Consider the following 144,179-nt stretch of genomic DNA (forward strand, 5'->3'; position numbering starts at 1 on the left):
TTCAGTTCTATTAACAAGTATGATGATATTGAAAGTGCTGACAACGATAATAGTGATAATGATAATAATAACAATGATAATAACAATGATTATAATGATGACAACAACAACGGTGATAATGGTACGACAATGACAATGACAATGATAATAATGGTGGTAATTGAAGTGATAATGGTAACAATAATAATAGTAACAATAGTAATAATAATGATGGTGATGGAGATGATAGTAAGAAGAAAAACAATCTCAATGGTATGAGGTACATATTAGTTTTATTTATAATTTTAAATCCAAGTCTTTTATATTAATTTAAGAGCTGTTTTCATATTCTTATATAAACAAGTATTCTTATTTGAGTTGTCCCTTATATATATATAATTAATAAATAAGTAAAATAATAATAAAATTACTTTTAAATAATCTTTTTTATAAAAATTAACTTCCACTTTATTACACTCCCTCGTACTTTCTTTCTCTCTCTCTTTCTTTTTTCTTTATTTCATTTTTCCTCATTTATTTCTTCTTTATTAAATGCAGTGAAGGCTAGCTGGTCCATGGTAGACAATAATCTTTAACTATTAGATATATTTTATCCTATTTCCTATATTTCATATCACATGTTTATCGTATCTAATTATCCTCTCTCACTCTTTGCCTGCCTCCATCAAAGAATTACCCGTCTTCGCCACTGCATGACCACCATTAATAGAGTATTTATTCAACATGATCAACGTTTGCAACTTTTTCTCAATGCTAGATTTGCAACTCCTAATCCAACACTTAGAGTTGGTGTCCCTTGATGTTGCTTTGCCTCTCCAAATCCCTCATCGCTATCACTAGATCTCGTAGTCTCTTGTCTCATAATTCAAGTCGCAATTTCGTTCCATGGGGTAGCCCTACTTCAATCTTGCACCTTGTTAGAATAGTGGATTAAGCCTAACTCAACCCTACAAAACCGGCTTGTAAGGTAAGGGTTGCTTTCCACTTATATATTATTCAATTGCCTAATCTCTAGTCGATGTGGGACTTGAGTTTTTCCCAATACACCCCCTCACGTCCAGCACTATTGGGCTTGGTACGTGGATAAATGGTGGGTGGCCCTTTTTAATGATCTAGGATTGGCGGGACTTGGGTTTTTCCCAATACACCCCCTCATGCCTATGAGGCATGCATCAATGGTGGGTGGCCCATTTTTAAAGTGGATCTAAATGGCTTTGATACCATGTTAGAATAGTGGATTAAGCTTAACTCAACCCTACAAAACCGGCTTGTAAGGTAAGGGTTGCTTTCCACTTATATATTATTCAATTGCCTAATCTCTAGTCGATGTGGGACTTGAGTTTTTCCCAATACACCTCAACTTTGCACACCTCTTCTTATGTAACGATGTCGTTTTACTTATGCTTGAGGTCTCCTCTTCATTGCAAGGCTTGATGGCTATTTATGTTGACCATGGCATGAATGGTGACCTGCAACAATAAATAACAATTGACAGTGGTTGATGTTATCATCAAATGGGGTCAATGAAGTCTTTGGGGGAAGAAAATTGACGGAAGAATAATATGATATGGAATACTAACGATAAAATATGAGTTAAGATCAATCTATGGGCTAAAAAATATGGTCCGCTATGGACCAGCTTTCGATGTGATTCAACATAGGGGTGTTCATGTGGGCTAAAAATTGGGGTGATCATAGACCAAATTTTTGAAAATATAAACTAAACTAATCCATCTTATAAAATTGGATTGGTTAACTGTTCCATCTTTTAAAAAGTTGATCAATTTGGATTTTTGAAAATATGGATTAGATTTTTTTAAAATTGAATTGGTTCGATATAATATGGTTATCCACTTTATACCTATATATGAATTGATTTAAAAAAAAACAAATTGAACTCATTCTGTTCAAATATGCCTAAAAGTCTCACATCACTTAGGAATCAAGGTTAAAGATAGTTATTAAACATCCCCTCTCCTTAACTCATCGAGACACTATTTTCAAGGACAAAACTGTGAAGATTCAATGAGCACTAAAGCAAACAATACTTCGAATGCAATAACCTTAATGATGTTAAGAAATTTTCTATTGGAACATTGACGTTCGAAGAAGGGCTTAGGCCACTCTTTCTAAGCTAAAAGTTGGCCGAGTTTGAAGCCAAGAACTTATGATATCTTTCCAAGTTAAAAGTTGGTCAAGCTCAAAGCCAAGAACTTATGATATCTTTCCAAGTTAAAAATTGACCGAGTTCGAAGCCAAGAACTTATGGTATCTTTCCTAGTTAAAAATTGGTTGAGTTCAAAGCTAAGAACTTATGTTATCTTTCCAAGTTAAAAGTTGCCTGAGTTCGAAGTTAAGAAATTATAATATTTTCCAAGTTAAAATTAAGTTGACTAAGTTCAAAGCCAAGAACATATGACACTTTCCAAGTTAAAAATTGGTTGAGTTCGAAGCCAAGAACTTATGATATTTTTCCAAGTTAAAGATTGACTGAGTTTGAAGCCTAGAACTTATGATATCTTTCCAAGCTAAAAGTTGACCGAGTTTGAAGCCAAGAACTTATGATATCTTTCCATGCAAAAATTTGGTCGAGTTCAAAGTCAAAAACTTATCATATCTTTTCAAGCTAAAATTGGCATAGTTCAAAGCCAAGAACTTATGATATCTTTCCAAGTTAAAAATTGATCGAGTTCAAAGTCAAGAACTTATCATATATTTCCAAGTTAAAAGTTGGTTGAGTTCAGAGCTAACAATTTATGATATATTTCTAAGTTAAAAGTTGACCGAGTTTGAAGCCAAGAACTTATAATATCTTTCCAAGTTAAAAAATAGAAATTATAATATTTTCTAAGTTAAAAATTTGGCCAAGTTTGATGCCAAGAAGTTGTTAAAAGTAAAACCTTGATATTTATAAATTTTTAATTTATATTATTAAGTTATGCTTATAATTATCTTAAAGTTAGAATAGCCAAATTACAAACAAATTTTGGAGAATTCATTAGATTTAAGAAGAAAAAAAAATACAGATATTTGAAGGTATAAACACCAATTATGAATTGAAAATGTGCAAAGTCATATTAAAAAGTCATACACCTCATAAATAGAAAAGGTTCATAAAAGATCACATGAAATTAAAAACTAAAATAACAAATACATATAATCAAAATTCAAATCTACTTTTCTTCATCTTCACTGAAATCTTTAGGTAATTTATCTTCATTCACAACTTTTCCATCTAAAACATCCTTGTTAGTATGAATATGAGAAAAATCTGCCTCAAGGAGTAGAACTTGACAAATAGTTGTAGAAAAACCTTCTTGGTATTTTTTCACAATCTAACGTTGTACTTTTAGAAGTTCTTTTTCTAACTTCAAATTTGTTGACTTAGCTAATCATAATTTTTTCTTCAATTCAAAAATTTCTTGTACGTTATTACTGATAACACTTTGCCATGTTCTATTTGTCTCTTTTGATACCTTGACTTGGTCTTCAAGAATATTTATGTTATCTTAGTCTTAGCTTCACTCTCTGCATTATCCAATGTTTTCAATAATTCTACAACTTTTATCAAATAAGTCTGGTACCGGTTGGTTTTGATGACCAAGCTAAATGTCTTTGTTGTCTCTGCCATTTTTTTTTGTGAGTTTCCTTTAACTTAATGCCCAAAACCTTAAGTTGATCATTCCCTGACTTTAATTTGTCCAATTGGACAATATGCCTATCCCATCTTTTTTTTTTTGCCAATGATCTATAACAACAATGGGTCATTGTGGAAATACTTGTGTTGAATCCAGTTTTGCTACTAGTCCAACCTTATGAATAATGGCTTTACCATTGATAAATGTTGGATCTCCCTTATAAAAACTATCTACAGTAATATGTGGGTTCCATGATGAAGTTACATCTAGAGACATACTTACATGGTCTGATCTCTCTAAAGGATGACTTGTGTAAAATCTTTGGTAGATACATCTTTTTTTCTCAATTGATCTGAGTTTGGAATCAATTAGTTGAACAATATGATCACTTGAAGGCAAAGATGTTGGAGTATAAATTTTTGAAGTATTTTTGGTCTCAAGACCTCCTCGAGGCTGTTTGTCACCAATCTTCAACTTTGAATTGTGTATTTCATGTTGATTAATCAAATTACACAATTTTGGTAGCTCTGATGCTACAACATTTTTAGTCGAGATCTTTACAACTCTTTTAGCTAAGATCCTCAAATCTCCTTAGACAGACTTTTTATCATTTGAACCTTCAGGTTGTACAAATTTTCCTTTTTTTTCCTTTATATAAGCAAAAGATTCGACTTGATTAATCTGAACTTCAAAATCATATTTTTTCAGGATAAACTTGGACTTAAGATATCACCAAGTGTTTCAACCTATGATATCTGCTACAAAAGAATGATTAAATATAATATGTAGAAAAAATAGTACAAGATCTTAGTGAGAAGATTTTTTAAAATATCAATATTTATAAGACTCACTTTCTATGTCACCAAAGAGATTATTTGAATGAGGAAGAGATAAAATTGCTTTACTCTCTAAAGGATGAGGTAATAATTGTAATTAGTCAATATCTTCTACTTCATATAAGGTTAAAACCATACCCTCTGTCCCAGTAAACTAAATAGATTGAGATTGCCATGAAACGGAAACTTGGGTTTTCCATGTTCATGAAATATAGTATCAAATTCAAGATCATTACAAACAGGACGAGTTTTGAAGAATTCCTCCTTACAATTTTTATATGATTGAGAAAATATTTGAAAGAGCCCATTGGAATGAGTATTGCTTGGTGAAACCCAACATATGGAGGTTCACTGGGCTTCAATTGGAGGAAATGCATATATTTGAGTATAGTAAGTTCAATTTTTTAAATAAGGCACAGTATTTGAAAACCATGCAAAAATCCTCAACTATTGGGATGAAGCTCCGTAGGAGCAACATTAATCTTGGTGAGAAATTCACATTCAAAAGAAAAGAAACGAAGAGATAGGCCAAGGTCTTTGACAAGAAACTTATACATAAGAGTGTCAAAAAGATTGGTAGAACCAACAAGAAAAATAAGCTCATCCACAAAACAAGGCTCAGCCATAATTAAGTCAAAATGGTGAGTTCTTTTTTTCCAAATCCTTTTGACGATCAATGTATATTTTCAATTACAATCAAGTCCTTTCATTTATTTGAAAATTTGGAACTTAGGGGGCTTATGTACTAACTTGGCCAAAGATGTAACCTCGACCATATACTTAGCTTATTGAATTAAACTTGCCGACCTAAAACTTGGTTGATTATCTTATGTCATAGTGTTAGGTCAAAAGACAATCTTAGATCCCTCAAGTCATACATTTTAATGATTACAAACATAAACATTTTTCTAAAGAATAGTTTTTTAAATCATTCATTAAGACTAATGAGTGTAAGACAAATATATTAAGACAATTAGTTATCTTGACATAAAAAGTCTAACAGATGAAACACTTCATCTATTAGACATTTGTTTTGAATTCATATCATTTATGATGTCTGACAACTAAATAAACCCTTGTGCATATGATTCCTTAACATATCAAAGTAAAATAGCCTCCTTGGTATCCACAATGACAAAAGAGAAGAAAGACATGCTTTGCGCTAGATACAGACAAGCAAATTCCTTAAATCATGAAAATCCTTAGAGAAAAGTTATTTTGAACTGACACATGCATGACTCCATTCATTTGGTACCTAAAAGGTGATAAGTAGCTTACTTGATAAGATAAAAAATGACAATTTGGTGAAACGCATTAAATACAAACAATTAATGCACCAATGAGCACTTATCTCCACAAGGAGCAAAAATTGAAGATAGACGAAGCAAGCCTATGAGACGCGTTCAAGAATTTGCAACAGTCATCTTCACTGAAGTACCTATATAAAGAAGCTTGAAGATTCAGAAAGAAAAAGAAACTTACACACAAACACAATTGTATATTTCATTATTTTTGTATAAAGCCTTGTACTTAATATTGTTGTATCACATCTTGAAAGTAAGATGAACAACACAGTTGTTTTACTCAGTTTTAACTTTGTGTTATTGCTTTGAACTTGAAGAAATTTGACTGTAAAAGAATACTTAGTTGCTTTGAGTTTGGAAAGATTTGACTATAAAAGAATATTTGGTTGTTTGAAATTCGGAGAGGTTTTGTGTTAAAGAGTACTTGGATAATTACTTAAAGAGACAAGTCAAAGAATTCTTAAGTTGAACTAGAAGTAACTTGTGAAAGGATATTTATATCTTGATAAAAGATAATAAAACTTGATCGAGTTTGATCAAGAATTGGATATAGTCTTGATGGTTGAAAAAAACCAATATTAAAATATTTTGTATTCTTATGACTTACTCTTCCATCTCCATTCTTATAGTTTCGCTACTACATACTTCATTGTTTAAAAAAAATTGAGTTTTTGATTGGTATTATTCAACCCTTTTTTCTAGTGTCTTTCTTTTCTCTACACATAGATATTGACTAAGTCAATAATATAAGCTTGATCAGAGATAACGCTAACCTATCGACTTGGATATACCAAGTTGAATATACTGATTTCCAACTCCATCAATTATCCCATACCATAACTACAATGGTTGTGAATCTGAAGCAAACAAGCAAACACAATTAAACCAATTATGAAGAGGTATGTATAAGGTATGTAAGAAATATAACAATTGTCAAAATCTTTTTTGCAAGCATTTCCAATATGCTTTGGATGAAGATTGAGAATAATTTGATCATCTAGAGACGAGTAAAGAAGGAAATCTTATAGAGTAGTCATTTTATCCAAGTTTATTCTAGTAAAAACAAATTCACTTTGTAAAAATGAATCGAGTAATTGACCTGATGTTACATAATAAATTGATTCAAACTTTTTTCAAAATGAATTAAATTTTTTAATATAGATTGAATGGGTTATAAGAGGATTTGAATTGATTTGATTTTTTTAACACCCTTTATGGCCACCTAGCCTTCATCATTAAATGCAGTGTCAAAGAAGTTCAAAAACTGAAACATTTGAACATGCCTAAACAATTCCATGTGTAAAATGTGACTACATTTCATGAATATTATATAGAACAAGTTGAATCGACCAATGTCTCGGGCATTTGTACGTCTGAGATTTTGTAGCATCACCCTAACCGGTTTGCAAGTGGACCCGTTAACATTGCCCACTCAACAAAAGCCTTAGTTCAATCATTCTTCAGTGAATTTACTTAATGAATAATCCTCAATTTGTGAGAATGAGTATGGAAGATTCGGTTGCTGGGATATAGTTTTCGGATGAAGGTGTGATAGTTGAACACATACCGTAAGAAGAAAACAAAAAGAAATTAAAATGTCTTGACCACGAACCATGAACAACATTCAGTGTGTTGCTTAGATGAATACAAAGAAAGCCGTAAGAACAACGTTTTCTGCGTCGAAGAAAAGAAACACAGCGAATACGAAGAAACAGCACCACGGACACTCTTTACTAGTCCTCTGTCTCACTCACTTTACCATAAAGTACTCTCTACCATCATCCAACGTTGGAGGGGAGAGGCCTCTCTTAATTCTTAAGGACATTCTTATTCTGTAATATATTTATTGATAATTTGAGTGTTTCCTATCTCTATTTGTTATTATTAGAAAGATTTTTCTTTCATTCCAAATGGATAAAATGCAAGCTTTTAGCTACATTTAATTATATTCAATAAATCGCTAACATAATCTAGTTCCATACTAGTAAATAATTTGGTTTTAAATATTAAAAGAATTAAATATCTTTATACTTTCTATAAAATGAGAAAAAATTATTTTTAGTCTTTATTAATTTTTGTTTGAGTTTTTATTATTTAAAATACAAAACTATTGTTTTTTAAAATTCTCTTTAATGTTATGTGACATTTATTAACTATTTGTTTGTTTAATTCAAGATAACTGATCATCAATCTTAATTGACATTCATTAGTGTTTGCAATATCATATTAACATGCAACACCTTAATTTTTCTTAAATACTCTCACTATTTTATAATAAGTGTCATCTTAATTTATTTTACATAGATGAAAAAAATAGTAATTTTACAAAATTAATCTTATGATTAATTTTCTTTATTAAAAATGCAACAGAAAAATATCTTCCTACATAATTAATTATTAGGGATATAAATGAAAAATAGATAATTAATACTATATTAAAAGTTAACATAATTATTTTAAGATTTATTTCTTATTTAAATGTGACACTTATTATGAGATGAAAATAGTATATAAAATATATAAAAAAATTTAAATAAAATTTAAATTAGTGTTTATGATTAATTGTTTTTTTATATTGTTTATGGGATGATTATGTCATGCTAAAATCACAAGATAGTCTTTATGACTCAGCAAGTAGTTATAAAAGAAACTATAATCGTTCTAATTAATTGTTATTACAAATTAAATATAGCCTACCAACAACTAATCTGAATTTGAATCTGGCTAACTTAACTAACAAGGTTTGCTTTCTCTAATGGTGTCAAGTCTATTAACTTTGGGTATGTTGCAACTGCTATAACAGATTTGTAGCAAAAGATCATTCAATTAAACTCAAATTTTGTGGCTTTATGGTATTGAAAGTAAGCGCGAAAAGGCAAAATATACAACAATGTCAAACCAGACAAAGTTCTAGTATTTAAAAAAAATAAATTAATTACCCTAAAAAGATATTTAAACAAAATTATCAATAAAGTTTCATACCGTTGAGAGATATTTATATTTCTTAAATACGTTGAGTCTAATTTCTACTAATGTACATAAAAAAAAATTATTAAAAGAGACACTAAATGTACTTTAGTCATTCTTATGCTTGAATTAAACTAATTTATAACTTTCAGTTAAGCATATTATTAATGTAAAAAATATATAAACAAATATAACTATTTTAAAATACGTTCAGGATTCTGACGGAAAGTATTCACAGTTACCAACTATGAACATCTTGCGAGAGTACTGTGGTTATAAAAATAAAACAAAAAACTGAAATGCTATAAAGTAATAATCCATGGTTAAAATGTTAAGAGTTATCGGTTATGTTTTAATAAAAAGAATTAAGGAAAAAATAATTTATTCAAAGATGAGTATATTTTTTGTTGCAAAAACTGTTTAGTAAAGAAAATAAATAAATAATTTTAATAGAAAAGCGGATGGTTTATTTCCTTTTTTTTTTTTTCAATACAAACCGCGTTCATATCATTAATGAAAATAACATTAACGTTAGTATAGTAGTTAATTAAAGTATTAAATAAAAAACCATATAAAAAATATTAAGTTCCGCTGTTCAAGTATAAGAATAATCAGACAAAAAAAAAAAGTATAAAGAATAAAACTTTATCACAAACGTTGTACGCGGGGAACTCATTCTAAATTTGTAAAAAGAAAATAAGAAGGAAGGGTGAACATGAAAAATGGTATGACACATAAAAAAGAAACATAATTTACATAATCAGCTACATGGTTGCTATACTTGGTACAAAGGTAAGTGGAGGCATGTTTTCTTGAGTTCTCCAACAAGTGCATAGTTCCCGAATGAATACAGCTCATATAAAAAGGGAAGTAATTGAGACTCAAAGGAAGTTCAGACATTAAATTTAAGAAGGAGAGGGTGAGGGACCCAAGCCTGAAAAATGAAAATGCTACAAAACCATCCACGACAAATGTGAAACCAAATTCCCCTCCTTATATTCTCAGCGTGGCCAGCTAGCGCATCCTGCCACTCTCTTTTCTCTTTCTCCAAGCTTCTTTTTTTTATTAGCCCCCAAAGCCAGAAACTCCAATTATAAGCCACCACCACCACCCCATTCATCTCCTTCTGGATAAAAAGAAAACATGAAATCAAAGGCAAGAAGACCAAAATCAAAACCACTCATATTGTTTCTCATTCTGTCCCTCTTCATACTTGCAGCTTCAACATCGTCCTCCAACGAGGCGAAAGCAAAGAGTAACAATATTAGCCGCCAATTCAAAGAAGCCCCCGAATTCTACAACTCCCCGAAGTGCGGGTGGATGAGCGAGAGTTTGATATGTTCGGAGGAGGCAGTACAGGTGGCAATGACGCTGGACACGACATACATCCGAGGATCGATGGCGGCGATCCTTTCGGTCCTCCAACACTCGTCATGCCCGCAAAACATATTCTTCCACTTGGTGTGCTCCTCCAGCGCGTCCCTCCTACGCGCCGCAATCTCAAACACATTCCCGTACCTTAAATTCAACCTCTACACGTTCGACGAATCCCAGGTGTCGGGCCTGATCTCCACCTCCATCCGCTCCGCACTGGATTGCCCCCTCAACTACGCCCGCTCCTACTTAGCCAACCTCCTCCCGCTGTGCGTGCGACGCGTCGTTTACTTGGACTCCGACCTCATCCTCGTAGACGACATTGCCAAGCTGGCACAAACGCCCTTGGGGGAAAACGTGGTCCTGGCCGCACCCGAATACTGCAACGCCAACTTCACCTCCTACTTCACCCCAACCTTCTGGTCCAACCCTTCGCTCTCGCTTACGTTCGCCGATAGGAGGCCCTGCTACTTCAACACGGGGGTCATGGTCATCGATCTCCAGCGCTGGCGCCACGGGGATTACACCACCAAGATCGAGGACTGGATGGAGCTCCAGAAACGGATCAGAATCTACCATTTGGGCTCTCTTCCCCCCTTTCTCCTTGTCTTCGCCGGGAACATTGCTTCCGTCGATCACCGCTGGAACCAGCATGGCCTCGGCGGGGATAACTTTCGTGGCCTTTGCAGAGATCTCCATCCTGGGCCTGTTAGCCTTTTGCATTGGAGCGGCAAAGGTAAGCCCTGGGCTCGATTGGACTCCAACAGGCCTTGCCCTTTGGATGCGCTTTGGGCTCCCTATGATCTTTTCCAAACTCCCTTCTCCTTCGATTCTTGATTCCCATCCATCTATACATATATACTCACATTTATAATAATATAGAGTTATATATACATATCATATCATACAAATAAAATAACTGTGAATATAAACACCTCCATATTTTGATGGATGCGTCAATTCATCTACATCTACTTTTCATTTCAACTTAATAAAGTTCTGCATACAGTATACACCATTCATCATTCTTCTCCCCCCTTCGGATCCTCTGCTTTACTTTTTTATTTCTCTACTGCACTACGGTAATAATTATTCGAGGTTAGTTTGGTTTTCGTAGATATCATCAATCATGGGTTCATGCACGTGGAGCCTTACTTTAATCTTGTTCGATTTCACACGGCCGTCAAAATAATATGAATCCATCGGAAGATTAAAACTTCAGATGAAGTATTTCTATAACACGTAAAAAAAACGTTTAATTAGTTTCGATTCAATGTGGGTAGTGGGTACGAAGGTATTTATTTATAAGAGGATCAAACTTTTTTCATTCATCAGAATTCATTTATTTCTATTTCATTTTATCCGAATGTAATAATTTGTTCTCCTCACTTTCTTAATTCACAAATTATTGCAGTTTTGTTTTAATTTTTTGGATAGAATATTGCTAGCTAGACTTTTGATTCGTAAATGTTAATTGATCTTTTATTTTGTTTATTAATTATCAAAGGAAGCAAAAAAAATAGTTCTATAATTATTTATTAATTTAACTGAGAAAGAAACTTAAATAATTAACATCAATTTGATAAAAATCAGAGTGATGCAGAAAGACAAAAGGTCGAAGTCCAATTTGCTATTAATATATTATATAAATACTGACCAAACATTATCTAGAAATAAGTCTTCTATAAAAAAAAAAAAAAAACAAATTGACTAGAGAAACATTATATAGATAATGGCCAAGCTAGAAATATATCTTGAAAAAACAAGTATCTTTGAAAAATATTTCTTTTTCATTTATAAATTCTATATGTTCTTTGCTTTGTACTGTAGATTACTATAAAATTGGTCAATGACATAATAGTTAATAACATTATCATTAATTTATTCACTTGACAACCTGCAGGTAATTATTAATACTCACTTTACTTCCGTTTCTTATTCAATAATTCCGTTTTGTGACCATAAAACAATTATTGCTGGTTTTTTTAATTGAGAAAAGAAAAAGCTGTGTCGGTAGAGGAAGGAAAAAAACGTGAGAGAACATGAAGTCAAGATCGCAGCAAAGGTGAAGGAAGCTTTTAATAATAATGACACGTGGCGAGCATTAAGTGGCTGAAGAAGGTGTATGAGTTTCTAGTTTTTCCATTTCATAATTTGATATATATGACTTGTAATTTTACAAATAATTCTTTTATAATATATAAAAATTAAAGAGACAATTTTTTAGGTTCAATTTTTATGTTTAAAAACTATGTTTCCTTTTCTTTTATTTTGATAAGGGAGAAATGAGACATTTCATACCTCTTTATTTAATTAAAAAGAAAAATGAAGTAATAATTTAAAGAGTGAGAAATTTGAAGGTATTATTCAAGTAAAAAAATAGAAAGTAAATAAATAAAAGAGAATAAAAACAAGTTGTACTTTTTTTGGGTGAATAAAACAAGTTCTATTCGAATTCGTAATATGTAGAATATCTTATATACTAGTTCTGATTCTTTTCATTATTTATTGTGAGACTTCTTATTGGCTCTCACTCTTGCCATTTTCATTCCTTTAGGAAAAGAATTCAATAGAAAATAAGGAGCTAACAGAATAATAAGTATATATATCGTTGAATAATAGTGTACTGTATGAGTAGCTCTTGTATTTATAGAGCCTTTTTCAATCACCATGACAATGATTGTTGTTCTCTCATAAATGCTCTTATGTAATTGTTGGTTGAAATATTTTTTAAATAGAATATTAGTGCAATATTTTTTATAAAGATCAAACAATTTATAATAAAAAAAACTTAAAATATTAATGATTTTAGAATTAAAAGTATTCATTATTAAAACATTTCTCATCAAAAATTGTTTATTTCATATAGACTAAAAATACATTTAATTTAAAAAAAATTAAGCACAAGTAAATTCTTATCGAAGTTATGAACATTGCGAGAAATTTGTCTTACATTTTTTAAAATCTATTTTTTTATATTAAAATTGGGTTGGAGCTATCATAATAAGTACCTACCAATTTAAGTTTATGCATTTTTTATTAATAAATATTAATTATTAATTATGATATTAACAAAGAGATTCAAATCCACATCCTCGATCTATTTCTATATTTTCCCCTCCAAACCACTAGTTAAGTTTATGCCTGTAAATGCTTAAATTATTATTCTACCTAACTAAGGGTGATCAAAGTGACTGATATGCTGATCAAATTGATTGCACTATCTTACATTGAAGAAGTTGAGTAATGGAAGACCCAATACTTAATTATTTACATGCATCTGTTGTGTTGATAAATTAATTGGCTTTACCAAATCAAATTGCCGCTTTTAAAATTAATGTATCATTGTTGTACATGTTGTTCTAATTGGCCCAGCATTCATCAGCTATTTATAATTCTGCAATGATATATGTTCTTTAATTTAATTCCGGCCGGACTTTCTTGTCTTTGTCTCAAATATCTATATTTATAATTATTTAGATCAAGTGAAATTTAAAAAAGTCATTATTATATAACTTATATAATAGATAAATATTTATTTATAAATTTTTTAATATGATTAATGACAATTTTTGTCTATATTACAAGTTTTATAAAATATTCAACTTTTTAATTACAACAGTTAACTTTTAGTTGGTGTAATTTTTAAAATTCTTGTTAATTTCTTGTTTTTTAAGTATTACTTTAATTCTTAACCAAAAGATTGATGTTATTTTCAACTGCTTAGAAATTGTTTTGCAGTTCTTTTATAAGAAATTAGCATGATGTGAAGGTTATTGACCTATTTTCTCATTATAAGAAACTATTGACAATCGTTAGATGTAGAAAAAATATCTTAATTTTTTTTAGACATGTATCATTGAAGGCCAATTAATTGGGGTGGTGTATATATGTTAGAATTTTCTTTATTATATTTTATTTTGGTTTGTTAAGATGAGTTGAATGTATGACCTAAAATATAATTTATCGTACGAGTCTAATTTTATCATGTGATTTAGTTTGGATTTTGAGAATCATCACATATTTATATGTTTGTTAAGTCAAATTCATTAGACAAGTATGCACTGAATATGAGTGTGGGATTAATGAATCTAAAATTCATGATCGATGAATATTAAATTAATCATATTTATAGAAAGAAAAGATCTTCATTTAACTTCGGTATTATATGATGACCAATTGTTTTATTCAAGAGTTAGTATATTATTTGTTTCATTTGTAAATTTGATGTGGTTTTCTTGCATATATTTCCATTTTTATCATTTGTTTCTTTTTTCTACAATTCATTAATTTGTTGAAATTTCAATTTTAATCGATTTGTATTATGAATCCCGACCCTAACACTTGCAAATAAAATAATAAAATAAAATAAAATAAAAAATCCCTAACATACCATACTAGGGACGGAACTAGGTGTTGTAAAATAGGGGCACTCACCCCCCTCACCCAAACCAAACTATATCGAATACGTATATATTTTTGAATAATAATAATAATAAAATTGTCCCCCTTCTCTCGTCAATCTACAACAAATTAAAACGGTTTTTAAAATTTTACCACTCTTTTTGCAAAACTACCAGCCACATCTAATATTTTTTTTTTTAATTTTAGAAAGAATAACATTTATATTTTTCTAATTTTAAAAAAATAATAACATTATATGTTTAAGGAAAAACTCTTTACATGTTAATGTTACTTTTTTTTTTTTTGATACTGAGTGTTAATGTTACTTTACACATTACAGAAAAAGACTTAAAATTTTAAAAGAAATTGTAATAAAAAAGATTTTTACTTTACATATTACAAATAATTGTGGAAGAATTTTACTATTGAAGAAATCATGAAAATATTTTATCAAATCAATAACAAAAAAATATCACAATCTTATAAGTTTTGATCTTTTTTATAATACCAAAAATTATTTTATTTTATTTTATTTCATTGAGTCTTACACTGTCGCATCATAAAATAATTCATTATTTTTTTACTTCACACATAAAAACTTTAAGCAATTCTTTATATATTTTTTTTTGGAAATGATTTACCTATCCTTCTCTTTCCTTTTCTCAATTTCATAATTTTAAAAACAATATTTTATTCATGAGTTACAAAATAGATAAAACTTAAATTTAAGATACCTTTATGTGACATATATATATATAAATTTTAAATTTTATATATTTGATATATACATTAAAAACTTTAAATTAAAAGTTGAATTGTTAAAAATTAATAGAAAATAATAAATAAATCTTTTATATATATATATAAAATTACAACTATATCAAATCTGTTGCGTTCTGTGTTTTTGTTTTTAATAAAAAATGTTTTCTTAATCAATATTCCGGAAACACTAGTTATTATTTGCTGTAAAAAAAAAAATCTATCTGATACAACAGGCCCGAGATAAAAATATATTCCACGACAGACGTTGTTTTTCGACTTTCCATGACAAACTTGAATAAACACAGGTTCATGATATATGTACCTCCTTTTTTCTATAAGTATACCTCTTTTTTAAAAAAAATAATTAAAATTTTAAAATATTTTTAATTTTTTAATTTTTAATTTTTAATTTTATAATTTTATATTCATAATATTTAATTTAGTAAAAAAAATTTCATACATCTTCTCTCATTTTTTCAATTTTTACATGTATCCCTTACCTTTCTTTCACTCTATCTATTTTGATAGCATATGAAAATTAAAAGAAAAAAATAAAGTGTGTGAAAAAAAGAAAAAAGTAACAAATTAAATTTTAAAAGTGTAAAATTATAAAATTTATATAAAAAAACTATAATATATTATAATTAAAAATATATATAAAAGAAGTGTACTTATAGAAAAAAGGAGGTGTATATATCAATATCATCAGCCATAAACACATGTTACATAAGTCCACTTCTTTTTTTTTTCTGAATTGGACTTAACTTTCAAAGCCCAAAGAAGGGTTTAGAAATTGACGGAAAATAACAAAATATAAAAAGAAAAAAAAGAAGGAAACGAATATGCTTAGAGTTGGAAAGTTCGTTGCGCAGAAAATCCTAGAATTAGAAAGGCCGAAGGCCCGAAGCGTCCACAATTAACTCTTCAATTTAGAATCTTAGATAATTCTTAATACATGTGTCGTACAACGTTTCTGGATTACTCATTCTCGTTGTCCCCAATTATTCATTATTAAGAACTATAAATTTAAATAAAAGAATATTAAACACGGAAACTTTTCTTTTCCCTTTCTTTCTGGACTGGAGGGTTCTGCTTGGAAAAGATATATTAAGTATCAGACTTTATGATTATTAAAGATATAGTAATTGATTAATATATATATATATATTAATTAGTTGGAGATTAATGATTAATGTTAGTTTATATAAAGGTTTAGTGTACTCACATTGTATTCATTTTTACTCGTTCTATTGAATGAATAATTTCTATTTTTCTCTTTATTCTCTCTGTAAACCATCCTTGCTAGCAGTGATAATTACATGTATGTTGGGTTTTTTTTTTTTTTTTACTAATTCGAACGTGCCTCATAGTAGAAGTTGCACATTATAGCTTTTGCGTTATTTCTCTTCTTTACATGACTGATTTTGGTGCATAATATTTGTATTTTACATAGATAAAAATATACCTTTGATAAAAATCAGTTTATCCACTATAGTGTGTTTAGTAAAATTGACATATAAATTAGTTGAAACTTACAAGTAATAAGCTAAAATGTGAAAAGTTAAAAACTTGAAAACTTTAAGTTACATGATTGAATAAGTTAAACTAATTTATAAACTCATAAAAAGTAACTTACAAAACACAATTTAAATCAAATGTTTGTGTGATTTTGTTTTGATCTGGAGGACATTTAAGATTTTCTAGGTGAGCCACCAAAGTTAAAATATTTAAAAAGTATAATTTGCCTTTTTTAATTTAGAGTTAGAATTTTTATAATTTGCTTACTTATGAATATATGGGTCCTGAAAATTAAGTTAAACTAGTTTATAAACTCATAAAAAGTAATTTACAAAACATAATTTAAATCGAGTGTTTATGTAATTGTTTCGATCTAGTTGCCGTTTAGGATTTTCTAAACGAGTCACCAAAGCCAGAACATTCAAAAAGTGTAATTTGCTCTCATTGGTTTAGGGTTGGGATTTTTATAATTTACTTGTCCATGGGTCTATGGGTCTCAAAAATGTCAGAAAGTCTATAAGGTGACTATTTAATATTGTGATATTTTACTATTAAAGATAAGATTTTATTTCTGATAAGGATCTCATATTTGATATATTCCGATATCCTTTTGAGGAGGGGGTATACATTGAGAGGTCAACCACCACTCCTCGGGTACACCCTCTCAACTTAGCATTTGGGGTGCTCGACCAAGGATCTCGACCTAGACCACTAGATAAGCCCATTTCAGAATTTATTCGGAATGGTACACTTACCCACCAACCTTATGCCTAGAAGGCGAGGGGGATTGAGAAACGGTCACATTCTCCCTTCTTAAAAAGTATCCTTATGTCGTTAAGATTTTTGACCGGTTTCTCGCCAAGGATATTCATTCAGAGCCTCATGATGGAGACCATTTAACAAGCCCATATTGAAATATATATGAAATGATACAAATTTAGATTTTGATAAAATTGATTTAATGAAATATTTTTAAACTATTAATTAATGATTTGATGCGTTGATTTAAGATTTAGATTTGACTGTAGATAAAATAGGAAAATTTTAAGGTAAGGATGAGTTAATGACAAATGGGATAAAAATTAATATATATGTAAGATAAATGTTAATATGGAAAAAAAAAAGTTATGTTACTTTGTTTGTATAAATTGATTGAATCCTACATAAATAGACAAAATGATTTCTAAGCAAATGGACTTTTTGCTAGACTTATGTATTGTCTTAAATTTTAATTTTTCTTTTAAAAGTCTGGGTCATTATGTATTTCAATAAAATTACAGGAGCAAAAATACACAAATTTTGTTTGAAACAAAAATAGATATCTATCAAATTTGTTAACGATAAATCTCTATTATAAATTAATTTAACTAATTAATCCCTTTTAATCAAATGTTATAATACTTAAATCAAATTCCATACTTAAAAGATATTGACTTAAAAATAATAAAAATGATTGGGATCAAGCCTGCACCTTGTCACTAAGGGTGCATTCATACTCTAGTTGTTTATCATAATTTTGTATTTAAAAAAGTTGTAAATTTGACACAAAAATAAATTAAAAAATAAATTCATGATTGTGGAATTTGGTGTCATCATCAATTTGGGTTGATACGAGTGGTAAGGGACTCACGTTGGTTAACCAAGTTATCAAAATTTAAATCCTAACTCTTGTGAATGTCAAAAACTCAAGTTGGAAAAGAATGTCCATTTATTTGGTGTTCGTTAAACTCTCTCGAAAGATAGTCCTCGTATTCGACGAGAAATACTCTTTGATAATAAACTAAAAAGAAAAATTGGTGTCTTCATCACCAAACATACTATCTTAAATTTTAATGAGAAAGAATTTTTTAAGAAAGAAAATAAAAATAAAAATGGGACCTTTTTCCTTATTTGGAACAAGTGAACTAGGGAGATATTTTAATTTTTAAATGGTTAGGACAAAAATATTTAATCCAAGGACAAAAATGTCTTTGCCATAATTTTTTTCTTCTATTTTTTATTTAATCAAGAAGAGAGTATTCAACTTAATTTTCTCTTCATTTTGTTTCTTACTATTATTTATAATGTTGGTAACCTAAAATTTATTCATGTTCTCTTCTTTTCTTTTATTTCTTTATGTTCCAAAATAGATTGAGGACCTTTTCTAGAGAAACTTAATGATAATCTAATTTCAGAACATTCAAATAATGTAACTCATAGTTTTAAAATCTAGTACGGATCAGTTCGACAAGAACTTGAGTGACTAAATTAAGTTAAGTTGAGAGTTAGATCAAATATGTATGTGATTTGATTTTGACATTATCAAATCAATGTAAATTCGATATGAACCTATCCAGATGGACCAATTTTTCTTATTGTTGGCTCAAGACACATGACCTACGTTTGCTTTTACATATGTATTGATGGCCTTTAGTTGCTTTATATACTTATTAATGGTATGATGAGCAAAATATAGTAAAAATTGTATCCATCGACAATTGATTCATGATCTTGACAAATTAAAGAAAAGTATTTAACCACTACATCAATTGAGACTTTGTTTTTGTTTATCACTAGAGATTCAACTTGTGATTCACTAGTTCGACTAGTAACTCACCAAATCCATATTCTTATGTACTTAGTTGATTATTGGTACGAGTTTTAAAATATTGGTGCCACCTACCTCTTCTTAATTCGCTTTTCTTCTTTAGAGCATCTCCTCTTAATTCTAAAAAGAAGTTATATGCTTGTGTTTAAATATATTAAAATATCATATTCTTTGAAGATAATTTTTAAAATTATGGCATGATTACCTCTAATTCTATCTACAGTTCTGAAAATCAAACCATAAGGTTTTTATTTTAATTACGTCAATAGATAATTATCACAATCAACCGTTTATTTCCATTGAAACAATTTAGGCTAATTGGCTTTAAGTCAAAGGTACACTTTCCTATATCTTACATGCATGTATATATAAAATGCTAAAATATACACTCTTGATTTAAATTAAACAATTTATAAGCATAAATTAAGAGTTGATAATTTTGTATTCAAAATATATTAACAGTATATGAAATTTTACGAATTCAGTTGCCAAGCTTTAATTGGACATACCTTCTTTTTTTTTTTTTTTTTTTTTTGCATAATTCTACCTTGCATCCGAATGCATTCTAAATGGGTCAAATAAAATATTCCTCCTGTTTGACATTGGTTCTTTCCCACAAAATACCTCTTTCATGCTCACGTTAAAATAGTTAAGATTAATTTAAGGGAGTTGCTACGATACCTTCAAAGATTGAAGAGTTTTAATACATTCTTTAATATAAACTTATAAAAATTAAAAAAAAACTAATTTAATTATAAAATGAATAATTCAAATTATATTTATAAAATAAAAAGTAAGATAAAATTATAAAGATTAAAATTATAAGATTTCAATAATGTTATAAAACATTAAAAAAGAAAAGAATTAATAAATAGTAGAAATAAAAAATTATTAAAATTATAATATAAAAATTCAAAAATTTAAGACAAAAGACAAAAATATACTTAAAAAATTATTAAAATTAAAATATAGAAATTTAAAAATTTTAAGTGAAAAGATAAAAAATATATTTAAAAAATTATTAAAATTAAACTATTCAAATATATAATAATATTATTACAAATAAAATTAGAATATATAAAATAAAAATAAAATAACTAAATAATTTAAAATTTTAAAGAATAAAATATCATAAATATTATTTAAATAAATTATTAAAATATAAAATATAAAAAAATTATAATTATAACTGTACCAGTACCCTCCCAAATAATATGGATACCATAGAATTTCTCTTAATTTAATAGGTTTGGCTGTGTTAGAAGTTTGAATAATCTGCGAGTTGGTATCAAGTTCTTGGTGTAAATTTCATTAACATTGTTATATATAAAAAATAATAAATATTCAATTAGATATTCAGATTGAGAGTAGTTATATCGACCCGCGTGACATTCCAATCCATCTATGTTTTTTTTTCCCACCTTCTTTAACTCTTTCAATCCGGAAAATGCAAAGAAGTGGGGAAGATTTTTGTGGCCTGTTGAAATTAATTAAAGAAGTCAAGTCTTGGTTGTGGTCACAGCCATATTCGGTCTTTCAGGCAATTTCCTTGCAAGCACAACACTATACTTTTCCTACTTGTTTTGTAATTGCATCATCTTGGGAGCCAGAATGTCCTATATAATTAATTAAACATGCCAGTGATGCCACAACACCCCTTGTAAGTTGTAAGTTGTAAGTTGTAACCATGACATCGGCCAAATGGTTATTCAAGATAACCTTCCCATGCTTAACCCCTCCCAGGCCCAAATCATTACCGGATATTGCCGGTGACACTGCAGCTGCTCCTACTACACCACCACCCCTAATTGGGCCATCGGGCCCAAAAGACGATGACAGGCACAGGCTGAAAGACGTTTTTGATCACTTGGACATTGACAAAGACGGGAAGATATCGAGCACGGAACTAATGGATTACTTTGCGTCCGTGGGTGAGTCCCTGAGCCGAAAAGTGGCAGAGAGGGTGGTCAACGAGTTTGACTCTGACGGTGACGAGTTACTCGATTTCGGAGACTTCGTGAAACTGATGAAGCAAGAGGAGAGTGAGGAGTTGGAGGATGTTCTGAGAAGCGCGTTCCAGATGTTTGAGGTTGAGAAAGGGTGCGGTTGCATAACGCCCCAGGGCTTGCAACAAATGTTGCGCCTACTCGGAGACGTTAAATCCCACGATGAGTGCGCGGCCATGATTCGACCCTTCGATCTTGACGGTAATGGCTTCCTTGATTTTCACGAATTTCAGCAGATGATGTCCCCAGCTTAATCTTAGGTTTCCTTTTGCTTTTGCTTCTCTCTTTCTTCCCTCAACTCCACTTTAATCAAACTGTAAAATGAAACTCGATGCTTTCTTACGTAAGATAAACCCTTTCCTACATATGTCCCTCACTTTGGTTCTTGCATTGCATGAACTTTAAAAATATACATTACAATAGATGAAATAAAGTCTATAATTATTATTTTTTTGGTACAGAAAGTGTATAATTATTTGGTTCTGAAGTTTGTTAGTCATGTAAATGTGAAAAAAAAATTATTTTATTTTTCATTAGGGAAAATCAAATAAAAATGTCAAAGAATATACGCTTGCATAGTGGCGTAAAGAAAAAAAAAGCTCAAACCTTGCTACCTAAGATCTAGACAACCCATATCTTTCACGTATGGTACTGAATAAATATCCATTTGGAACATGTAGAACTGTCAAAAGGGATTGCCCATTTTTTACTGGCTTAGCTTGGTGTGTTGGTATGTGAAATTGAGTTAGATCGGTTCACTTTATTTATTTTTTATAATTTTATATGTAATTTGGAGGAAAAAAATTATCGAGTCAAATCAGTCCGATTTTTTTTCAGACCTTAGAATGAGGGGTCAGTCCCGCGATTTAAAATTTGAGACCTAAAAAATAGGAGAAAGAGAAAAGAAATTAGTTAAAGAAAAAAAAATATGGTGTGTTTGCTTGATATACATAGGTGATAACATCTTAGCAAAGTCGACAGTATATTATTAATATAGAATTACATGAAAAAAAAAACTCTGAAGTACTCAAATATAATAAATGAATATAACTCTTTTTTTTTTGACAAATATATTTTTCTCATAAAAATACATAGTTTTTCTTTTTATAAGCAAAAGAGATTTAATTAATTAAAAGAAGTATAAGGAATACTCCAAAAATACAAATCCGGGTTATAATACCAACTAATGTAACTAAAAGAACAACCAGAGATATAACTAGCAATCCATTTTCATGAACGCAGTTTAATACTGTGCAACACTTTCTTGCAATCCGTAGCACCTTGCTGAAAGATAATAGCATTATGATGAAACCATAGTGACTAGATAACAGAAATCCAAACCACAAAAAAACATTGAGAACGTATTTTATATATATCAAAATTCGTCCAATATAAATTAAGAGAAATTAAAGAATTAGGAAGAACTACCACAACCTCCAACCAATTAGTAACAACTAACCAAGTATTAAAAGTCATAAGGCACATTAGAAAGAAATGAAGAGGGTCTTCAACAAACAGCGAGCAAAAAAAACATAAATTATTATCAAACTCCACACCATGTACTTATAACAATGATTTGCACGGAAACACATTCAATAATACCTATCAACAAAACCTTAAACACTTGATCGGAACCTTGCATTTCCAAAGATTTTTTTATAATTAGTTGAAAATCGGAAGAATATCTAAGTTCTCTACCCAAAGAACGCTCTAGCCAAATATACATACTTTTCACCAAGAATACATGGTTCTAACATGTATTGTCATTAAACTCAAATAAATAAATATTTCCACCATTAATTTCACAAAATTAAAAGAAACATATTTAAAATATGGTAATATATTTATAATTAATAACAAAATCTAAAATTAATATATAAAAAAAACATAATAAACACGCTGGTCTTTCAATTTTACGTGTATATGTACATTTTTCAAAAGCTTGGGGTTGGGAAACTGGGAAAAAAATATGAAGGATTACATCAGGAAATGTCATTGTCAATTGTCATTATCCGTTGATTTATTTGAACTCATCGTCAATATTTTTTTAGTTTGATTCTCTTCACATTATTGTTACGAAGGTAGGATTCAATTTATTTAAGATTTTAATTTTAATATATTACTGGCATAAACAAAATTTATACTCCAAAATTAATTAAAAATTAGATGTAATTTTTAAATTAATTATTATAAAAATAAATATTTATATTTTAAATTATTATAAATAAAATAATATTTGTTTTTAATTTTTTTGTAATAATTATTTCAATCTTTGTATTTTTCAAATTCATCCAACTATTCTTGTTATTTGGCTTTAGTCAACTTAAAACTCTTCTACGTAAACTATAAGTTTAGATAACTCATTTGCGTGGTTTGTACAAATATATATATATATATATATATATATATATATATATATATATATATATATATATATATATATATATATATATATACGGATCCAGAAATTTTAGATAGTGAGAATAATATTTATTCGTATATTTGTAGTTAGTGATGGATCCAGAAATTTTAGATAGTGGGAACAATATTTATTCGTATATTTGTAGTATTAAAAATTTTACATATAATTTTTAAAAATATAAATATATCATAATTATTTTTTACAAGATTTTATATCTACGATTATAATTAAAAATAAAAATAATTAGGTCCGACTAGATTATATTATAATTTATCTAACGTAAACATTTTTTTTAAATATTTAGTTAGAATTATAATCTTAAAGATTTACTTTAAAATAATTAAACACTAATAAAAATATAAAAATAAATGTTAAATTTTATAAAAACTAAGTTTAATTTATTTATGATATAAATATGTTTTTAATATCTAATATATATTTTTAGATGATAATTTATTTTAAAATATAATTTATAATAAAAATTCTAAATAAAACATAAATCTTCCGATCTTTCCTATTTTGATTTTTTTAATTAATATATATAATCTTACTATTTTTGATTTTTTTAATCGCCATATATAATAAATAAAAAAAAGAAAAAAAAAGAGAGGTTATTTTGTTATTTATTAATTAATGTCTTTAAGTATTGATTAATAAATAGAAAATGAAATCTCTAATGGGAGCTGTTTAATAATAAAATATTATTTTTGTATGTCATATATGATTTTGAGTTACTTAAAATTAAAGAAAGTTTTTTACATAAATAATTCTTCCTTGTGAGATACTTATCATTTGTGTGTGTATATGTAGGATAGAAAATATGAAATATTGAAGAAAAAGAAAAATATTTTATGTGCTAAACAATTTTTTATAAGAACTTACATTAAAGTAAAAATTAAATAAATCGTTTAGATGTGATGTGACAATGGAAGACTCAATAATGTAAAATAAGAAGCTACATAGTTAAGGAACTTGAATTGTGAATGCTCTAATTACAATAACATGCCACAATTGTTTTTAATGAACAAGAACACAGTTTAGCCACATGTTTCCATAATTGTTTCTCTTGTAGAAGATTTCTACCATAGTTTTAAAATGGACCATGTTCAACCCTCATCATGTGTGAAAATTTGTCGGACTAATAACTATCACAATATGTAAGATTAGTTTCTGAACCAATGATCAAGAGGATATTGATGAGTGACTAAAAAATGTAACTCATGATTGTGACACATTTGTCCACAATTTTTGTAATTTCAGTAACACAATTGTATCCATGACCACAATAAAAATTTAAATACTTATCCCTGCTCAAAAGATATAAGAAAGTGTTGGTAAAATTTCCAACATCAGGGGATGAGGTAGTGTAAGGAGTAACCCCATGAGAAACAAAATCAGATAGTAACAGCGGTAAAGCGTAAAACTACAGCTAAGTAAACTTCATAACTCATTTTATCATCCTAGTCCCAGTTAATGATTTTAGTTATTCCATTGATTCTGGTAGGACATACTAAATTGGATCCTTTACTTAAGAACAATATTAATATAGATGAATAAGCTAAAACGACTGGAAATAAACCGTTTTACACATTGCGCTTGTTTCCGTTTTTCACTTAATAAAAAGGTGCATCGCCATGTGCCTTAAATGGAAGTGGTGATGACCACTTACCTCATGTTTGGTTACACGTTCCAGCATAGAAGATGTACCTCAAAGGTGAAGCTGATACCAATAGCTCCTACACATGATTTTGAGTCTGTTTGGATATAAACTAAAAGAGATTGTAAAAACTTTTCTACTGAAAATGAAGAATATTTTATAATAGTGAAACTCTTAAAAACACTTTTAAACAAATTCAAACGTATGAATTTATGTGAAACATGAGTAATTGACACTAATCCAAACGCATCCTTAGTTAACCTGTTATTTATTTGAAGCAACTGCCTAATATGAAAGAAGACTATTATTGCAGCCTAAAAATATTGACAAAATTCAACCCATTTTAAGGATGTTGGATTTTTTTAAAGACAAATCACTCATCTATCTAAGAATAAATAATAATATCAAATTAGTCTAATATTCGGAAGACCAAATTCAAGATATGTAGGTGCTAGTTAGCAAGAAAAGCATAGTAATCAAGTGATACACCTATAAAGAATTTTAAATTTTAGTAATTAGTACTTAGTAGTTAGCAAGAAACATGTCACATTTCGCAAATTAGAATGTATTCCAACTGTCTTCGAATCATCTTCATCTTTTTATCTCCCTATTCCTTTTGAAAAACAAAGGAAAACAATCGCTTAACTGATAAAAACACAGGGCAAATGCAGAGAACTTAACTACAAGCAGTACAACCCTGAATCACGGAATGCAGCCGAAGTGGTCAATTATTTACCATAACATCGAACTATAACGTTACTCTAATATGCTGACGCCTTTTGCTTCATAGTTAACAACATCTCAGCCCATGAAATTTTTAAACTGTTGGTTCGCAATAAGTACCGAAGAGGCAGAAAAATAAAATATAAAGAATATAACCCTATATTTGTACTTGTGAAAATTAGCGGAGAATACATTAGTCCTCCCTCGAAATGCAAAGCCCTCATTTTAATTCCTAAGAATCACAAACATCAACCATGTTAATCCTTCTCAAAAGTTAATGTGTCTTCTCACTCTTTTGTCAAAAAACTATTATCTACATTTATAGTTCTTAAGGATTAAGGTAAGGCTTTAGAATTATCATCGACTGATTGACTTCAGCATTAAAATTTCTCTTAAAATGATATTATGCGAACCAATTGGTTACATGAGTCGACCAACATAGGTCGCTCGGGGATATTGCTGTTGCAGCTGTGGCCACTGAACAAAAAGTTGATCAGCCATCCGCAACTTGTACAGGAGCAGGCCACTCAAGGAGAGCCTTCTCACTCTTGCAATACTCTCAACGTAGAAAATTGATGACCATCTGATTCCCAGTACCTGCACAGAAGTTAAACAATGTCAGTAGCATCAGACTTTATCAAATAAAGTGGATAAATGAAATTATGAAAATGATAGAAGAATAATGCAGGGAATAAGAACCTTAAATATGAATGCAATTGCACAGAGGGGAATGCAAGTTCCAGGTCCATTGCAAAGTATCTGGGTGATAGCAATACAGAATTATCTCAAATTGTAACAGAGTAAACATTGATAGAAGCAAATGATGATAGATGTGGTACCACTTCAGGTCTAATTTTAATCATTAGCCATAATGCATGCACCGTTGCAACTAAAGTAGTCCAAACTGAGGTTATATATGATTGACCAACTTCTCTACTCCGGTATATCTTCATAAACTGTGCAGTATAAGGGACCCTTGTTGCACTCTGCAGTAAAGTTAATTTCTGATCAGAATCTGTAAACCAGCCCCACCAAACAGAAGTAAAATTCAGAATCCATCAAGCTCTAATAAAAATTGACATGTTGCAGAAAAAGTCAAGTTTGATAGATATATATTCTCTATTTCCTGTCCCCAAATCCACACAACTGGAAAAAGTTATTGATTAGCAAGCCAGAAAGAATGGCAGAAATCAGTGAAGAAACTACCGACATGACACCATTCAGAAAACAGACTCTAATGAGGATTTATTATTTGAAAAATGAAAACAATTTCCTTCAAGGTTATAGAAACTAATTAAAGACTACAAACTTCTTGTAACAAATATTCATTAGATTCCTAGATACACTCCTGCAAGAAATCTACAAGGGACCAGGCAGCATTGCTTTGAGTCTACTATTTCAAGCATCAATAGGTTGAATCATTAGTAGACTAGTAGTAGTCACGTTTGTAATCATAATTGTTGTCACATCCCAATGTACAGGACTTCAGCCAATGCACTTTCTCAAACAAAAAGAGTCCCATGGTATCTCCTCTCTAATTTCCCTATAATTATCAAAATGACAATATAAGACATAAACTGTTGAGCATCTATAGTTATAGCTATTGACATAGATCATTAATAATTGATCTTGATCCATATATTGCAATAAAGGTGCAACAAATAAAAACCTATACAATCTTATATTGTAGAAACCCTAGAGAAAAAGCAAAAATAGAACCTCAGCAATTAGGGAATCCTCCAACAACTGAGCTTTTTGAAGACTCATATTATCAGTAGCAGCGGCAATGTAGAATCTTGGTTTGAACCTATCTTTTTGCAACACTGCCAATAGATTAAGCATCTCAGCAGTATGACCACCTACAGCAGATAAAACTAAAATTTGTGGAATTGCCATGTCATAAAAATGTTTTCTTAAGGATGGAAAAGAAGGAAAAGTAGGTTCAAACCTGATCCTAAAATTATAAGGGTACTAACAGGTTTTGAAGCCCTTTTGCTCAAGGGCTTGCTGCTACAGCATATGACATAAAGGAGACGAATCAAAATCAAGGTTACAACAAAAATGGCACTTGAAAAGACAGCAATTGAAGACACACTAGAGAAGCTGCAGCCATTGCTTTTGTCCATCAGAGGTAGCTTCAAGATTTCAGTCAGAGCTACACACATCTTCAAGATTTCAGACATCGGCACTGCTTTTGCATCTCTTAAATCATTCAGTCGAAAACTGGGTTAACTTGCCTATCTCTTCATATCCCACATCATATACAAGGAACCTTCAAAAATCAATAAAACATGTGTGCGTTCATAATTAATTACCGGTCATGTTACAATAGCAAAAACTCTAGAAGAAATATTTCTTCAAAGCACTATGCAAATTATCATCATAAATATTTTTACCAAAAGGTACAATATAAACTAACTTTAGAGCAAATTGATACTTGCCAAAACCAAGATTAACTGATCTCACATAATCGAACTGACAGTTGGTTCGAAATAATTTCCCAGCTGCCTATATGGGGCAATACAAAGACAAATGTTTGCTAAATTAGCATGTATTGTGGTGATTTTGTTAAAAGAAGCTGATAAACTATTTTTTTTCAACATCGGTGAATTGGATATCTATTGCCCAAACATGATGAGCCTTTTGTCTTTGAAATGTATTATATATATGAAATGTGTGTCGCCAAGGCACAAATAGTTCTTTAAGGTACAGCGCTCATGATGCAATGCCAAATGCGTTCAGTAAAGCTCATGAGCATACATATAATTATCTAATCGATGTGAGGTTGATTTGTCTAGGGAAAAGAAATTTTCTGAATTTGCATCCCGCTGTCTAAGATTCAATGAAAATGGTAGCTGCGCATCAAACCCCTAACAGCAATTTAAACATTCATTCTAGATATGTGTTGTTTGCAACCCAAAATACTTGAAGCAAGATTCCAAAATTTAAACATCCTAGCAAAGTTTACATTAGCGAGTGTTGGAGAAATAGATATTTTCCCATCTCATCAAAAATTGCTTTAGGTAATGCACAGATCCAATTCTATGCGAATTTCAATACAAATAGAAAAAACAACAGTGCAAATTTGAACATCAATGAAGCAAAACGCAATTTCTTACTGCAATTTGGGGCTGGGTAATGAAGGAGTGACAGAAATTTGTTGGACTTGGGCGAGTAGTGAACGACTCTCTTCAAGCAAAACACACAACGAGAGAATTTGGTAATTGAATCTGGATTAAGGCGGAGATGTTGGACGACGACGTCGTTTTTTATGAAAAATGAAAAGCTGAAGAAAAATGGACGTGAACGGCACGATGAATTCAGGGGCGAATATTCTCTAGTTTTTTTTACTGTGATTGCCCACTTGTACCATGGAGTTATTTCGGATCCTATATTTCATTATCAATATATATATATATATATATTTTACATAGATATATTATTATTTTTAAATTTAACTATATATTTATAAAACTATTATAAGTATTATTATTCGTGAAATCTATTTTAAATTCTAAATCAAGAAATAAATTATACTAATATACCATTTTAATTAAAATATACTAATTGTGTTATCTCTTATTTATTATTTTACTTATAAAAAAGTTATACTAATACTAGTAAGGTTAAAACAATTAATATCTTTATATTTTATTTAATAGAAGTGTTTAAAATATATCAATATTTATTAGATTAACTGATAATAGTACACGGTCTTCAAACTTTAAGGTATCATTATGAAGTCTTGTGTTTATAAAGGTAATTAATTTTTAATATCATTTTTTATTAATTAAAAATTTAAGAATAAAATCATTGTGTACACCAAAATAAAGTATTTCTTTTATTAATGTTATAGATACAATAGTTTATTTATTAATTTCTATCCTTGTATAATTATTAATTAAAATAATATATTATAGTTAATTATATATTTGTAAAGTTATTATATTTAATTATTATTTTTTGAGAAATATATTTATGAATAATTAGTTTAAAATGATTGAAAATAATAATGGTATAATATTTAATGATATTATTTAATCATGAAAATTATATAATAAAAATCATGTTACTACTTAACATTAAAATTATTAGTACTATAAATAATTTTAATGTAAACAATTTAATTCAACCTTAAATATGTATCATTTTGTCATATGTTGAGTATATATTGCATGTTGTGTGATATATATGTTGTTTTATGCTATGAAGTTGCTATGTTGTTTTAAAAATCTAAAGATATAAAGAGTTCTTATAAACTTAATTGTTCAAAGTTGTTTTATGTTTTGGTTAAAGTTGACTAAGAACGGAAGAAGATATATGTTGGTTCTAAAATAAAAAAGAAAACAAACAATAATAAGCCTTATGCAAGAACAAGCCAAAAACATAGAAACAAAAAAAATCCAATAAAAATGTAAAAATGTAAATGCAAGAAAAAAACACAATAAATTTACGTGGTTCAGTCAATTTGACCTACATCCATGGAAGAAAGTAGATTTCACTAGAGCTGTCAAAATGGGCTTGGCCCGGCGAGCCAACCTGGCTCACCACGGGTTCGAGCTGGGTTGGGTTAAAAAAAATTTGAAAATTTTAATACAGGTCAAATTTGAACCCGGCTCACCACCAACCCGGCTCATCCGGGTTGAACCTGTGGTGAGCCGGGCTGGCCCACCAACCCGTGATTAATTTATTTTTTGAAAAAATACAATAATTGTTGGGTCATGGAGCAATCTAACATGAGACAATAATAATTTAATGTTGGATTGTGATTTGTAATTTTTGTGATTTTGGATTGTATTTGAAGTTTAAGATAATTTTGGATTATATTTATCTATTTGAGATTATTTAGATTTGATTTGATTGTATTTAAAATTATCATTTAATGTTTGGATGAATAATTCATTTAAGGATGTCTTAATTAAGAATCTCAGATTTTTAAAATAAGTTTAAATTTTTGGGCTTTAGTTGTATATTAAAAAAAAATGAAAAAAATTATTTTTTTTAAAGGTGAGCCAACCTGTTTAACCCACCAACCCGTGGTGGGCCAGGCCGGGACTCGATTTTTTTGAGCTCACTAATAAATGAGCCGGGTTGGGTTGGCCCACCAAATGGCCAACCCGTGGTGGGCCGGGCCGAGTAGCCCGTTTTGACAGCTCTAGATTTCACTATCTCAAAACAAGATCAAATATTTACAACAGAGAAATTTATTGCTCTTTTAAAAAATCTCTTGATTTCTCTAACTGGTTTTTTGTTCCTCTTTATATATCTTATTCTTAACTCTTTGTGCTCACATTAAGCACTTTACTATTCACACATTCTCTCTATGTGTCACACTCTTAGAAAGGATATATACATATATATATATATATATATATATATATATACACACACACATATATATATAAGGATCCAAGACAAAAAAACTTCACAGAGCATATAGATAATACATTAAATTTTAAGTCATAATCAACAATTCTTCACCTTAACTCTAAATCTATAGAAAGAAACTTTTTCACAATAGTAATACTCTCTCATTTCAAAACGAACATCAAATGAAGTTGATCAAGTCCAAATAATGCTTGAACTCGGATATCATAAGAGAATTCATAAATACATTAGCAGGATTATTTTTAGACGTAAAATTCTCAATCTGAATTTCATCCGATTCAACTACATATTTGATAAAGTGAAGCCTTATATCAATGTGTTTCGTCCTCTCATGATAAACTTGATAATTTGCAAGGTGTATAGAACTTTGGCTATCACAATGAACTGTTACACAATTTTGTAATATACCCAATTTAGTAATCTTCCCTTTTAACCATGAAACTTCCTTCACTCCTTTAGTAAAAACAATGTGTTCTACTTGTGTTGTAGGCAAAGCTGCCACAGGTTGTAAATTTACTTTTCAACTAACAACAATTCCGAACAAAGTAAATACGTATCTAGATAAATATTTCCTAGTATCCACATTTTTTGCATAGTCTGCATCAACATACCCCATAATAGTTTCTTCGTCTTGAATTGTCTTCCTATACCTTAAAACAAATTTTTAAGAATCATTCAAATACCTTAGTACCCACTTCAAAGCCTCTTAGTGGGCATAACCCGAATTTGTCATAAATTGACTGACAATGATAATAGCATAAGTCAAATCAAGTCTGTTACAGAACATGTCATACATGATACTCTCTACTCCACTTGCATATGAAATAAAACACATCTCCTTCCTTTCCTCTTTAGTGTTAGGAGCTTGTATGATATAGAACTTTGTGTGATGACCCAAATTAGTGCTAACAGTTTAGATTGATGCATCTTAAACCTTTCCACTACATTTTGTATGTACCCATGTTGAGATAAAATAATTCTTCCTTTAACTTGTTTCTCGCAATATCCATACCAAGTATCCTCTTAGTAGTACAAAGATCTTTCATCTCAAACTCAAAATTTAATTTCCCTTTGAGCATACCAATCTCATCCTTGCTAGAGGTTGTTACAAGGATATCATTCACATATAGCAACAAGAAAAAAAAACTCATCTTTCTCCATTTTTCTCAATATATGAATGCAACTGTCATAGTTGCCCCTCAAAAAACCCAAACTTAATAGAAAATCATCAAACTTTTTATACCATAGATGCAAACTCTATTTCAAGACATAAAGTGATTTTTTCAAGAGATAGGCCTTAGACTTATCATTTGCAAATCCATCTGGTTGTTGCATATATATAGTCTCCTTAAGGTCCTTGTAAGGAAAAGTTGTTTCGACATCCAATTGTTCCAACTCTAGATTATACTGATTCACAATTGCGATCAAAACTCTTATAGAACAATGTTTTACAATAACTGAAAATATTTCATTATAATTAATCCCTTCCAACTGGGTAAACCCCCTTGCCATAAGCATTGCCTTGTACCTTAACAATTAGCTTACCTAAGGGACATAGAAAGCAAGATACATATAAATTTTAGGAGCATGAAGTGAAAAACCAATTTAATTGTTAGTCTTTTTTTTACATGTATTCCTTTTAATCGAGAATGATGAAGAGTTTAAAGGAGATAAGAAGAAAAAGGAGACTTAAAAGGAAATTGGAAGATTCCAAACTACATATTCTTATCGTATTTGGCTAAGAACAATTAATATATCCAAATTTACTTTGTATAGATCTATTTGAATTAATGCCTCTCTTATTGTAAAGAAGCATAATGCCACTAACTAGCCTATTTACATACTAATTAAGTAATTTAGTGCCAAATTACAAGTATTTTATCAATATGAGATTATTTTAAATATTTTTTTGGAGACCCTTTTAACAAAGTCGAGATTAGGCACAAGATTGACTTACTTGTTGGTAGTTATTCGAAATAAATGATATTTTCAAAGATGCTACACTGGTGGCATTTTTTTTTAAAATTATTTAATTTAAATTTTTTTGAATAAAATGTTTTGAGGTACTTTGGAAAAACTTGTATATTATTTGTTTGGACTAATATAAATATTTGTGTAAATGTTTGCGAAAATTTATAAATAAAAAAAAATAGTTTATGATTTATCTATAAAAAATTAAAGGTGATCCAATGATATGAGACGCGGCTGAGCTATGCATGGAAATTTGGAACGTGCAGTGCAAAATAGCTTTTACGCATTGGACCGCCAAGGAGGCTCTTAACGAATCGTTCGTCGCGTTAAAATGTGAAGCGACACGAGTCACGACGGACGCCACGAGAGAGAAAGGTCCAACCGAAAACCGTTATTTACATTTTGTTATACTCGCTGCTAAAAATAAATAGGCACAGTTTCTCTTCTCACAAAGTTTTGATACGCTATTGTTCGAGATCAGAGACAACAAGAAAATGGCGAAATCTAGCGCTGACGATGCCGAGCTACGGCGAGCTTGTGAGGCCGCAATCGAAGGCAGCAAGCATAAGGTCTCTCTCTCCATTCGAACAGTCAAGACTCACGGCACCTGGGGGAAATCTGCTAAGCTTGGTCGTCAAATGGCTAAGCCTAGGGTTCTCGCTCTCTGCAGTACGCGCCATTTCTCTCCCACTCTCTCTCTATCCATTTTCGCTTCTAGAACCTCACCTGAAAACAATGTGAATCTTGATATGTGTTGCCAAATGCCAAGCAAGATGCATCTAGGAGTGAAATTGGAACGAGTCATTGCTACTCGAATGATTTAAAATATAGCAATCATGCATTCGTTTCTGTCTTGCGGGCTTCGGTGTGTGTGAACGAGTGCATGTAGTGGTGGTTGTCTTATGGGCCTCATTGATACTATTCATTCATTTATTTATTTTTTTGGTCTCCAGACATAGTAAACAGTATTCTAAAGTTGATAACTAGAGTAATCTACTTGCCAGACATGATTTCCACAATTCAAACATTATTTCAACACTGCGGGAATCAATTTTGAGAGATTCAAGTGAACTCTGTATCCAAAGACAGACTTTATAATTACTGTCCAAGTGACTTGGTTCATTCATTTGGTTTTGAGGGTGTCTTATATGGCTTCCATTGATCTCCATGTAACATATAATCAAATGTTAGCAATTCTTTCTTATGAATCGAAAATTTTGATTGTTTGTCACGTGAAAATTGGTTGGGGGACCAGGAACACATGGTTGTCGGTCCCGAACTATGTAATATTTTTCCATCTTATTGGGCAGTTCTCAAGTTTTTCCCCCCGTATAATCGTATAAATGGGAGGTTTTAGCATTTTTGAGACATTAGCACATAGTGTATCCATAATTGGTTGGTGTAATGGTAGGAGAAAAGGAGAATACTATCCTCCTCCCTTCTCTGTGTTCTGGGTAGGTGATTTTATGTAGTCACTTCATCGCGATACTGCCATGGTTAATTGTTAAATTCTTTATTTGTAGCACTGTTGGTGACAACATTCTATTTTGTGCAGCAAAAGCGAAAGGTCAGCGGACAAAAGCTTTTCTTCGAGTTTTAAAGTATTCAAATGGAGGCGTTCTTGAGGTTATGTCCTTCTCATCTCTCCTTTTCTCTCATCCACTGCTAACTCTAAAGGAAAAACCAAAAAATCCTGCATGTAGCTGGCATATTGTTTTGGTAAAAAATTTCATGTTTTATGACTCAACTGAACTGATGCTGCCATGCCATCTTTGCCTTTTCTTTTTATTTTATTTTATATATTGTATAAAACTTATCCTTGGTGTGTTTTCATTCACCCTTGCTACATGAATTAGCTATGTCCCTTGCGTTATTTGTCAAATAATCAGAAAACCCAAGGGTAAACTAATATGCATCCTCAAGCAAAAGCTGATTCACGCAGGCCAACTGCTATTCAAGGTTGAAATTTAAGGATTAAAATTGTGGGGAGAGGGAGGATTAGGATCTAACTTTGGTCTCTTTCAAAAAAAAAAAGCATCTAACTTTGGTGAAGCTTGACATCGTACAAAGAACCATTCAGCCTAGTTAAGGCTTCTATATCTTTAATAGTATGTTTTCTCTTCCAAGCAACTTCTATTAATATCATTATATTATATTATATTAGTAGTAAAACATGATTTCATGTCATTTCCCTAATGCATAAGAACCTTTGAGATATAGCGTATTTATAGTTAGCTACTCTTAAATTATAATCATTATTGGAGGTTTTAGCATATTTCTATTGGCTAAAAAATTTCTTGAGCTGCAGCCTGCTAAGCTATACAAGCTGAAGCACCTCTCAAAAGTGGAAGTTGCAGCAAATGACCCAAGTGGATGTACATTTACACTGGTAATGTTCCATTCTTTCTTTCTGTCATAGATATCTTCATGTTGTAAAGACGATGTTCCTAGTTTTTGGAGTAGAAGCAAATCAAGATTCAAGATGCAACCATTTCCTGTTATGCAGCTTGTTTCTAAATGGCTTTCTGTATCTCTCTTTCTCTCCTTTATTTTCTGATGATTATATATCTTACAGGGGTTTGATAACCTTAGAAACCAGACTGTGGCTCCTCCACAGTGGACAATGCGCAATATTGATGACAGGTTATACCATTAAATGTATAATCTAAGCATGTAGAGTTTAATCCTTTATGGTTGTATGTCAGGAGAGGGGAGTTTGGCTCACTGCTATTACCTCTCTATTAGGAATCGCCTCCTGCTTTGTATCTTAAATATCTGCAAAGATGTCTTAGGTCGCCTTCCTAAGGTTGTTGGTGTTGATGTTGTGGAGATGGCTCTTTGGGCTAAGGTGTGTAACGGCCTTCTAATCACCTAACTTTAAAGTTGCTTTACAATCAAGCTTCAATCATCATTTTTAAATAGATAATTTTCTTTACATGTTTAACTAGTAATTACTCTTTATTTATCACTATGGATAGAGTGTGATTGGTTTCATTAGTGATCTTGGAGTCCTTGATTTCAAGTTTAGGATGTTGAAGTTCAATAAATAATTACTAGGAATCGGTGACTGTGCTGTTAATTATTATACTGTTGGTTCTCTTTATTTATTTTCATCATTGTGAAATAGGAAAATAAACCTGCAGTTTCCACTCAAAGTAACCAACAAGATGGTGCTTCTGTTGAATCTGCTGTGACTGAAACAGAATTGAAAGTCAATGTTGAAAAGGAACTTGTTTCCCAGGCAGAGGAAGAGGACATGGAGGCTCTTTTGGGAACGTAGGTGCTATCATTTCCTGTCTTAAATTGTATTCTGAGGTTAAATATTTGTGATAACTAAGATTAAGCATATGGTTATTGCAATGTCATAGATAGTCTCTCTCTTCCCTTGCAAACTTTCTGGCCATATTTTGTGATTATCATTGATACAAGGAATTCTTATATTAGTAGCTTACAAGGTGTGGCTTAGTTGGAAAACTGAGCTCTATTATCACACTTAACCTGCTTTACAGGGGTTCAAGACCAAAACCCACTAAAAGCACATTTTTGCTAAAACTAAGCCAACAACCATGCAGTATTAGTTTCATAAGCCAAATGTTGTGACAATATTCGTGATGTTTCTCCCCACCCCAGAAAGGTACCAAGTACCGAACATGGTTGTTACATGTTAAAAAGTTCAAATGAAAATATTTATTTACTTGTATTAGTTGGATACAAAGACAATGCAGTTATTCTTTTTTGAAAAATGCTTTCGTTAAATGATATTTCCTTTTACAATTACCAATATGCAGAATTAAACTGTTGCAGAAGGACAGACCTACTCGTATCAATGTGGGGGCACGTGCCCCTACTTTTTTTAGCCTTGTTATCTTTAACAATGCCCCCAAAAAGTTGATGTTTATCGTACTTTTTTCTCTCATGTGATATCTGAAGTATGAGATCTCATATTGTCCCCACCATCCAAAATTTCTGGTCCATCACTTTGTGGTTTCTGAATGTGCAGTTATATCATGGGTGTTGGTGAAGCAGAGGCTTTTTCTGAAAGGTTAAAAAGAGAGCTCCAGGCTCTTGAAGCAGCAAATGTGCATGCCATTTTAGAAAGTGAACCTTTGATAGATGAGGTAACTGTTATTCGAGTTGATTTCCTTTCTTTTGCTGGTATTACCTAACTGTTTTAGTTGTCTTGTACATTCGTGGCTTTTTTAGCAGATAAACCAATTTGCTTGATTTTATCGCCCTCTTAAATCTTCAAAACCTCATGTTCATATTTTAAGCTATAGTTCTATCCCATTATTGTCACTTCAATCTGAGTTGTTTTGATGTAAGAAAATGTCACTTTATTTTACAAATCTTTGTGTTTCTTGTCATCAGTTATTGAAAATGATTTTAAACATGTTTTTATGAAGTGTTCATATTAATAACCTTTGCCTTGAAGGTGTTGCAAGGGCTTGAATCAGCAACAAATTGTTTGGAAGACATGGATGAGTGGTTAGGCATGTTCAATGTGAAACTTCGACACATGAGGGAAGATATTGAATCAGTAAGTGCTCGTAGAGTTCAAGTTGGGAGCATAATTTGGTTTGCAATTTACATCGGTATTTCTAGCAGTATTTACTAGAACCCTAGTTCATTCATTTGATTTTGTACCTCCTTGGCTAAAGCACAACACTGTATATGCATTATTCTGGTAATTTTTTTAATAGTCCAACATCTGTATTTCGTTTTTTCCTTTCTGGGTATGGCTTTGTAACTTATTCAAGAGTCAGAGAGAAAGATAAAAGGGATATGATATTATTGATTCAAGAATAGTTATATTGAAAATCTAACTAAGAAAATGTACATTGTCCTATTTATACTGGTAGGATCCGTGAAGAGGAAGCTACCTCTAAGAGAATAATTGTAATTGACTTATAGTCCGTTACAACAAACTAACAAAAATACAAATGAAATGAATATACAATTGAAATGAAATGCAAATGAAAATACAACCGAATAAAGTTTATACAGACGAAAATATATGAAAACTAATAATAGGGAAATGATATTCTCTTACACCCCCTCAAGCTCAATGGGGCTGAGAAGAGAAAGGAAGCTTTGAAACATTGAGCTTGTCCTAAGTTGAAAAAACTGAGAGGATGACAAAGGCTTGGTGAGGATGTCTACCCACTGATCCTGAGCTGGGACATGAACTATAGAAAGTTGCTTAGCTATGACTTTTTATCGAACAAAAAATAGGTCTATCTCCGTATGTTTAGTTTTGAGGTGTAAAACTGCATTGTGAGACAATGACACACTGCTTTGATTTTCACAGTAGACTATGGGTTTGGTGGTGGGTAGAGCAAGTTCTCGAAGAAGGGTTTGAACCCAAAGAATTTCTGATGTAACTTGAGCTAGGCTGTGATACTCTGCTTCTATTGTGCTGCGAGCCTCAACAGTTTGTTTTCTAGACAGCGAAATGATGTTGGGTCCAAGAAAAACTACAGCGCCTGAAGTTGAGTCACAGTCATCAGGGTTTGGGCAGCCCAATATGCATCATAAAAGGCGTGGAGACTAAGATGCATAGTTGTGGATGTAGGATGAAAATGAAGACCATGGTGAATAGCGCCTTTTAGATATCGAAGGATTCTTTTTACAGCAACCCAATGACTTTTGAGAGGACAGGACATGAACTGGCATACCTTGTTGATAGAATAACTTAATTTAGGTCTAGTAATGGTGGTATATTGAAGAGCATTTGCTGTCGATCTATAAAGCGTTTGGTCTTGTAACAAGTCGGAACCTTGCTTTGAGAGTTTGCTGCTACTTACCATGGGGTGGAAATTGATTTGGAGTCCAACATATTTGTTTTGGTTAGTAAGTCTCTAATATATTTGTTTTGAGTGAGTAATAGGGATCCATCTTGTTAGTGTCATACTTCAATACCAAGGAAATAGTTTAGCTGATGAAGATCCGTAAGAGCAAATTGAAGGTTTAGCTAGGCAATGAGCTGTTGGATGAAGGAGGAAGAATTTCTTGTGATGATGATGTCATCTATGTAGACTAACACGTACACCACTCGTGAGTTGCTTGAATATACAAATAATGATGGATCACATTTGCTGGGAATAAATCCAAGTTGAGTGAGAGTGTTTTATAACTTCTCAAACCAGGCCTGGTGAGCCTGCTTTAAGCCATAAATGGCTTTATTTAACTTACAAACCAGATTCTTATCAGAATCTCTGAATCTAGGGGTTGGACCATGTAAACCTCTTATTCTAGTAAACCATGAAGAAAAACATTGTTTATATCTAGTTGTTGTGAGGACCAACCATGAGTGAGAGCAAGAGTGAGGATGATTCTTATCGTTACTGGTTTTATGACTGGTGAAAAGGTCTTGGTGAAATAAACCCATACTGTTGACTGAAACCTTTGGCAACTAAATGCACTCTATACTTGTTGAGGGTGCCATTGCATTTTCTTTTACTCTGAAGATCCATTTTCAACCTATAGGAGTTCGTCTCTGGTACAAGAGACCATGTGTTATTCCATCGGAGAGCATCATATTCAGCTTTCATAGCAGGCATGCCAGTCGTGATGTTGAAGTGCTTGTCTAACAGATTTGTGTTCAACGTGAGTCAGAAGTAATGTTGGGTGAACATGATTCACTTACAAGACCTAACTTGGATCTAGTTTGCATTGGATGAGTATTGACTGGTTGGATTGGAGCAGAAGTTGCTTGAGGGTTAAATGTTGAACTATTGCTGGCGGAAGAAGGATTAGTGAGGTTTGGACTGGTTGGTGATAAAAGCTGGGCATTGGTTGATGATGAAGTGTTTGATAAAGGTATTGTTGTGTTGGGTGGATGATAAGTAATAGGTACAACATGATATGGAGTGGATAGGGAAACATTAGATGTAGGAAGAGATGTGGACGGAGAGAACTTTCTTTTGATTGAAAAGGTCTTGTATAAGGAAAATTGGTTTCATTGAAAATCACATCCTTGGAGATGATCAAGGTGCCAACTAAGGTGAGACATTTGTATCCTTAATGAGCAGTGAAGTATCTAAGAAATAGACATTCCTACAACTACAAATCCAGTTTGTGCATGTTCTATGGTCTAAGTAGTGGATAATAGGAACAACCAAACACCTTCAAAAATTTGTAATTCGACAATTGATTGAACAACAACTTGTAAGGGATGGCATCCTGTACTGAGGATGAAGGTAACCTGTTGATAAGGTAAACCACAGCAACAAACGCATGATCCTAGAACTTCATTGGAAGGGAAGCTTGATTAGTGATGTGAGGCCTAGCTCCACAATGTGGCGATGCTTTCTTTGTATGACCCCATTCTGATGGTGGGTATGTGCACATATAAGTCGATGAAGGACACCAGTGAAGTATTTCATGAGGTCGAAATTCACTTCCCTAGTCAGTCAGTAAAGCTTTAAGAGGATGATCGAACTGCAGTTCTACCATAGCTTTAAATGTCTTGAATGTATCAAACGTTTCCACCTTTGATTTTAATAAATATAACCAAGTGAGTTGCATGTGAGCATCAACAAAGGAAAAATAATATTAGAAATTGTTAGTGGACATAATGGGAGCTAGTCTCCAAAGATCACTATATGCCAGTTCTAAAGGAGCATTGTAAGTAGTGGTCAATAAATCTGAGTGTAAACGATGTGACGTTCTAGCACAACAAGCGGAGCAAAAATCAAACACATTTTTATTTGGTAGAGAAATGTTACATTGTGATAGAGCCAATTTTATAGCATGTACATTAGGATGTCCTAATCTGTTATACCAAATCAAAATGGAAACATAATTTTTTGATGCATTTACATCTGAGTACAATGTGGCCATCAATTTCATAGTATTCATTGTTGAAACACTAGTCCAGGAAGAATGCAAAGACTGTTTGAGTTAATTTGAAAACTCAGAGGCCATCAGCTTCAACGTGGCCACTTGACAAGACAAATATCAGGGTGAAACTCAAAGTATATTGAATTGTCCCTGGCAAATTTACTTACGCTAAGTAAATTCTTAGAGATATGGGGAACATGCAGTAAATTTTGAGAATGAAAGAGGTATTAGGACACAATGATGATGTAAAAACAATTGAACCCAATGTGTTGATGCTCAAACCTTGGCCATTGCCTCTTTGTATCTGATCAAGACCTTCAAACGATTGATATTGCCGAATGTTGACAGAACTATTATTGAGAGGGAATGTTGAATTCTGATTCGGTGTTCACAATTAAAGCTTGAGATGTACAATGGTGGTATGAAGGATTGCAAACCTGGTTGCATCATTGAATGAGTAGGTTGAACATAGGGATATGGTATATTTTGGGAGAAGCGACTCGACTGTTGATTGTAATTGTTAGTATAGGTAAGATCAAATCGATGATAGTAGGTGAGTGCAGAGTGACCATACTTTGAACAGACTTGGCATTGCAGTCAGGCTTGTCCACCATGTCCTCGACCATGACCGAATCTGCCTGTTCCACGAAAGCGATTGGAACCTCAAAAGTTGGTCGAATAGTCATTGACTAAGTAATTGTTATATGAATTATTGGGAGAGGGTTGTGATTGAGCGGAATCAGAAATCATCATAGCTTGTCGAGGGACCTTAGAATTTGTAGTCTGAGTGAGATTGATAGAGATTGAGTCAGTCGCTACGTGTTTGTTGTATTGCTTGAGATGAGCTTCATGAGCCAGCAAGAGAGCTCCAACTTCAGGAAGTAGAGATGCAAGTTTGTTGTTGATCAAGGTAAAATGGACTCACAATCACGAGGTAATCCTTGGGGGGGAACATCAAGATGTTCACGCGATGACACCAAACCTCCAATATAGGAGAGCGACACAACAAGGCTTTCACAAGCGCAAGAAATTCAACCATAGTCTTGCCTTTGAGTGTGGTGTGACGTAACTCAATGCACAATTGATTCGCACGAGCCTGCATATGAGCATTTAAATGCTCATGAAGTTTGTCCCATAGTTTCGAGGAGTGAACACAACCAATAATTTGTGTGAAAATACTGCTTGTCAAGGTCGATTGAAGCCAAAAAAAGGAGTAGCTGATCTTGTTGCTCCCAAGACTGGTACGCTGGACTGACAGATCCATTGGATCAATCTTCTTCGGAAATAAATCTTGGTGGAATGCTAGGATTGAGAATATACGAGTGCAGTTTGTGGCTTTTGATTACAGTTCAATCTATTGACGCTAGAGTAGAAAGTTGCCTTTTGTAAGTTTCTCTATGATCGAATGTGAGAACGTGAGCGGAGCAGATGGGGAACCATCGTGGATTGCGGCAAGGATGGTGGTAGTTCAGAAGAATTTGCCGTCGGAGAAAGAAAGGAATTGAGAGGCCTTGGATTCTTGAGCTCTTGATACCATATTTGAGAGTCAGAGAGAGGTAAAATGAATATGATATTATTGATTCAAGAATAGTTACATTGAAAATCTAACTAAGAAATTGTGAAGTCCTATTTATACCGGTAGGATCTGTGCAAAGGAAGCTACCTCTAGGAGAACAGAAATACAAATGAAATGAATATACAACTGAAATGAAATCAAATGAAAATACTGCTGAGTACAGTTTATACAGACGAAAATATATGAAAACTAATTACAGAGAAATGATATTCTCTTACATAACTAAAACAATTTTACATTTATTATGTCATATTAATATCTTATATTATTTTCTTTTTCTTCAAAAACACTACAAAAGATTATGCATTTGACTTCTATTTGGTGTAAAATTTGTGGCCTTTTCCGGGGTTTTCTCTTAACAATATGCCGAGACTGGGTAGTTATGCTTTATCGATGTTTTCTTTGTTTGTAAGGAGGATCTCTTAGCCTCCTGATCGTTTATTATCGTCTCCACTTTGACATATTTTCTTCTTTTATAAGAAAAAAAATGAACTTATTTTATCTCAATTCTTTTGTGGTATCCAGATTGAATCCCGCAATAACAAGTTGGAAATGCAATCAATAAATAACAAAACTCTTATTGAAGAGCTTGATAAGCTTCTTGAGCAATTGAGTATCCCTTCTGGGGTATGGCTTCAAGTGGTGAATTCTCAAAATTTTAGCATGGTATTTATTTTAATGATGTTTCATTGGGTGTGTAGTACTCAGCATGTTTGACAGGAGATTCATTTGACGAAGCACTAATGATGCAAAATATAGAAGCATGTGAGTGGTTGACAACTGCCATGCGTGGTCTTGAAGTGCCTAACATAGATCCTATGTATGCAAAAATGAGAGGAGTATGTTCGTTGCCTTACTTTTCAAGCTTTTAAAGCAAATTATCGATAATTTAGGAAACATCATTCCATGGTACAAGCCTGCTTGTTTTTGTTAATATTCAATAAAGAAAATATATTTAAGGTGACAATTATGATGTGCATTCATTAGTTGCTTCCGTTTTGATTTGTCTGGGAAGCTGTTTATATTATATAGTATTAATTTGGGGCATCACTAAGCAAATAAATGTTCTTGGCTGCGGCCAGTATGGAAAACATGTATAGGACCTAAAAGTCATTTGTTTTAATGGTGGTTTCTGCTACTCCCACAGGTTAAAGAGAAGCGTGGCGAACTTCAAATAATAAAGTCTACTTTTGTCGGGAAAGCTTCTGAATACATGAGATGTTACTTTGCTAGTTTTGTGGACTTCATGTTAAATGATAAAAATTACTTTTCTCAGGTATTTTTCTGCATAAATTCCTTGAAGAATTTTAAAATTTTGAGGTCTTAGAATCTTTCATTTACACTCTGTTTGCTCACTCTAAACAGCGGGGACAGTTGAAGAGGCCAGATCATGCTGACTTGAGGTTCAAGTGCAGGACATATGCACGCCTTTTGAAGCATTTAAAGGTTTAATTTTGGATGATTTACAGTTTCTTCTTAAAGTTTTGTTTTGAGCACATATATTTATTGAGTCATTTTCTTTGTTTTATCCCTTAATTATCTTCTTGTAAACTTGCAGATTCTTGATAAGAATTGCTTGGGTCCATTGAGAAAAGCTTATTGCGCTTCTTTAAACTTGCTTCTTCGCAAAGAGGTATGAGATTTCAACCTATTCACGCATTGTATTGGTGGGAATCCGTAAGTGTATAATAGTCATCAAGTAATAAATCCAAGACCATATCTACATGGACTATGTGTTTAACTTAGTGATTATCACTATTCAATGAAAATTAAACTAGAAGAAATAAATTGAGGAAGAGAAGATTTGAGAATGATGAGGGATTTGATTATTGAATTTTAGAATAAAAACAAGCAACTTAAATTGGGTGGAATTAAATATGGCAAAACTTCTAGAATTGAGGTTTGATAAAATGACTTCCTATTGACCTGATGTCTTTACCTAAATTCTCTTTTATTGATTCTCCTTGAAGGCAAAAAAATTGAAGGTTTAGGATTTAGGGTTTAATGTTGGAGAAGGAAAAACAATCCTAAACCCTAAGCCATCATACGGGATGAGGTTTAGACCCTCAACAATTATTCAAAAACCCTATTTAAACTAATGGGCTAAAACAGGTTTAGACCTAAACCAAAGTTAAGTCGCTAATTAACTAGTGGGCCAAAATAGGTTTAGATCCTCAAAATTGATGTTGCTCGTGCTTTATGATGACTCTTTTGTCCTTCACTTGATATTTACTATAATTGACAAATATATTTATAATTATTCTTTGCGTTTTAATTCATATATTCTGGTTTCTTATACATTGGTATAATAGTGTTCATACGGAGTCTAAAGTTTTAGGAATCCCTTCACAGGCCCGTGAGTTTGCTAATGAACTTCGTTCTTGTACTAAAACATCTAAAACCCAAACTGTTTGGTTTGAAGCCTTCACGGGTTCTGGTCAAAATGTAAATTCTGCTGACACTTCAACAGTTTCTGATGCATATGCAAAGATACTTACAATTTTTATCCCACTTCTGGTGGATGAGGTGAAAGTTCTTGATGTTCTCAGTCTCAAAACTCGTTAATATTTAATGTTTCAAATATGTAACTATTCATGGCCCATGTTTCAGAGCACTTTTTTGGCTCACTTCTTGTGCTTTGAAGATCCTTCAGTTATTGACAGTAAAAAAGCTGGATCCAATAACGGGGACAATGATGATGATTTGGGAATGTTGGACATTGATGAGGATGACAGTAAATCTAGTACACGTATCACTCTCAAGAAATATTCTTTTTGTACTTTTTATGATCTTATTTTTTCTATGTTGTGATCAATTGTTCCATAAGTTGACCATTTCTTCATCTTTATAGGTAAAAATTCGGTGGATTTTGCAGCTTTAAATGAATCACTTCAAGATTTGCTTGATGGAATGCAAGTATGCATATAATAAACTCTATCTCTTACAATGAAATTGTGAGCTTATGATATTTGTGAGATAAAATGATATCTCATGTTACTTGATAGTCATGTTGGAAAGGTTGTGTATTTTTATGATGAAAATTTAACTACATTGTTTTGTATCTTGTTTCTCTCTTAGCATAATTGTTACGTCATGCTAGAGGATCCAAATTTAAGATAACATGGTAAAGCCTTTATGAGTTCTCCATGGTAATAAGTATTGAGAGTCGGTCATTTTAGTCCTTGAAAGAAAGAAATTGCTCGAGGTTCTTGAATATTCAATAATCCTTATGTTAAGTGACGTGAATTAACTAGTTAACACCAATGGAAATGTTGAACATGGCAAATTATGTACCACATACCACATAAGATGTATGGAGGAAGATGATTATTTCTCAAGGACCTAAAAGATGCCACATGTGCATCTTGTGTGGCACTTAATATGCCATATCAACATTGTTGTTAGTGTAACATGACATTAGTTAATATAAGGACTAAAATGACCGATCGATTGAAGACTGAACAACCTCAAGAGCAACTGTTTTCTTTTAGGGACTAAAATGGTCAATGCCTAATTTTTCAAGGACCAAAACAATGATTCACTTTGCAGCATTGTATATTTTGTCTGTCTCATATAAGTTGTACATAACATATATCATGTTATGGTCTAGCAATGATAAACATATTGTGATAGGAACCAGAACCCTGAGACAATTAGGCCAAAAACGAAAAATAACTAAGGCGTAGTTAGAAAGTAAAAATGAGGGCAATGCAGGGGATTAAAACCAAGTGAGAGAGAATGAATATGATCATTTCATGTAACTAACTACTAAGTTGGTTAGGCAGGAAAAGGGTGACTCAGTTGTATGGGGTATAAGAGTAGGAGTGGGAATGGGAAGGGTAGGCTGGGATTGGTGGGAACTTGTGGGAGACAATAGGCACCCTCTAACTGCCTATAGTTTTTCCGCTTTTCTTTCCTTACTGTATTTTCATTTTCACACCATCAAACCCCGTATATTCTTTTGGTACCAGACTATAAGAGAATATCATTTCTCCTTTTGTTTTCAATTACATGTATGTATTTTTGGTTTATGTTATTGTTTTTGTTGTTTAGTTATAACGGACTTGCAGTCAGTTATAACTGTTGAAGAGGAAAAACAGACATATTTGGGATAAACTGTGTTTGGATACACATTGGATGCAGCAGGTTATATACACTTATTACATTAATTATACATAAATAGAGGATATTTTGTTTCCTCTAAATCTGTTACTCTTGCCTATAAATTGTTATTAATACAAAATATTATTCTGAATTTTAGCCTATGATATGCTATTACAACAAAATATTATATTTTGATTTTCAACACTCTCTCTCAAGTTGGAACATATAAGTTGTATGCATCCAAGTTGTTACATATATCCTAACTTGATCTTCTCTTTGATGAAATGGCAGTTAACTTCAATATGTTTGGTCCTTTCATGAAAAATTGGATTAGTGGCGATATGTAAAATTGCTTGATTATCACAAATGAGCTTCATTTGTGCTATCTCTTCAAACTTGAGTTCTTTAAGAAATTGTTTCAGCCATGCGTTCACAAGTAACTAAAGTCATAGTTTTGTATTATGCTTCAACTCTTGATCTTGATACAACATTTTGCTTCTTACTTTTCCAAGATACCAAGTTTCCTCCAATCAACAACTATACTATACCTAGAAGTGGATTGCTTATCACTTGAACCAACCCAGTCAGCATTTGAATAGCCAACTATTTGTGTATGTCTCTTTGTCTTCATAAACGAGGCCTTTACCTGGGACACTCTTGATGTATTTCAATATTTGAATTATTGCATTCCAATGGTCTTGGCTAGGAGAATTCAAGAATTGACTCACCACACTTATTGCAAATGCAATATTTGGATGAGTGATAGCGAGTTAATTCAACTTTCCAATTAACCTCCTATATCTCCCAAAGATCTGATTGTTAGGGATGACACACACTTACACAACGAAATAAGAACAAATAACAAAGAGTGAAAACTGAGTAGAGAAAAAACTTTATTCTTACATTGGTGTATTACACATGACTACTCATCCTTATATAGCAGTAATACAAACATGTATTTATAAAATACATTAACTCTAATTGTCAACTCATCAAATGATACAAACATATAATACAATAAACTAAGGTATACAGATAATACCTACAAACTATATGTACAAACTAAACTTTCAGACTATATCTACAGACCATATAGGTAGACTATACATACAGACCATACATTTGAATTACTCTACTCAATACTTCCCTTTAATTCAAATGTTCCAAAGACACAACTTCTAGCATCTCCCTTAACTCCTTGAATTGATCTACCTCCAATGGTTTAGTAAACACATGTACAACCTATAACTTAGTATAACAATAGACCAACTCAACTAGGTGACACATCTCTATCCCTAAGTGAGATCGTGATTCAAGGTAGGTGTTCATCAGTCCATGAATGTCGTTGGGTGCCACAACATCTCCCTAGGCGAGTACAGGGTTTTCACCCTAGGAGATTCAACATCTCTCTTAAAACCAACCATCACTCCTCACAAACTCATCATGCAACTTTCTATTCAACATATATTCACCTCACACAACTCAGAAATCAAATGAAAATCCACATGCATCCATCATGCAATATGAAGAAATCATCACCTTCACAACAAACACCTAACACAACTTCAATTTCAACACAATTCAATTCAAATTACCACAAAAGGGTAAGACAACATTGAATTCAACTTCTACAACACAGATATAAAGAAATTACAAGCTTCCCTTACCTCAAATGCTCTTGAAAGCAAGGAATAAGGGAAGAAAATTCGAGAAATCTCAAACTCTCGTACGAAAACTTCTTCCTATGATTCTCAATTTTGAATCTCAACTCATTTAGCACACCATTACTTCAGGGGAAGGATTGGGACGCTCCTCAAAAGTCAACAGAAGAAGAAAAAAAATATGTTTTGGCTCCAAAACTTATCTTTTCAAAAATCTCTCACTAAAACTCTAAGAAATAAACTTATGAAATTCAAGTTCTCAAAAAACTTTATATACCTTCCTCTATTTTTTGTCAACTTTCACATCAACACAAAATAATACAACATGTAAATAACCAGACATAGAAAGGGAAGGGAAAAGAGAACAACGATTACCATAGATATGGTTAGATGCACCAAAGTCAAGCACCCAAGGACTTATGGAAGGAGATCGTGAGATACAAGCAATAGATTTACCTGGGTGTGCAACCAAAGAAGTTGCATTAGGCTTTGGCAATTCTCAAACCACCATACAAAGTTCTCTTAAGTAGGAATGAGAATAGGTCAAGTCATAAAAGGACCTTCAAGTCTCTTTAAAGTCTAGCTTGACTTGACATATTTAATAAAAAGATTAAATTTAGGTTTTTTAAATAAACTTATTTTATTTAAAAAGGTTGAACTTAAATTTTTAAAAAAATCTGTTATACCTTATAAATCAGCTTATTTATTTATATAATATAATTAAAAAATAATATACATATTACATTATTAACAATATAATTAAATTAATTTATAATATAAAAATCAAATTATAAATATTTTTTACTTTTCCACTACACTTAAACATTTTACATTTCTTGTTTGTGTGAAATCAAGAAATCGAAAATGGAAATTATAAATCATGAGTTGTCCATCTTAAGTTAGTTTTTTATTTTATTTTAAAATCTAAATTTTAATAATAATAAAATAGAGTAAATTATTTTTTATCATGCAATTAAAAAATACTCGTATGTATATTTAAAAATATAATTGTTAATTTATTTAAGATTAAATTTATTAGACTATATAACATTATTAATACAAAATAGATTTTTAAATAAGTTAGATTAAACTTTTAAAAAGGTCATATCAATCTATAAAAAAAGTCTATCACAAATAATAGACTAGATTTAGGTTTTAATTTTATAAAACAAGTTTATCTTGTATATTTAAGTTTTGGCCCAATTTATTCCCATCCCTCATCATAAGTAACTAGAGTAGTGAGAGCTTATCAGTGGACGTAGTGGAATCAGTAGGTTTAAGAGCTACATTAACTGTGCGAGGAGGCTTGCCATGCAAAACGATCAATGGTATGGCTGAGGTGATGACAATGTTCACTCATGGGATGATTCTTCGAATGGGACGCTCCACCATGAGAACGACCAGGATTACTATGCGAGGTAAGTGTAGTAGTATCGCCCAACGAAGGAATAGAAACCTCGGTATTTACTTTCCGAGGAATCCAAAGAAGGGCAGAAGATGTCTAAGTCATATTAGGAACCGTGATTGACCTGAGAATCTAGTCCTAGTTAGCAGAATATTTCGGAGGCAAACCATAAAGGGCAAGAAACATGAAGAAAACACCACGATTCTCGAGTTCTTTCTTGGCCTCGATTTGATCAGGGGCGGCAAGGGGGAAAAGTTCATTATAATCATGAAGAGCTGCGTGAACTCTCCCACGATAGGCAGCCATTGGGCCATCAAATTGCCAAGGAGCAATAAGAGTCATTAAATCATGACACACTCCATATAAACGCTGAGTGTCATTAGTATAGAGGGAACCCGCCTCTGTCCAAACCGATTCACAAGTGATGTGAGGTTGGAAAATCGATTTGTTAGAGGGGTGGAGGGTGGACTTGATCACACTGGATAGTTGAGCATCAATTTTCTCCCACTTGGCACGGTCAGCCACTGCCATTGGCTCAACGGTAATGCTGAGGTGGTCACGATACTCTAGGCCAGTAATCCAAAGGGTAATATCAGAAGCCCAAGTAGGTAGTTTGAACTGTCCAACTTCTCAGTCAATAATGGCAAGTTTGAAAAAATAGGACCGTCTGCCTTAGAGGGGTCTGAAGATCTAAAAGAAGACATATTTAGTAAAGGAAAAGGGTACTTGAACCATGGTGAACCATGGTGTACACTACTGGACCCACCAAATGATGTCGGATCGTGATGCAAATCAGGGGTAAGGATCACTTGAGAAGGGCGAACCAGCACTGGGAGGCTCGCCGGCATATAGTGTCGAACGCGTGGTCACGTGCCGCTGGGAAGGGTATTTGGCACCTGGAGGAGGAGGTGCCTGCGGGCGTGTGAGGACAAGTATGGACTTGTCGCTGCAGGGTTGAGTAAATCGGTGAATAGTGAGTCGTTATTTGGTGGTGGCGGTTGGAAAGGTCGTCGGCAAAGGTGACAACTAGAGAGATGCCGGAAAAGGCCGTCGGAAACGGGCGACAATCAAAGATGCGAACCGAGGATGACAACAGTCTGCAAAAAAAAAAAAATATATCACCGGAGACTGTAGGTCTACCCAAAAAAATTATTGAAAACGTCTCTCTCTGCCTCTGAATACCATGTTGAAGAGGAAAAACAGATATATATATATATAGGTTTATTACATTAATTATGAATAAATAGAGGATATTTTGTTTCCTCTAAATTTGATATTATGTATACAAAATATTATATTTTAATTTTAAGTCTATGCTATTATGACAGAATATTATATTTCAACAATAACTAATATAGTGTAATCATTACTAGTTGTAACTACTCCTACACAAAAGCTTCTATTATAAATATCTTGTTTTGTAAAGAAGCACTGGATCAATTCTATTCTCTCATCTTTCAGTAATGAGAAATAGTTATATTCCATCTTCTACTTTTTCTAATATGGCATCAAGAGTTTAAGATCCTAGGGTTTCCTCGATGACGGATTCTTCAACTCCACCATCGTCCTCACCGTACTACGTTCCGCTGACCTTCTCTCGTACGATTACAAAGAAGCTCATTGAAGGCAATTTCCTCCTATGGAGACAGTAGATTGAACAGTCATCAAAGGTCATATAAGCTACACATACCTAGTTAATCCTCATATCTTCATGGTTTCTCTCTAATGATTAAGTAAATGGATCTATCAATCCTGCGTATGAAGCTTGGGAACAGCAAGATCAGTTACTCTTCTCTTGGCTTCAATCGACTTTAACCCTTAACATCCTCATAAAGATTATAGGCTGTGTTCATTCTTAGGAGCTTTGAGAAAAACTCCATGAGCACTTTGACGTGCATATGCAGAACCACCAGATAATGTTGTGATAGAATTTTAAGAATTATCTTTGGAGCCTCACTTATCATTTAGTGCCTTGATTGGAGGGTTAGGGGTAGGTATTATGAAATTTCAAGGATCCATTAATGGGATTGTGGTACAAATTTTACTGGACAGTGGCAGTTCCGATAATTTTCTTCAACCTCGATTAGCCCATTGCTTGAACTTACCTGTTGAGCCAACTTCGGGTTTTCAGGTTTTAGTGGGGAATGGTCATGCTTTGACAGTTGAAGGCATGGTAAGGAATGTGGAAGTCATGATTCAAGGACATTCCATACATTTACCTGTTTATCTTTTGCCTGTGTCAGGTGCTGACTTAGTGCTAGGAGTTGCTTGGCTAGCCACATTGGGTCCACACGTTTCAGATTATAGTGAGTTATCACTGAAATTTTATTTGCATGGCAACTTTATCACTCTGCATGGAGAGAAACCAAAGCTTCCTATGCAGGCTCAGTTTAATCACATACGTCGTATGCATAGGACTCATGCTATTTCTGAAATTTTCACCATGCAATTGGAGGTTCCTTATTGTGCTGATGATCTGTGGTTACAAATACCAAATAATATAGATCCAGATTTAGCCTTGCTGTTGCACACATACAAGGATGTTCCTTTACCACTTACTAGCACTGAACAATTGCCAGTTATTCAGCCACTGGCTATTTTACAAGAACGGCTTATTATCAGGGGACAAAAGCAGGTACCACAATTACTCATTCAATGGGATGGTCTGGATGATTCTGAAGCTACGTGGGAGGACAAGGATGTGATTGCAACAGCTTATCCTTCCTTCAACCTTGAGGGCAAGGTTGTTTGTAAAGGGGGAGGAATTGTAATGAGTGAAAATAGAGAAGAAAACCAAGCAGAGATTATGCAGAGGGGGTGGGAAGTGGTGAGGTGGCACATGATCAGCATGAGGTGGAAAATAGGAGGAGCACACGTGTGAAACTCACTAATTCAAGGCTACGTGGATTCAAATATTGATAGTAGTATAAATTGGTGGTTAGAGGAAAGAGAAAAGGGGCAGTAATTGATTCGATTTTCTCTCTCTCTGGACTTGGTTGCTTTTGGGAAACATTCCCTCCGTCATTTCCATTTTCTGTTATTGCTATTTGTTCTTTTCTGTACTGAATGCGAAGATTGGAAAAGAAATAGCCTCACGGCATGAATTGCCATTTTCATATAACATCATAGCTTTCTATTACTATATTCTTCTTTATCCATAACGATCTTGTCTGCAATGTCAAGTTTGTTCCAAATTTGGATACACTACTCGGCTGCTAACATCGCTTTGATCCAACCTATGCTGCTAATCAATCCTATTCGTCGAGTTGACAAAGTTTGCGATATCAGTCTCACACAGGTGTACATATTGCATTTGCTATAAGTTTAGTTAGTCAATTTATGCAACCTTCGAGAGAAGTCCACTTACAAGCCACTCATAGAATTCTACAATATCCTAAAGTAACCCTGGGAAGATGAATTTTATACAAAAAGAATGGAAATGCAATTCTTGAAACTGATAGAAGGTCCACTGTTGGATATTGTACCTACCTTGGTGGAAATTTAGTAATTTGGAGTTTTGGAGGAGTAAAAAATATTGTGGCTTAGTTAGTGTTGAAGCCGAGTTTCGAGCAATGGCACAGGGAATTTGTGAGCTAGTTGAAAATTATTTTATAAGAGTTCAAGATTAAATGGTATAGGGCAATGAAAGTCTGTTGTGATAATAAATCAGTTATCAGCATAGCTCATAATCCTTTTCAACATGAATCAAACAAAGCATGTAGAAATTGATACGACTTTATCAAGGAAAAGCTTGACTGGAGCTTGATTTGTACTTCATATGTTCCTTCACAAAATCAACTTGCTGATATTCTTACCAAAGGGTTATGCAGTTCAGATTTTGAAAGAATTGTATGCAAGCTGGCAATGGAAAACATTTATTCTCCATCTAGCGGGGGGAGTATTGGAAATAAGGATATTTTAGGAAATAATAACTTCATTATTTATTTTTCCAAGTCGCCTAGATACTTGGTATAGCTAGGTTCAATGCATCATAGGAAGTAGTGGTTTCTTAATTGTTCTGTTGTTTGTGATAGCATTAATTATCTTTGTAATACTGTTAAACATAAATAAATTCTTTCAACCGGGTGGAATTATCACTCAGTGCATATTCAGAAAATATTTGTTTCTTTCTTTAAACAGAGAGAATAACTGCCTATAGTTTTTTCACTTTCTTGTTCTTACTAAATTTCCATTTTCGCATCATTAATGCTGTATTATTTTGGGACAAGATTGATATCATCTATGATATAGTGAATATTTAGTGTTACTTATGTATTTTGGTGCCCTATCACATTATTCCTTATAATTGGACAATTTACTATGAGTTTCTAGATGTTTTTAGGTATATTAGTTAAAAGGTCCTTATGCTGTTGCTTTATAATTTCTATGATTTCAGGAAGATTTTTATGCTGTTGTGGATTGGGCATACAAGATTGATCCTTTATGTTGCATATCAATGCATGGAACTACAGAACGCTATCTCTCTAGTCAAAAAGCTGATGCAGCAGGATTTGTACGCATTCTGCTTGGTGACTTGGAGTCTCGCATATCTATGTTGTTCAGTCGTGTATGTGACTACATTTATAAAAAATTGTCATCATAAACATTTATCAGATTGAGATGCTAACCCAATTCATATAAATGGATATCTTTTTCAGTTTGTTGATGAAGCATGCCATCAGATTGAAAGACATGAGCGCAATGCTCGCCAAACGGGTGTCCTACCGTACATTCCTAGGTAAAATAATCTTCGGATCGAGGTTTACTTTTCCCCTCTTTTCTCGAAAGGAAATTGATTTCTTTTTTTTTTAAAAAAAAAAACGAAAGCTATATCTTCTGATCGAGTATATTTTTTAAAAATCATTAGCTTTTTTATAATTTAGATAAGTAAAAAAATATTAGTTAAAAAAATATTAAAGTTAATAATTTATCAAAAAATAAAGACAATTATTTGTCAAAAAATAAAAAAATCATATTAATTTTATTTTCTTTATTATTTTTTATTTTTTTTAATTAAATCTAGTAGTGTAAATCCATAATTTCCTTTAAAATTCATAAAATATTTTAAAACCTTATAATATAAATTCATTAAAATCTGAATTATAAAATCTTGATTAAAATCCAAATTCATTAATAGACTCCTATATTTCCGGCTCTCTTTGGATTGAACCTATTTTTTTTCATAGAAAGGATAAAAGAATGTGTTCTAGTTTCTCACAACAAGATGATGATTGTTGCACTATACACGATCCACCAATCCTTTGGTTTCAAGTTCCATCTATCTTGCAAAGAATCAAATTGGCCAAGCTCTTCTCCAGCACTTCAGAATTTGACAAATTTTGTGGTTACCTCTACCCTTTATTAGAAGTATATACGAACGGTGAATGATTTGGAAGATTGAATCTCGAACGTTATGCATTTAAGCCGCTGATGAGTTGTGCTGGATGAAAATTGAGATTTGAGAATAAATAAGAATAATGAAAAGCCTAATTTTTTTATAGAGGTTTTATTTTACCACTTAATTTTTTTTTTGAAAAATGTCCTGGGTGTGTATCGGATATGCTTGAACTCACGAGAATGCAACATGTACTGGACCCACGAACCCGGTACATGTATGGCATGAATATTGGAGTACCCATGCTTCAGAGTCCATATATAGGTTATCATCTGCACTTAATTCCCCGTTCCTTATACAGTTCTCTTCAAACAATAACCAGATTATCATTTCTTAAAGACATTCGAAAGTGCATACTTTTCCACCCTCAGACCTTACAATTCTCACAAACTAGACTTTTAAGTCTTATGAATGTCTCGGTTTTTTTATGGTAACCCTACGTCACACAGAGGGTACAATTGTCTCTCACCTGCTAGCCGGTTTTTAACCACATTAAATTCGGGTTAGGTTATTTTAGGTTCTCTAAATTGGATGATGTTTCATAAGAAATTATTTGAACTTTTAAGGACAAAATTTGAAGATGTAAAGGTGACACCATTTCTATTTGTTATGTTTTTAGGCAGCAATTAAAAGTCAGAACCACCCCACTATTTACTTTCCATACTGTATTTAATATCGCAAGTCTGGTGTTCAGTAATGTCTCGATTGTTTTCATATAGATTTGCATCCCTTGCAACACGGATGGAGCAGTATATATCAGGACAGTCGAGGGATTTGGTTGACCAAGCATACACAAAATTTGTAAGTGGTTCCTTTTCAGATCTGTCTTGTTTTGTGATGTCTTCCAACCAGGGACGGAACTAGAAAAAAAAATGTCAGGGGTGAGGGCAAAAGTTTATTACACGGTTTTAACAATAACTAATTTGTAGAATTAATAATTACTTAAAAGGATAGAAATTAAATATTTGATACCAAAAAAACAAGCCAGCAAAACACATGCACCGACCTCCGATACACAAATTGTCTTGAGTTTAATTCATTTATTTAACACTTCTATACCTTTTACTAGTCAATGCAATCCAATTTAACTAAAACGACAATGGGTCTGTTTGTCTGAAATTTTTTTTTCATAAAAAAGTATATTTTTTAATAAAATAAGTAATTTTTTGATATGTTTGTTTAAACTTAAAAAAAAAATAGTTTTCTTCTTTTTTTTTTTTTAAAAGCAGATCTTGATTGCTTCTTAAAGAATTGTTTCTTTTTTACAAAAAAATTCTAGAAAAATTTTTGTTTTATTTTTAAAAAACTCTTCCAATATATATAAAGTACTAACATATATCACCTGATCCACAATATTTATTGGTTTAATTTTTCGCACTTTGAGTTTTTTTTTTTTCTTTTGAATATAAATTGGTTCTTTATAGATTGTTCAAGGAAAACTATTAATAGAATATTTTAAGGAAATATAGCATTGGTTAATTGATAATGATATATCATGTGTTTATTTGTATATTTCCAAAAAGGAAAAAACATATTCCATTGCAATAATAATCTAAAAGGTGCCAATTTTTTTAATATATTTTAAATAAGGCCGAATCTGATTACATATTTAAATATGTGCAAGGAATCGATACAATATAAACATTTTTGCTAGAATTTCATTTCATAGCAAATAGGCTTGGGGGGCAAATTTTTCTTTTAAATGTATATTTTAAACAATGTCTGATTCTTTGCAAGGTAGATGCAATTCAATGTTTATTGTAGGCAAAGACGTAGTTCCGCCCCTGCATACAACTTAGCTGAGGAATCTAGTCAATTTCTCTCGCACTTGCTTTACATCGATAATGAAACTAAAATAAATAGTTTAGACTTTGTTGTCTATGTTGAAAATAAAACATAAAAAACATAGGTGTATTACTAAAATAAAATATAGAGGTTCAAATTAGAAAATTTGCAACCTCACACAAAAAAAGGAGTAAAAACTGATTTGATATATTTGAGCTATAATCTCAATTTTGCACACATAAAAAATATTTACAACAAGTGCTTAAATACTAAAATTGGCTAACTCTTGATTGGATAAAACAAATCGTAAAATATGATTAAGCTAACAAGCAAAAATCACTTCCTTGCACAACTTAATTTTTTTTGAACATAAGCAACCTTTAACCAAATTTACAAGCAAAATAGAAAATTGTAGAGACTTTAAAATATTTAATTATGACAAAGAAAAAATCTCAACTGTCAACATTCTTCATTGGAATTTTTCTTCATCACTTCAAGCTTTGACCTTTATCATCTTTTACACTTCTTTGGATCACCTTCAAGTATATGAACATCAACATATTTAACATCTCCAAGCTTAACATTAATTTTCTCACTTGAAATAAGAACCCTTGCAATTTCCTTAATCCACTTTCCATCTTGAAAGACCTTTTTCAAGAATTGTAGCAACATTATCAATATTGTTCTTCTTCACAAAACTTATCGTTGAATTGATAAGAAGTACAATAATTCAAACTAAATTTTGCCAATCAAAAAATTTATCTCCTCCATCGACCAAAGTCACAACTATGATTGTTACAGCTTCCATGACCCATAAAAAAGGATTCTCCATTAATCCCAAAAGCTTTAAAAACTCATTTCTTTCTTCTCTTCAAGTTTGTTGTGCCCAAAGATCATCTTATCATGAGTAGCTTCTACTGTGAGTTTATTTAAATCACATTTTAGAGTTTGAAATGCTTCCTCAAGTGATCCATTTTTCAAATCTTCATCTTTTTTTAAAAAAACATTCGTGGTTTTTTTCTTTCACTATATTGGAAAACTTTTATTTCTCATTTTAATGGACATAAGCTTGCATCCAAAAAGGTCAAAAATGGAGCATCCGATATTTTTAAAACACAAAGAATAATTCTTTTTAAGCATTTATCCCACGCTCAAAAGATTTTGATTTATTTCAAACACAAATAAAACATCTAAAATATATTTTATATCTGAAGGAGTTTCAACAACTCCTTTACCTTTGACATCAACACTTTCTCCATTGCCTATGGTGACTTTGGAGATTTGGAACTGATTTAATTCCTTGAAAATTATGAGTCAGATGATTTGTGCATCCATTATTTATGAGCCATGTCTCTTTGCTTTTGCTCGTTGAATAAGATGTAGCAGCAAATAGATGTTCCTCACATTACTCTTCATGCTCCACAATTTGGGCTTGATGTTCATGTGGGTTTGTTTTATTTTTACAAATCTTCTCCACATGACCAAACTGATTGCAAGCCCTACATTTAATGCTTGGCCTAAACCAACAAAAATTTTCAATATGGTTGTTCTTCTTACAATGATGGCATGGGGGAAACTTGTTTTTCCAACCTTTTTTGTTATTACCTTCTTCCTTTTTTTTCCTCGTGTATGCCACAAAAGTACCTTCAGTATTTTTTTTCATCCTTAAAGATCTTCTTTGTTCAATAGCTTGCAAAGTATTGACAAGCCCTACAATTGATATTTGAGAAAACCTTTATTTTCTTTAAGAGAAGAGATTTTGGATTCAAATGTCTCTAGAAGACACCAAGATTTTTTCCACAACATGTTGATCATTAAGTTTCTCACCAAGTAATTTGATTTGGATAAGATTCTTCAAAAATCTGTTAGTAAAATCTTTGATAGATTCACTTTTTTTCATTTTTACAGCTTCAAACTCTCTCCTTAAGTTCAATATCTACATTCTTTTCGTTCTTTCTCTCCCTTGGAACTCCTCCTGTTGCTTACCCATGCCTCTTTTGTAATTTCAAAAGTTAGAATCTTGATAAATACATCATCATATAGTGCTACCTGTATAATGACAAGAGCTCTTCCTTCTTTTGTCACTTCATCATTGTGACTCCTCATTTGAGTTACTGTTGGGTTTTCTGGTAACGAAGGTGAATTACTTCCATTTTCTACTATAACCTGCAAACTTTGAGTTATGAGATAAGTCCTCATTTTTGCAGCCCACAAATGATGGTTTTTACCTGCAAATATAGGGGGTAGAAGTAAAGAACTACAATTGGAAGCCACTTTTGTGTTTGGAGGTTTTTTTTTGTTGGTTTTCTCTCTCTTTTTTTTCTCTCACAGACCCTTAAAGATCAATAAAGCTTTGATACCATGTTGAAAACAAAATAATATCAAAAATAGAGGCGTATGACTAAAACAAAATATAAAGGTTCAGATTTGAAAATTAGCAACTTCACACAAAAAAAAGAGGCAAAAACTAATATGATATATTTGAGTTATGAATTCAATTTTGCACACATTAAAAGTGTTTACAACAAGTACTTAAATATTAAAATTGATTAACTCTTGATTGGGTAAAACAAACAGCAAAATATGACAAAGTTAACAAGCAAATATCACTTGTATAAAAAATCTCAACTACCAACAGTCTATTGTCGTGTGTATAGATCAACTAGAGTCTTTGCTCCAGATTAATTTTTGGTGAGCATGCATTTACTCCTCCACTCCGGAATTTTTTGTCTACCTCTTTATTTCCTTTTGGATTTGTGAGAAAAGGTGGTTAAAGGGTTGCTGGAGTCGTTTTTTTTCTTCTCATGCATGGCAGTGCATTTTGTTAGAATGAATTGCAAGAGTTTTCATGGCAGGATAGTCTCTTTGCATCTACATAGGTTTATGCTTAGATTTTTCAGAGGGTTCCTTTTTTCTTTTGCTGTTAGGAGGTTTCCTGATTCTCCTGTTCCGTATTCTTCTTTTCTCTTGTACTACATATGATTCAATTCCATAGAAATTAACGATTTGGAATAGGAATTCTGATTCTATATTTGACACAGTTAGAAATTAAATGTCACGGAAAATGATTCCGCTGTTTGATGTAAGAGATACAATAAGGATGGGATCCAATTGATTTGAATGACATAAATTACTCTAATGAAGAAGTAACACTTTTTTCTTCCATATATAAATTGAGTTCTCATAAAGTATTTAAAAAGACTTATAAGCTTTCAATTGCACTTGCTTAACTTGTTTATTATTTTTTCCTGCATGTATATATTATCTATTCCCTGGCTTGACAACCTATAAATTTTTTTTTTTGCTGTATTCTTGATTTTCTATAGACAATGATGCATCCTTAGTGAATAAAGAATTGATAGTCTTAAGTCATCTGCACTATGTTAATTAATAGATACTACAGGTGATTTCTATTGTTTACTACTTAGCCCTTTTGTCTGCAGTCCAAGTAGTATTAAAACGTATTTTTTTATGTTTCAGTTTTTTTTCTCTTGTTCTTCTACTCAATTTTTCAACATGTAACCAATATTCTCATATTGTTTACTGGTGGGATTGTTGCTTGACAGGTTAGCATAATGTTTGTAACTTTGGAAAAAAATGCACAAGCAGATCCAAAGTATGCAGATGTTTTTCTTATCGAAAACTATGCGGCATTTCAGAATAGGTAATTTTTAGGCATCCCCCTGCCAAGAGGAGGCTTGAGGTTGTTTCAATTCTTCCATTTTTTTTTGTTAGGTAATTCTGTAAAGAGACAAAAGCATACTTTCACTTATTATGTTGTTCTTTTTGCTCAGTTTGTATGACCTTGCCAATGTGGTGCCCACTTTGGCCAAGTTTTATCATCAAGCTAGTGAAGCCTACGAGCAAGCTTGCACCCGCCATATTAGCATGATTATCTACTATGTAAGTATTTTATTTTTTATTTTATGTCTTTCTGTCAACCATACTAGTATTTATAGCCTGTAAGACGTAACTCATTATCCTTTTTTCTGCCTTGGAAAGCAATTTGAACGCCTATTCCAGTTTGCTAGAAGGATTGAGGACTTAATATTGAATAATGTTGCACCTGAAGAGGTTAGCTTCTGTGTAATTCAGTTTGTTAATCTTCATATAAACTAAATAATCTAAAAATCACATCATTCTTACGATGAAAAATGTTTAATGGTGTGAATAGTTTTCCTGAAAACTTATAGATGTTAGATATTTCACATTGATTAAAAATAAGATCATAATAATATATATAAAACTGAAAAATAATACTCATCTCAAAAGTTAATTTTATAAGTTTGAATTAGATTCTGAACATTTTCTTAAGAAAAATACACAAATATTAAAATCATTTATTCTCTCTCCCTTCATACATGCATCTCCCTCCTGATCGGTTAAAACTCCATTTTTAGCACTTTTCACAAAAAATCGTTTATACAAAATAACATTGTTATTCTTACACTTATGTCAGTCTAAAAGCGTAAGAGTGTGTCGAGAACATCTATAAATAATACAGACACATTTTTAAGCTATTAATGATATAATAATTTTAATTTGATTTAAATATATTTTTAAGCACTTACAAATATGACTATTTTGATTTAGTCCTTATAATTTTTTTTTATCAAATTTTATTTAACACTTTTTTAGTGTTATTTTTTAGTCTGCATTGTTAATTATATTTAGTTTATTGTTGACATAGTTAACAAAATAAAGAATATTAAAATAATGATGGAGACTAGGGTGGGAAAAGAAATTAGGTAGTCTATGGTGGACTATTATTATTTATCATTAGAAGAATCTTACTCTCATAATTTTAATTTTATGGTGGATTCTCTGCGCAATTTTTTCCCTTTATCCTTCCTCCTTTGCTCGCCTTTAACCATTGCTGGGTGTTTCCATGCCCCACTCTGACAAACCAATCTACCATAGAGCACTCTCCAATCCCGCCCTTATTGCCCAATATCAACATGTTTGTGCCCTAACATGCTAAACACTAGCATACTTTTCTCTTAACTAAGAGATGCACGTTCGAAGCAACTTTCGCCTGAAGAATGCTGTGATGAAGATTCGCAGAGCCACAGTGCAAGGACTTATATGAACAATAGTAAAATCCTCACTCGTGAAGGAAACTGAACTGGCGTGGCCAGCACCCACCGTGCAACCTCCCCCACTGTAAATATGTTCACAAGTTTCACATCAAGCAAGGCCTTAATGAAATTTTATGCAAGTGTTTCATTATTGACTTGAGTGAGGACCTCGATAAGTACTCTAATAATAATGTAACTCTATTAATGAAATTGGGTCTGACAGAGTGCGATGCAGAGACACCAGGCGACGGTTGAAGGAAAAGGCAAGGAGGAATGTTAAAGTTATTGTGGTGAAGGAAAAAAATTCTGTACAAATAGCACACCATAAAATTGTAAGGATGAGATTAGTCTAATGATAAATAAGAATGATCTATCATAAACCATCTAATTTTCTTTCCCACCTTAACATCCATAACAAAGAATATTTTAAATTAAAATAATTATATTATTTATGTGCATAATTTTTATTTCGATCAATTAAAATTATAATAACAATACTAAATTTGAATTTAAAATTTTGTATATTATCTCAACTCTCCTCTCCACCATTAGGTCAATCCTAGTTATTCATCTATATGCATAATTTAATTAAGTATAATATTTATTATTATATCAGTATTATAATATAATTGTATATAATTTGTTTTTAAAATTTATTTTAAATTTTTAATATATTATAAATAGATTTTTATTGCTTTTAATATTATTTTTACTGTTCAAATTATAATTTACTCTTAGCATTATACTTTTTAAAATATTATAATTTACTTAGATACTTAGAATATACTACTTTAATGTTATTTTTGTATTTCAATTCTTTAATTTTGACTAGTTGTAATAAAATTTATTCATAAAGAATGATTTTTTTCTAAAGACAAAAGTAGTAAATTATGTGCCTAAATAAATTATATTTTTTAAAACAAAAGTACAATGTTAAAAGTAAAAAAAGTAAATTAGTAAATTGAGATTTAAGAATAATATTAAAATCCATAATCAGTGTTCATAATATATTAAAAATTGAACATATAAAATTAAATTATATGTAATTATCTTATTTATATAAAATAATAAACACATTACTTAATTAAATTATACACCTAAAAATAATTTAATTATTTTAATTTAAAATATTTTTTATCTTAATTTATTCTTTATTTATTTAATCATATGAGCACTAAATTAATTAGAATTAATGGTAGGGACTGGTAAAATAAAAATGTCAAAGATCTAAAATTGACAATTTTGTTTTTCCTAGACTAAAAATATATTTAAGATATTTAATTTCTTACTTGTACAATCTAAATTAGGAAGTCTGATCATATATAATGCAATATATAATTAGAAAATAATGTTAATGATTAATTAATATTTAGAACAACTAATGATACTTATTCTTGTGTAACATTTTAGAAGATATCATCGTAAGCTGTGTTTTCAAGCTATATATATCCATTCAAGTTTTTCAAGCTTAAGTCATAAGGCTGAAGATATTTCTCGATAGAATAATAAAAACCTCGTACATGATATGTAGTAATACAAGTTCTGTACAAGTGCTATACGGAGCTTTAGAAAAAAAGATACATAAAATATAATAAAAACCCCTACATATAGTCTATAGGGTATCTTAAACTAAAATCATATTCTCTAGCAAGTGTCAAGTGACCTCAGGTTCCATCTGCGGGTATCTTTCCTGGTTATTCTGAAAAATATAAATAAAAAAACAAATTAATGAAAAAATTAAATGAATGCTCAAAGATGTAACTATCATGCATGTGACATCTATTTGTACAATGAGTATAGACACGTGGATTATTTCATTGTTTGCGGAGAATTTTCCCGACAAATAAAAAATTGTCTTTTTCTAATATATTTTTCATGTGTTTGTGAACTAATTAAATTGCTAAACATTTTATTTATAGCCGGATATTTCACTTTCTAACATTGACAATTGTCAATTTCAGATTCCTTTCCAGGTTGGGTTGTCAAAAGTGGATCTGCGGAAGACGTTAAAATCCAGTTTGTCAGGGGTAAGGGGTGACTATCTTTTCTGAAAACAATTTTGTAAGTGGCAATGGCATACTTATATTGTGAATTGTCTTTGCTTTATAGGTGGACAAGTCCATTGCTGCGATGTACAAGAAGTTGCAGAAGAACTTGACTTCGGAGGAACTGTTACCTTCCTTATGGGATAAATGCAAGGTATGTTGTTCGGATTTCTATTCAAATATCAAATCGTTACTCGTAAAAGTGGTAATTTGGGTTGTCGTATTCACGTCTTATACGATATTATATCATTCAATAATAATTATAATCTCGAGTAGTAGGTAGTAGGTTCATTAGATTTTCTTTTTAAGTAAAAAATAAATTTTAAAAAATAAAGACTTAAGGATCTAATTTTGTAAATGAGATTAACAATAATAGTAGACCTTGGGATTGGACTTATCAATCTTCTTTCAAGTATCTAAATGATCAAATATATATTCTTTTCATATATCAATATCATCATTGTCAATTTAATCAAATTTCATTAATTCATTAATAAGATGAAATGTTAATCTTCTTTCTTAAATATCGATCCCTTGAGTATTTAGAAAAGAAGTTGAGTTGAGTTCTAATGATTATATTGACTAACAAATTTAACTCAACAAATTTATGAGATGATTCATTTTAGATCAAAATTTAAAGAGTATTTCCCAATAAAATGTCAAATCAAAAATCAAGTTATAGGTAATCAATCTATAACAAGCATGAAAAGCACGAACAAATCATTGATATGAATATAAAAAGAAGAATATACACAAATCAAAAAAAGATACATAAGAATTAGAAGATTATATTCAATTCTAATAAGGATGATTTAGCTATCGATTTATATGGTTGCCTTCAAGAATATGATGAAAGGAGAAAAAAAAAATCCACAATTGATTTGATATTAAACTCCAAAATTAGTGGAAAAGAACCTAGCTTGTCGTGTCCAATATCCCAAAAAAGACAAGAAGCATGAGCATCCGAAAATACAAAATTCTCTCTTTTTTTATGATCAGTTTTTGGTCCAAATAAAACGGAGGTTGGCTTAAGCCATATTTTTCTTGTTTAAGCAAGATTTCCTTCAAGTGTAAATGCTTTTCATCCAAAATTTGGCCTTTCCTTATTTCATATTTCTTCACCTTGAAGTATTTTTTTCTTTTTCAAATTTGTCTTAAGCAAGAATTTCTGTCAAATTACTTTTTCTTTTTCTTTTCTTCTTCCTTCTATCATGCATAAAAAATAATAATTAAAACTTACAAAACTATAAAATACCTATTATAAATTACTTAGATAATAATCTAGTAAATTTAAAACAAATTTTAATTCCAAGTGACAGATAATTCTACATTAAATCTTCATTTTTACCTATTAATGTAAGTAAAATTGGCGCTTAACATATGCTCTACATAATTCCAATCTTGATCGCTTAATTGTTCTCGGATAGCCTATTTACAGTAAGAATGAGCTGAAAATATTTGGCTGAGAGCATTACTACTGAAATTCCACAAACTTTAAAATGAGCATAAGAAATAAAGAATCTTTTTTGTATTGAATGCTCAGACTTCTAACTGCTTCATCCCCAACAAGTATTGTCAAATTACTATATGAAAATGGTAATATTGCATTTCTGGGGGAAAAGAGGCCGGGATTGTTTAGACAAAAAGATGTTCCTCGGATAATTAACGAGTGTAGTTAGTAATGTGATTTACTTTATTTTGCGACGTTTAAAATGTATATTAAATGTTTCTTAAAAATGCCCCATAAATACTTATCAAGTTCCTCTTAATAATGGGAATCGTCCAATAAAATATAGGTTTAAATATTCTTTTTTCCTTAAATTCAAAATTTGTGATTTTAGTTCATTAAATATCTTTTTTATTCTTTAAATTTGAAGTATATATTTTTACATAAATATTTATAAAAGAAAAGGTTAATCTTTTTTTTATATGTCAAATAATTATGGATACTTACTTATACTCCTTTATCAAATATTAGACTTGATCATCAATTTGGACATGAAGTCATGGCTAGAAATATCACTTTACTTTTATAGCAGCAAACTTAAATATGTTTTTAGTTTTTCAAATTTAGGATGAATTTGTTTTTTGTCTATCTAATTTAAAGTTAATTTTTTTAGTTTGTCTGATTTGAAAAAAAAATCTTATTTTAATCTATATAATCAAACTTTATTAGTAAATCTATGAAATATTTTCATACAAAATTCATCAACAAGTATTTTTATTAGTGAAAATATCATATTAAATTTAATTGATGTTACATAATTATCTCAATTTGTTAAATGTTACGTGTGACTTGAGGGACTAAAATAAAAATTTTAAAATTATAAAAATTAAAATGATCGATTTTAATTTTTAAAAATTAAAAATAAATTTATCCTAAATTTAAAAGGATTAAAATCATATTTAAACTTAAGAAAAAATATTTATTAAGTGCTTATTGAAAATTTTATCTAAATATTTAAATATCTTTTAATCAATCTCTTTAGGAATTTGTTGGGAAGATCATTACAGTATTATCTAACATTAAGGATGTACCATTCCTCAACTATAAAATTGGATTTTATTAGCATCAGGTATAAAGTTAATTTTAAATAATTAAAAGTAAAAAATTTGTTAGAAGAAAATTATCTTTTTTGTTTATTTAAAATTAATATTAAAGACTGATGATAATAAGACTGTTAAAAATTGTAGTTAAAATAGAAAACAGCTATTTCTTTTTCTTTTTTTTTGTATATCTAATGATTAATGATACATGACTCGGAACACCTAAGAATTTCTGTTGTATCGAAGTAAAAATGCGGGCGACAAATTCTGATTGTTGTTTCCCCAAAACTATGACAGAAGGATTTTCTTGATAAGTACGAGACTTTTGTCCAACTTGTCGCCAAGATTTACCCTGCTGAATCAGTCCCTTCTGTAGCAGAGTTGCGAGATCTTTTAGCTTCCATGTAAAGCTCTATACCTTCTTCAATTATTTTGCCTTGTAATCACTTTTTTATGACGACGTAATTCGATTTACTTAATTTCTGGTCTTAATTACTTGAAAGCAAGCACTGTAGTGCATCATAGAAAGAATGTGATGAATAATGTTTAATTACTTGATCAAGAATGTGATGAATATCGTAGCTTATGTTTAATTTTAATACTTTGATTACCTTTTGATAGTCACTCTTTCTGTACTTGATTAGAATTTAATTAGCATGTATTTAATTGTATAAATTTTAAAGGTTTATTATAAACTTTTATAATAATTATTTTAAAGTTGGGTTAAATTGTATTTTTTTATTTCTTTATAGTATTAAATATGTAATTTTAATTTCTCTATTTTTAATTCTACAATTTTGATTCTTTCATTAAATGCTCATTTAATAATTGTTAAAATTTTAGTATTAATAATGATCTAACATTAAATGAATGATATAATTATTAATATTTAATAATATTTAGATTAAATTATAATTTTAGTTCTTATTTGTATCTTATTTTATTATTTTGATGATATAAAATAAGAAATAAAGTGAAATTTAATTTAAATGTTATTAAATTTTGATTATCATGTCATTTACTTTATATTATGATTAGCGCAATTTTAATCATTGATGAGTGAATATTTGATGAAAGGATTAAAATTGTAAATTTTATAAAATTGAGACTAAAATTAAGAAATTAAAAATAAAGAGATCAAAATTCTGGATTCTATATTATAAAAAATAATAATAATATAATTTATCCTTAAAATTCTATTTAAGATGATATTTAGATAATTAATTATGTAAATAATATTGTATCGGAACTAAACTAATTTGATCGTGGTCAGTAGTTGAAAATGTGATTTTTTCTAAAGCTATTTTTTTTTTTAAATTATAGTATTAGTATTAAGGGATGCATTAGATTCTCTTCCGGTATGCCTAAAAGTCTCACATCGCTTAGGAGTTGAGATTAAGGGTAATTTATAAACACGCTCCCTCCTTAATCGATTGAGACGCTTTTTAAAGGATAAAAACGTAATGGTCCAACGAGTGCCAAAGCGGACAATACCTCGAATGTGTTGACCCTAACGATGATAACGGACTTACGGTAGGAACATTTGGTGCTAGAAGGAGAGCCTAGGCCACTCTTGCCCCTTAACATCGACTGGGGAACTTGTTCTAGTATGTCTAAAAGCCTCACATCGCTTAGGAGTCGAGGCTAAAGGTAGTTTATAAACACTCTCTCTCCTTAATCGATTGAGACGCCTTTTAAAGGACAAAACCATGACAGTCCAACGAGTGCCAAAACGGACAATACCTCTAATGCACTGACCCTAACGATGACAACGGACTTACGATAAGAACAAATTCCTTTAAATGTCTTTGTAGGAATCTAATGACTTTTAAGATTTTGTTTAAAAAACTTATAGACAAGATTTTGTAATATGAATTTTAAAGGATATGTATCTTAAAATTTTATAAGATTTGAAAGGATTTTATTAGATTTCAAAGGACAATATGACTTTCTAAAAAATAATATAATTAATAAAAAATAACATAAATAACAAGGTTTGAATAAAAAAATAAAAAATATTTTTTTTAATCTTTTAATAAATAATTGATTCTGGTTTCATATCCTATTAAGTAATATTCTCTATATACAACCCTCTATGCATTTGAATTTGAAATGTTCAAATTTGAATATATTATTCTCTTAAATTAATATTCTTTACATATTGTTTAAATAAATAATTGATTATAATTTTATATCCTCTAAGTTATTATATTTTCTCATTCATGCTATTGGATTTGAATAATATATTCAAATTTATGATATTTATTAATCAGTAGAGTTTTCAAAATATATTTTAATAAGATAAAGAAACTGAAATAGAGAAGACATGAGGAGTGAGAGAGAAAAAAATGAGATAAGGGGGGCGAGAGATAGAGGGAGAGGGAGAGAAAGAGAGAGAGAGAGAGAGGGCGGGGGGGGGGAGAGGAAAATGGTGAGAAAGAAAAAAAAAAAAAGAGGAGAAATAAGCAAGAAAAAAAGGTAATGTGAAATCTCAAAGATTTTGATAGAATTGTTGAATGAGTAAATTATATGTAAGTTCTACTAAAAAGACTTCAAAAATTCATCCTTCAAAATAAATCCATTGAAATAAATCTCTGTGTTTTTGAATATCAATAATTTTTTTAAGTGAAAAAAATCTTAATTAAATATAACCAAATTTTAACATACTCCTAAAAAAATCTTGATTGTCTTAATTGGATATCACTAGATTTTGATGTACCCTTAATTTTTTTTTAATTATTTTAAGTGAATATCACCTAACTTTTTTATATTAAAAAAAGTCTTATTGAATACCACAAAAAAAAATATAATTAAAAAGTCTTTTTAAATTTTTTTAAAATCCCAATCTATTTCATCTCTTTAAATAAAATCGATGTGGTATTAATGAAACATCTATCGCATCATTACTCTCAAAATAAAATGAAATAAACTTATAAAAATTACATTACATTAAAAAAATTGTTCGATTGATTTAAACTATCTAAACTAAGTTGAGAATTTTGAGATAGGTCAAATTGGTCATTTTATTTTATTTTATTGTTTCTATTTAAATTTTACAAAGGAGAATATAAAAAAAACCCAAGTTAAATAGACTCAATAAGTTTCAAGTATGAAAATTAGTGATCCAATCTGTTTGGATTGATCTATTGGGTCTAACTAAATTGGATTCAATGTTTTAGCCACTTTTTTTAAAGTCTAACTTAGTTATTGTTTAACTCGTCGAGTCAAATCATTTTTGACATTTCTAATTTTTACATATTTATAAAAATAGTTAAAATTGGTTCAATTTATTTTTTTATGAAAATGATTGGATTTTTAAAGTTCAATAGTAAGTGAAAGATGAGAGGGAATGCGATGAGTTTTGCCCATTCAATAAGTTATAAAAGTTGTAAACTTTCTTAATCAGGCTAACAAAGTTATTTGTGTCCTAGCTTGTTATGCCGAGGGGAGATTGCAGATTAACTACAGAGCTTTGATTTATTTGAGTTATTTACATTAAATAAAGAAGTATGTGAACTTAATGCATAATGGCTAGCAATGTTGTCCTGTACATTGAATATATATATATATGTTTGGAGAACTTGACAAAAGATCGGCTATCTGAACTTAGATTATCATTGAGTACAATGTGATGATGGACTTAAGATTTGACTAAATAGTTATTTAGATAGAATGTAAAGTAAACATTGTTATCTCTAACACAAACGCTCACAAGATCTTGGTGACGGGTGGAACTAATAATGGATTTTTTAGATGAAATGTGATGTTAGATGGTGAAGCAAAATAAGTTGAACTGGCAAACTTTGTCCGTTGCCGAGGAAGACATGTTCTTGATTATTGATGGGTGTATGGTGGATTTTTTGTGTCACATAATTTTTTCAAAAATTATTGTATTTAAATTTTTATTTTTGAGAAACTAAAAATAAATAAATGATGATTTGTGACACCAAATTATAGGTTGAAAAAATTAATAAAACTTAAATCATCTTAAATTAGAGGTTTGTATATGGGTTCTTAAAATAAGATTTGGTTCTTTTTTTTTCATTATTGAAGTGCAGTGCTGTAGTTTTCCCAAGTAAAACTTATTCTTATATAAGAAATCACAAGAATCGGGTCCTTGTAACAAAAAAGGAAGTTGGTTCATTGTGAACCCTCATAAAATGAATTAAAAAATTCAAATTTTCCATTAAAGGAAAAAGTTATTAAATCATACATGACTTTGAGAGATCTATAAAAGTATATTATTTTATATAAAAGTGTATTTTTTATTTAAAATGGATTTTATTATTTGATATTCTTATATCATATACGATGATCTATAAAGAAACATAATGTGTGTTAGTCAAAACTATGGAAGATTGTGAAGTAATGTCAAACTTATCCTAATTTTTTTTTATTATTATCAGTAAAAAAATATTTTGTGTCTTCAATTGAATATACACGTTAATAATAGTATGAAATATTTTTTTTTTTCAATAGTAGTTTTAAGAATAAAACTTGTACACCAAAACTTTTGTAATATTTATTAATTAATTTCGTATAATTTTTTATTCTTATTTAAAAGGTTAAAATTGTCAAAAATAATATATAGATAATATAAAAAAAATCTCTTATATATATATATATATATATATATATATACTAGGAGAAAAAGAAGCATTTCGTGCTTCCCTATTTAAAATAAAAATAAAAATAAAAAGGATAATAAGTAATTATTTAAAGAGATAGAAGAATTTATAAATTGAATATCGTTGAAATAAAAAAATAATTAAAAAAAAGAAATTAATTTAGAGATAATTATAATCATAAATTAATCCAAAATTTATAAATACTATAAAAGATATTTTTGTAACTAATAATATAGATATAGGTAAAATAGTGGGATGGCACGGCGTCGTTTTATGAGCAATGACTATGGGCCTAAATGGTGTAACTAGAATGGAGGTTGCAGCAAAACAGAAACATTGATCCCTTGGGCTGTTTTTCGACTCAAACATGACTGTGTTGGCTGCATATTCTTTGACTTCAATTCCATCATCTCCTCTACCTCTCCGCCCCAACTCCAACTTATCATCCTCTGTCTTCCATGGAAGAAGGGTGCAGTGTTCGCGCAGGTGCGACCTCTTCGATCTGCATCAGGATCTGATCCCTTATGACGTGGCATGGTCTTGGCAAAAAGACTTGGTCAGGGAAAAGAAATCACAGATTGAAAACGAAGGAGATTGCACAGACACCCTCATTATTCTGCAACACCCTTCTGTTTACACATTGGGTACTGCTAGCACTCACAAAAATCTCAACTTTGACATCAAATATCCACCCTTTCCTATTTATCGCACTGAACGCGGCGGAGAAGTCACATTCCACGGCCCTGGCCAGGTCCTTCGTCTTATTATATTGTTTGTTTTTGTTATATGATATTTCTAATTTGAATTGTAATCTTTCTTGTTTCGTGTTTTTTCATTTTCAAGTTTGGATTAACTTGTTAAAGTATTTTGCGTTGCAGCTAGTTATGTACCCCATCATGAACCTCCGAAGATACAAGATGGATCTTCATTGGTACCTCAGGACCCTTGAGGAGGTTGTTATTCGTGCTCTTTCTTCAACGTTTTCAATTCAGGCTTCTCGGCTCGAAGGTTTAACTGGTGTTTGGGTCGGTAAGTCTCAGTTTTCTTTGTTGCTACGGTGGGTGGAAATAGGTTAACCGTGATCATGAACATGTAGGAATCTGAATTTATACAATAATGTCTCATGGAACTGAGTTAGACTGCAGAACGTATTCAACTTGTATTTTAGAGTTTGTCATGATTTGAGAAATGTTGAAACAGTCCAACTTCTCTCATATTTCTTATTCTTCTTTGCTGTTTACTCCAGGAAACCAGAAAGTGGCAGCTTTAGGTATACGAGTGGCTCACTGGATTACCTATCATGGCTTAGCACTTAATGTAACAACGGATTTGACTCCTTTCAAATGGATCATCCCATGTGGAATACGTGACCGTCGAGTGGGGAGCATTACGGGGTTGCTGAGAGAAGCTCAGTCATGTAGTGCTCATGGAACAGCTGATTTGCATAATTTGGATGATGACAGTCTTCTTCACATAACTCACATGTCCTTGATTGAAGAGTTCGCGCGAGCATTTCAGATCGAGTACCATCATAAAACTATTTCCGTACCCATTTTGTGTGAAAGGAAAGGAAGCTGTCTTACCAAAGAAGCACAGCAACATTGAATTTGTTTGATGCACATAATAGTCCTTTGATTATTATTATTATTATTATTTTTGGCATATTATGGGCAGTTTTAAACATAATCATTCTTAGAAACACACTTGTTAAGTCTGTATAAATGCTCTAGGATACCAATTTGCAAAGAATAGCTAGCAGATAACATTATAAACAAATTTTCTCCAGTCATTTTAACAAACAAAAAATAGCGGTACTGAAATTTAAAAAAAAAAAAAAAAAAAAAAGGAGAAAACAATGAAGTAACATTTTCAAAACAGAATGAATGAATTCCCCTTTTGCGTTGACAGTAATATTTCAAGTTCAGGCATTGCATAGATTAAAACCATCATTTTCTCGGTAAATCATGGTATTCCACTTCAGAAATTAAAAATAAATAAATAAATAAAGGAGATAAAGCAACAAGATTTTTTAATGAAAAGCCTGCATTGATGTTAATCAACCAATAGTGCTCATGTCTTACAGAATACAGATATAAAGACTACGCAAATATATACAACTCTCCCCTAATCCACGCTAAACTCAGTAATGATCTGCTACAGGTCTCGAAGGGAATAGCCTCAAAAGAAACGTCATCAATGACCAAAGGCACACAACACCCAGTACTTGGAAGGTGATTAACATTGCGAACAAAGCTCCACTTCGTTCTAATAATTCAGGGGTTGCAGGAAGCCCCTTCATAGAGAAGATCAACTTCTCAGCAAAATGAGCAGCTTTTGTAAGCTGATACAGTCTGTAAACCTGGAAAATCAATTTGAAATGTTATAAAACTAATTACGGGTAAAGCCTAATATAAGTTATACACATGCTATCAGAGGGCAGATGAATCAAGCTGTATTAAGATCTTAAATCACTCAACAAAAAAAATAGACAAACCTCGAATATAACCGGGACTAAAGGCCAGCAAGATGACCCACGATTGTCCAAAACTTTCTCAAATGCAAGTTGAGCAACGCAGCCAACTAAAAAAGGAGTAATGGCAACAAATGCTGCAACGCGAACTGATGACCAGGTCACGAACAAAAGAATGAGAGGAGCAATAATCTTCAAACCCATTGTGAAGAAAGCAGAGAACAGGTATCCTCTGAGGCCAGTGATAAGACCCCATCTTTTTGAGCTGTACTGCAAATAAGGCCTCTGGACACGATCAGTCACATTCAAGAATGTTGCTAGTCCAATATAGAACAGGACCTCGTGAAAGAATGAAGTCGCAATATCTGCATTTTATTGGTAATAGAAATGAGCAAAAGATACTTCTCCCCCATATTTTACAAGGTTCTTACAAACAGCACTATGAAAGTTACAGTTTCATCCAGACATTCAGACTATTTTTAAATAGAAAACTCAACTTCCTTGTCCAAAGCAGTGCCGAGCACCACACCAAACTTGTCCAAAAGAACACTATGGAAACATGAAATTTAGCCAAAATAGCTGGAAGCCTAAAAGTTATACAAGAAACAAAAGGTTCAATCTTCCATACATGTTCGCGAGAATTTTACCAACAGCTTAGTCAACTACATAATTCTACTTAAGTCTACACCCACACACACAAAAAAAGAAGAATATATATATATATATATACAGCAAAATACAAGGGAATATATTAGCACGAGACATTCTCAATTTCACAACACTGTTAGATAACAATGTCAATACTTAATATCTCTAGCGATTTTCTCTAAGAATTTCTTCTCAGTTTCTCACACAAGTGTCAAAGTTCTTTGAAATTGTTCTTCCTCCATGTGTTTGGTTTGAGATTGGTAAGAAGTCGGTGAGAAATAGGTTCTCCATGAAACACCAATAGAATTAAATTTCCAGTGCATAGACAAATGCTAGATAGGTAATAATGTCTGTGCAGAATCAGAGGGCTGCATAAGAACTGAGACAGTTGACCACTTGAAAGAAATGTTTTAATTTAATGAAATTATAAATATCGGTATCTGAAATTTGGACATCACCCTTTGACTTGTATTGAGCCAATAACTAATTTGGCATTAACAGCAGCAAGAAACCTTAAAAATGTATCATAATGGAGAAAAAATAAACAAGTGGCATCACACTTCACACATGGATATAACAACAGCCATCATATGTAGCCATAGTTTTTTTTGCAGTTAGACTTTCTACATGTACAACACAAACGACTACCACCAATTCCAAAAACAAGCCATAGAAAAAGCACAAAATTCTATAAATACCTATTAAAATGACATCATCAAGGAAAGCCTCAACCACATTGTCAACAAAGAACTGTGGCAGAATCAAAGATGCTACGAACGCGGCAGGAGCTAGTACCCATAAGAAGGTGCGACCCTTTAATTCGAAGGGGGCAGATTCCAATTTCCCTTCTTCTACCGATTGGTGTGTCAACCCACAAAAAGAGACAGAACCTGATTTACCATGAAATGGTTCCACCCCGTTAAACGTAGTAACAGGCACACTAGAACTTCGGTTTGAATGAACTTCCAAGCCACCATTTAAATTGGAATCAGAAGCACGTATAAGAAGCCTTCGGTATTTGTTCAACCCCGACAGCGAAGGCTCTTTCATCACCCATTTTAAACCTGAAATGAAAATTCAATTTGTTGAATTTTCTAGCGTAAACAGAGACCCAAACTTCTACAAACAACAATTTTTATTTTTTTTTTTATTTTCTGGTGTTATTCTGAACCAGCTAACAGTACTCATACAATGAGTTGGGGGCAAAAAACGTACATTTTGATGCGTTTCCGAACCGAAATCTTTGTCTTTGATTTCTGAATGAAGCGTAGGTTCCAATCGCTCGTGACTGCTATTAAACAGTAACAAGTTAGTGAACAGTGTTCCAGCAGAGAAGAGATAGAATGGTAACATAGAAATTCATTTGCAGGTAATGGGTTAAGGTTTACTCACTGATAGTATACGATGATGAATGGAGGATTCAAGTGGTTGAGAAGGAAGAGCGCAACAAAGGATTTGAAGTTCCATTTCAATTTAGGGTTTTAGAGCTGTGGCTCACTGGGCTATCGCCTGCTTCTAAAACCCGCTACTAAATTAAACTAAATTGTACAGAAAATTATTTTTAAATTAACATATAGATGAGCATAACTATTTATACGGATAACTTCTGCAATGTTATTTTTGTATTTATATTTTTCCAACATTAATAAATTAATAAATATAATAAATATTAAATTTTACTTTAGATCCCTTGTAATTATAATCCACAATTTTAATCTCTCCTTTTAATGTTATTTTTCTCCTATATTTTAAAATTATATAATTTTAGTCTTCTCTGTCAGATAAATTAAGGTAGTATAAATGTTGACATAACTAGTAATATAATAATTCACATGAATTCATGAGGTGACATTGTTGTGATAATGTATATTAGTTGTAACAATCTATCCTGGTTATTATACTTATGTATTATTTGAAAGAGGGAAAAGAATTGAGGAGAGTGAAAGAAAATATGTGAAAATTGATTTAATAGAAAATAAGTAGAAAATAGTATGAAATTTATAGTTATTTTGTAGAGTGAAATAGGTGAAAAATGGAGAGAAATTGTTACTTTAAAAATGTATTTTTGATGGAAGGTGGCTTAGTTCCATGCACGCCCTTGATCTTGGTTCAACAAGGGAGACTCCAAAAGATGATGAAAAATGAAGGAGATGGTGGCGGAAGCACAAAGGTGAAGGTGAAGAGGGTTTGCTCAAGGTTGTTTCATCCAAGTGTAGGATGAAACCTATTTAGGGTTTTGCTTTTATGGTGGAGATGGGAGGAGGTTAGCCAAAGGCAACCTAGTACTAAGGAAAAGGTTGGTGTTTAGGGTGGTGGAGGTGGCGCACAAGGTGTATGGGAGGTGTTTGGTGGGGTGTTGCTCCTTTTGGCTAGCTCACTTCACTAAGGTTGGTGAAGGCCACCCAAGGTAGGCCAAACTCACTCACTCACGGTGGTGGAAGGAGGAGGAGAAGGGGAGGAGGCCGTGGAGTTCCTAGAGACTAAGGAGAATGACAATGAGGCAAAATGCACACTCAATATCATTAATATCCAAAGTATGTACAAGGTGATAGGCTAGGGTATAAATAGGAGTGCTAGCATCTAGGGTTTCATTTGGTGTTGCATTGGCCGAAATTCACCAAGCCAAATGCACACTAAATGAGATGCAAATTAACCCTAGATGCTACTTGGTGGCCAAGTTTGGCATCTAAGGGTTTAGGTTGGCTACAACAAGGTGCATGATAAGTCTATGCACCTTGGCCCTCCAATTGGGCCTAAGCCTACCTAACACCAAAAATGTCCAAACAATTCCACTAAGTGTGCGTCACCCTCCTAATGGACACGCCTAGCCCATTTTGAAATTAACCTAAGCATCTAAACACCCCAAAATACAAGGGCAAAATGGGAAATACAAAGAAATAAATCCTATGACTAAAATACCCCAAAATACAAGGGTAAAATAGGAATAAAGAAATAAATGCTATAAAACCTAGGAGCTAAGGTCCAAAAATGGCCTTACTATCCCATTCCTCTTGCCTCCTTTAGTATATCACCTCTTGGTCTTCTCGACCTTAGTGTTATTCCATCATTCCCTCCCTCTTGAAAAGGATTTGACCTCAAATCAAGAGGTTCTTTATGGTGGACGTCATGACCAACAAAAACATAAAAGTAAGCATGAGAGGTAATAGTATATGATATAGATGGAAAGTGCATCCTAAGAGGAGTGCCACTAAAAATGCTAAAAAGATTTTCTAAACTAAAAAGACTAGACTCCCTAATGCTAAGGATAGGATCCTCCCCATGATGAAGTCTAGGTGTATAACTAAAACCTAAAAAGGTAAAAAGACTAAAACTATAGCACACTAATGCATTAGTCCTAAAAACTAGAACATCTTGCCTAAAGTACCCTATGTGGTAACCTAGGCATTTCCTAGAAAACAAAGGAAATACAACTAGAAAATTTCCTAAGCAATTTTGGATTATATTATTTGTTGGATAGTTATGAAAAGAATTTGTCACAAGGAACCTTGAAGGTTCATATGTTATATCCAACAAATAATATATTCCATAAATTGGGTGCATTATTGACACAACTAAGGTAGGAAAAGTCCTACACAAAGGAAGGCTATCTACCTTGGGCACCACCAAGGAAGTAGCACAAGAAGTGGAACTAAGTGAAGTCCATTTCTTCTTCACTAAATCTTGAAGTTGAGATTCTTTTTCTTTAAAAAGGGTTTGTTTTTGAATCTCCACTTCATGACTAGTGGAAACATGGGAGAAAGAGTTGAGGTCTTGATGAATAAAGAGAGTTTCTTTTAAATCATTTTCAATGGGAAAGTGACTCTCTTCAAGCATAAGCCCTTTGGAGGAAACATTATCCTCCTTACTCTTCTCTAAGAGTGTTTGTTGTTTTTCATTTTCTAACCACTCTTGAACTTTTTCTATGCTTTTCTTCATTTTTTCTTTCTTTTCTATTTTCTTTTCTTTTTCTTTTCTTCTAAGTTCTTCCTCTCTTTTTGTATTTTCCTCCTCATGCATACTCCTAGGGACTCTAACTTCTTTTCCTATTTGAGATCTAGTTGGAACAATCCTAGGTTTGGATCCACTAGTTTCTACCAACTTTGCAAGTAAATTTCTTATTTCCTCATTATTCTTTTCAAACTCTTTTTCTTTTTGTCTTAATTCTTCCTCTCTTTTTATATTTTTTTTTAGGTACTCCTTGAGTTGCCTAAGTTCATCCCTAACACTATACCTAGTACTACAAGAATTATGACCATGTACACTAGAATGCTCACTCATCTTTGATCAAAAGGTTTTCACAAAATTTTCACAAAGAGTTAAAAAGGTTTTCACAAAGATTGAGTGATAAAAAAGGTTTTCACAAAAAGTTTTGAAGGTGCAAGATAAGTAGAAAAGGCCTAAGTATACAAATTGAACCTTCAAGGGGAGGTGGACTACAAAGAATCACTTAATAACCAAGCCCTTTTCAAGTAAAAATTACTAAGCCCTTTTTACCTTTCTTACAAAAACAATTTTGACACTACCAAGTGTGTGTGTGCACGCACCCCTAGTAGGCAAAAGAATTAAGCCTTCTAAACGTTTTGGAAGCAAAAGTAAAAATCCTAGACAATTATACTAGTAAAGCTATAAAGCATGCTATGGAAAGCAATTTAGAACATACACTAGTCGAGGTCCTAGTGAAGGTTTTCAAATCACCTTCTCTACACGCTCTAAAACCCAAGTTGAAGAGGTTTAAAATGGCCAAAATTACAAACCAAATGGAAGAAATGAATGGCCTAAAACAAAGAGGCCGAAAGCAAGTAAAACAAGGTAAACAAGAAATTAAGTCTTCAACTCCTCCTCTTGTGGTTCCTTCACAATGAGCAAACGTATTAGCACCTCTCCAAAGTGTTTACTCTCCTTTGGTTTAGTGAAAACCCTTCCAAAGGCTAGGTTGGGTTTTGGTTCACTCCTCCACTCAATCCACCAAAGGATTGCTACTTTGCTAGATAGGTGCTTCACCTACAATCAATGAAAACCAACCAAGAGCAAGAGTTCCAAAAAGATAAAACTGAAAAGGCACAATTAGGAAAGCTAAACTCAAAGAGAATTTATGGAGACAAACAAAAGAGGCCAAAAGAAAGACAAGCAAAAATTAAGACTCAATCAATAAAAGATAGCACTCAAAAGAATAAACCTAGAATGGCACTAGAATGGGTTTGTGTTTAAGTTTCACTTGCTTAAGTCTTTTAGTGTTTTCGGTCCAGCCAAGGTATAAGTCCCAAAAATATGTCCAAATTGTCAAATGTCCAACTCCAAATGCTAAGGTATTTGGTCCAAGTCCACAAGTCAAGCAACAAGTCCTTTTTGTCCAAGGTATATATATATATTTTTTTTTGTTCTTGTTCTTTTTGGGTTCACGGCCTTTTGCTTTTTAATGTCCTTGGGTCCAATTTTTTTTTTAAAATTTTAGCCCAATTTGTTGCTTAGGTTTTGCACTTGTGATGGCACAAAAATTAGGTCAAAAATATGTAGCATAGGAGCAAGACAAATGGCGCATCCTTAGAGGTTCTTTTAAGGAAATTTTGAGTGGAATTGGTTTTGTACTATTTAGGTCAAGTTGTTTTAGCACAAAATATCCAGCACCTCTTAGATTCTTTTAGGGTTCTTGGAAAACAAGAAAACAACTTAGACAAGTGAAAATGCAAGGGTAAAGATGGGCGGTTTTTTCTAGCATGTGCAAGAAGGTTCACACATGGAAAATCATGGCAACATAGAACATGCTAGAAGCTATTAGCATGCATGAATGACCTAGATAGGAATTCTATATGACACGCCCACTTAAGATGTATGCATCATGGTATTTTTCATGTTTTCATGCAAGGTGTTTGGGCACATACATGGAAAATATGTAAGACAAAATATAGGAAGTAAAAATGACAAAACAATAGGTAGATTCAAAAAGAAAAATGCATGAACATGTAATATTCAACCTAGCATAGAAATATGACAACCTAACAATGGAACCTAAAATATGGAAGGTTCAAGGAAAACAAGTATGAACCACACAAAAATATTCGGTCAAGAGAGGAGAAGAAGAGAAATGACCGAATACAAAAATAGAGAACAAAGAAGACTCAAAGGGAAATAAGGAAGGAAAACATTTACCCTTGAAGAACCATGGCTCTGATACCACTTGATGGAAGGTGGCTTAGTTCCATGCACGCCCTTGATCTTGGTTCAACAAGGGAGACTCCAAAAGATGATGAAAAATGAAGGAGATGGTGGCGGAAGCACAAAGGTGAAGGTGAAGAGGGTTTGCTCAAGGTTGTTTCATCCAAGTGTAGGATGAAACCTATTTAGGGTTTTGCTTTTATGGTGGAGATGGGAGGAGGTTAGCCAAAGGCAACCTAGTACTAAGGAAAAGGTTGGTGTTTAGGGTGGTGGAGGTGGCGCACAAGGTGTATGGGAGGTGTTTGGTGGGGTGTTGCTCCTTTTGGCTAGCTCACTTCACTAAGGTTGGTGAAGGCCACCCAAGGTAGGCCAAACTCACTCACTCACGGTGGTGGAAGGAGGAGGAGAAGGGGAGGAGGCCGTGGAGTTCCTAGAGACTAAGGAGAATGACAATGAGGCAAAATGCACACTCAATATCATTAATATCCAAAGTATGTACAAGGTGATAGGCTAGGGTATAAATAGGAGTGCTAGCATCTAGGGTTTCATTTGGTGTTGCATTGGCCGAAATTCACCAAGCCAAATGCACACTAAATGAGATGCAAATTAACCCTAGATGCTACTTGGTGGCCAAGTTTGGCATCTAAGGGTTTAGGTTGGCTACAACAAGGTGCATGATAAGTCTATGCACCTTGGCCCTCCAATTGGGCCTAAGCCTACCTAACACCAAAAATGTCCAAACAATTCCACTAAGTGTGCGTCACCCTCCTAATGGACACGCCTAGCCCATTTTGAAATTAACCTAAGCATCTAAACACCCCAAAATACAAGGGCAAAATGGGAAATACAAAGAAATAAATCCTATGACTAAAATACCCCAAAATACAAGGGTAAAATAGGAATAAAGAAATAAATGCTATAAAACCTAGGAGCTAAGGTCCAAAAATGGCCTTACTATCCCATTCCTCTTGCCTCCTTTAGTATATCACCTCTTGGTCTTCTCGACCTTAGTGTTATTCCATCAATTTTACATAGTTAGATTTTTATATAAAAATAAATTATTAAAATAATTATGTTTTTACCCTTTACTAATTAACTATTTAGACACTAGTGTGAGGGTAACTTGTCCATGCATTTTTTAGTTGGAAATTTCACACAAATCCACCCTTAACAGAGTCGAATTGAATATGCATGGGACCCACCATAATTCCCTCACAAAATCCACTTAAATCATTTCCTCCAAACAAACATATTTTTTTTAAAAATTCTTTGACAATTCCTCCCTTTCTTCTCCATTTTCTACTGAATCACCCCCGTCAAATACACTATTAGTGAAATCACCAACTAACAACAATTATTACTACTTAGAGTCATACATTTACAAATACATAGATATGTACTATACAACAGTATATACATATAAAAACAATTATACAAATATAAATGATATAAGTACAATTATCTAGTAAAAGTCAAATATATGACATAAATGTCGATCAGGTATAAACTACACAACTACCTTAAGTGTGTGTTTGGTTTATCATTTGGAAGGTGTTAAACAAACATTCACTCATTCCAATGCACAAAACGCCAAAGCAACTATATTGATGGATTGGAAAAAAACGTGGGTTACGTTCAACTGAATGTTTTTCCAAACACACCCTAAGAGGGTAGCACAAAACATCTAAAAGCATTACCATCCATCTGATGGCCTCCATTATGCACTTATGTAAACCTAACCTTACTCAACTCTCATACCAAATATAATCATTGCAGTCTAACCACATGGAAATAAGCAATGATAAGTTAGAGTTTAAAAAGAAAGCAAGTATAGGAATAAAACATTTATACTGAACACCATCATGCAAATCAAGCAAGCACACCACGGGATTTGCATCCAACAACAATCACCATGTTTGAAAGTTAAAACATCCAAGTAATCAAACTTACACCATAATCATATCAACAACAACATACTCATCTCATGCATATGAACAACAATAACAACTCACATCACATCATATGCATACTTAACAACTAATGCATCGTCATACATTCACCTATGAATATCTCCAAAATACACCTGAGTAGTCTAAGTGGTTTGAAAACCAAATCAACTTATGTCATTTTCACGCCTAATGCGCCTACTGGATCAACAATTATAATGATATACCAACTTTGATTTCTCGGGTGTCATTACTTACACTAGGAAAGTCTAGTTCCATTGTCAGGACTAATATAGTTGGTTATAGGCGTACCACGACTTTGACATGCATTATCAAGTCACATATGAAATTAATCCACTAATTATCCTCAAGAAACCATGCAGCCTTTTCAGTAATCAGTTAAGGGTAATGGCCCTTGACTTCATACTTTACTCCATATTGGCTAAGGACCTAGAGGAGACTCAATAAAATCCACTCCAAAAGGTTCACACTTACTCAAGGAAAGTTTTTCAACAATTGACCTCATAGACCGACACAATAAGATTCCTTATATAAGATCTTCAATTTTCAAAACAACATCTTCTCCTCTAGTCCTAAGCTAATCAACATACTATAATGCCTACAACATTCTTAACATCAACACCTCCACATACATCATTTATATACATTGCCCTAAGTTAATGCATATAGATATCAAAACATGTCAATCATATATAGCATACCAATGTTAAACGACTCACCTATGAATAAAATACATATGCTCAATATCTTAATCAAGTATGGTATGTCAATGCTTATTCAACACTCCAATCATGCAACTATGGCATATCAATCATACACATCATATCAATGCTCATTAACATTTTAACCACACAAGTATAGCACATTAATGCTTATTATCATCGTCCTACATCACAAAACAAGCAAAAGACTCAAGTATTCTATTCATGTTCACCATACAACATTTAATTATCAACAATTAAATCATAATCATACATCATCTCATATTAATGTATAATCAACATACAAGGTATTAAATTCCCCTTCTTCATGTATCATACAAGAATCCCACTTGTAAAACAAAGAAGGAACCCAACACTTCAAGCATCCAAGGTCTTGCTCTAAGCGATGGTAATTCGCTTTGAGCATCGAGAAACTTTCTTGGAGTCAGCTCAGATAGAGAATGCCCCTAGAATCCTTAATCTATTCACTTTAAGCGACGATGTCCTTGCTTTGAGTGAAAAAATTTGCTCAAAACGCTCACAAATTCACTCAAAACGCTCATAATTTTGCTCTAAGCGAGCAAAGTCAAGGACCACCCCTAAACCCTCGTACATCATCACTTTTTAAGCGATCATAATTCGCTTTGAGCAAGCCGAGTGAAAGAACACACCAGACTTGGTCAAATAAGCTCACTTAGAGCAAGTAAGTTCTTACTATGAGCGAGGCTACCTAGAAACCTACATAAAATCAAGAACACCTTATCACCCCAAGGAAAAACATCATGCAAATCAAAATCCTTACATCCAGAGCTCCAAACTCAACATGCAATCCATCATAAACTCTCTCATAACCACCTACAACCTAGAATGGGAGGAAATTCCCACATGCAACAAGATCTACATGCAATATCATCTAAGAATTCAACTCATATGCTTAAAAAAAAAAACAATCCATTACCCTTTCCACTTGCTATCCGAAAATCCAACCATATAATCACATTTGATGAAAAGTATGACATGGAACTCAACAAGTCAAACACAGAACCCAATCCTAACTTCCCTTACTTCAATTTTAAGCTTTCCAAAAGTGAAGGAAAGGAAGAAGAATGGAAAAACCATTTTGAGCTCCAAACAAAAGAACTCCACACTAACACACTCTAATTCTTGACTTCAAGTACTTTAAATCATTCATAACAATAAGAATCAAAACTCATTAATAATTAGTATAAACATGCATATTTATCTCTACTAACAACAAAATACATATATGTATATATAATTGTACAATACTCCATATGATCAAAGTATTCCTAAGTGTCGGTCAAACACGACTATACAATGATTACCAAAAGATAGCCTCAAAAGGGAACATCGACTCCAACACTACCAGGTGGCCTTCATTGCACATCTCTACAACTTAGCCCTACTTTGCTCCCATACCACATATGATCATTATAGTTCAAACCACAAAGAAACACGCAAAAGTAAGCTAGCACTAGTGTAAAAATTGGATTTAAAATCGGACTTTTAAGATCGGTTATCAAATAACCGATCTTAAAAGTACTTTTAAGATCGGTTATAAAAGAACCGATCTTAAAAGTGTCACTTTTAAGATCGGTTCTGATCTTAAAAGTGTCACTTTTAAGATCGGTTATTCTATGACTGATTTTAAAAGTGCTACTTTTAAAATCGGTTATTTAAGAATCGATCTTAAAAGTATTACTTTTAAAATCAGTTATTTTAGAACCGATTTTGTATGTAGTATACAAAATCGGTTCTTCAATAACCGATTTTAAAAGTATCGTCAAAAATCTTTTATATTCCCCTCCATTCTCATTCTCTTTAATCTTTCCCTCTATTCTTTTTTTTAATCTGTGACGCTCTCATTTTCTAAAGTCTCCAATAAGGTAAATTTCGTTGTCGTTTTTCTTTCATTTTCGTCTTCTCATATTCTTGTTATGTCTCTTTTCGTTTTTTCATGCTTTTCTCGTCTCTATTTTCGTTATAGGCTTAGTCTGGCAAAATTTTGAACCTGAAATGGCCCGTTCTGCAAGGAGAACGGGCCATTCTGCAATGAGAACGGGTTGTTCCCCTTGAGTACGGGTCGTTCTCCTTGCAGAACGGCCCGTGCTCCCGTGAATACAGGCCGTTCTCCATTGGAAACGGGGCGTTCTCCCTGGAGAACGGCCTGTATTCAAGGGGGAACGAGTCGTTCTCCATTGGGAACGGGCCGTTCTAAGAATTAAATTTTAAGCCTTTTGATTAGAACGACCCGTTCCAGTTTTGGAACGGCCCGTTCCAGTTTAATTTTTTTTCCCCATTCAGACTTTTAAGATCGGTTATTAAACAACCGATCTTAAAAGTTGACTTTTAAAATCGGTTGTTTAACCGATTTTAAAAGTCTAACTTTTAAAATCGGCTCTTTCAAAATCGGTTACAGAACCGATTTTAAAAGTGAAAAATAACCGATTTTAAAAGTCTTTTTTCCACTAGTGTAGACTTAAAAGAAAACATATACAATGAAAAATTATAAGCAACATTATTCATCATCACATCGCGTATTTACTAATATCAATTACTCCAACAACATTCAACACTATCAACTCAAACAACTCATTATATAGCAACCCAAGGTCAACACGGGCAACATATGTCATCTTATAACTCAACACCTTAACATGTTTCATTATAGATCAATATTGCATATGAAAAACATAATTTAAACAACATATCATATGTATAACACAACAACAATATGCGTCATCACATATTTCAACTAGGAAATCTTCAACAACACATGGTGAGCAGTTGAAGTGACTTGACCATACCGAATCAACAACATAATGTGATTTTTTTGGCTTGCTAGATCAACAAAAAATTGGATATCAATCTATAACACAAAAATTTGGTTTCTCAGGTTTTGCCACTTAAACAAGGAAGTTAAATATTACTGAACTCCTTCAACTCACTCACATCGGGCTCCTCGTCTATCATCATGTAATAAAACCCTAAATAGTCAAAATCCTAACAGTTAACAATGCAAATATCTTCCATAAATGTCATATATTAGCACTTTGTGATCACCTTACAAAATCTCTTTATTAATGTAAAAGAATATCTTCATTAATCAATGACAATATCCCTACGCAATCACATGAAGATATCTTCAAGATATCATGCAACACTATCAAACATATATGTTGAGCACCAAGTATCGTACTACCCTAACCTAATTCTTCACATAAACGGCCTTCTAACTTAAGCGTCAAAGTGTCTTTATAGGTGCCTTCCCCTACCTGTCATGGACATTGAAGCATTTGGATGTCATCTCTGCTAAGAGAGCACTTTCAAAACTCTGGTAAGAACATTTGGCGCTTACTGTGGGGCCAAAGTGAAACTATCCTTTAGCCATATATGACTTCCACCCAAGAATGAGTGACACACGATATCATGACCTCCATGCACACCATCACTAGTGGGTTCGTCTATGGTGGTCCCTCAAGCTCTTCGAGCAAGAAACACCTCATAATCCTTACAGCCATGGTGTTCAATAAAACATCCCGATCATTACCCTCCATTACTTTCACTGAAGATGATTTTGTAGGGATAAACTTGAGCCATGGTGATCCTATAGTTATTTCAATCCAAATCGCCAACTAGGAAGTGTAAAAAACTCTCATAAACCAAGGAAGCATGTCTAATGTCCTATATTAGAAAACCTTCCACTAGATGCAATTAGGGATGTCAACAGGGCGGGGCAGGGTGGTTACCAAGGAACCCTTTTTTGCTTAGCATTCAACATTGACACCATGATACCAATCGAACTCAATGAACCCTCCTATCGACGATCTCATTTTCAACCTATAATGAATAAAGAAAACATGAACATTGAGCTCAACCTTGTTAACAAAGTAACAGAAAAGACCAAAATCAATGAAGCAGAATGCAAGCAAAGTATAACTCATTGCCACAACTCCAAACTAAAGCCTTGTACTTTTTAACTAAGTGACCTCATTTGGTGAGTTGCCATGGAAGCACGATGTGACAAACTAGTAGGAAAAGTTGACCCTACATGGGAAGGCCCCTTCCGTGTCACCAAAATTTTACACATCGAAGCATATCGACTTGAAGAGCTTGGAGGCAAACCACTACCAAGAACATGGAATGTCACTCACCTGAAACACTACTTTAGCTAACACCACCACAACTGGGATGTGTACTATTTTTCCTACCTTAAACGTTTTTCTCATAAAAGGGTTTTTGACTATGGAGATTTTAACGAGGCACCTTGAGATCATGTAAAACATTCAATTGATTCATCAAAACAATCCTATAGGCTTATTTTTTAAACACAATCACCCTCACCACAATAAACTGAAAATCTGCACTACCCATTTCCCATGTGTGATGTCTGAGTAAATGAGCTCTCGCATCTTTACATCTCCTATGCACGATATGTTCAAGTCAGCGAGCTCTCATGTCTTTACATTCCCATATGCAATTTCTAAGTGAACGAGCTCTCGCACCTTTACTTCTCTCATGCACGATGTCCAAGCAAACGAGCTCTCATGTCTTTAAATCTCCTATGTGTGATGTTCGAGCAAACAAGCTCTCGCATCTTTACATTTCCATACGCGATTTTCGAGCAAATGAGCTCTCATGTCTTACACATATCCTATGTGCGATGTTTGAGCAAATGATCTCTCGCGTCCTTACATTCTTATACGCGATTTCTGAGCAAATGAGCTCTCATGTCTTACACATTTCCTATGCACAATGTCTGAGCAAGTGAACTCTCACGTCTTTACATTTTTATACGCGATGTCTAAAAGAATAAGCTCTCACTTCTTTACACTTTTACACACGATGTCCAAACGAATGAGCTCTCGCATCTTTAAACAAGCTCTCATGTATTTAAACTTTATCCATGTGATTTCCGAGCACAGTAGCTCTCATGTATAATCTTTTACGACCGAACTCTTACAATTCTCACACACGATTTATAGGAGGACAACCTCCAACAACCTTCTTCATAACCTATAACTCTCACAATTCGTGTTGGACTACCATGCACAATGAACATGCAAACTCTGAATATCATTCAACTTGTAATAATCGAATCCGACAACAAATGTACTTAGTTAAAACAAAATGATTATCAGCAACACAAAACAAGATTTAAAAATCAGGGACTTTACATTTAACCCCCACCTCCCCACAAAAAGACATACAATCAACCTCGGAGTCGTAGACATATCTTCTTCATTAGAAGAATTTTTGGTATCATCTTCATCGAGAAGATCACGATCCCTCACCAACTCATCCTTGATAACATCAAGATCAACACTTAGCTTAGTATAAGGAGACTTAGGCAAATGATATGCCATCTAGGGTTGGCAATGAGATGGGATGGGTACGAGTTTCTCTATACCCATCCTCGTCCCTGTTCCTATACCCTATACCCATCTTTGTCCTCATACTTGACGAGTATGAAAATTGTGTCTATATCTCCATACCCGTCGAATATGGGGTATATCCATATTTGTCTCGTACCCGTCAAAAAATTAATTAATATTCTTTTTTACAAAAAATATATATAAAAAAATAAGAATTTCAACATAAAATAATAATTACAAAATAATATTAATTAAGCTTTATTTGACATCAATTAAAAATAGAATAAGAAATTGCATAAAAATTTTAGGTAAATTCTAAAAAAATAAATTATATATTTAAAAACTTAAAGTGGGTTCGGGTATAGGACGGATATGTATGTACCCATCTCCACCCCTGTACCTGGTTTAATAAATCGGGTATTACTCAAACACGTACCCTTGTCTGGTCAAATCGGGTATTCATTGTTAAAGTTAGGACAAATTTGGACATTATCCACATATACGGATTTACTTGTCATCCCTAATGCCACATGATGCACAACCCTATAAAACCACAAGATAACTCCCTAGTCGCATCCGCCTCCAACTTTGTCATTTGAGACATATGCCTTCTTATCTACGACATCATCAAAGATCACCTAAACAACAACATATCCACATCTTTTACATATCGTTTGATCTTTGACATCGCCAACAACTTCTCCATTGACAACTTCTCTTCATCATTCACACACTTATCAAATGTTTGCACAACTGCATTCTTCTCAACGAACAATTTCACCACCTTCGCCACTAGCAAGTCATCCTTCTAGTGATAATCCTTCAACTTCTCCAGACTCTTCCTCTTAGCCTCCAAATTTCCAATGACACTCTCTCCAAAGGACTAACATCCAATTTTGGCCATAACATGTTGACTTCTGCCTTCAAAGTCACCACCCTTTCTCTCTTTGAACCATTATCTAGAACAACTACACCTCTGACAAAAAAACCAACCATTACTCACCAATGCCTACAACAAATAACAACTCAAGAAACTATCGAATGACACAACCACCAATGACAAAATGACATACCTCACAAAAAACAAATGCTAAGAAATAGCCCATCGAATGGAGAATGTCAGAGACACATTTCACAAATCGCAAAAACCATGGTCAAGAGCATCACTAGAACCATAGAAATAAATAGAAAACCATGTACCATTAAAAGTACAAAATTTGACACATGGCATTTATGACCATTAATGCAACACAAAAAAATTGTCAAATAACACATTAAGTGCAAAACGACCCCATAACCTATATCTTTCCCGCCTTGGTGACCTTTATGCATCATTCAATTCCAATCTTGACTCTCACAAGCTCATATGCTCAAAGTAACCTCACTTGTAGCTCATATGTCCTAATAGGCTCGAAACTCGAGGAGCCCATGTGTCACCTAACTTAGTTGATTTCTTCACCATTAGATCACAAGTTGATATCTTTATCATTATTATCACAAGTTTATCCCTCCTCTCTACTACAATAATCACAACTTGATCTCCCTACTATTACAATCACAAGTCAATCTCCTTTACAATTGCAAGTCTTGAAATTTATCAACTCATACATACACAACACACTAGAATCAAACCAAACAACCTACCATAGCTCAAGTCAAGAAATAAAGCAACTTCAACACAATTTATAACTTCTCCCCTCTAAAGAATTTGGAGCTCAGGAGGCTTATGTACAACCCTCCAAGCCGATATCCCCAGCTCACCCACAATCTAAGCTAACCTCCTCCAACTTACCCACATTAGGCTTCTCATCTATCATCATGTAGTAAAACCCTAAACGGTCAAAACCCTAACAACTAGCAACGCAAAGATCTTCCATAAATGTCATATCTTAGCATATAGTGATCACCTAACAAAATATCTTTGCTAATCTAGAACAATATCTCCGTTAATCAATGACAATATCCCTACACAATCACATAAAGATATCATGTGACACTACCAAACATATATATGAGATATCATATATCATATTATCCTAACCTAATTCTTCACTTAAACTCTTCTTTAACTTGAACTTCAAAGTGTCTTTAGTGTTGTACAGTCATGAACATTAAAGCATTCTAAACATCATTTCTATTGTGGGAGCACTTGTAAAATTATGGTAGGAACAAAAATTAAATTGCAGGTGGCATTGGGGTCTTTATGGACTATATCGACATCATCTATTGACAACTCCAAAGACGAAACTTCTTTCAAAATTTGAAGACGTAATCTCTTCTGTTTTTTTTTCCTTCATTAAATAAATGGTTGCCGCTAGCACGCCAGTTCCTTCCTACTATGAAAGCTACAGCTCGTTGAAAATTCAAGTTTGTGGTTAAAATGACAGTTAAAGGGTAGACCAGCCGACGATCGATATCATTAATATTGGTGTGTCTGGTTTCACATTTGTGGAGGAGATTCACGTTTTTTTCATGTAATCTTTAAAAGCTATCAAGGCTCTTCTAACCTCTATTGTGTACCGTTTAAATTAAATCCAAACAAATTTTATTTGATTTTTTCTTTTTTAACAAAAAATGGAATTCGATTCCAGATGCTAAATAAAGGGCGAAAAAAGTTAATTAGTCGTGCCACCATTACGGGATATATATTATCTTAGTTTAATATTTAATAAATACTATATAATAAGAATATTGTTTTGTTTAAATGTTTATAAAAATATTATATTAACTACATTAATTAAATACTATCTTAATATATTTGTTTGATTTTATTATACTTGTATATATTATTTTTATTTTGATAACTTTAAAATATTTTAATAATTAAAATTTTATTTTAAATATATAATTAATTTTAGAAATTTTATAATATTTTTTTAAAATAATAATTAAATATGTAAATTAAGGGATAATTATACCAAAAAATAAATTGTTAAAGAATAATATTTGTATTTATCAAGAGAGTAAAATATTTATTTAAAAAAAAAAAAAAGATGACAGTATAATATTTACACACCTAAAAGAATGTTAGTGTAAGTAATATTCTGATAATAATTCCTTTTGTGACAACAGTTAACAGAAATTTAGCAAAATAAAATTTATATAGTTTCGTTAATTCAGACTAACCATGCATTCCGTTTCCGTAAAAACGAATTACTCCGTATTATATACAGTATATTATTTTTAACTTTTTAATTAATATTTATTTGAATAAAAAGCTATAATTTCACATTTCATTTGTGTTTAGAGCGATTCATTTTCATTTTCCGCGCTAAACCCTAATACCGCAAAAATTATATAGTACTCGGTGTTGATGGTTCTAACCGATCCTGGCATAATATATATTTAAAAAAAAAATAGTTAAAAAAAATTAATAATCCTTAATTACATATAATAGAAATATTTATTAGCCACCGAGTCATACTATCTGGCAAATAATAACCAGTCCCATGAGCCGTGACGAAAGAAAATTTGAATACTATTGTATTAACACGTGCAGAATTCATTTTGGAATAGTACTCTGCCATTGAATGAATCTCCATAAATACCCAAACGGAAAGTCGAAAGTTGAAACAATCACCAACCGAAAGGAACTCCATACTAGGTACTGGGAGTCGTCATATTAACATTTATCATTCTTGACTTGTTTCATTTTTGGTTTTCAACCAATAAGAGTGTGTTTGGTTTTACGTTTCATGAACGTCAATCCATCGATCTCCTATCTTGCTTTTACGTTTCTGTCGTGAAAAAACTTGAGATAAACGGCGTTAAAACTATAAAACAAACACAGCATAAGACCGAAATGGCATTAATCACCTCTGTGCCTCCTTTGCAACAACTACACGCTTCATTCAAGGCAAAGCCCTGCAACAACTTGAAGCGCTCCTCCATGCGTTATTTTACAGCCAAAGCCTCAGTCTCCGAAACGGCGTCGTCGCCAGAGCGCGAGACCACCCAGCTTCCCATGCGCGAAATCCCCGGAGATTACGGTCTCCCATTCATAGGACCAATCAAAGACCGCCTCGACTATTTCTACAACCAAGGACGCGACAACTACTTCAAATCCCGCCAACAAAACTACAACTCCACCGTTTTCCGCGCCAACATGCCACCTGGCCCCTTCATCGCCTCCAACCCAAACGTCATCGTTTTGCTCGACGCCAAAAGCTTCCCCGTCCTCTTCGACGTCACCAAAGTCGAGAAGCGCGACGTCTTCACCGGCACCTTCATGCCCTCCACCGAACTCACCGGCGGTTACCGAATCCTCTCCTACCTCGACCCCTCCGAGCCTAAACACGAAAAACTCAAGCGCCTCCTGTTCTTCCTCCTCAAGTCCCGAAGCAGCCACGTCATCCCCGAGTTCCATTCCAGCTACGCCACCCTCTTCGACACCTTGGAGAACGACCTCGCTTCCAAAGGAAAAGCTAGTTTCGCTGACGCCAACGACCAAGCAGCGTTTAACTTCCTCGCTCGCGCGCTTTATGCCACAAACCCCTCCGACACACAGCTCGGAAGCGACGGCCCAAGCATAATCCAGAAATGGGTTCTGTTCCAGCTTGGCCCAATTATGGTATTGGGCCTGCCCAAATTCCTCGAAGATCCCACTCTCCACACTTTCCGTATCCCCGCTTTTCTCATCAAGAAAGATTACCAGAGGCTCTACGATTTCTTCTACGTGTCCGCCGGGTCCGTACTTAACGAAGCGGTGCGTTTCGGCATCCCCAGAGAAGAAGCGTGCCACAACCTTTTATTCGCCACGTGCTTCAACTCGTTTGGCGGCATGAGGATATTTTTCCCCACCATACTGAAGTGGGTTGCACGTGCGGGTGTCGAGCTTCACGCGCGGCTAGCGGAGGAGGTCAGGGCCGCCGTTAAGTCTAGCGGCGGGAAGGTGACGATGGCGGCGATGGAAATGATGCCGTTGATGAAGTCGGTGGTTTACGAGGCGTTTCGGATCGAACCGCCGGTGGCGCTGCAGTACGGGAAGGCGAAGAGGGACTTGGTGATCGAGAACCATGAGAATTCATTTTCGGTGAAGAAAGGGGAAATGCTGTTTGGGTTTCAACCCTTTGCGACGAAAGATCCGAAGATATTTGAGAATGCGGAGGAGTTTGTGGGGGACCGGTTCGTGGGGGAGGGAGAGAAGCTGTTGAAGTACGTGCTTTGGTCGAATGGTCCCGAGACGGAGGAAGCCACCCTTGGGAACAAGCAATGTGCGGGTAAGGATTTCGTGGTTTTGTTTTCAAGGCTTCTGGTGGTGGAGTTGTTTCTTCGTTATGATTCGTTTGATGTTCAAGTTGAGACCTCGCCCTTGGGTTCTGCCGTCATTTTCACGTCTCTCAAGAAAGCAAGCTTTTAGATGCGAAAAATGCACACCACTCCAATATATTTGACTTTTATTTATATTTATTCAAAATTAGTTCAATAAATTCCCATTCATTCAAAATCAATTATATCCACATGTATTCAACCATATGAAACTCGTAGCCGGAAAGGATAGATGGGACCCAGTTAGGCAGTTAATGGCTTGGTTAGGAGAGACTCTCAGTAAGGATCTTACGTGAGTGATGCTCGGACTTCCAATAAAGCGTGTTGATAAGGTAGAGAGTTTCTTACGTAACTTTGTTGCTGCATTAATCAGTTAAAAATATAAAACTCTCTTCTTCTTTTTCTTTTTTAGGAATAAGAGTTGAGTTTTACAAATGTAAATGAGGAAAAAATTTGATGTCAAGAGTAATCAAAGTAATTATTATTAAAAGGAGCTATGATTTTTTTGTACATTCTATCATTTTTAAAACTTCATCGACATTATAAGTAAAAATAATTTATTTTAGTTTTAGGTGATAAAAGTGAAACATAAAAGTAAAAAATAAGTTTCAATCTTGTATATGGATAAAAATGTGATTAGGAAGGAAGATCCTCCTAAAAATGATCGGTTAGAGTCTCTGATAAAGATTAATCATCAACGAAATAGGTGGATATTTCATATCAATAATATAATTTTTCTAGCATTATTTAAAATTTTATGTGCTAAAAAGTTATACTATCAATATTTTGTGTTCAAATACAATAAAATAAAAATTGGAGAAAAAAAATTTCCTTAGATTTCATAAAAAAATAATTTATTTTAGTTTTAGGTGATAAAAGTGAAACATAAAAGTAAAATATAAAAAATAAAAAACACAAAGACAAAGACAAATATCTTTAATTTGATTTATTTTATCATAATTAACAATTTTATACACTAAAAGTGACTTAAACATGTTGAATTTGTCAAAACATTTTATGTTTGTTGGAATTAATCTATTTTTAACATTTTGTTTAATAGTTTAGGAATTAATCTATCTTTAATGTTTTGTTTAATAGATCAATAAGAATTCATTTATTCTATAATAAGTTTACCTAGACTTATTTTGTTAAATAACTCATATTTTACATTAAATTTCAATGATCAAACTGATGAACTTAAAGTTCCTAATACATAAATCAAGTCTACAACTTTTAAAAAAAATTTGATTTGATACTTCATTTCATTAGTTTAAATCAACGTATAAAATATTTTTATTTATCTTGTCAAATTAAATTAATAAAATAAAATATCAAATAATTTTCAATCTTTTTAAATTTGTAAATTTGATCTATGTATCAAGAACTTTAAATTCAACTGTTAGATCATTAAAATTTGATATAGAACATATATTATTAAACAAAATAAATATAAATATACTTACTCCTAAAGTAAACGAATTACTCTATCCTCCCTTTTTATATATAGAAGAAAAAACAATGGAAATTCGTACCGGCTAATATTTGTCGCCGAATTTGGCTAATTTCGTCCACAAACTATATAAACTATATTTATCCTAAAATCATCATCTATAACACAAAAAAGGATTTTTCCCTGTGCAGAAGCATGTCTTTCCCACATTAATTCGGGTTTGTTTGTTTGTTTACCTCGTTCGAGGTTAATTCAAATGATTTACAAGCAAACTACTGCATTTGATTTGATGAAACAGTGAGCTTTGCTCAATCAAATGACTTGCTTGGAAAACTAATTGACAAAGGAGAGCTATGCACTCAACCACAACTCTTGGTCTGTTGAGCTACTATTGGGCCTTTGTAATGACTTTAAAGTAACAAGCCCAAGCCCATTTTGGAGCTTGAGGCACCCTTTACCCTTTTGCTCAACCTTCCTGATTGCAGTGCTCAGTGGTTTCTCACTTTCATTGGAAGAGGAAGAGGAAGAGCAAGAGGACAAATCCGTCGATGTTGCACAATTGCTGTCTGCCAATGTTGTCCACCTTTTCAACCTAAGCTGTTCTAACTCAGACGCCACTTCTGTCATCGAAGGCCTCATGTCCCTGTGGAACGCAAGGCACCTGAAAGCCAACTCAGCCACCTTGTGAATGGAATAAAGGGTCCATGCATCGCTACTTGCTTCGGGTTTAAGTAACGGGTCTATTATCTCGTCCAAAACCCCTTTTTGGATCCTCTCCGCAGCAAGAGAAGCTAGATTCACTTCGTTAGGCGGACGTGAAAAGTCCACCACTTTCAGTCCCGTTATGATTTCGACAAGAACAACACCGAAGCTATACACGTCGCTCTTCTCAGAGAGGTGAAAGTCTTGGTGGTACTGTGGATCAACATAGCCAGGGGTTCCTTGTGGGGCAGTTGAAATGTGGGATCTTTCGGTCATCCCAAGTCTAGAAAGACCAAAATCTGCCACTTTCGACCTGGAACAAAAATGATCACATCTTCAGCAAATATGCACCTAAACAGAAGAGGAGAGAAGTATGCATAACACATGCAACGAATAATATGATTTTACAAGAAGGAAAAACTATTATCTAGTCCGGACCACATGATTTTGATCAAAGACACATAATTGAATTATATTATTTTTTTAGTTTTTTAACTATGAAGGAAGCATATAAAACACACAGAGAAAATAGAGAGGAGAACAATTCAGTGGTCCGATAACAAAATTTCCTTTGTGACCGGAACAGTTTTATCATTTTATGTAATATAAAGATCAATTAAATGATAGAAAAAAAAAATCAATAACATTTAACTAAATGTCTTATAAAAAATGGGATATAAATCTATTGGAGCCACTAATTGTTTTTGGTTTGTATGCCATTACTCTCACCTGAAATTCTGGTCCAAAAGTATGTTGCTGGACTTGATGTCTCTGTGGTAAATGGGAGGACTAATGGCTGAATGAAGATGTGCTATGGCTTGTGCTGTTTCAGCGGCAATGGTGAGTCGAACAGGCCATGGAAGACCATTCCCTCTCTCCTTTTGCAGATGCTGACCGAGTGTTCCATTGGGCATGAACTCGTAGACGAGGATTTGTTCTCCGTATTCAATGGAGCATCCCAACAAGCGAACTAAATTGGTGTGGCTAACCGAGGAAAGGAGCTTGATCTCGTTCATTACTTGCTCAACACTGTCGGTGTCTCTGTGTTTTAACCTTTTGATGGCAACCCATTCATCGTTGTAGAGCTTTCCAGCGTACACCGTCCCGAATGCCCCAGTTCCCAGTCGTTGTTTCTCTGAGAAACTATTTGTGGCTCTCTCGATGTCTTTGTAGCGATAGATGGCAACGCTGTCATTGTTGCCAGTGGCTTCGGTTAAGCGTCTTTTTGTGCTCTTTGTGATTCTCAGTTTGGAGCGCCGCCGGAATAAGCAACATAGTGAACCCATAGTAACCATAAGCGAAACACCAATAACAAACCCTGCAAAAAAAGTGAACGTTCAAGAGCAAGAACATGCGTGGTTGATAAATTCATTGTTTCCTAGCCCCAAACACATGAAATAAGCACAGCTTACCTCCAATTAAGATAACGACTCTCGATTTTCCTCCACATCGGCCAGATAAGTACTTCGTTGGGTTGCATGTCGAGGCTGCATGTGTTTAATTACAGTCCAAATTCACATGAAAAGATTAATAAGCCAGAAATGTTAAGAACTAGAGTCAACTAGAATAGAGTTCTGAAACCAGCAAGGTAACTGAAATGAGAATGTTTCAATTCAGAACAGTTCGATGTTTGCAGTTGAACTGAGAAATGCCTTGAAGGACTCAATGAAAATCCTCTGACCGCTACAAGGTTAATTATCATTAAATAATAAAGATATTTTCACAAAAAAAAAATTGAATAACAAAGATATATATAGGTGAAAAGAAATCCATCAATTAACTTATAATATGTAAGAAATATATTAAAAATAAAAGGATGAATTAGATTAAGATTTCAAAAAAAACTTCTTTAAAAAAAGTCTTATAAATTTTTAAAAATCTTATATATTTTTTTAAAAAATTTAATTAATATTTTATAATATAAATTTTAATAAATTTATATTTTTAGAATTTATAAGACTTGAAAGGATTATGTTAGATTTTAAAAAATAATATAGATTTTTAAAAAATAATACATTTATATTTTCTCTATTATATCAGTGATATATAGTTGAATATCAACAAGCTATTTTAAAATTTAAAAAATATTAATTAAATATAAATAATAAAAAAATATTTGTTATGAGAAATATTCAATTCGATAAATGTTTTTTTGTTACCTAAGTGGATATACAACAAAAATATGGGAAGAAAAGAAAAATAATAATAACTATGATAAATAGTTGTATGAGAAAAGAAAAAAAAATATAAAAAGGAATAAATTAAATGGTATGATTTCTTATTTTTGGTGTATACTTTATTTTTAAATAATTTTAATCTTAACATTTTATAAAATTAAATAATAATAATCAATAACAAATTAAAAAATCTTTTAATATATTAATTTTTTTTTATCTCCGGTCCACTCATCGTATCTATATCTATATATATTCCTTCTATTATTCATAGTCGTTTTAGTATTATTACTTTTTCATTTTCAATTATCATTTTTTTAAAATTAATAATTTATTACTTTTATTTTTTTATAATTAATGTGTATTTTTTGAATAATATATTTATTTATTTTTAATATACCTATATTTTCTTTAATCATCTAAAAAACATAACAAAAAATAATAATAAATATTTTTAAAAATTAATAAATCAATCATTTTCTTAAATTTTATATAATCTTAAACGTAAAAAGAAAAAAAGGACGGAGGGAGTATATGACATTGCCTTTTAAACGTTCGGAACCCTATAAAATTTCTTGATGAGGCAATATGTCAGGATTTCGGGCTAAAATTTTGGCAAATTTAATGTCTGACATGTTACTGTCAAACTTCTAATCCAGATTTACAAGTTAAAGACGACCGTCACTTTCTGTATTAATTGTTCTCTATTTAAAAAAAATAAAAATAAAGAGAGAAAGAAGAAAAGCAAAAGAACTGGAGTTATATAAAAAGTTCAATTGTGAGTCATGCCTTGTTGTCTATACGGTCACACGGCGAGATTATCGGAACTCAAACAACCACTGTTGGAATTGGAACAATTCAGTTTCTGTAGAGTAACAAGTATATTTTGATGATAAAATTTTAGTAAAAATATATTTTTTTTTCTTATATTATTTATTAGTGTTAATTTAATTTAATTTTAATTAATTAAATTAATTTAGTTTCATATTTTTAAAATAGATCTTAATGTTTAACTTTTTTTAAAAAAATATTTAATAGATATGTGTGCCATGTTATTATGTCACGTGACATACATGTGATATAACACATGACACGATAATATGACACTTGTCATGTCATAATGTTACGTATTAAATCTGTTAAGTATTTAAACGGAAGAAACAAAAAGTCAAATATTAAAATATATTTTAAAAATGTGAGACTAAATTAATTCAATTAATTAAAATAAGACTAAATTGACACTAATAAATAATATAAAAGACGAACAAGTATATTTTTGCCAAAAATTTATTAAGTGTATTAATTAAAAAACAGCATTTAAAATTATGATAAAGATAAATATATTTATAATAAATTTTGAAAGTAATTATTATATCAATAATTCAATTTTAATTAACTGTGATAGATATATTTTGCTTTAAAATACATAGAAATTATTTATCTATTTATGTTAATAAGGGAGGATTTTTTAAGCATATTAATAAGGGAGGATTTGAATCATTTATAAAAGATCATAAATTTATGAGTGGTTTTAAAATGTTTTACAGTTTTGTTAGCACAATTTTTAAGCTTGTTTCTAAACATGATATTTTTTTTTTCGACAAGAAAAGCAGTCAAAATTTTCCCTTAATTAATTTTACTTATTAGATTAAAATATAAAATAATTTTACAATTTAAGAAATTAAATATATTTCTTTTCATACTAGTTTATAAATACCAGTGAAAAAGATATGTGTCTCTATAAATTTAGTTTAAAAATAAAATAAAATAAATAAAATAATAGAGATTACAAAATGTATATAAAGTAAAATAATGTAAATAGTTTTTAAATAAAATAAAAATAATAGGGTAAAACAATTTTAAACAAAAATGAAGATAAAAAACGATTATAAAATAAGTGGATAATTGTTATTAATAAAGTGAATAATTATTGTTTTGTATACATTTTTTTTATTTTATTATTGAAAAATATGTTGATAAAAAAGAATTGAAATATAATAAAGATATATAAATGTCTAAAAAAATAACAACTAAAGGTAAGTCATGTTTTATAAGCACAAATTAGTCCTTAATTATTAATTTTAGGATATTATTAGATTATGTTCATAGAACTTTTTTTTTTTTTAAAGTATAGTATTATTCTTCAATAAAATCTGTTATTATTATTATTATTATACTAAAAAATATTAATTATCACTTGTGAGGTCAATTTATAAAATTTCATTTATTGTATGAAAATATAATAAAATATTCAATAAATCAACTGATTTTAATGCATTAAAATATTACTTTTGATCAACTATTTTCATAAAGAATAATGTTAAGAGATCATTCAAAAAAAAATATTATCTTTTATTAAAACATAGTAGTACTATTTAAGGGAAAAATAGAAAAATCTAGATTACTTTATTTATTTAAAAAAAAAACAGATTTTTAGGTGAAACATCCTTTTCTTGTTGGCACTTTCAATCTTCACACATAGACAAAAAGAGGGGAAATATAAAAAGGAAGGGAAAGCCCCTTATTGGAAAATAAAATTTGACCACTTGGCTAATTGATTAGTCTGGTTGACTTAAATTCCCTGTAATCATGGCTGCTCCAATTAGTTAAGTGATACGCATGTTTCGGCTCCACCATTTCTTTCCCTCTTTTCTTTATATCGGTCCTACTTGCTTCCTTTACGCCAATCTTTCTAACGGGTACTCTCATGATAAAGAATTTAAAGTTTTTGTTTTATTTATAAGAGATGGCACGTGAACTCAAAAAATATATACGACTCACACTATTCTATATTAGTATTTCTACATTATACATACATTAGTGTAAAATAGTATTTTCTAAAAATATTTTTTCAAATAACATTTAATAATCATTTAATTATTAATATATTTTATTTTAAAATTTCGTATTCATGATTTATTCAACAAAACTTAATTATGATATGATGTTATATATATTGCTTCAGGGATGTATAAAAAAATATTGTTCCTGGTCAATAATATTTATTTTCAATAAATTTCAACATTAATAAATAATAAATATATTATTTATTTATAAAATTTATTATCAAACCTTAAATACAAAATTTGCATAATAAACTTAAACAAATAGTAATTTATACCTATTATAAAGGAGATATATTTTGGTAACCACTCATTTGATCTCCACTTTTTAGTGAACCATTATATTCTTTAGAATATATAAAAAAAAATTCTTATATTTTTTCTAAATAATTATCTACAACTTTTTATATTTATCTGTATGTAATTATTAGAAGTTTAGGGTTTAGGATTTAGAGTTCGAAGTTCGAAGGGTCTCGATCCCTCTAATAATAATAGATATAAATAGACCTTCACATATATATACACACAACAAAACCAACAGAATTGTGTATTAAAAGGAAACATGAATTTTGATCTTATATATGCGTAATATTGTGGCTGCTACATCTATAGCTGTAATAAGAGATATTTTGATTTAGTTAATTTTTATTAACTATTTCACTTTTATGAAGTTAATAATACACTTTAAAAAAAAATTACAGTGAGATGAGACACAAAAGACGATTTTTTTGCTAGTAATGTATAAAACAAATCATTTTCGGCATGGAATTATTTCCGACATACAAAATGTCCATGATCACCTAATGTCAGCATAAGAGTAATATGCAGAGAGGGATTTAATTTACTGAACTTTGCGTAAAAATTCAAAGCAGACAAAGAAAAAACGTTTAGCTTAAATTAATCTTCTTCATTATTGGAGGTGAAACATGAACTTATCGTGATTATTTGGCTAGTACCACGATATGTTTTCAATTTTCAACAGACAACGACATTACATGAACACGAAGGAATGAGTAGAGAGCAAGGTTGAATGATAAATGTCTAACCTAATGAATTAATCTATTATCGAGGAGGTTAGGATATTTTATGTCTCTAAATTATAATTATATATATTATTTTATATTTATTTATAAGAAATTACTGTATAATTAAATAAATAAAAAAATCAAAAATAAAAATAGAGATAAAAACGATTATTTAAAAAAAATTATTAATAGTTATAATTAAATATAGACAGAAGGAATCATTGTCCTAGAAAGTCAACCCACCACGAAACCACATTCAAGTTTTAATTAATTTTTTTCCTGAATTTAATTAAATATTATTATTACGCCGATGAGGATGTGAAAAATAAAATAAATAAAAAAAGAGAACTAACCTTTCCGGCAAGCTGTTCCGGCCAAAAAGCCATCGCCGACGAAGCCGTGGCGGCAGTGACACCGGAAGCCTGGTTTTCCGTCAAGAGGCGATTGAATTACGGTACAATCGGCGTGATCGGAGCATAGACATTGATCTCCCCCGAGCCACCATCCAAGTTGTATCGTATTCATATCGAGAGGCAAAGGCGCGTCGGAAGCGTTTGAGTAATTTGGCGATGAAAGGGAGGACATAAAGTACTTGCATCCAATTTGGTTGAATCTAGTGTAATTCATGAAGCCCTTGGTTAGTTCGTCGTAGTAGCAGTTCAAATCGCCGTTGCCGGAGGTGTTGCAACCCACGGAATCGAATCTGGTCCGCACCAGAGCCTCCGGTATGGAGCAGGGCAAGAGCGACTGGGTGCAGTTGGCTAGGAAAAGCACGTTTCGCGAAGTGGGCGCGTATTTGTGACTGAAGAGGTGAACGGTGTCAAATGTGCGATTGCATTGGGATTTGATGTAGAGGAGTATGCTGTCGCGGGTTACCGATTTGACCGGTAAGTCTCCGAGGGAGGGTCCGTCGGCGGTGCAGTTGAGGCGGATTCCGCAGCCGGAGGAGAATCCGAACGGGTAAGGAAAGGGTTGGGAGGAACCGCATGTTTGGAGGCAGTGGCGAGAGTTCACTTGGGCCTTGATTATTGGAATGAATAGTACGAGGAATAATACATGTGATTTAGTGATCATAGTGGACAATATTTAAGGAAGCGTTGTTTTCATTGTTACAGGGTACAGAAACAAGTTTTTGTGGTTGGTCGGAGGGAGGAGTGGGGTGGGACTAAAGTGAATTTTGGGTGATGAGAATGGGAAAGTGCATGTGAATTTCTAAACACCACTGGTTTCTAATGGGAAAAAGGAAAAGGAAAGGATGAAAGAAATATATGGAAGATTAACTTAAGGGGTGGGAGATTTGTTTGTTCGTTTCCACGCCCATATCTTTATAGTATTTGTCTTCTTTTCACATTCCTGAGATAATTTTTTAATGACATTAAATAATTAATGGGTAAAGAAGGAAAGAGGGGAGAGAGTACTAATAATGACACAAATATATTGTAATAAACCGTTTCCAAACGGAACAACGACCCAACATATGTTTTGAATGGGTGTTGATGCTGAAGATGCTCGCTCACGGGTGCTCCAGTCAACGTTTTAGACTGGGAAGGGATCAAGGAATGATGGAAGATGAATTTACAAGAAATTGTGCAACAAGGATTAAGCCAACCAACAATTTTAACAAATTATTTTGTCAACAATTCTCGCCATTGACATCCATTTTGTTTATACTCTAGTTTTTTGGGGCACTGCTAAATCGCCTACAACATGATTTAAATTACTTGTGGCTATATTCACTGTATACAATTAACTTTACTAGCATTTTTTCAGTGACAATTCTCGCTGTTTCATCCCGATAAATTCAGATCTAAAAAGGACAATCCATTTAAAGGAGGTCAAACTCTTTCAAAATATATTTTATATATACAAAAATAATAATTAAATTTGAGAAAAAAATCACTTATACTCCCACCTTCAAATTATGTATCTTTAATGTTTTAAGTCAATAATTATTAAATTGTTATTATCCATTAAATTTAAATTCATTCTTCTTTTTTTCACAGATAAATATGGGTTCCACTTTTGACTTTAACAAAATGATTCTAATCATATTTTAATTGGTTTTGAGTATGTTTGGTAAACATTTTCATTTAATTTTTATATTTTTTAATGATGCACTTGGTCTATCAATGAAAGTAAGACAACTAAGACTTTTGTCTTCGTGATTGTAAGACCTATTATGTAATACGAGATTAATTTGATGCTATAAAGTTCAATTCTTGTATATGAATAGAGATGCACTATAAAAAATATGTAATTTAACAATCATCAAAATCGGTCGTTAAATTGGAAAAATTGGTCGCTATTTATCTTAGTGATTGAATTTAATCTGTCAATAAAACCCTGATTGCTAAGCTATTTAGTGATGGAAAAATTTTCAGTCGCTAAATGGTTGCAATGATTTTGGTCTCTGAAGTGTATGAGACCAAATTAGTGACTGAATAAATCGGTCGCTAAATATTAATTTTTTATTTTATTAAATTTTATATACGTCGCAAATTTGGTCGCTACGAACCACTTATATTTGGCCTCTTAAGGATTTTATTTCACAATACTTAACTTTTTAACATGTTTTGTCCTTAATTACACAATTTTCAGAAACTTCTCAGAAGGTCACTCATCCATATATTACTCCAAGTCAAACACGCTTAACTATGAAGGCTACCGAAAAACAGATGCATGTTGTTAGTATAAGTAGTACAAATTAATTCATTTAAGTCATCCTCAACTATTCAATCTCATACTTATATTATCTTTGGATTCTTATCATTTTGGTGTATCCGGACCGTTATAAATATATAATAATTATATTACTAATAATAATAATTATATTATATTTAATTAATCTTTATTTATATATATACTTACTTTTATAATTAACAATCTACTTATTTCTGTTTAAAATTAATTTTATGATACAATTTAAATTATTTATTATAAATTTAAAAGTTTAAGTAATAATTTATATATTTTAAAATGAGAAGGGTTTATAATAACAGTATAACTTTTACTAAGTATTACACCGCTCAATAACTTTATATTAAATGTGAATTTTGTAAATCCAACCGTTAGATTGAAAGTTCATATCACTTTATATGTTTATATCAATTTTTGTTAAAATTGAACAATAACTTAAAAGTAATCAAAGTGCTCATATTTTATTTGAAATGTATATATTACTTCAATTTTGTTTTACAAGAATGAAGTATCAAATCTCTTGAATTCATATAAGATTTTGTATATATGATCTAAGAGTAAAAAACTTTCAATCTAATGGTTGAATTTATAAAATTCACATTTAATATAAAGTAAGTTATTGAGCGATGTAATACTTAGTAAAAGTTACACCGATGTTATTATAACCCTTTTCATTTAAAATATTATTTTTATAAATTAAATTTTAACATTTTAAATAAATTATTAATTAACTTAATATATTTATTCATCTTAAATCTAAGATAGAAAATTTAAAAAATGTATTTATCCTTGTTTTATTTTCTAATTATCAACCATTAATAAAACACTAATTTAAAATCTTATATAGTTATATCATAATATTTTCATATCAAGTTTAAAATCAGATATTAGTTATACAAAAATATTAAAATCATATAGTAAATTATTAATAAGATTCTAGTTAAATAATTTAAAATAATTTAAAATAATCAATTTTATCACACAATAATAAAGAAATATTAATAGTTAAGAAAATACATTTGTACTCTCCTTATTAGAAATATATATTATAAATATGGATCAAAATAAATACGAAATTTTAAAATTCATATACTCTAATTAAAAAACTGCCTAAAAATTCAATCGTAAAAAAAAACCTCTAAATATTTTTTTACATAAATAACTATTGGTATTAATTATGTAGGAATGCATATAAATATTTTTTTTATTATAAATTAATGTCTTTCCCTTACAAAAAAAGAAAATGGGATTGATACTCAACAACAATATTATCATCACTTTTAAGCAATTTATAAATTTTTTTAAGTTTTACTTAATAACCGAATAAAATTTCATCGCTAATTTTAACTAATATTTAGCGACCGAATAGAATTATGTTGTTAATTTTAACTAATATCTAGCGACCGAATATAATTACATCGCTAATTATAACTAATATTTAGCGATCGAATTTAATTCCGTCGCTAAAAAAATCAAAATTTCTAATTTAGAGACTAAATTCAATTCTGTCGCTAATTTTAACTAATATTTAGCGACCGAATTTAATTTCGTTGCTAAATTTAACTACTATTTAGCGATCGAATTGAATTCCGTCGCTAATTTTAACTAATATTTAGCGACTGAATTCAATTTTGTTGCTAATTTTAACTAATATTTAGCGACCGAATTCAATCTTGTCGCTAATTTTAACTAATACTTAGCGACTGAGTTCAATTCCGTCGCTAATTTTAACTAATATTTAGCGACGAATTTAATTTTGTCGCTAAAAATATCAAAATTTCTTATTTAGCGACCGAATTTAATTTCGTCGCTAAAAATATCAAAATTTCTTATTTAGCGACCGAATTCAATTCCGTCGCTAAATTTAACTACTATTTAGCGACCGAATTCAATTTCATCGTTAATTTTTAACTAATATTTAGCGACTGAATTAAATTTCGTCGCTAAAAAAATCAAAATTTATAATTTTGCGACCGAATTTAATTTCATCGTTAAAAAAATAAAATTTCTTATTTAGCAACCGATTTTCTAACGACAACTTATTTTGGTCGCTAAATCGGTCGCTATTTTGATTATTCATAATCGGTCGCTAAATCAGTCGCTAAATAGCGATTGATAAATTTTGGTCGCTATTTTACAATTTTCTAGTAGTGATGGCAAGGGGTAGGGTTTGGATAAGGTCTTATAGCACCTGTTTCCATACTCTGTTTAAAAATAATATCTATATTGAGTTTCGTAGTAATTTTAATATTCATCCACATACTTGCTAATACTTGTGTACTCATACCTGCACTCATGATCCATATTTTACTTATATATAAAGTAAATAAATCAATAAAAAAATAACATGTTATACAAACAAACATAATATTAATTTTTCAAATTTTTAACATTACAAAAATCTAACATAACAATTCTTATAAATAAAGATTACAAAATATTCAATTCTTGTAAATAAACTTTTAAAAAAATTCAACATAGTAAAAGTTGTAATTAAACTTCCAATATCATGATCATGTGTTAACAATATTTTTCAAGACCTATGAAAAAATCATGCAGGAATTAGTTAGATTAAATTATATACTATAAATTTTAAAAAAAAAATGTAAACATTTGACCTCATATTAGAATCAATTTCTCCATACTTTTACAAACATCTATCTTCTAAGTTTATATATTGTTTTCATTCGGTAAGACTAATATAAACTACATGAAAAGAAAATAAATGATTAGACAATTTAACTTAATAATTAAAATCAACAATAAAAAATAAAATAACTTTATTAAATAAATAAAGTTTAATTATTTATTACATTGTTACTTATGTTTCAACCAACTTTGTACACACATAAGTGCCTCTAGAGAAAATTCATAGAATCTAGAATGATGAGGATTCAAAAATCTACCTCTTATATTAAATAAAAATTTAAAACTACAATTAAAATTGGGATTATCAAAATATCCTTAGCAAATTTTTGTAGCATTCCTAGAAGAAAAAAAATTGTTCTATGTTCTATTTCAGACTTTGTGTTTCAATTGTATAATTCACAAATGAATCATAATCACTAAAAAAATTGCTAATAGTTAGATTATTCAAAATTTATTCATTGACATTTGTTCATGAAGTTGAATTTCTATTATTCTCTTAACTTTAGGTTAATATTCTTCGGATAATGAATAACATAATTTTTTAATATTATTAATTTCAATTGAAGATAAGTTCTCAAGCATAGGAAAAAAATACTCCAACAACTTCAACTTGTATCTTGGATCTAAAATAATAATACTATTATTATATTGATATATATATATATATATATATATATATATATATATATGTATAAATAAATAAAATTATTATTAAGTAATTATATATATAACTACAGGGTGAGGCAGATTGGGTATCATAATACCTGTACCTACACTTACACTCACTAAATTTTGTAAATCTATACTTGTCCCATACTCATCTCCATATAAACGAGTATTTACTCGTCCCGTCTAAGGGTATTTTTATAGGTACCTGTAGGATCTGGATCCATTTTGTCATCCTTATATGTATATATATATATATATATATATATATATATATATATATATATATATATATATATATATATATATATATATATATATATATATATATAGAGAGAGAGAGAGAGAGAGAGAGAGAGAGAGAGAGAGAAAGAGAGAGAGAGAAATGATCCATTTATTTCAACAGTAAGTCTATGATAGACTTACTTTACTCAATAACTCATATTACTTTATATTAAATTTTAATTTTAATAATTCAACCATTGAATTAATTTTTTTTAATATATAGATCAAGTTTGCAGATTTTTAAAAAATTTAAAATTATTTTATTTTATTTAAATTGATGAATAATTAAAAAAACATTTTATAGATTAATTTAAATGAATGAAACAAAATATCAAATAATTTTAAAATTTTAAAAAAATTAGACTTGATTTATACATTAAAAATTTTTAATTCAATAATTTAATTGTTAAAAATTTTATGTAAAACATGAATTATTGAGTATATATATATATATATATATATTTATTTATTTATTTATTTATTTGTGTGTGTGTGTGTGAGTGAGAGAGAGATAATTATAAATGACAAAAAAAAATTGAAACATAATTTTGGAAGAAATGATGAGAGGAATTCATTTTGGCTATGATACTAGGAAATGAAATCTTAAAATGTCACCTCATTATTATAAATTTTATTAGAATTGCTTTTTTTTCCTCAAAATTTTATAAATGGAAATGACAATTTTGTCACGTACATGTATTATTATTAAATAAAAAAATATACATTATATTGTTTTTATTTTTTTATTATTAATAATAAATTAATCCATACTAATATATAAAGAAGATACTTTTTTCAATAACTATCTTAGTCTCCACATTTTATTGACTATTATACTTTTTTATTTTAAAAAATTAAAAAAAAATATTTTTATCAAAATTAAGATCCTAAAATTAATTGAAGTATTATTTAATTTTTAATTTTATTTTATCTTTAATAAAGACATGAAGTATCTCAACCTTATTAATATTAATAATATTAATAATATTGATAATATTAATAATTTATTACTATTTTATGATTTTATAATTATTAATGTATTTAAATTATAGAACTATAAGTTTCATTTATGTATCATACAATAAATATTTTACTATTTTATATATAAAAAAATATTTATATTATTAATAATATTAATTATAAATTTCATTCATCTATCAAATAATATATTTACTATTTTTATATAAATAAAATTTATATATATTCATATATATACTTAATAATATTTTAAGTAAATCATTAATTCTATTACTAATAGATAAAAAGGTAAAAAGGTAAAGTAAGTAAATCTAAATATCCCAAAAAATATATTTTAACCAATAATTATTTAGGAAACAAAAAGTAAAAAAGTATGAGAACTATATCATTAAAAAAAATAGAGGTATGTTTAATAAAAGTTTTTGCTCAATTCTAATGCTTTCCTAGTCGTTCTTATCAGTACTGTCAATCATATGGGCTTCATGAAGACGAAGCCCGTTAGATATCATTACCCAACTAAGTTGCAGAACAAGAGATCTATTCCAATCTATATTCAAAATGGATTGGGCTCGATCATCCCAAAATTCCTACATATCCCCAGATCAGAAAAGAAAAAAAAAGGCAGATGTTAAACACACCTTCATTCTCGTATCAACATACTCCCTTTTTTAAAAAAAATATATAAAATGTCTAAATTATCCTTTAAAAAAATGAAATTCCTAAATTTATACCTCCCTTCCCCATACCCCCCTTATCCTGTATAAGCATGTAAACTTTAGTCTAGAACGACAGCAGAACGGGCCGTTCTGCAAGCAGTATGGCCTGTTCTGAAAGTAGTACGAGCCGTTCTGCTTGCAGAACGGGCCGTTCTGGGGCCGTTCTGTTGCAGTACAGGCCACTGCGTCACTTTTAAAATGGCTACTTTATGACTAATTTTAAAACTCCAATTTTAAAAGTCATTTTTGTACTAGTGTTTCTTTCCATAGAACAAGTAAGAGTCTTTCTCTTACAAGACCACCTGCTGACATTGCGCACCCCTCTTCTTTCTCTTTGTGGCACTCCTCTTCTTCTTTTTTTTCCCGCATCTCGCACACCCATCTTCTTTCTCTTTCTGGCACTTCTCTTCTTCTTCTTACTGTTACGGAAAGTTCTTTCTGGAATTATATAAAAATGTTCCGGAAAATACTTTCCATAATATTAAATTCTTATTCCGGAAAGTATTTTCTGGAAATGTTTTGTTACATAATTCCGGAAAGTACTTTTTATAATATTAAAGTTACTATTACGGAAAGTTCTTTCCGTAATTATATGAACAACAATTTTACTATTCCGGAAAGTACTTTCAAGAATGCTAATGACTATAAAAGTACTTTTCAGAATGCTAATGATTGTAAAAGAGTCTTTCTTATGCTGGTTATAGTGGGGCTAGTCCTTTTTTTTATTCAGAATGACTATAAAAATATATTACTTAATGACATTGAGCAGAAAGAGACTTTGGGAAGAAGAGGGGTGTGGAGTGTGGGTGCGGGGAAGGGGGTGCGGGAGAGGGAGGAATTTCATTTTTTTTAAAGGGTAATTTAGACATTTTATATATATTTTTTTAAAAAGGGGGTGTATTTATACGAGAGTGGAAGTGTGTTTATCATCAGCAAAAAAAAATCCATATGAAAGCCAAGCCTGATGCATCTGTTTCGGCAATTCATCTTACTGTAACAAATTTTATAAGAGAAATTACATTTATTCATAAATTTTGTAAGAAAACACACACTAAAATAAAGAGGTTAACATGAAGGAAAGAAAAAAAAATATAAATTACTGAAAATTTTATTATACGGATAATATAATTTATATAAAGAAGTCTTGGACTAAAACAAAATTGAACAACTAAACTTTACTTCAAATGAAAGTTAACTTGATACAATTACAAACAAGCTTTCTTTCTTCTGTGGTACAACATCAAATACGGAAATAGATCGCCTAGTTAGGATAACTTAACATAACACATTTAAACTATTGAATTTGTAATAATAGATCAAATTGTGACACGTGTACATTTAAGTCAAAATATATTTTTGTATATGTGTATTTTTAAGTCAAAATATATTTTGTACATAATGTACGTGTGTCACAATCTAATTTATTTTTATAAATCTAACGGTTGAAATGAATTAAGTTACCATAATTTTTATATCTCAAAGCGAGAGAATCCGGATCCCATCAAGGAAAAAACTAGCAGAAACTAAGACAGTAGCTTAAGGTTATAATAATTTACCCCGTAAACTACATACATATACATGATAAACCAAGAACTCGAGTCCCCGGGACACAACATAAGACTATTGAAACTAAAGAATCTTGGTTGGTACTTAGAGATAGGAATTGGAAATGGATAAGATTAAAATTTACAAGGCAGCAAATGCATCATCGACCCACCTCTTTCCCTGAAGAGATGCATCGATATCGCGTGTGTCGGTGGAGAATAGGAAGGCTTCCACTGTGGATCGCAGCTTATTCATCCGCTTCCGGTGACGGATTCGCCGCAGAACCGCTTCTTTATCCAGTTTCTGAGAGTTCTGAACTGGTTTTATGCACAAGTGTCTCGTCACAGACACCAAATCCTCCTTCTCCAACTCCAACTCCAACTCTCCATCTTCTTCCTCGGTGCCTCTCTCGTTGCTGCCAGTATTATCCACTTGTTTGCCCTTTGACGCATGACTTTGGCGTTTCGAAGACATGTTTTATTTTGATGACAAGTAGCTAGTGTGTGTGAATAGTGATAAAAAAAAGCGCTTCAGACTTACTTCAGAGTTAAGAGTATTGTGGTGGCGTTGGAAGGGAAGGCACTTGTATACATAAAAGAGGTGGTGACAGAATATGTCGTTATTTTATTATTAAGTTAAAAATAAATTTAAAGGGCGGTGGGATGCGATATTCGAGGACACCGACAACGATGGAGAATCAGACATGAAATGTACCTGCGTGCTTTCGGACTCTTCTTGCCCATCGTTTTATATAAAAAATAAAAATATATAAATAAATAAATATATAAATTACAAATATCTATTTTAAACTATAAAAATTATTTAAAAGTATGAAGATTTATGTTTAATATTTATTCTGATCATTTTTATAATTTTTTCTATCTTTATAAAAAAATAAAAAAATAAAAAAAAATAAATAAAAAAAGGAAAAAAAATATTTTAACCAAAATTTGTGTATCTACCATTAAATACATATACATAACTTGGTCTTATCCATTAGAGGGGCAGAGATGCAGTTTGTTGGCCCCTGGACCTGACCAAATTGGTCCAAATATTTTGGGTCATATTTTTAGAAGCCTGGCCAGCAAGGCCAGAGGCAAACTATTTTTTTTTTAATATTTTAAAATTTACTTTTTTATAAAATAATTTAATTTGTATAGTTTAATTTAATTCAATTTTTTTAATAAAAAAAGTTCAATGAAGTTTTTATGAAATTAATTGAGTTTATATAGTTCAATTCAATTTTTTTATACTCACTTTATATATTTTAAGTCAAATTCTTAATTTTCATCACTAAATTGACTCAGTGATATTAGAGAGAAATTAAGTTAATTTGAAAATATTTTACTAATTTTTTAAATAATTATTTATTTATTAATTTAATGTAAAATTTGATTTTTTTTGTCAATTATATTAAATTTATTTCTATATCTATACTTATTATAAAAGAGATACAGAAGTATTATAAAAGAGATACAGAGATATGTAAACGTTTTTAATCTTCACTTTTTAGTGTACTATTATAATTTTAAGGTGTAAAAAAAATCTTATATTCTCTTTAAATAATTATATACAATTTTTTAATACTATATCTATATATAATTATTAGATACACGAAGTGTCTGAACCCTTCTAGGTTATATATAAAAGAGATGTCATTCACGGTAACTGATTTTGTTTTACATTCTTCTTGAGACGGTTATATCCCTGAATAGTAATATAGATGAAACAATCACTCTTAATTTTCTCCATTAATTTTAGCATCGTTGTCTCTCTCTTCTAGGAACACTATAACTACAAATTGTTTATATTTCCACTACTTGTATCAACTCGCATTATCCAATGTTTACTATCTTTATTTTTATTTTTTTTTAAAATAATTATATAAAGATATAAAATGTCTTTTTTTCTCATTTTTTTGTAAGTTTAAAAGTATTTAATATTATATTATATTAAATTAATTTAGGGTATATTTTGGAGAAACGTGGTAAATAATTTTCACATTGTTATTCGATATAAATTAAATATATAATAAATTTGTTAACTTTTATAATAATTGTTGAAAAAAATAAAACTTCACGTCTTTTTCTTTATGTATAATAATGATGAGCACACAAAAATACCATAAGAAAAATATAAAAAAATCATACAAAAATACCATAAGAGAAATATGAAAAGATAACACAAAATTTTATTTTAACTTTTCAAGTTTATAGATGAAAGTCGGAAATCCTTCAACATAAATTTTACGGTGAAACTTAATAATAAGAAATATTACATATAATGACATATACAAGTGTCACTATACCTACACTTTTTAATAATATATCAACATATATTGTGTCTACAGTATAAGTAAAATTAATTTTCAGTGATAAATATTATGTCATTATAAGATGTGTATCATTACATGACAATTTTTTTTTTTTTTTGTAATGATCCTACTTCATATGATCTCATCTCTCATTTAGGATGGTAACTCCTCTATAAGTAAGGTACTCTTTCTCATCTCGAAAGTTTCTATTCATTGACTTAACATCATGATTTTAAAAGAGGAAATAAATTCCTAAATACAAATATTTTAATTTTAAACAGGATTCTAAAGACAAATAATATTTTCTAAATAATATCTTATAGATTTAAAATTAAAAATTTGAATTATTTTTTCGATGATAATTACTTGAAAGTAATATGAAACAATATTTTTGATTAATTAAAATAGTAAAATTTTATAGGCTAAAAATATATGGAAATTAAACTATATTCCTATATTTTAAAAATATAAATAACTGATTATAAAATACATAACTACTACATATGTTTAGTGTATCTAAATCATGGTGTGCATGATCATTAGTCGGTGTGAAAATATTTAACAGATGGGTTAATAAAGTTTAATATATTAAAATTATTTTTTAGGAAATCACATACAATTAAGTTGAAATAAGATAAATTATAGGGTGAATGTATTGCAGTATATTTGGAGAATTCAATATATTAATTTAAATTGAAACAACAATTATAAGTCATAGTTACAAAAAAAAAAAAAAAAAAAAAATAATAAAATAATAATAATAAAAAATAATAATAAAAATATATATATATATATATATATATATATATATATATATATATATATATAACATATAAAAACTGTCATTATAGATATTAGTGAGATTAAAACACTTGGTATCTCTATATTCAATAGAAATGTTTAAAAAATACTAATGTGCGATAGATCAGTTGGTATTACATTTGATCTTCAAATCTAAAAGTCTTTAATTCAAATCATATTTTTATAAGAATGATTAATTTTTAATATTATCTTTTATTATTTAAAATTTAAGAGTAAAATTATCTATAAAAAAATATGTACACTGTATGAGACAATCTCCTTTATTATATGTTATAAATGTTATAAATAATATATGTAAGTATAAATTTATTTAACATTTAGTTACATATAATTTTAGTGTTAATTTTGAATGAGATTTAATAACATATATTGTATTCCTGTAGTATATACTTACATATTTTAATATTTTAATAGTATACCAATATATATTATATTTATAATATAGATAAAAATAATTTTTAATAATAAGTATTATGTTATTATACAATAAGTATCTCTACATCACATTTTTTTTTAGTCCATATCACAAAATTAAGAAGTTTATAAGCTGATACCGCAAAATAGAATGGAAGATTTTGATCATTAACGCTTGAAAACTTGTCTTTTTTTTTTTTTTTTTTTTTTTTTTTTTTTTTTTAATTCACAGTTTTTCACCTTTTCTTAACTCTTTATCCAACTCTATGATATTAATTTGAAGAATTTTTCAACATTGTACTGAGTATACTTAGAATTCATACTCTTTCCACATTTTCCTCTTCAATCTTTTATAGAAACTCAACCAAATGGTTATTAATCAAATACAAATAATATAGTCATGAATTCATACACACGAAATACATATCAACCCATTCTTAGTCCTTTTGTCCATGGATGCTGGGACACATCCTAATTAAAATTCATCACACATAATTAATGAGATATTTAAGCATAATAGGTTTAATTCTTGTTGTCCGTATTTGTTAGATTATCTCAATACTCTACATTATAACCATTTAAATTTCATCATAAATATGAGGAGAAAGACGCGGTGTGAGAATGACTTGGAGTGGAGAAGCCTTGATGTTGGTTAGTCCAATATGTTCAAGCATATCGACAGGTCTTCCATCAAGAGTTACAATGTCAAACCCATGTAATAGAGAAGCTAGTGTAAGTTGCATTATTTGAAGACTGAAAGAGAGTCCAGGACACATTCTTCTACCTGCTCCAAATGGAATTAATTCAAAATGTTGACCTTTGATGTCTATGTTCTTGTGAGTTGTCAGAAATCTCTCTGGGCGAAACTCTAAAGGATCAGAATATAATGAGGGATCTCGTTGAAGTTTTGAAATGTTAGTCAAGAGACGTGTGCCAGTTGACACATGATATCCACCCACAGTGCAGTCTTCTATGGACTCGTGTGGCATACTAAGTGGTCCAACTGGGTACAAGCGTAATGTTTCCTTAATGATACATTGAAGATATTCTAACTTCTTTAAATCTGATACCTCTACCATCTTTTTGCTCCCAATTTTTGTGTCTAACTCGTGGATGACTTTATTTAGGATTTCACGATGGTTGAGAAGTAATGAGAGAGTCCAAGTCATTGTCCCTGTCGTAGTATCCGTGCCTGCTAAAATTAAGGCCTACAAAAATAATTACAAAACCTTTCTATATTTTTGTATGCATTCCCTTGTACCAATTTGGTTGAAGAGAAGGGATGAAAACACTCTATTACATTCTTTTAAACATACTGTCTCATTGATTAAAATTTGTTAAAATACATAAAATTTAATAAATCTCATATATTATTTAATGATTCTTTTTCTTTCTATTTGTCTATATTTCGATTTTCTAATTTTTAATAAATTTTAATCAATAAAAATAAGCATATTAAGAAGAGTGTGTTAAAAAGTGTATTTATTGAAAGAAAATGAAAATTATTTGTAATAATAATTTTTAATACAGATGAATTTTATTTTAAACTATAGACGAAATTTAAGTAAGTGATGCACTAAAATTGAAAGTATAGCTTTCATCAATAATTTCAAAATTTACGAATTGAATATATTTTTCTTCTTCTTTAAAACTGAATACATTATCATTTAACACGAATGAAATCAAGGCAAGTATAACATACCAGCTATTATAGAATTGACCATTAACATCTTAAAAAGTAACCATTTAAATTGTTAAAAAGAAATGCCTCTATATAAGAAATTGTGAACACAAATGAAATTTTTATATTTAATTTTAGGTTTAAAAGTTCTTTTACTTCCACTACTAGAAAAATGTCATTTTCCTGAAAAAAAATATTTGCAGAAATTTTTTACAAATTTTTCTAAAAAAAATATTTGCAGAAATCTTTTTACGAATTTTCCTGAAAAAAATATTCGTAAATTTTTTTGTGAATTTATTTGCAAAAAATAATTTACAGATATTTCTTACAAATTTTGTTACAATTTTAATAATCATAGAAATTTTTTCCATGGTAAAAATTTGTAGAAAATATTGTAAGAATTTTATTTTATTTCTTGCATATTTTCTTGCAAAAATAAATTCACAAGTAATGTGTTTATTAAATGGTAGAAAAATTTTGCAAGTAACTTTTCCTGCAAATTTTAATCCGCAAGAAAAATAAAAAAAATATTTAAATTTATAAGTTTAATATTTAAAAAAAATTTCAAGTCCTATATCGATTAAATATAAAACAATTAAATAATATATAAGTTGGGGTAACATTACCTTACAAGTTGATTTGTATGGTTGAATGTTAGGCTTATAATCTACAATCTTAGAATTTAAAAGATTATGTATCACATGTTGGAGGTATGAAAACAAATACTTTAGATGAATTCATTGTGAGCATTTGAAAGTTAAAAAATTATTAATAGAATTTATAGTAATTTCTTTAATTTTTTTTGTAAAAAATATTCTGGAGAATTTCTTGAGAAAAAATTCGCAGGAAACTTTCCTTCGAATTTTCCTGTAAATTTTTTTTTGCAGGAAAGTTTCCTGCGAATTTTTTTCGCAAAAAATTTTGCAGGAAAATTTCCTACAAATTTTAAAATTCGCAAAAATATATTATCCGTAAAAGTATTACCTGCAGATAAAATTTTGCAGAAAAATTTGTAGGAACAATATTTTCTACAAATTTTTATGAAAAATTTACAGGAAAAATCGCATGTATTAAGAGAAATTATATAGTATTTGTACAGTATTTTCAAATTTATTTTTTTAATCTTTATAATTTACCAGATTCATTTTTAGTTTATATATATAATATTTTTTGTTTCCTATTATAGACTCATTTTATAAAATTTAAATTTAAATTATAATTATTATAAAAATAGAAGCTGAAAAAGAACAAAGTAATATATATAAAAACAAAAACAAAATATTTTTAATTATAAAAAAATAAAATATAAAATTATAAGAAAGAAAAGCGTATTTATCCCTTATTTTTATTTTCTATCCTCAGCAACGTGTGAAAGATGAACTACATAAACAAATATTATTGTGTCAATTCAGTCCAACGACGCAGTGAAATAGTAGATTGAGAGATGATGCATACCAGGCACGTAGCTTTGATTGTGATATCGGCGTCATGACCGTCAAACTCTTCACCCTTCTCAACAAGGCTAAGAAGGACGTCCATGAAGTCGTGGTCATCTTTCCCTTCACGCAAATCACAATTCCTGTTGCGTCTGTGTTCTTCGAGCCAAACTTGAACAAACTCATCTAACTCCTTCGCGGTTCTCTTCATCTTTTTCTCTCGTCCATCCAAATCCAACCATCTCAAATACGGAAGAGCGTCAGAGATAGAAAATGACCCGCTAAGATCAAACAACTCCCTCACTGCGTTTCGGATCCTTTCGCTCTCACCATCATCATCATCACCAACAAAACGTTTTCCTACCACCGCTCTTAACATGATGTTCAAAATTATGTCTCCAAACCATCTCTGCATTTCGGTCTCTACCTTTTGGTTTTTGTTCTTTAACCAAACATTGTAACTCTCTTTCACCGCTGCCTTCACTTCCGACTCCATCACGTCCTTCAACATCTGTATTCGGTGAGTAGAGAGGAGCTCCAATGTGGCAATTTTACGCACCTGACGCCAATAAGAACCATAGGGGCTGAACCCTCACTAGTACAAAAGACCCTTTTTACGTCGGTTATTTAGGGGTTTTTACGTCAGGGAAACGTCCGACGTAGAAGCGGGAGACGTAAAATTTACGTCGGGGGTCAAAAACCGACGTAAATTTACGTCGGACATACCCAGGTCCGACGTAAAAAATCGTAAAAATTTAAAAAAAAAAGAAAAATAATGCAGCAGAACGGCCCGTTCTGCTTGGAGAACGGCCCGTTCTCCTTGCAGGACGGGGCATTCTGTTTGGAGAACGGCCCATACTGCTTGGAGAACGGGCCGTTCTCCTTGCAGAACGGCCCGTTCTGCTTCCCAGAAATCGCTTTTCTTCTGCGTTTTCCTCCCAGAAATCGCTTTTCTTCCCAGAATCGCTTCTCTTCTCTGTTCTCCTCAGGCTTGGCTTCAGCCACTGGTTGTTCCTACTCAAAATATATAAAGAAACACACATAATAAGTTCAAAATACACATTTAGTCGTATGAACGCAAACTGCTTGTTTTTGTCGTATGAACGGAGACTGAATGATAGAAAAATTATAAGGAAGGAAGGACCGAAGGAGTAGGAGGCGGAGGGATTTACACAACGAAGAGGAAGAGGGTTTACAGAGAAAAAAATGAAAAGTGAATGCGCGCGGTGTGCCTCGCGCTCTCTTATTCAAATTTGCGTCTTTTTTACGTCGGACCTGGTAGGGTGCGACGTAAATTTACGTCGCACCTGGGAAGGTGCGACGTAAATTTACGTCGCACCTGGGAAGGTGCGACGTAGATTGGACTTTTTACGTCGCACCTGGGAAGGTGCGACGTAGATTGGACTTTTTACGTCGGACCTTACCAGGTGCGACGTAAAAAAGTTCGCAAAAATTACAAAAATGCCACCGCATTTTTTTTACGTCGGATTTTCGTATTTCCGACGTAAAAGGGGTGACGTAATATACTTATTTTCTACTAGTGCCTATCATGGAAAAGTTGTACCCCAACACTTCAAAGGCCACATACTTAGGACGACTAGCAAAGGCTTTGTCGTTGACGGTAAAGCACTGTTTCGCCATTTCCCAATTGCTCACAACTTGTGAACACCAAGACGCAAGGTGAAGATGGGGCCATATTTATCCGCCATTTTACCCAACGTAACGTGAGGTGCTTTTGATCCACCTAAAAGGTGGAGGTGACCAATCAAAGGCCACGCGCCACTTGCTTCTGGTGGTTCTTTTCTAGTTTCCACACTGCGCCTCCTCCATAAGGATGAGAGAAGTAAGAGAGACAAAAGCAGCCCGAAGAAGATGGTAAATAACTGTATCGATTGTAAGAAGGGATTTTGAAGCTCCATTGTTGTATATGATTGAATATGGGGCTGGCTATTATATAATATAAATATATAGACGAGCTTCTTGATTTGGATATTTGAAACAGAACTCTGTAGAAGATAACTTCGACAGTTCGACTGGCCACGGCACACAAGCACTGACAGACGCGTATCTAATTGATCTGGAATTCAGAAGATATCCTACCCTATCCGGAGTGATGTCTACAAAATAAAATAATATTTTTTAATTTCCTTATATATTATTATTCATTTGTGTGTATAAAAGAATTTATTAGTCTGACAACAGCCTGTTCTAATTAATGGTTTATTGCAATACCATTGCTATGTCAAGGGTCGAGACATGAAATGTTAGCTATTCCTCCAAATCAACAAAACAAAACCATCTATTAACAAATATTAAATTATATTTTTAAGTCTTTCTATTTATTTTTATAATTTAATTAATCTCATTATTTTAAAAAATAATTTAATTCTTTAATTTTTTTTAAACAATTCAATATTATTCTTTATTTAAATTGAAATTGATATTAACGACATTAATGAAATTAGATAAAATAATTATTTTTTTAAACTACAAGATTAAATTGAATATTTTAAATAATTCAATTCAATCATTTAATTTTTAAATGATATTCAATGTTATCTTAATTCAGGACGTATGGTTTATGGTTTAAAATTTATTTTTAAACCATTGGATTTTATTAATGCCATCAATATCAATTTAGACAAAAATTAATATTTAACAAATAGAAGGTCCAAAAGTATAATTTAGCTAATATTATTTCTTTAAGTAAATCTTAATATTTTAAATATTAGAAATTACAATCAAGAGATATCTCATATTCATTGTAATGACCCACAAATCCTTACACTTTATAACTCAATATTCTAGACAGTGAAAAACATAAGTCTAATAATAACTTAAGGTTAACATGCAAACAGTCTCTGAATATACATGCAACAATATATATGTATGTATAAAACGCATCAACTGAAAACATAAATATAAGTCTCTCAATGAGACTACAACTATAAAGTATAAACTATACATATACATATATCTAGTAATTCAGATTGAAAACATAAATCTAAGTTGTCAGTCAAGCAACTACTACAAAATAACTACATCAAAGTAGCCCAACAACTCTACCATCCTCCAACATGATTCTAAAAACATGCTCATCCTTCGACCTATTCTTATCATGCTTTCATAATAAGTATGATCATCACAATTCAACCACAAGGAAAATGCAAGGGTAAATTTGAATTCAAAAGAGACAACATAAGTAATAAACTAATTATAAAACAACTTCAACAACTAAAGATTCTATAATAGCTAAGGCTCAACTTAACAACACAGAATCAACAAAACAACACAATTTTACAACATAGCAACATGGAAACAGTTCAACTTACAATACAACCATACAACTTATCAACATGTCAACTTAGAATATGAGCAACACAACTTATCAATCACAACGTATGCATAACACAACTACTATATGTGTCATCACATATTTCAACTAAGAGATCCCTTACAACACATGTGAGTAGTCTAAGTGGTTTGACTGTATCGAACTAAATTAACAAAAAAAATTTAAGCTTGCTTGATCAACAAAAATTTAGATATCAATCCACAACACAACATGATTTTTTTAGATTTTGTTACTTAAACTAGGAAAGTCCAAAATTCCTGTCAGGGATAGGATAACTTGGGTGTGAGTCTATCACGATCTTAGCATGCATAACCAAACCTATATGAAATTAGCTCATAAGCTACCTTCTAAATACAGTACCCCTTCCAATACTTAGTTAGAGACTTTGTTCCCTAACCTTATACCTTACTCGATTGGGCACTTCATATATGTATGACTCGACCTTACCCTTATACGGTTCTACATTGGTCACTTTTAATCAAAATATGGTTAGACTCAGCCTCCATACTGTATCAGTTAAGAATTTAATGGAGAGTCAACACTTTACTTTAAGAGAAAACTATACTCAAGAAGGATTTTTCAACAACTAGGCTTAAAGAATACCAGAACACCATATCCTCACAATGGGATATTCATCTTTTTAAAACAACACCCCTCATCTAAACCTAAGTCAATCAACTTTCATCTATTTACAACTTTAAGAAATTTATTATCAATGTACATCATCCTAGATCAATGCATAAGGAATTAGAGTCATGTAACAACATAAACCATATGAGTAATTCAATATCTAATAATCACATGTTCAATACTTAGTCAAATAAACAACAATTTTTCATTCAACAACCCACATCCAGTGCCCAAGTAGAGGGTCTCTATACCTCACTCACATCTAACACAACAAAACCTATGTTCAGGTAGAGAGCTACTATCTTGATCACGCTGCACCACTCAACTAGGGTTTGACGTCACCAAGTCAGAGAACCCTTGAGGCAACCAAGCCTAATGCCCTTCAACCCATGCTCGACGTGATCAAGTTAAAGACTTATCCTCTAACTCACCTTGGCGTTACCAATTTCACACTCGACATTAGTGAGGCAAAAAGTGTCTAGCCTGCATCACGTCCAGTGCTATGAGACTCTATCTGACACAATGGTGATTTCTACACTTGGTAGAATCATGATTTTGATACCCTTCACCTAAAATTCAGTACAAAGTAAAATGTAGCACCAAAAATCACAACCAGACATCATAAATAACTCAACTTCAATCATATCTCAAATTTAATAATACAAATGTAATATGATGATTCCAAGCATAGAGATAAAAGCAATTTAACAATACAAATCATCAAGATCCCTTTACATTTGATCACCTATAATAGAGCAGAAAGAAAAAGAAAAAGACCTTTTGAGAACTCCACACTACCACTTCACGGTCTCTGATTGATAGTTCTAGAGGCTTTAAATCTCTACAGAACTACTCAATTTGACTTAGGGAAAGGTTCTAGAACTCTCTGGGGACTAAAATGAAGAATGAAGAAATTTTGGCTCTAAAGTTTTCCTAACTGGTAAACTTGACCTCAACTCAAAATAATTTTTAAACAACAAAAACTTATAAGAATTTCTTAATCCTAAAAGTTTCACACAATTAAACAACTAATCATAATATTAAATTAATAAAATCAACAATTACTAACAAAATTCACAGTATTACATTCTTCCAAATAAAAATTTTGATGTTAGATTATTTTATTTATTATATAATTTATTTTAATATTTATAAATTGTTTTTTCACAAATTGAAGTGATTGATAAATATTATAAGGATTTATAAACATTCAACAACATTTTCATATATATAACGATTTATAAATATTATATTTCAAATAATAAATATAATTGATAATTGTTAAATATATCAATATATTGTATCCAATTTCATTGAATATGTTCTATGTTTTAGAGCCATATTTTTGTAAAAAAATAAGTATTTTAATTTAATCTTATTTAATTAGTAGTTGATTTTTTTTTAAGTTTTAGATGTCTTTTATTAATTTTTGAGATACAGGGGAAGAAAGAAAGAGCCAAAACGAACAAGAAGAGAAACTAATTAAGTATGACAAACTCACTTAAACATATCCACATGATAACTTAAGCGAGAGAAGACCAAAGGTCTTGAGAAAAAGGAGCTTTTGCTAAAAGCAAAGATGAAGCACATCCGAAGCGATCCTATGTTTACTCAAACGAATCATGTGTTTGTGTAAATGAGTAAGAACAAAGATACTACCAAGAGTATTCATGAAGTATTCATTCAAAGTGACCATCGTTCAAACAAATCAAATGGTTCATTTGGACAACTCAACACTGTAAGTTCATGTTAGAGGAAAACCTATTCTAAATCTAATAAAAATAAGGGTTAGAAAAATATTCATATTTAATTTATTTTAATAATATTATAAATAGTGAGAGCTGTTTTAATCTTTTGTAATCTTATAAAAATAAGGGTTCCATAGGAAAAACTATATACTAGTAGTGAAATATGACCTGGGCCAATAATCTTATAAAAATAAGGGTTTCATAGGAAAATCTATATACTAGTAGTGAAATATGTCCTGAGCCAAAGAATAATTTAAACTCCATCTATCAATCGAATTTTTTACGCATATAGAATTTTTTTTAAAAAAATTTACAAAAATAATATCTGTTACACTTTATTTACTGAAGTAGCACTGATTACTGTTCATGCTCATAATTCGGTTCCTGAAAAACTGAAATCTGAGCTTCAAATTTTTTTTTGTTATCGGAATTCGTTTCCCAAGAAAACGAATTCTAAGTTGTTTATAATTTTTTTTTGGGTTTTAGGCCCATTTTGGGCGAATGTTGGAAGTGGAACGACCCTTTGTGGAAGCAGAACGACCCTTTGTGGAAGCAGAACGACATAGAGTATTATTTTTAACTCTAGAACGGCTCGTTCTTAGCTCGTTTTTATTTATAAAAAAAACTCTATGTGTTTAAGCAGAACGACCCGTTCTGCTTCTGGAACGGACCGTTCCACTTCCAACATTCGCCCAAAATGGGCCACCAACCCATAAAAAAAATTATAAACAACTCAGAATTCGTTTATTTTCCTTCTTATATTTATTAAAATTTTATTATATATTAAATAAATAAGTTATTTTATAACAATTTTTTAAAATATTATTATAGATAGTATAATATTTTTTATTTTAATATTATTCTTTTCAATTGTTTCAAAATCAAAGTCCATATAAAGTATTATTCTTTTTAAGGTAATCTACCATATTTTAATTTTTTAACAATATTTTCCTTCTTATATTTATTAAAATATTATTATATATTAAATAAATAAGTTATTTTATAACAATTTTTTAAAATATTATTATAAATAGTATAACATTTTTTATTTTAATATTATTCTTTTTAATTGTTTCAAAATCAAAGTCCATATCAAGTAAAAAAAATATCATATAGGTTATTTTGCAACATTATTTTTTGAAAAATGTTACTATAAAAAAGGAATATTTTTTTATTTTAATATTATTCTTTCTAATTATTTCTAAAATTAAAAACCCACATTGAATAAAAAAAATTATATATTTTTTTTATCTTTAATTATTTCTCATAATTAAAGTCTCATATCGAATAAATGAACGACTTATAAAAAACATATATAATCTGTTCTTACCGGAGATCAGGAGTAGAGGTGATCCGCTGGGTAAGATCAGTGAGCCTCTTTCACTAGTACATCTGATGCTCCAAGATGGGGGTGGTACCTGCAAAAGAGACTCCGATGCTAAAGTTAGAGTTTGTGGGAGTATTAGTCTCGTATAAATAATGCGCGTACCTTAGTATGAATTAGGATTTTACTGGGCTTTGGGCCCGAGATCAGTTATGACCTATTTGAGTGACGAGTTGACGTCATACAGCGCGTGTCCGAGGTCGTCCTGCACTGTGATGCCGAGCTTGGAGCTCGGCTTCGCGGTACGGATAGTACACTAGCCCCCCAAGCTTCGAAGACCGTGGGTCGAGGAGTTAAGACCGAGCTCGTCAAGGAGCAGTGACCTTTCGCGTATGCCTGCCTGTCAAGATGTCATGTGTCACAACTGTCGCCTCGTTCTCGAAAACGTGCAGGCGGCGTGTTAATGGGAGTGACAGTTATGCAATGATGATTTGTACTCGTCATAATGGGCTTTATTTAATGTGTCGTCAGTTGTGTTCCCTGACCGACACGTGTCATGGCCGTTTTGAATTTCGAGGAGCCCTTTTCTCTCTCTCGCGCCTCTTCCCTTTTCACTTTACTCTTATTCACTTTCTGGCTTCTTGCGTACGCTGCTTTCTTCACTTCTGTCCACTTCCCATCTTCGTCTCCTCTGTTTCCGTCGCTGTTTCCGGCAACTGGGTTCTCCTTCTTCCTTATTGCTCTTTCATTTGTCAAAGGGGGTACCAGGTACTTCGATTTTCCTGTTCTCTCTTTCTTCTCCAATCTTTCCCTCTTCGAGTCTTTTTGCTTTCTTGATGGCTGGAGGGAGTGGTGCCGCATCTTCCGTGCCGACCAAAGGTAAAGGCAGGGCGCGCGGCAAGGCGGTAGCCGCCGGGACGGCCGCCGTCGAAAAGAAGAGGGTAGAGAACCCGCCTAAGGATCTTGTCCCTGGCGTTCCTGGTTATGACTGGGTCAGGCGTGACATGGGGGAGTGCTAGAGTGTGTTTAGGTCATTTTTGGAGGTCAATGCGATGCGAAAATCGCATAGGATCTGTTCTTCTTCCATCTCCAAGTTCATCCTGCTTGAGCCTTACCGGCCCGATGAGCGCGTCTATATGGGGGGTCCTTCTGACCCTCCTTTCTTTTATGTATACCATTGTTTCTTTAGGGATTTAGGCGTGTGCCTTCCCTTCGCACAATTTGAGTGTGATTTTTTGAGTTTCATCAACTCGGCACCTTACCAGTTGCACCCCAACAGTTGGGGTTTTTTGAGGGCTTTCCAAGTCCTATGCTCCGCCTTGGGGATAGAGGTGTCTTTGCCCGTTTTTCTCCATTTTTATCAGTTGAAAATGGGTGTTCTGCCTTATGGCTTGATGTCCCTGAATGGGAGTAGGGCTGGGGGTCTTTTTTCTCTTTACTCCTAGTCATACCAAAATTTTAAACAAGAGTTCTTCCGGGTGGCGCTTGTGGATGTCGACCCATTAGAGGATGGGGCGTTCTACTTCGGCGGGTTGCTAAGGTTCCCCTTCCAATGGTGCCGGCCCCGGCCAGGTTTCACGGAGTGGGGGAGTTGCAACTGTCGGCTTTCGAAACCACCGCCATTCCAAACCTTGAAGCGCTCCCTCGTCCGCTGGATTGCAAGCTCGTCCTGTCGCTTGCCAACTCGGCGTACAAGGAGAAGGGCTTAGAGAGTGAGTATCTCGTCTTTCTCTTTAGTGTTTGTAAGAGTTTATGTTACTGATGCATTTGCTTTTTCATGTTTGCAGGCATAATGGGAAAAAATAAGTGGTGTGAGTTGAAGCACCGCTACAATGTTGCCGAAATTGAGGTCCCCGAGCCTCAAGAGGAGGAGGTGGCCCCCCTGGAGACCCGAAGAAAAAGAAAGAGGGTCGAGAAGGAGGTCGGGGGGACCTCTGCTCCTCGAAGTACCGAGGAGGTGACATCAAAGGCCGCTGATGTCGACGCGATTCGAACTTACAGGGAGTCCTTCGCCTGAAGGGGCTCCACAAATGGTGGTTAAGGAAGGGGCTCAGGTTGTTGAGCAGGCTGCCCAGGCCGCCGAGGTGAGTGCCTTACTTTCTGTTTTTTCTTCTATCTTCTATGTTATTCTTTTGTCTTCTGACATGGGGCCATTTTCTGCAAGCAGGGGACGCTTCCGAGATCCCGGCGGTTCCAAGCTCGGAGGTGCCTGAGGCAGGCGCTCCTGTTGCTGACCAGGGGATGTCTGCTGTCGCCTCTGCTGCTGCCAAGGCTCGCGGTAAGGGGCCGAGTTTCGAGGTCCCGACAGCTACGCTTGCAATTTCGGCGCCGTCATCTGGTCCATCGCAGTGGGCCTCCCGGAGCCAATATATTGCCCATCGCTTTGGGAAGGACCGCTCTCAAGTGCGTCTGGACCATGTGAGTGCTTTAGCTGGCATGGATTTGCTGTGGAGTGCGGGGGTGACCGCTGAGAAGTTCTTCCCCAAAGGTTCGCTGAGCTCAGGTGACCAGGGGATGATTGAAGAGGTCGGGCCCGTGGAAGGTCTTGACGCTGCCCAGGTCTTTCTACAGAGGACTATGGCTATTGTGAACCACTGGAAGCATAAGTAGTGCAAGCAGCAACAGGACCTGGCTAGGCTGAGGGGCCGAGTTCAGCCCTTGAAGGAAGAAGCCAAGGCCTTGAGGGAGGAGAACAAAGCCTTGAAGGAAGAGAACCGGGCCTTGGCGGGCGCTCTTGGGGACGCCAAGCTACAGAACGAGGCTGAGCTTCAAGCTACTCGGAGGGAGGTGGAGAGGATCCAAAAATCTTTGGAGATTGCTCTGAGATCTAACGAGACTTATGCTGCTCAGGTTCGTGAGTTGCAGGAACTCTCCAGCTCTTCCCAGGCTCGGGTGCGCGCCTTGGAGGACGAGGTCACCTCACAGAAGGCTGAATTGGTAGTGGCGGTTGAGAAGCGTTTTTGCGACGAGGTCCTTCTCTGTGGGAAAGAAGAGGAGGTTGCCACTTTGAAGGTGGACCTCACGAGGCTGGAGGAGGCGAAGGCGGGGCTGGAGAAGAAGCTTGAGGAAACTGAGCGGGCTATCGTGTTTGAGCACAAGAGGGGATTCCTTTAGGCGGCTCGTCAGGCGAGGCTACTGGTGCTGGGGTTTGACCTCTCTGCCATGCATGTGGAGAAGGAGGTACGTTTTGGAAAGCTGGTGAAGGAGGACGACCTCGAAGACAGCTCAAGTGAAAACACCTCCGCCTAGGCCGTTTTTGTAATAGTTTAGTTTATTTTTTCTCTGTTTAATTTTTTCTTTGAATTCATGTGTTGAACTCTGCAAACATTGTTGTGTATATATTTTTGGTTGTTTGCTTTTGCACTTTTCTTTGATCTTGCATTTACGCTTTGGGCTTGATTTTTTCCTGTTTGCGCGATTTGAAAACACGTTCAGCATTTGTTGTGTATTTTTGTACTTTGTGGCGCTTAAACCCGATTTAGAGCAAGGTGATTTGTTCCAAGGTTCAAATCCGACCTTGGGCGAAATTGAGATGTTTCGTAGTGAGGTTCAAACTTGACCTCGAATGGATCATACCGAGGTTTGAACTCGACCCTGAGTTGATTATACCAAGGTTCGAACTCGACCTTGAGTTGATTATGCCAAGGTTCAAACTTGACCTTGAGTTGATTATGCCCAGGTTCGAACTCGACCTTGAATTGATTATGCCAAGGTTCGAACTCGACCTTGAGTTGATTATGCCCAGGTTCGAACTCGACCTTGAGTTGATTATACCGAGGTTTGAACTCGATCTTGGATTGATTATACCAAGGTTAGAACTCGACCTTAAGTTGATTATGCCAAGGTTCAAACTCGACCTTGAATAAGAGCGAGATAAGTCAGACCAAGGTTCGAATTCGACCTTGGCGTAAAGTAAAATATATTGTGTCAAGGTTCGAACTCGACCTCGGCTTAGCATAAGACATTTTCATGGTAAAATAATGCAAAATTAAGAAGGTATGAATGGAGAGGAATGAGTTATTTTATTGATTGTATATATGTGCCTCGTTAAAAACCCTCTCAGCCAAAACCCATTTTTCTATTTTTTTGGGACAAAAGACTGAGGCGGGAAAAGAGTGCACAACTCATTCGTACAAATTTAGCTGAAATAAAACTTGAGATGCGTGGCGTTCCAAGTCCGTGGGATTTTGCCGCTGAGTTCTTCCAGCCTGTAAGCCCCATTTTCTAAGTCTTTCGCAACTCGGAAAGGGCCGCCCTAGTTGGGCGCGAGCTTTCCTTCTGACGGGTCTTTTCGTGCGTCCCCCAGCAGGCGCCACACTAAGTCACCAACTCGGAAAGAGCGAGGTCGCACTCTCGTATTATACCTTCTGGAAGCTCAGAGTTTGCAAGCTTGTTCATGGATCCGAGCTTCGTCTGTAAGCTCGTCAATCAAGTCGAGGTCGGTTGTTAACTCTTGAGCGTTCTGCTCGCTGTTGAAGATCTGGCGTCGGTGAGATGTCTCTCTGACTTCCACTAGGATCATTGTGTTGGCTCCGTAAGTCAGACTGTAAGGCGTTTCTTGCATTTCTGACTGGGGGGTGCAGTGGTATGCCCAGAGGATGCTGGGAAGTTCGTCAGCCCATTGCCCCTTGGCATTCCCGAGGCACTTTTTGAGTTCTCAGAGTATCACCTTGTTTGTGGCTTCGGCTTGACCATTAGTTTGCAGGTGTTCCACCGAGGTCGGGAGATGCTTGATACCGAGTTCACGGAGGAAGTCCTCGAAGCCTTGTGCGATGAACTGTCTGTCGTTGTCGGTAACGAGGGTGTGAGGGATTCCGAATCTGCAAACAATATTCCTCTAGGTGAATCTCTGTACATTTTCAGTGGTGAGTTGACCTTTCGCGGGGGAGAATGGCCCGAGGGTGTCCATTCCCCACTGGGAAAAGGGCCATGACGACATCATCTGGTGAAGAGTTTCGGGTGGTTGCCGATGTGTGTTGCCGAACTACTGGCATTCTTTGCACCTTTGTACGTAGTCCTGGCAATCTGATTTCAAAGTGGGCTAGTAGTATCCTGCTCGAAGTACCCTGGTCGCCATTGAGCGTGCCCCGGAATGCATGCCACATATGCCTCGTTGGATCTCCTCGATGACATAGGCTGCCTGAGGTGCAGTTAAGTACTTGAGTAGTGGGGTGGAGATGCCACGCTTGAACAGTTTATCGCCGACAATCACGAACTTAGCTGACCTCAACGTCATCTTCTGAGCTTCGTCCCTATCTTCGGGCAAAACTCCTGCCTTCAAGTAGCTCCATATGCCTGTCATCTAACCCTAGTCTTCGCTGTTGCTGGTGTTGACGACTTTGTCATCTAGGCTGGGTGAGTGCAAGGTCTCCTAGATGATGGTTCGATGTTGTCCAGGGCGTTTGGTACTGGTGAGCTTTGATAGGAGGTCGACTCTAGTGTTTTTTTATGCGATACATGTTGTATAGTGAACTCATCGAAGGACGAGATCTGTTATGATGCCATGTGGAAATACCGCTATAGGAGAACGTCCTTGGCCTAGTATGTTTCGCTGAGCTGCTCTACCATGAGTTTCGAGTCGCTATTGCAACTCACTCTCCGAGCCCCGAGGTCATGAGCCAACCTTAACCCTGCGAGAAGCGCCTCATACTCTGCCTGGTTGTTGGTCACCTTGAAGCTGAACTTGAGGGATTGTTCCAAAGTGACTTGGTTCGGTCCTTCCAAGATGATACCTGCACCACCACCCTTAGAGTTGAAGGACCCGTCAACGTGTGAAGTCCATACCTGTGGTTCTTTGACTGAGGTAGGCGTGAGTTCAGCTACGAAGTCGGCCAGGCATTGAGCTTTCAGGGCATCGTGACTCTCGTACTGGATGCCGAACTCGGACAATTCTACCGACCAGGCTATCATCCGTCCGGCAAGCTCCGACTTTCTCAGGATCTGCTTGATTGGGTAGTCGGTCTTGACGACCACTTGGTGACTTTGGAAGTAAGGTCGGAGACGCCTGACTGCTGTGACAAGTGCAGTGCGAGCTTTTTGATGATCTGATACCTTTTCTCTATGTCCTGGAGGACTCGGCTGATAAAATAGATTGGTGTCTATGCTTTTTGGTGCTCTTGCACTATAACCGCGCTGATTGCACTTTTTGCCACCGTCAGGTAGAGGAGGAGGTTGGCTTTGTGATCCGGCCTCTGAAGGATTGACGGAGTAGTGAGGAAGGTTTTGAAGCTTTTGAAAGCCTCCTCGCATTGGTCCGTCCATTCAAAGTTCTTTGGCTTGCATAGCAGGGTAAAGATGGGCCCTGCTTTGTCTGCCAACCTGGGGATAAAATGGGAAAGGGAGACCAACCTTCCTGCCAAATGCTGGACATATTTCACGGTCTGGGGACTATGCATCTGAATGATGGCTTTGCACTTTTTTGGGTTGACCTCGATCCCCCTGCTAGTGATCATGAAACCAAGGAAATTACCTCCTTGGACACTGAAGACGCATTTCTCTAGGTTGAGACGCATGTTGTGTCTCCTGATCTGGCCGAACACCTCGGCGAGGTAAGCAACATGAGCTTCGGCTGAGGTGGTCTTGACCACCATGTCATCGACGTAGACCTCCATGTTTCCTCTGATCTGCTGGTGGAAAACCTTGTCCATCAGCCGCTGGTAGGTGCCCCCTGCATTTTTTAGGTCGAAGGGCATCACTCTGTAGCAGTAATTGGTGTGGTCGGTGATGAACGACGTATGCACCTCGTCTGGTGAGTACATCATGATCTGGTTGTACCCAGAGTAAGCGTCAAGAAAATTAAGAAGGGCGTGCCCGGATGCTCCGTCAACCAGCCTGTCGATACTCGGCAAAGGATACGAGTCCTTGGGGCATGCTTTGTTTAGGTCGGTGTAGTCGACGCACATGCGCCACATCCCCGAGCTCTTCTTTACCAGAACCACATTTGCCAGCCATGTGGTGTATCTGACCTCACGGATGAAGCCGACATTCAGTAACTTCTGCATCTCGGTGATGATGGCTTCTTGCCTTTCGCCACCGACCTTCCTCTTCCTCTAGGCCACTAGCCTTGCCTCCTTGTGGATTACCAACCTGTGACAGATGAAGTTAGCATCTATACCTGGCATGTCGGCGCTAGACCACGCAAAGAGGTTGGCATTCTTGGAAATTTTAGCTTCGAGCTGTTGCCGTAACTCCGGACTCAACTGCGTGCTGATCTTCGTGCATTGCCCAGGGAGTTTTCCGATCTGGAGGTCATCGAGCACGTTGATGGGACTCGATCATTCATCATGGGAGTCGGACCTCGGGTCGAGGTCAGTTATATCCACGTGGGTAATGTGAGCCACCGTAGGGGGATCACTCTTGCATCGCTCGCTGGACGAGGAGATTTTCAGACTCTCGGTGTAGCATTGCCGAGCTGTCTTCTGGTTTGCCTTGACAGAAATAATCTTCCCATCACTCCCTGGGAATTTCATGGTGAGGTGCGGGGTAGACACCACTGCTCCGAGTTGGTTCAACGTCAGCCTCCCAATGATTGTTGTAGGAGGTGTTGGCTTCCACGAGGAGGTATCAGACCATAATTTGCCTTGTGTTAGGAGAGGTCCCGAAAGTTGTCAGCAGGTCCACGTACCCTCGAGTGTGTACTCGCTCTCCTGCAAAACTGACTAGGGGCTCTGTGTGAGGTTGGATGAGAGAGTGAGGGATATCTAACCTGAGGAACGTCGACCAATACACGATGTCCATCAAGCTCCCTTGGTCGATCAATGTCTTGTGGACCTCCCAATTGGAGACCTCCACGACGATGACCATCGGGTCATCCTGGTTGGGGTTGACGCCAACGTAGTCGTCGTCAGTGAAGGTGATTGGAGGCGAGCTTTGATGCGAGGCCGAGGTAGTGGAGTGGACGTTGTTGATGCTGCGCAAATGTCGTTTCCGCGCCGAGCTACTAGAGCCTCCCCCTGCGAAGCCACCTACAATTATGTTAATGACGCCCCGCAAGGGGGCTGACCCTGTTTCCTGGCTTACCTCGGCCTGTTCTGCGCCCCCGGTGTTTTGCTAAGAGCTAGAGGGTTGGTCCATGCGAGCTCCCGAACCACGACCTCTGCCTCGTCCTCGTCCACTGTAGCCTCCTCTGTGACCCTGCTGTCATTGGACATATTGGCCGAGGTGACCCGCTTGAATGAGTTCCTCGATACGGTCTTGGAGTGTGAGGCATTCTTCGGTAGTGTGACCGTGGTTTCTGTGATATCGGCAATGCTTGGATTTGTCCGCACTGTTGGGAGTGTGACCTGGTGGTGGCAGGGTGAGCAGGTTGCTACTACTGGCCTCCTCCAGGATGTGAACTCGGGGCGTATTCAGGGGAGTGTAGAAGTTGTATCTCCCCCTTGCTTGTCCTAGCAATTTTCTTGAACTGGCTGTCATTGGTTACCTTCATCTTGTCTTTGTGGCCACTGTCAGGCTTCGCTTGTGATTTTCTGCGAACCTGGTCACGGAAGGCAGAGTGTTCTTCCATCTGGATGTACCCAGCAGCACGGGCACGGAGCTCGTCCATATCGCGAGGAGCTTCACGACATAGACTGTCGACGAACGCTCCGGGCTTGAGTGCCATGAGCATGGCGTGTAGGGCGACCTCGAGATTCAAATTTTGGATCTTTACCGAGATAGCGGCGAAACGTTCCATGAACGTCTGGAGCGGTTCGTCGTCGCTCTGTTTGAGACTAGCCAGGGCAGCTGAGGTTATGTGATGAGGTCAGCTCGTCGCATACTGTGCCGTGAACCGTCTGACCAGGGTGCCGAAGCTGTCAATTGACTCGGCAGGTAGCTGGGTGTACCAGTTGAGCGCGACCCCTTTGAGCGAGGTCGGAAAAACCTTACACAATATAACATCCTCATTAGTATAAAGGTTTACCTGTGTGGTGTATAGATCGATGTGTTCGTCCGGGTCTGTCGTGCCATCATAGCGATCGAGGTGGAGAGGTTTCTAGCCAAAGGGGTGGGGCGTTTCCATGATACCATCCACGAAAGGATGGCGGCGGAAGGTCGCTTGGTTTCCCGTGATGTGGGCAGGAGCATTGCTGACGTCATGAGCCGATTTGTTGGTCGGTGCGTGGGACCGATGTGTGGCAGGCCTAGGAGTTGGTGCCCTAGGTGCTGTGTGCGGTTGAGAGACGGAGTGCCCCTCCTCCTCGTGTTGGCTACTTGGTTGAGGAGGCTGATCAGAGGGACGTCGAGGGAGCTGGGCGCGAATGCGCTCGTTCTCAACGCGGAGTGCCACTAGGTCTGCCTCGTTAGTGGTGCGCATCGCCGCTAGGTCAGTTTCGTGCTTGGCACGCATGCTTTGTAGATCGGCGGTGTGTTGCTGCCGCATCTGCTCGACCTGTTCGATCAGTCTCTGCAATGCTGCTTCGTTGTTCATGCTAGTTGCGTGATCTAGGTCGTCGGTTGCGCGTCTGCTATGGCTTCTGGTGTAAACCATAAGAGTGGCTGATAAGAGCTGTCTTGATCGGCCTCACGGTAGGCGCCAAATGTTCTTACCGGAGATCAGGGGTAGAGGTGATCCGCTGGGTAAGATCAGTGAGCCTCTTTCACTGGTACGTCTGATGCTCCAAGATGGGGGTGGTACCTACAAAAGAGACTCCGGTGCTAAAGTTAGGGTTAGTGGGAGTATTAGTCTCGTATAAATAATGCACGTACCTTAGTATGAATTAGGGTTTTATTGGGCTTTAGGCCCGAGATCAGTTATGACCTATTTTTGGGTGACGAGCTGACGTCATACAACGCGTGTCCGAGGTCGTCCTACGCTGTGATGCCGAGCTTGGAGCTCGGCTTCGTGGTACGGATAGTACATAATCATATAATTATACTTAAAATAATTTTAATATTTGATATATAATTAGTGATAATTAATTAAGAATATTTCTAACATTCTCTTAAAAGACTCCTAAAATTTAAGAGACATAAATTATAATAATTGATTATAATATCTAAATTAAAATTAATTATTATCTTATAAAATTAAAAAATAGTAATATTATTAAAATATTATAAAAAAAATATTAATTTGATAACATTTGAAAAGTATTTTCTAATTTTATAAAAAATTTATTAAATTTTTTTAATAATATAAATTATATACAATATTTAATAATATATTATAAAAATAAATTAATAATATTTTATATAAAATTAGATAACAATTTTTTAAATGTCGTTAAAAGTTGTTGTTGTTGTGAACAGGGGTGATCTTCATTTTGTTGATAGGGACTCCATTCACTAAATATTTAAATCGAAGTCAGGTATGTGTTGTTGTATTTTCTTTAATCGATAAGAATTATGATAACGAAACTAAAATTTAAACATCAGATTTTGTCCATAATATTTCAAGCTAGATTTAAGATTTCAGGGTACGTGTGGCTTTTAGACTCAGTCGCGAATTTCTTTTGAAAAATTAAAATTTAAAATCAAACAAATGTCATGATTTCAGAACACAACTGTAAACAAATATTGGATTTTCGATACACGATTTTTGTTTTACGATAAAAAAAAGTATAATATTTTTTTCTTCTTTAATATGTCGTGTTCTTAAATCATGATATTTGTTACGTTTTATAATTTTGATGTCTCATTTTTTTTTAATATGAACCAGCCTTTTTCTTTTTTGAAAAGAAAAGAATATATTTATCAACAGGTTGTATTTATAAACATGCCTTAAGTATAAAATAAATAGTTAATATGGTTGGCATGGTTTCAACGCTAGTACGTGTGAGTGTCTTGTAATCTTCTTGTCTAGTGCTTGTCTTCAACCTGGCCTTCATTCATTACATATTTAACTCATAGTGAGGGTACGTGTGGTGTGACTTTTAGAGCATCTTCAATGGATCCCTTGTGCCACATTATTGTCATATCAATTCTGATTTACTTTATGAGTTGTTTAAATTTTAGCAAAGTTACTTCTACAAGTAACTTTGTTAAAATTTAAGCAACCTATAAAGTAGACCAGAGCTGATATGGTAATGTAGGGGTGAGGAAAAAAAATCGAACTGAACTGAACTGATGGGGAACTGAACTGAACTGTACTATAAAAAACTGAACTGTTTATAAAAAAATTGAACTAAACTGTTTAAAAAAAATTGAACTGAACTGAACTGTTGGAAAGTTAACTGTACTGAACTATAAAACTGAACTGAATTATAAAAATTGAACTATTTTTATAAAAGGATAAAAATTAAATGTGTCTAACATGTTATGTCTTAATGGATTAACTCGATAGTCTAATAATCAAAACTTTAGAAAAAAAAGTGATCCAAAAAAAAATTGTATCAATTTTGTCGAACCTAACAGATCAATTGAGCTATGTTAGACTACTTATTTTTAGGCTTAAAATTTACTGAGTTTGTTTGACTTAATTTTATATTTTTTTCTTTGAAAAATTTAAATAAAATAGAAAATAAAGTAAAGTTGGCAAATGTGTCCTATTTTGATAAATCAATGAGTCAAAATTGTTCAATTCAAAATATCATAACAGTTCAGTGCAATTTAAATTGCAGTTCAGTTCAAGTTTTTATAGTATAGTTCAATTCAGTTCAATGACACAAAAAAATAGTTCAGTTCAGTTCGTCTGAACTAATATTTAGTTTAGTTCAGTTCATGAGAACTACTTTTAAGTTCAGTATAGTTTTTATAAGTTCAATTCAGTTCAGTTTATTTTGCCCACCCCTATGGTAATGATGTGGCACATGAGATTGTTTATAAGTAACCCCTATTGGAGATGCTCTTAGATTCAAAGTCATGTGAAAAGGACAATACAAATTTAAAACTAAAAAATGTAAATAAATGTCATAATTTAATTAAGAGTTCAACCTCTGAATAAAAAATAAATATGTCTAGTCATAACCTATGTCTTGACTTAGTTCAAACTAGGGATGACAATGGGATTTCATGGGGCGAGTAATAATAAATTCGTTCCTGTCCCACCGGATGAAAATTGGTTCCATACTTATTTCATATTTGTTCGGGTATCCATGTATTTCTTAAATACCCACAAATATTTATGGATATTTATAAATTTTTTAAGAAATTAAAAAAATTATATTATTATAAATAATTATAAGTTTATATTTAATGTCATTGAAATATCAAAAATAAAAATTTAATGTTAATTTTGAACTTGTATTTAACGTTAATTTTGTTGAAATAATAAAAATGCAAGATAATCAATAACTTAAAATACATCAATCTCACAAGTAAGTGAAAGTCTCATATCACAAAAATGAGAGAGTGTAGTTTTAAGATTATGTAATACAAGTATAATTATGATATTTAAGAAATATTATTAAACGGGTACTCGCGGGTATGAATATCATCATACCCGCCCCCGCCCCGTTTATAAACGGGTAAAAAATTATCTGTCCTCATTATTCGCGAGTATCCAATTAGCCTATCCATTTATTATCCGTAGCGACTGTTACCCGCAAATACCTGCGGGTGCAGATATTTTTGTCATCCCTAGTTCAAACTTAAGAATGAACTGCTATGATACTCTACTTGTCTACTTAGTGTAATGTTAATCTTTGATTTGTTGCATTATATTATGTTTTTAATTATTATTTTTTCTGTTTATAATTATATTTGTTGGTAAGGTAAGCTTTATTTCTTTTAGTTATGTATGCAAGAAACAGGTAAAAAGTTGTAAAAAGAGAAAACTCATGTAAATAATGACAAAAAAATGTTGAAGCATTATACAGAATGAAGCTCACTATGAATAATCAATTTTATCCGGACTCACAAAAATAATGAAATGCACATCTAATATTGAAGAGGAGGAGCTCCCAAAGTATAGAGGCAACACCATATGACAACAAGAAAGTTTTAAGCAAAAAAAAAAATGTTAAGTAGCTCAAAACGGGCCGTTCCAAATTCGGAACGGACTGTTCCAAGTTACAAAAAAGAACAACAACCCTAATAGAGAACAGGACGTTCCAAAATGGGAACGGGTCGTTCCAAGTCAATGAAAAGACCCAAATTCCTAATGTGGAACAGGTCGTTCCAAATTTAGAATGGGCAGTTTCAATTTTAGAACGGGTCGTTCTGAATTTAGAGCAGGCCGTTCCAAATTTAGAACGGGCCGTTCTAGGTACTAAATTAACACAAAATGGCCATACCCAGAACGGACCGTTCCGATTTTGGAATGGGCCGTTCTGGCAACTTTTGACATCTATAAATAGATGACTCAGACATAGTTTTTGGGGGCCAGAAAATTTCGTCTAAGACTCTTTAAAGCTCGAAATTTCTCTTTCTCTCTCCTCTGTATTTCTTGAGATTTTGTGAGGAACATTGTAGTGTATTAGGTGGCCAAAAAGCGCCGAATAGATCATCATATTTGAAGATTCAACAAGTTAAAGTGTCTCATTTGATATCATTTCTTTTTCTTTCTTTTTATTTATTTATTTTTTATTCATTTTTTATTTTTATTTTTTTATTTAATAATTATATGTACATAGTGAATATGATTTGTTGTCTTTAAAATATTTGTTTAAAAAGTATTTAATATACTACAAATAATAATGTTAATTGAATAACATTTTATCTTTAACATTATTTAGTTCTATGGGTTTAATGACTAGTCATTTGCTAGCTTAAACTTTCCTGTACAAATTTTTTTTTAAAGAATAAAGATGTTGCAACCAATAACGTTAATTAAGTAGCACTTCTATTTTTAACGTTATTGGAGGGACTTATTGATTAGCCATTTGCTAACTTGAATCTTTATGCAAAATGTATTTCTTTAGATAAAAATATTCATGTATACTTATTTTTATGGTTAATGATATTAATTGAGTAGCACTTCTACCTTTTAATATCATGTAAATCATAAAAGTTAATAGAATAATTACTCATCGTCCTAAGCTTTAAGCATAATTTAGTATCAACAAATAAAAATCAATAACATTGATTGAATAACAATTCTATCTTTCATGTTATTGGAAGGTTTATTGATTAGTCATTTGCTAACCCAAATCCCTATAATTTTCTAATAAAAATACAAAAAAAAGGGCATCTAACCCAAATCCCTATATATACATTTCTGAGGAGTAAATCAAATATTTATAAATTTATATAATTTTGCACAATTAATTAAATGTTCTTACCGAAAATCTGCTGTGGAGATGATCCGCCGAGTAAGATTGGTGAGCCTCCTTCGCTGGTACGTTGGTGTTCCAAGATGGGGGTGGTACCTGCAAAAGAGACTCTGATGCTAAAGTTAGTGTTTGTGGGAGTATTAGTCTCGTATAAGTAATGCACGTACCTTTGTGTGGATTAGGGTTTTTTTGGGCCTTGGGCCCAAGATCAGTTATGACCTAATTAGATAGCCGACCTCGTCTTGGCCGAGGTCGCCCAGCACGTATCCGAGGTCGTCTTGCGCTGTGATGCCGAGCTCGAGCTCGGCCGGACGGTACAGATAGTACACTAGCCCCCTGTTAAGTCTCAATTTTACCTCTTTTTGGATGAGACTTATTGAACAAATTCCACTCATCCTTGTAGACCCCTAAAATTGTCCGGGTCGGAAATAAAGCTTGAAGACTCTCGAAGACTGAAGGAAGATCAGCCAGAAGGACTCCTGGAAGGCCCTAGGAGGGTTCTCTGTAGGTCTAGAGGTCTTAGAATAGCTCAAAATAAGGAAGTGGAGGGAATGAAGCCCAATACGGCCGTACTGAACTTAATACGGCCGTATTGAAGCTTCAATACGGCCGCAGTGAACTCAATACGGCGTATTGAAGTTTCCGAAACTTCAATACGGCCGTACTGAAATCAATACGGCCGTATTGAAGCTTCAATACAGCCGTATTGAATTTAATACGGCTGTATTGAAATTTCTGAATTTCAATACGGCCGTATTGAACTCAATACGGCCGTATTGAAGTTCAAAAATTTCAATACGGCCGTATTGCTTCTGTAGGCCGTATTGCGCCTATTCCCTATAAATATGACGTCAATTGGACGTCATTCCACACTTTCACACTGAGTTTTGACTCCCTCCTTGAGTATTCTGGGGTTTTTGAGCAGTGTTCTGCCCTAGAAATCTCTCTGGGAGTCGATCCGACGAAGTTCTGGAATTCCGAGCATTTAGCTTGGAGATTCGAACCTAGTCGAAAGGAAATCCTCCGGATTTCCATAGTTAAAATTTTATAGGAGGGAGCGAGCGGGCTTGTAGAGCGAGGGAACGCCAAAAAGCTTCCCAGTTTTACTTGAATATAAAAGCACGCTTCAAAGGTTTCTTCTTAAGTCCTTCCTTTTACTGCTTTCTGTGTGTATATTTAAATCTATCATCATGTAGATATTTAATTTACAATCGCTTATAATAAATAGGGGTAATTTAGTAATTTTGCGCTATTATTTAATAAATAATCTGTCATAGGGAACCCGAAAGGGGGCGCTGTGGGGTGCTAACACCTTCCCCACGCGTAACCGACTCCCTTACCCAACTCTGGTTGTAATGGCCGAAGTTGATTTATAAAATCAATTGCCTTATCCCTTTTTCCAATGTTTTGAGTAAAACATTGGTGGCGACTCCATGAACCCTTCCTTTTTATGAAAACCGCTAATCTATGGAGGGTCCCGCTTGGGATTAACATGGATTGGTGAGCCTTTTAATAAAATTGCTCGTTTGACGAGGTCTCAGTTTGAGAATAAGTCATTCTAGCAATCCATATTTTTAAACAAATAAAAGAGTCCAACCATCCTTCGCGAATGCCGAAAGCCCGTTTCGGGCCGGTGGCGACAGATGGCGACTCCACTGGGGAAGCTTCGAGAGTCAGTCCCATTTAGTGACAGATTATTTTTTAACAAATGATAGTTAAAATTACTTTATTACCCCTTTGCTTGTATGATAACATGCTTTATATATTTGGCTTTAAATAACTGTTGTTTGTTTAAAATTCCGCAATTGTTTGAAATATAAATTGCACACAAACCTTTGCACACAACAGTTCCCTCTATACCCGGGGGCATGAGTGATTAACCATAGGGAGTGGATGTTAGTACGGCCGGTTGTCGAATGGGTCTATAGGTGCCCGTAGACCGTTGTCGGAAAACATCACTCAAGGTGATAACCATGAACTTGAGTCCGACGGTGCGTTGGAACTTTCCATCGACCTACGATAAGAGGAATTGGGTCCCTATAATGGGGGCACCTTGGGGGCCTCAGACCGGTGAGAACAGTTAGATCCACCTTGAATATGCACTTTTCTGCAGGAGACCCCTACCTCGTGATTCGCTCGTGACTGTTCGTGGATGAGTGAATTGTTTGTGCATTGATTATGTGACATTGTATGAGCATACATTGCATTATTTAAACATACAACATTCCCTTTTTTAAAAAATAAGAATAAATGGGGATAAGAATCTTCCATTGCATGGTGTTAACATCTACCTTCATCACATTCATATAGGTAGTTTCCCTTTTCACCCAAAAATACAAAAAAAAAAAAATAATAATAATAAATAAAAATACCCAAAAAAAGAAAAAAGGGTTATTTATCCAAACCAAGCAATATCATGCATCATCTTAGGAACATCCTAAAAACATGATAATGCTTAGTTGAATAAACACTATGCATGCATATTCAAACTCATCATCTCATATCATGCATATAGATCATGGAGAGATCTAGGAGTCATTCATACATCTCTCCTAGTAATCCATTAATAAACATTAATAAAAAGAAAGAAATAATCGATGCATATATTCAAAGAATGGATCACACGCCGTTCGTTATCAAGTGTAAGCCAACAACCGCGCCAAGCGAGCACACGTCAACTCCGTTGTTGGTAATCAAGACAAACAAAGGGGAAGGTCCAACACCATTAAGGATCACAGTTCCAAGGCCTTTCCCTTACAAATCAAATAAGGCTGTGCCGTGGATATACGACATCCACTCTTCTGCCGACAGCGATATCTCCAACATCGCTGGACTTGGGAGCATGACTAGGAGTGGAAGGATCTACACTCCCGATGATCTTCATAACAAAGCCCCCAAGAATAAAGAAAAAGAAGAAAAGAAAACCGAGGAAAAAGAATCCGAGGAGGAGACTGACAAGCTGTTAAAATTTATCCGACAGAGCGAGTACTCCATCGTGGATCAACTTCATAGGACGCCAGCAAAGATTACGCTGTTGTCGTTGATCCTATGCTCCGAACCGCATCGGCAAGCTCTGTCGAAAGTCTTGAACGAGGCATATGTGTCGCACACTATCTCCCAAGACAAGTTTGAGGGGATTGTTAGTCACATCACGGCTAGTGATCACCTCACCTTCACCGATGAAGAAATCCCCGCCAAGGGACCGAATCATAACAAGCCCTTGCACATCTCTGTAAAGTGCAAGGAGTATCACATCGCTAAAGTCTTGGTAGATAATGGATCTTCCTTGAATGTGATGCCAAAAAGAACGCTCAAGCAATTGGCAATCAAGGGAGTCCAAATGCGCCCGAGCAACATGATCGTTCGAGCCTTCGATGGCTCTAAAAGAGAAGTGGTGGGAGAGATCAATCTTCCAATCCAAATTGGACCCACTATCTTTAATGTCGAATTCCAAGTGATGGACATTACTCCCGCATGCAGCTGTCTCCTCGGCCGACCTTGGATTCATGATGCGAAAGCTATTCCTTCTACGCTCCACCAGAAAGTCAAGTTCATAGTGGATGACAAACTGGTGATTGTACAAGCTGAAGATGACATACTCATCAGCAAGCCATCCAACATACCTTATGTGGATACAGCAGAGGAAGCTTTGGAAACCGCCTTCCAAGCATTGGAAATTGCCAATGTTGAAACGTTTCCCCGAGAAATGAAGAAGGTAGCTCATATGCTCACCAAGAACGGATACTTGCCAGGACAAGGATTAGGCAAGGACTCCCAAGGAATCCCGGAGCTACCCATTATCAAGGATAATCCGGGGAAACAAGGGTTAGGATACAACCCTAGCAAAGATCAAAGAACGAAGAGGAATCAAGATCCTTCTCGACGTTCTTTAAGCCAGATCTTTAGGAAGGCCGGTTCACAAGCGTCAAGGCCGGTCGTCGTCGTCAAAATGTTTTTCTCCTTCCGATAGGGATGTATAGACTCAGTGACTATTAGAGATCACTCCTCGGGGACAGCCCGACCCCCGAGCCTCGATAGGGCACATGTTTCCATTATGATTATAATAAAATCATTCTTCATTAATTGCTTCTTTTCTCGCTTGCAATAAAATTCTAGACCACATTATTTTAACCCTGTTTGAATAAACATGAATGAGGTTAAAATCATCTTAATAATAATAAACCCACATCATTTTTATGTGGAAGTGTGTGTGTCAACTTGGAGCACCTTTTCTTGGCATCAATAAGTGCCATCATGGATAAAAGAAATCCTAAAGATAATAAGCTCGGCAGGAAACCCAAAAAGGGGACTGCGCAAAAATAAGAGCAAAGGACCCGCTAGGAATCCCACAAAAGGGTGACCTAGGC

The 144,179-nt window shown here is 32.8% G+C and overlaps 7 protein-coding genes, 1 long non-coding RNA gene and 2 pseudogenes across 14 annotated transcripts; 5 read left to right on the forward strand and 5 right to left on the reverse strand.

Moving 5' to 3' along the window:
* Nucleotides 1-9,495: 9,495 nt before the first annotated feature.
* LOC109788376 (putative galacturonosyltransferase-like 1 pseudogene) lies at nt 9,496-11,141 on the forward strand (annotated as a pseudogene).
* Nucleotides 11,142-20,867: 9,726 nt separating this feature from the next.
* Nucleotides 20,868-21,845, forward strand: LOC109788382 (putative calcium-binding protein CML41). Its single transcript, XM_020347096.3, has one exon. The coding sequence runs from the start codon at nt 21,078-21,080 to the stop codon at nt 21,648-21,650; it is 573 nt and encodes a 190-aa protein (XP_020202685.1). The 5' UTR covers nt 20,868-21,077; the 3' UTR covers nt 21,651-21,845.
* Nucleotides 21,846-26,334: 4,489 nt separating this feature from the next.
* Nucleotides 26,335-29,544, reverse strand: LOC109788374 (UDP-N-acetylglucosamine transferase subunit ALG14-like protein). Its single transcript, XM_020347083.3, has 6 exons — nt 29,318-29,544; nt 28,147-28,470; nt 27,918-28,057; nt 27,038-27,184; nt 26,898-26,957; nt 26,335-26,795 (listed from the first exon to the last, which is right to left on the reverse strand). The coding sequence occupies exons 2-6, from the start codon at nt 28,379-28,381 to the stop codon at nt 26,619-26,621; spliced, it is 759 nt and encodes a 252-aa protein (XP_020202672.1). The 5' UTR covers nt 28,382-28,470; nt 29,318-29,544; the 3' UTR covers nt 26,335-26,618.
* Nucleotides 29,545-33,792: 4,248 nt separating this feature from the next.
* LOC109788377 (exocyst complex component SEC3A) lies at nt 33,793-67,588 on the forward strand. 5 transcript variants are annotated; one of them, XM_083073975.1, is made up of 26 exons: nt 33,793-33,932; nt 34,039-34,226; nt 35,113-35,183; nt 35,866-35,946; nt 36,133-36,200; nt 36,303-36,405; nt 36,685-36,833; nt 37,558-37,675; nt 37,990-38,094; nt 43,501-43,602; nt 43,677-43,814; nt 44,123-44,251; nt 44,341-44,421; nt 44,534-44,608; nt 45,328-45,501; nt 45,586-45,724; nt 45,827-45,891; nt 54,542-54,712; nt 54,804-54,883; nt 56,260-56,341; nt 60,892-60,989; nt 61,120-61,228; nt 61,328-61,399; nt 64,365-64,430; nt 64,513-64,602; nt 67,293-67,588. In XM_083073975.1, the coding sequence occupies exons 2-26, from the start codon at nt 34,052-34,054 to the stop codon at nt 67,401-67,403; spliced, it is 2,652 nt and encodes an 883-aa protein (XP_082930101.1). In that variant the 5' UTR covers nt 33,793-33,932; nt 34,039-34,051; the 3' UTR covers nt 67,404-67,588. The 5 variants fall into 5 exon arrangements, with proteins under 5 accessions (XP_082930101.1, XP_082930102.1, XP_082930100.1 ...); XM_083073976.1 differs by lacking the exon at nt 33,793-33,932 and having other exon boundaries at nt 33,984-34,226; nt 45,586-45,718; XM_083073974.1 differs by lacking the exon at nt 33,793-33,932 and having other exon boundaries at nt 33,985-34,226.
* LOC114915107 (uncharacterized) lies at nt 38,326-43,338 on the reverse strand. Its single transcript, XR_014433615.1, has 2 exons — nt 41,682-43,338; nt 38,326-41,048 (listed from the first exon to the last, which is right to left on the reverse strand). It is a non-coding gene; the product is annotated as an uncharacterized LOC114915107 (long non-coding RNA).
* Nucleotides 67,589-71,927: 4,339 nt separating the features above from the next.
* Nucleotides 71,928-73,285, forward strand: LOC109790969 (octanoyltransferase LIP2p, chloroplastic). The gene is made up of 3 exons (XM_020350220.3): nt 71,928-72,374; nt 72,502-72,652; nt 72,870-73,285. Exons 1-3 carry the CDS (start codon nt 71,991-71,993, stop codon nt 73,226-73,228), a joined length of 894 nt encoding a protein of 297 aa, XP_020205809.1. The 5' UTR covers nt 71,928-71,990; the 3' UTR covers nt 73,229-73,285.
* A 340-nt stretch (nt 73,286-73,625) lies between these two features.
* LOC109790964 (tRNA-processing ribonuclease BN) lies at nt 73,626-76,294 on the reverse strand. 2 transcript variants are annotated; one of them, XM_020350215.3, is made up of 5 exons: nt 76,134-76,294; nt 75,957-76,029; nt 75,440-75,805; nt 74,118-74,458; nt 73,626-73,982 (listed from the first exon to the last, which is right to left on the reverse strand). In XM_020350215.3, exons 1-5 carry the CDS (start codon nt 76,206-76,208, stop codon nt 73,764-73,766), a joined length of 1,074 nt encoding a protein of 357 aa, XP_020205804.1. In that variant the 5' UTR covers nt 76,209-76,294; the 3' UTR covers nt 73,626-73,763. The 2 variants fall into 2 exon arrangements, with proteins under 2 accessions (XP_020205804.1, XP_020205803.1); XM_020350214.3 differs by having other exon boundaries at nt 73,627-73,982; nt 75,957-76,032; nt 76,134-76,290.
* Nucleotides 76,295-92,509: 16,215 nt separating this feature from the next.
* Nucleotides 92,510-94,723, forward strand: LOC109790968 (allene oxide synthase 1, chloroplastic). Its single transcript, XM_020350219.3, has one exon. It carries the CDS (start codon nt 92,761-92,763, stop codon nt 94,315-94,317), a length of 1,557 nt encoding a protein of 518 aa, XP_020205808.1. The 5' UTR covers nt 92,510-92,760; the 3' UTR covers nt 94,318-94,723.
* A 974-nt stretch (nt 94,724-95,697) lies between these two features.
* On the reverse strand, nt 95,698-103,772 carry LOC109790965 (wall-associated receptor kinase-like 14). Its single transcript, XM_020350217.3, has 4 exons — nt 102,774-103,772; nt 97,791-97,865; nt 97,108-97,696; nt 95,698-96,691 (listed from the first exon to the last, which is right to left on the reverse strand). Exons 1-4 carry the CDS (start codon nt 103,492-103,494, stop codon nt 96,028-96,030), a joined length of 2,049 nt encoding a protein of 682 aa, XP_020205806.1. The 5' UTR covers nt 103,495-103,772; the 3' UTR covers nt 95,698-96,027.
* An 11,917-nt stretch (nt 103,773-115,689) lies between these two features.
* Nucleotides 115,690-120,719, reverse strand: LOC109790966 (cytochrome P450 CYP82D47-like; annotated as a pseudogene). The gene is made up of 3 exons (XR_014433616.1): nt 120,168-120,719; nt 118,643-119,214; nt 115,690-116,714 (listed from the first exon to the last, which is right to left on the reverse strand). The product of XR_014433616.1 is annotated as a cytochrome P450 CYP82D47-like (transcript).
* Between the last annotated feature and the right edge of the window lie 23,460 nt (nt 120,720-144,179).

The sequence above is a fragment of the Cajanus cajan genome, chromosome 4 (assembly GCF_000230855.2).
Source record: "Cajanus cajan strain Asha chromosome 4, NIPB_CcT2T_4, whole genome shotgun sequence".
NCBI classification, from domain to species: Eukaryota; Viridiplantae; Streptophyta; class Magnoliopsida; order Fabales; family Fabaceae; genus Cajanus; species Cajanus cajan.

What these genes read in the sequence shown, in the direction of transcription:
- LOC109790965 (XM_020350217.3), bottom strand. Translation starts at nt 103,494, where the DNA reads ATGATCACTAAATCACATGTATTATTCCTCGTACTATTCATTCCAATA. An exon ending in AGTCGTTATCTTAATTGGAG is followed by an intron (nt 97,697 to 97,790) that starts GTAAGCTGTGCT and finishes CTTTTTTTGCAG; the next exon opens with GGTTTGTTATTGGTGTTTCG. An exon ending in CTTTTGGACCAGAATTTCAG is followed by an intron (nt 96,692 to 97,107) that starts GTGAGAGTAATG and finishes TTTTTGTTCCAG; the next exon opens with GTCGAAAGTGGCAGATTTTG.
- LOC109788382 (XM_020347096.3), top strand. Translation starts at nt 21,078, where the DNA reads ATGACATCGGCCAAATGGTTATTCAAGATAACCTTCCCATGCTTAACC.
- LOC109788377 (XM_083073975.1), top strand. Translation starts at nt 34,052, where the DNA reads ATGGCGAAATCTAGCGCTGACGATGCCGAGCTACGGCGAGCTTGTGAG. An exon ending in TGTATGCAAAAATGAGAGGA is followed by an intron (nt 43,815 to 44,122) that starts GTATGTTCGTTG and finishes CTACTCCCACAG; the next exon opens with GTTAAAGAGAAGCGTGGCGA. An exon ending in CCTTATGGGATAAATGCAAG is followed by an intron (nt 64,603 to 67,292) that starts GTATGTTGTTCG and finishes AAACTATGACAG; the next exon opens with AAGGATTTTCTTGATAAGTA.
- LOC109790964 (XM_020350214.3), bottom strand. Translation starts at nt 76,208, where the DNA reads ATGGAACTTCAAATCCTTTGTTGCGCTCTTCCTTCTCAACCACTTGAA. An exon ending in TTCATCATCGTATACTATCA is followed by an intron (nt 76,033 to 76,133) that starts GTGAGTAAACCT and finishes ACTGTTTAATAG; the next exon opens with CAGTCACGAGCGATTGGAAC. An exon ending in TGATGATGTCATTTTAATAG is followed by an intron (nt 74,459 to 75,439) that starts GTATTTATAGAA and finishes AATAAAATGCAG; the next exon opens with ATATTGCGACTTCATTCTTT.
- LOC109790968 (XM_020350219.3), top strand. Translation starts at nt 92,761, where the DNA reads ATGGCATTAATCACCTCTGTGCCTCCTTTGCAACAACTACACGCTTCA.
- LOC109788374 (XM_020347083.3), bottom strand. Translation starts at nt 28,381, where the DNA reads ATGTCTGAAATCTTGAAGATGTGTGTAGCTCTGACTGAAATCTTGAAG. An exon ending in CCTTATAATTTTAGGATCAG is followed by an intron (nt 28,058 to 28,146) that starts GTTTGAACCTAC and finishes TATCTGCTGTAG; the next exon opens with GTGGTCATACTGCTGAGATG. An exon ending in AGGATTCCCTAATTGCTGAG is followed by an intron (nt 27,185 to 27,917) that starts GTTCTATTTTTG and finishes ACTTTACTGCAG; the next exon opens with AGTGCAACAAGGGTCCCTTA.
- LOC109790969 (XM_020350220.3), top strand. Translation starts at nt 71,991, where the DNA reads ATGACTGTGTTGGCTGCATATTCTTTGACTTCAATTCCATCATCTCCT. An exon ending in CATTCCACGGCCCTGGCCAG is followed by an intron (nt 72,375 to 72,501) that starts GTCCTTCGTCTT and finishes TTTGCGTTGCAG; the next exon opens with CTAGTTATGTACCCCATCAT. An exon ending in TTTAACTGGTGTTTGGGTCG is followed by an intron (nt 72,653 to 72,869) that starts GTAAGTCTCAGT and finishes TGTTTACTCCAG; the next exon opens with GAAACCAGAAAGTGGCAGCT.